Source organism: Chenopodium album, chromosome 27 (assembly GCF_948465745.1).
Source record: "Chenopodium album chromosome 27, dcCheAlbu1.1, whole genome shotgun sequence".
NCBI lineage: Eukaryota > Viridiplantae > Streptophyta > Magnoliopsida > Caryophyllales > Amaranthaceae > Chenopodium > Chenopodium album.
In genome coordinates, this window is record NC_137860.1 from 8677754 (window position 1) to 8785759 (window position 108006).

Sequence of the window (108006 nt, forward strand, 5' to 3'; positions counted from 1 at the left end):
CGGGATTTTAACCTACTAGTTTATTAAAAAGTAATGAATGTGATAGAAAAAAATAATTATAAAAGAAAATAAGATAAACAAAAAGGCTATATATATATATATATATATATATATATATACATATATATACATATATATATATATATATATATATATACATATATATACATATATATATATATATATATGAAAGGGCTACATATAACAAAAAGGCCACATTTGATAAGTGTTACATTTAACAAAAACGGAACAAGTAGTATTTATTAGGGGTGTTAAAAAGTATTCGATCAAAAAATTGGATGATTCGACCTGAAATTTCGGATATCTTATACGATTTTAAGGTTTTTAATATTTTGGATCGAATAACATAAAACTTCAAATTTTCCCGATCGAATACGAATCATATTTTTTTTGAAAATTTAAATTCGATGCAAAAATCTGGTGATCCGATCCGAAAATCTGATTGTTCGATGTGAAAATTCGGATATCTGAATTTCGAATCAAGTTCGGATCGCAATTTCTCCAATTTGATAATTCGAATATCCAGATCGTAAAAAACAGAACAGATCCGATGTCTGGAGTCGAACAAATCTGCGAATTTTTGGGTCGGGTGGATCAAAATCATCGAGTCGGGTCATTGTTGATCACCTCTAAACCCACGCATACTGAATTTTTTTAAATATCTTTTTTATAGACGGTCACGATTTAGTGTCAAAAAAGGAAACCAGCGATCCACATGATTTGATAGGCTTGGATCACGAAAATAGTGTTAAAAACTTAAAATAAAGGTAATTTAACCCAAAAACAAAGTTTTGTTGCAGGAATGTCAGACAGTAGAGTAGTGGGCACACAACCACCACAACAACTCCCTCTCCAAAATCCTTTCTTCCATTTTCCTTTCAATTATTTAACGACTAAATCTCCCAAATTTTTGTTGCCATTTTTTTCTACTTACTTCTCTGATTTTGTATTCTGAATTACAGTTAATACTTAGCCCAATTTAACAACCCCACCTTCCATGTGCTTATCTTATTGTCATCCTCTGCTAAATTTTGTCCTGCGACTTTGCTAACTTTTGCCATTTTTGCATCTATTTTTTCATCTGGGTATGATTAATTCTTGTTTATAATAAAGAATTTTCAGTGATTTGAAGTGGGTTTTTGATTTTTGTATCTGGGTAATGGATAGTTTTTGTGATCTTGAAGTTGATGTCAATGGTGAAGCTGTTTTCATGGTAGATAAGGTAAATCTTCTTTTGCTCATTGACTTGCTTTTTTCCTCACTTTTTGGGTTTAATTCATAATTTCTGTACTTTAATTATGGTTACACTTTATATTTGATTCATATGTTTTATAGTCCTGTTCATATGAGCCAATTTCTCATTTCTTTTATTTGCTCTTTTTAATTAAACAATCACTTCAAATTTGTGGAATGTTTGAGCTTGTCAGCTTAACTTACAACTCAATATATATGAATATGTTACATGGAATTGGTACGTGTCCAACTGTTTGACTCGGCTATTCTGCAAAAGATGTTCATGATTTTCATTTCAATATGTGATCTATACTTAGCAATTGATAAGATATTATAATTATTCTACAATTTATCAAAACTAAGCTTAAAAGTCTAGAAAGATTATACCCTATTGTGAGTAGTAGATTTCGATGCTGCTATACATATCCCTTTCAAAAATGGAGTATAGGCTGTCCATCATTTAATATGCAACCAAAATTGCAGTGTGGTGGGTCCAATTGTCATCAGTATTATTCCCTCTTCTGTACGGTAGTTTTCGCATATATCATGAGCAAAAGTAAAAGAGGTTATGATTTTGGACTTTGGGTTCTGCTTTGCTATAATATCCTCTTTCTGGTTGGAGCTGTTATAAGTGTTCATGCCTTTGTCTGTTTCTTTTACTGCTCTTGAAAGGGACTATTGGTTATGCTCAGAGCATTCATTTTGCCTCCCCCCTTATGGCCCTACGCCTCCTCGAATTATGTTACTCGGACATGGGTTTGTGTCCAAGTGCTAGACTCGGTTATTTTGTGAAAGGTTTCATTCTTTTAAAATTGAGTGTTGAGTTTCCATTATGTTGTGAGAGTGTTGAAGATCTAACACGAGTACTTGAGGAGTTGAGGTAAGATAAAGAATATGAATAGCTTAGGTATGTGCCTAAGTGCCTTTTATTAGTAATCACAAGGTTTATGGGGGTATAACGACCGTTGAGCAGTCTTATGCAGTATCCTTTAACACCTTAGTAGAGAAGTATGACTTTATTTCTTGAAATGCTTTTGAGTAGTTGTAAAATTAGTATCTCATCAAATCTTTTCTTGTTGTAAGTAGTTTCCATTTTTTAAAGCTTGTTAATCACATTTCATCAATACTTTGCCATTGCAGAAACGTATATCTTCCTTCTCAGGTAGATTAAGCCAGTTATTTGGTAAATCTGCAAGTACTGGGAGTAATTTCAAAGTAATATTTCATGACTTCCCTGGAGGAGCTGAGACATTCGAGCTGGTTGCAAGGTTTTGCTACAATAATGGCAGCATTGAAATAAGTCCGACTAATTTAAGCTTTCTTCATTCTGCGGCTTACTTCATGGAAATGAGCAGAGCTGTGTCCGGGACAGAGAATCTAATTGAGCTCACTGAAAAGTCAATTGAAGAGATAAGCTACTGGACTTGGCCTGATCTTTTGTTGGCTTTAAAGCAGAACCAAAATTTGCCTGAAGATGTCAAAACTGCCGGTGTAGTTCAGAAATGTTTGGATACTCTTGTAGGAAGGTTGGCAGTGGCTGCTGAAACAAGCCCATGTCCATCTACTTCTTCACCTGAGAGCTTTGGTTTTCGGATTTCATGTGATTCTCGGAGTACTGAGAGCTTGAAAACAAGCTGCTCTCGAGCAAATTGGTGGTTTGAGGATCTATCAGGACTAAATCAGAATCTGATAGAACTGGCAGTCAATTCTATGGTTTCTCGGAAGCTTGATCATGGGACAATAGGTAGGTTCCTCCTCCATTACCAGAAATTGAAATTCATTTCTGCCCAATCTGATGAGAAGTGTAGAATAATTGAGATGGTCGTCAACAATTTATGTTCCCTTGATCACTGGTCTGTTTCTTTCAAGAATTTGATGGGGCTTTTAAGAATTTTGCTAAACCTTAACGTAAGTAAATGCACCAGAAGTAGATTAGAAGGTATTATTGGCTTGAGAATGGATGAAGCAACATTGGATAACCTCCTGATTCCTTCTCCACAAGGAATGAACTATTTATATGACGTGAACCTTGTTTTGAGGTTACTGAAATCATTCCTTGGTGGCGGTCTACCTAAGGTTTCAAATGATAGAATCATCAGAGTAGCCCACTTGTTGGATTCATATTTGGCAGAAGTAGCCCCAGATCCATGTTTAAGACCTTCTAAATTCATTGCACTTGCAACTGCATTACCAGACTCGTCAAGAGACTCTTATGATGAAATGTACCATGCCATGGATATGTACTTGGAGGTATTTTGCATTTGATTCTTTATTATGTTATTATCAGGAATTTGTAGAGTACAGTTAGCTTGTTACGGCGGTTTCTTCTCATCTTGAAATAACTGGACAAGAAATTTGCTGTTGTGTAGGTACATACTGATTTAACCGAAGAAGAAACGTTCAACATTTGTTCTGCCTTGAACTATGAGAAGCTCTCAGCAGAAGCCTGTGTTCACCTCTCAAAAAATGCCAAATTCCCATCAAGTTCTACAGTGCAAGCTCTTCTTTCTCAGCAAACAAAACTTAAAAGCTTGCTCCATGTTGCAAACTACCCAAAATCATGCTCTTCTTCCCCTGTTACTGGAGGTGGAGCCAGAAGCCGAAAGGATGAATCAAGTCAACAGATTGTGTTGTATGCAGGAGAATTCGATGTCATGACAGAGAACGAAAACATCAGAGCACATTTACAAGGAATGCAATGCAGGGTGACAGAATTGGAGAAAGTGTGTCAGAAAATGCAAACTCAGGTGGCGAAGATGATGAGATCAAAATCATCCAATAATATGAATCCCAGATCATTGCCTAGATTCTGCTCATAATTTTACACAAGGCCTTATTATCTTGTACTTAAAATTTTCGCAGTTGCCAGCATTTTATGTACAGCATAGGTTCATCAGTCATCATCAGTATGTATTTAAATATTTTTTAAATTGGTCTTATATTTTTTAAATCAGTCATCATCAGCAGGAAAATGTCATTTATCTCTTAAATTGGTCTTATAATCTCCCTACATGATAAAGGAAAATTTTACAGGTTGTTCATCATGTTTATTCGTTACCGTTAGTAGTGATCTTGGGATTGTTTTCGAAAAATGTGTGTATTGGTTCAATATGTCTAATTAGGCAAGGGATACAAATGTAGCAGATAGTGTGTTACTATGAGGTTCATGTCAAGTTTGGAGGGCAGAATCAGCATTTAGTTTTATAGATAGAACTATAGAAGTTCAATGTATGACATAAATTCGTTGACATTTATACTCTTCTTTCATGAAATCTGGATAGTATGTTGAAATCTATAGAGTTGCATAATGTATCAAAAATCTTCTACATGACTTAAAACAAAGCATGCTGAAACTACTACCTGTGTTTTTTCAAATAATTTAGGAGGTGCAATGGTAACTTGCACTACCTTTTGCTACATCCAAGAATCATTAGTGGTTATATTCAAACTTGCAGGTTCTTTAGAAATAGTATTGTTGCTAAATTAATGTACAGAGTAAGGTTTTCCTCCTCAAAATACTTTTTAACTTTTTTTTTTTTTGTCTTAGAAACTTGGATTTTGCTTTAGCATGAGTATTGTTAATGATGTTTGGCTGAATAAAGTTACATTTCCTAATAACAAAGACGTTTTGAAAAAAGATTCAATAGTGCACATCAATGAATTATACTCCATGAACCTGTAGGTTGTAGATATTACTGTGTTGACTTGTCCTTGAATCAAGTTCTTAAGGTGATGTACTTGGCAGCCTATATCAAGAAGAAACTGGTCCTCTGCTGAAGATTCGTTGCCCTGGTGCGAGTATTGATAGAGGGTCGAAGGTGGATTTCCTCTGTGCAAAAACTTCCCATCTATCTCCAAAATGAACGCGCCATTCATCCTGAGTTTCATAGTACGGAAGATATTGCTTTACCCCAAGCTTGGCCGTCTCACAGAAATCTAGTATTCTTTTATTGATTGTTAAAATATTATCAAGTCCTTCTGGTCCCGAAGAAGATGAGGGTGCAGATGTTAGAAATGCTGCAAGGTAGATAATATCTTCGGCTGGTGTGACCATAGATGTGTTGTGCTTCCAACTGTTATGTATAACACATACACTTACTTTTATTAGTTCTTTTGTTTTAGATGGGATTTACTATTTTAGGGAAGAACAAATTAGATAAGTAAATACCTTGACTGGTTGAATGGATATATAAGGATTGGATTATAACTTGTGTTGGCGAGGATGTTTCCAAAAACTTCTTTTGCAAAGCTCTGTATGTTACTCTTGGGAACGAGAAGAGTGAACCAAGGTTGTGTTACATTCGCTAAATCTTTCTCTTTGAGTTTTAAATCTGATAGGTGGATTCGGTCGAGGAAATCCACATATGGTACATCTGTTAGAAAAATTGTGTGTGGGATGTAATTCAAGGATGACAATAGATTTTCTACAAACTGCATTCAAAACAAAACAGATTCAGTTTTAATGAATTATTTGCATATGTATCATCATATGAAATGAGTTGCTTTTGAAGAATCAAACCTGGTTTGTTGTGTTTGTATCCTCAGGATTGAAGTACTTTGCGACTTCTAGACAGTATAGAATTTTGCCTTCAGATCTTGAAGGAATCTGAGGACCAGCCTGCAGAGGTTTGTTAAGACTAGAGTTTGAACTCAAACCTGTCATGACGAATCCTTGAATATAATCAAATGTATTATTTAACGATATAAGTTGCTCTTGATCCTTGGTGAATAACTTGAAATTCGAGTAGAGCACTCTAATCCATTTTACCTGTCAGTGTAAGATTAGCCTTGAGACAATTCTTAATAAAATGATGAATCGGATAAGTTATAGGATGCTTACCAATTTGGGAGCCGGTTCAAGTGATATTCTAGCCTTAGTGATGATGCCAAGTTGTCCTAGTCCCCCAAGAACACCATAAAAGAGATCGGCGTTCTCTTTCTCAGAGCAATTCACTATATCTCCCTTTCCTACACCCATAAAAAAACACAATAATCTCCTAACATGCACATGATATTTTTATTCTCCATTAGATTGCATGATGTTAATGAATCTTATATTCTTATACTTCAATATCAGGATGTTTTAACTAAACTATTCGATATTCTAGTATTTAAGTCCTTGAATATGTTTGAAGAGTTTATAAGTCTAACCTGTGACAACTTCCAATTGGTACACATTATTTATTTGAGGTCCATATTTAAATGCTTGACCACTAATCCCAGCATTTGATAGGGTTCCTCCGACAGATAAATAAAGGTAGTCGGTCCATGACTTAGGCGTTAATCCTTGTTTAACCGTCTCATGTAGAATATTTATCCATAATTCACCACCCGAAACATCAACATAGGGTAAATCCCCTGTTTGAATATATATCTTTTGTTCTTCTAGTGCTTCCATGCTTATGACTATGCCACCATTATTTTGTGATTGACCTTGAAGTGAATGACCGTGACCTCTTGCAGTAACGGTGAGCTCTGATTTATTGGCTAAGTCGAAAACATATTTGATTGTCGTGGATATATCAGAGACGGTTTTTGGTAATAGAACTGCCAAGGGTAGGAAATTGTTGGAGTAATTGCGATTCTAGTAATGCAAATCGGAGATTTACCAAGTGAGTGTACGAGGAGTTAACGAGGGAGTGATATGTGCAAGCTAAAGATCTAGCGAAGGAGCTATAGCTCTAGCAAGGATAGATAGCTTTGGCAAGGCCGAGCTATAGCTCGGGTAATAGAGAGCTATAGCTCGCTGCTGCTCGTGGTCGCTGCAAGGCCGAGCTATAGCTCGGATACGAGAGAGCTATAGCTCGCTGGCCATGTGCTTGCGACAGGGGCGAGCGAGAGCTCGAGCGATAGCTCGCACACTAGCTCGCTGCCGTAGTTGCTCTCTGTTAGGCCGAGCGATAGCTCACTCGACTGCGAGCGAGAGCTCGGTCGATCAGTTTGCTTTTGGGCGGTGGGCTTGCGTGGGCTAAAAGACCTAATTTCTTGGCTTGTTCTTTACTCCATTATATTCATATAAATACCCTCATACCCCAAAATCAATATACGTTAATTTCATTATTGAAAATACCCTAAACACAAAAACACAAACCTACCCTTTGAGATCTGAACAGTTCTTGAGCAATTCCAACCTTTGGTTCGGGTACACGAATTGCAAAGGTCGTTGTGTAAAACTTGGGGGGCGTGCGTCATCGGAAAACCTGTACCGGTGGTGGCGTATTTCGCTTCTAAGTCAGTGGGTTCCAAACCACAGCACAACAGAAGGAGGACAGGTCTATGTTTCGAGTATGGCGATCGAATTTGCTCCAAGGGAAGTTCTTGATTTGTCTATTATTATTCATGGAATCAACAGGTATTTTTCCAACAATTTAGAAGCGAAATAGTATTTAATTATACTGTTGATTTCTTGAATTTGAAGATTGTCTATATTTGACGATATTCAAGAACCCTAATTCATGAAGACTATAAAATTTGGTCAACGGAATATTATTTGTGTAGCTCCGGTATCGTGATGGAATTTATAATGGAAGTCCGATTCTATTTGTATAAAATTAGTTTTAATTAGAGACTCTTGCGATTAAGATCAAGACGGGTCATGCGTTCCTCAAAGATTTGATCTTGTGTTTGTTCGACGTAAATTTAAGGAAGTTTAATTCTTTATCATCTGAGACTACCAATCTAGTGGACTTTATGTCAGCATGAATTAAAAGGGAAAAAACCGGAAATTTCCATTGAAGGGTCGGTGGAAGCGGTGCAATTCAAGGAGCTTATTATTTATTTGGTATTACCTAAAGTACGGTTGGAGTATCAAATCAAATGGCATTACATATGGTAGAAATTAGTAAATTAATTACAAGTATGAGTTTTGGGCTATGATAAGATTTCCTTGCGGAATTGAACTAATTTGGGTTCGTCGGTCGAAATTTCCAATACATAGGCTTCGCTATTTAATTATAGCAAGGAATAAAATGGACTAGTGTCAGACATGTTATGATTGAAGAAATTTGTGAGTTCATGTGCTAATCAACAGATGCAATGGGTAATCTTGAGGAAGTCTGCGGGTAGCTCGTGCCAAGTTTGGTAGAGTGTGTAACAAGAAGTTTGAGATGTGTGGCCATGCGAGTAGCGGACACCAGTCAAGAGTGATCAATGTCACATAGATGTCGTAGGCCGTAAGGGTTGAACAAGCTAAGTTCCTTCTCAACTTATTTGATTACCTCATGTCTAGAAGTGGCCGGGTTTTCTCCATGCTTGATAGCAGAAGTGAAAGGTATGATTTGACAAGGACTAGTAAAGTTATGCTAGTCTAAATGTTATGAACTCCACATAAGGTAAGAATAGAAAGTAAGTTTCTTTGTCTTAATTATAGCTTATATATTCTGTGATTTTGCTATGTGGGGTTAGCCTTATAGTTGTGTTGTTCACCCAAGTTGTAGTTGTCTTCCCTGAAACGTTGACAGGGTCAAGTTTTATTTTCACAAGGTGTATGATGTGAGGGTTTTCTAGCTATGAAGTTTATTCAGTAAAGTACATTTCATATGGCATGTGTGACCAGTATGTATATGTGTGGGTGACGTATAAGTTGAACTATGAGCTATGTATGTAAGTCTCTATGACTTTAATTTAACGGTTGATGTATGTGAAGTTTCTCAAGTACAATGTATATCATGTATTAACTTATTAACCTTGGTTGATCATGTCGATGCTTTTGTCTCTAAGCTTTAGTCTGGCCAAGTAGTTGAAGTGTGGATCAACTCAGGTTAGCATAATGGTTAAGACTTGAACTAGTTGAGTTCCGTCTTATGTTTACTTTCTTCTTGAAAGGTTTAGATGGATTGAATTCTTGGTATTCTAGTAATGGTGGATAGGAATCCGGAACCATGTAAATAGACCATGTTAAATGCTACCTGAACTAGTTTTGAAGAGAAGAAGCATGTTATTTTGAAAGTAAGCTCTTGTTGAGTTTTATGTGCTTGAGGTTTATGTCTTGCCTTGCCATGATATGTCTTTCAGTAGTAAGTTTCTTTCAAAGAAATTGAAGGGTGTTTGTTTACATTGAAAGGAGGTTGAAGGTAAGATATTGTATTTTAACAATATACATGTAAGTTTGGTATTGACCCAATTTTGTTACTCACCTGTGTTATGAGTTTGTCTGTTTTGCAGTAAGGTTGTGTAAGCTTCCTAGCATGATTGACTAATGATCATAGGGTTTGTTGTTGATACAATCATATGAGACAACTCAAGGTATGAGGAATAACCTTCATATATTAAATTAACTTTTGTGGTTAATGTGGTGAGTGGACTAGACAAGTCATGTGGGGGTCAAGTGTCTTAATTTAATCTATGCCAAGATGAAAGTACGAAATGATGAGATGAGTGGTGAGATTCTGGATGGTAAGATCATTGAATCGACCAAGGTATGTATCGAACTCATTCTCACTATGTAGAGAATTTAATATGATGAATATGTTGATCATGTTAAAAACCAGATTTATTGGGTGTGAATTAGCTTTGATGTTTGATTCAATATGCTAATGATTTGCAAATATTTTGGTTTAAGATTTTATTCTTGACATGATGTAGCTTTGCAGAAAGGAATTTGTTCGTTCACTTAATTTGTCTAGATAGCATTGTCCAATCGTTGTTGGAGTTGGAGTGATGCAGTGGACAAAGGTTAAGTAAATAACAAAGCTTATGATTACCCTGCCAGTGTATGTTTTACAGGTTGATGGGTTGTACTTTGTTGGAGTTAATTGCAAAGCAAGTGTGACGCACTATCCGGTAGGAAGCAAAGATCATTGCTATTTAGGGATGATAAGTGTCAAGAATATAAGTTATTGCAAAGTGAACTATGGAAGTTTGTCCGTTGTGGGGGCAAGTTGATCCTCAAGTTCTCTACATTATTTTCTCAAGTGTCTTTGTGTGTGTTGATAGGAACTACGAAGGTAGTTACCTAGTAAGACAGAACTTGTGGAAATGGTATTCTGGTGAGAGTATGTAAAAGCAGGAAGAGTCAAGCAGTTCCTTAAAAAAAAAAAGGATGGAGCACAAGTAAGTGCTTGGTCGTCTAAGGAAATGGTGTTTTAAAACTCCCATGTGGGTTTTCATTCCAGTGACGAAGTGTCAGATAATGAGTCTACGCAATTGAGTGTCCATGACCCAGGTTGGGTGGTCAGATAAGACAGTTTACATGGATGCACCGATGTGCTTTTAACTTGAACTTTTGTTCTAATTGAGTCTGGAGCCTAGTTTGGTTGACTCATTGTTGTTTTACACTGTTGGTGTATGTTGAATCTAACTCTTTTGAGTGGTTTTTTGACCAGGTGATTCAGAGACAGGCTGAGTGTGGCTCTTAATGTCATTTGTCCAGATATTCTTTGAATAGGACTGATAATGACGCCGACGTAGAGGTTGAGCATACTCTTAATACCTTTATCCCGGTAATCAAGAGTGAGGAGTGATGGTGGTCTTAAGTGACCTGGACTGTCAGCTCTAAAACTGCTTGAGTAGGGAATGTGCAATGAAAGGTACCGAAGAGATAGGTTGAGCGTAGCTCTTAATGGCTCTAGCCCAGTCGCTCAAGAGTAGGGAGTTATAGTGATCTTAAGTGATCAGGAACTATTAGCCCAGATACTACTTGAGCAGGGATCGATAGAGACACCGAAATGTTGAGTGCATCTTGCCCGAAAGCTCGTTGAGCTGCGGCTAGATGGTGCACTGTTGAGTGCATCTTGCCTGAAAGCTCGTTGAGCTGCGGCTAGATGGTGCACTGTTGACTGATGGAGGTTGAACTTAAATGTTCTTAATGTTTAGTTCCATTGCATAAATAGTCCTTGGATTTGCAAGGTGCATGTGAAGGTTCACATGTCTGCATGAATAGTCCTTGGATTTGCTGGGAATGCTGAGAACACCTACGTGGGTACGAAGAGTGGCGCTCTTCAAGGGAGGATTGGGCGTGATCCTTCTGAAGTACTCATGAGATCCCAAGTGTAGCCAAGATTTGCGGAATTGCTTAAGCTCTAAAGTCAAGGTATGTGTTTACAAGGTCCCTTCTTCGCTCCTAGGAATTCAAATCTTAGGATATTCACTACGGAAGTGTTGAAAACCTTGTGCACTAATGTGTTAGTTCAAATCTTCGGATACTAGCATTTAAGTACTAAGACTTTCATTTACTGTTCAGATTTCATGATCTCATGTCCGTTTTGCATTAGTGGGGGATTGTTGGAGTAATTGCGATTCTAGTAATGCAAATCGGAGATTTACCAAGTGAGTGTACGAGGAGTTAACGAGGGAGTGATATGTGCAAGCTAAAGATCTAGCGAAGGAGCTATAGCTCTAGCAAGGATAGATAGCTTTGGCAAGGCCGAGCTATAGCTCGGGTAATAGAGAGCTATAGCTCGCTGCTGCTCGTGGTCGCTGCAAGGCCGAGCTATAGCTCGGATACGAGAGAGCTATAGCTCGCTGGCCATGTGCTTGCGACAGGGGCGAGCGAGAGCTCGAGCGATAGCTCGCACACTAGCTCGCTGCCGTAGTTGCTCTCTGTTAGGCCGAGCGATAGCTCACTCGACTGCGAGCGAGAGCTCGGTCGATCAGTTTGCTTTTGGGCGGTGGGCTTGCGTGGGCTAAAAGACCTAATTTCTTGGCTTGTTCTTTACTCCATTATATTCATATAAATACCCTCATACCCCAAAATCAATATACGTTAATTTCATTATTGAAAATACCCTAAACACAAAAACACAAACCTACCCTTTGAGATCTGAACAGTTCTTGAGCAATTCCAACCTTTGGTTCGGGTACACGAATTGCAAAGGTCGTTGTGTAAAACTTGGGGGGCGTGCGTCATCGGAAAACCTGTACCGGTGGTGGCGTATTTCGCTTCTAAGTCAGTGGGTTCCAAACCACGGCACAACAGAAGGAGGACAGGTCTATGTTTCGAGTATGGCGATCGAATTTGCTCCAAGGGAAGTTCTTGATTTGTCTATTATTATTCATGGAATCAACAGGTATTTTTCCAACAGAAATGAAATCTATTGCCAAAGTCATATGCTACGACACTAGTGTTAATGAAATCGAACGAACCATTTAGTTTGAGTCCCTTCAGCGGTGATGCTAGATCAGGTGAGCTTGAATTTACGGAATTTGGACTTGCATGAGAAAAATACGTACAAAGGTTGATGTTTAATAAAAGAACTACGAAAATGTTTAGCAACGGCTTAAAATTATGTGCCACCATTTTTGCAATGTGCTTTTATGAGTGTTTTTCTGTTGTTTAAGCTATAAAATTAATAGAAGAAAAAGTTGAGGAAGTGTAATTTGTGGGAATGTTGGGTTTATATTTGTGAAACAATGTAAAAGAAGATGTTTAGAAGAAAAGAGTGATGGTGGGAATTTATAGGGAAGGTATTGAGCTAGAAGGAAAGAGTAATATGTAACATAATTTAGTTGACTAAGTTAAAGTTCAATAACATAATTTACATTTCCAAATTATAGGTCAAGTTGAATTAATATTGTAACCTACGTCATTAGTACTTCGTAATTGTTACATAAAGTAAACAAAAATTGATTTTAAGAAAAAGTTATACTTTAGTACAATGACGTTACCGCGTTAATGCAAACAATAGACAGCAATTTGTTAATTGTAAGTTGTAACCTCTTTATTATAGACTTGAAGTGGATTTTATTAACTTGTTTTTGTAAAAAAAAAAATTCGGCATTAAAATTTTTCTGCAAGTGAACACTTTCGAACCCATAAGAAATCAACAAAGCAGAAACAAACATCATAAAAATAAAAACTGCAGAAAATAAACCTGTATAAATATAACAACCGCATGCATAAACCATAAACGGATAAATGTGAAGAAATAGCATACCAGCATTATTAGATTCAAATTGAAAAGGCAAAAAAAAAAAAAAAAAAAAAAAAAAAACCGAAAACACAGCAAATTGAAAACTCAAACAAAATCAGAGATTAGATTAAAATGAAAAAAATCGAAACCATTCATGAAATCTATCTTTATTGTTCTAAATATTCACCATCTTAGCTTGTTTATAATCAATAAAATCAAGGCTTCTTAACATAATTCAATTGCATGATGTTGAAGTGATTGAAATTGATGAATACAATACCTACTACCTAGTGAGTCAACTGATCAGGAAGATTAACAAGCTTGGATTCATTGCGAATCAACAATTTTGAGAATTTAAAAAAATAGAAAAACAAGGGAGATGAGAGAGGAGAGAGCGAGGAACTGAGGAGAGAGGGCTAAACTCTAAATACTCCGTATGTGAATTAGATTAGATCTAAACTAATTGGGTTATACGGGTTGGGTTTGGGTTGACCAAACCTGAAACCAACCCAATTAGTTAAACGGGTTAAGGCAGGTTGTTTTCGGGTTGGGATTTCCAACCTGAACCTAACCCGTTTATTTTCAGGTCGGGTTCGGGTTGACCCAATTACATAAACGGGTTGAAAACCTCTTTCAAAACCCGTTTATTTCAGGTTGGGTTCGGATCGGGTCAGCTTTTACCAGCCCTAGGTTCAAATATGGAATACTATTCCCAAAACTCGATTAAGGCAATTTGAACCACAAATTAAATCTCACCCAACAACTATGGTAGAAATATTTACCATTGAGTGATTCCATAAGATTTAGTAGTCAAAGTAGTTAGTTGTTGGTCCAAGGGACACCCCACATCATTATAAGGAATAGGAAAATTTGTTAATTACTACTTCAAAAAAGGGGTCTTTGTGAATTACTACTCGCAAAAAAAAAAAGTTGTTAATTACTACCCTAAAACTGATGAATTGTATAGATTGCTACCCTTTTCCCTAATCAGCCCCTAATTAGGTGATTTAATCTACTAATGATATCATTATCCGGCTAATTTATAATTAGTTACTTTTAAGGCATGATTAATTGAATAAACCCTAACACCGCCTCTAAACCACCACTAAACCACCTCCGGCAACCCCCTTATTCTATCCCCACCATCTCCGACAGCCTACCCTCGCCCCGGCATCCACCCCACCTCTAAACCACCCATTGCACCACCTCTAAACCCCCCAACAATCCCTCCAACCCTCGAAAAAATCCCTCCTCCCCACCCACTAGCCACCCTAGCCCCCTCCCCCTTGCTAGAGAACTCTATTAAGCCCTCCCTAAGCCTCCTCCACCCCTTTCCCCCCTTTAATCACCACCCTAATGTTTCAAAATTAAAACCCTAAAGCCCTAAAATTGAAACCCTAGGGTGGTGATTAGGGGGGAAGGGGATATAGGAAGATTAGGGATGGTTGAGCAAGGATTTTCGGCGAGGGGTAGGGTGTCAGGGCTGCCGCGGGTAGGGGATGGGGGTATCGTAAAAGGGGGTGGGATTTGTGTGTTGGGGAAGCAGAATCGAGGTGGTAATCGTGGTGGGGGGAACAAGAATAGGGTGGATCTTGTGGTGGGGGAAAGGGAGGGTGGGTTTCGTGGTGGGGGATTGAGTGCGGGGAGTGGGTTTCATGGTGGAGGAGCTATTGGATGTGTTAAAGGGCCAAAGGGGGGCCGCCGGAGGTGGTGCAATGGTGGTGGGAAGGTGGTGCTAGGGTTTACCTAATTAATTAAGGTTTAAGAGCTACTAATTAGTAATTAGATGAATAATAATATCATTAAGAGCTTAAGTATGCTGATTAGTAAAAAAGGTAGTAGTTGCTAAAATTAATCAGTTTTAGGGTAGTCATTAACAACTTTTTTTTTTGCGGGTAGTAATTCACAAAAACCCCTTTTTTGAGGTAGTAATTAACAAATTTTCCTCATTATAAATTTAAAGTTTAAACATGCTTGTAATTTCTTTAAATGGAGGTATGAGTTAGAGAAACAAATGAGTAAGATTAATAATTGGCAAATTTTATTCATTTTATGCTACAAAATCAAATAATTAATGATGTACTATATTTCTTGATGCTTATAAAATCTAGCTTAGAATATTAATATCCAAGAAATTACCATTGGTGTGCTTAATTTCTTGCTAATTAGATTGTACTAAGTATTTTATTGTGCAATAACTAAGAGTTAAGAACAAAAAAGTTAAATAGGGAGGTTATAAAAATATGAAGAATTTTTCCATTATCAAATTATAGAGAGGTTACTCATATAAAGAAGTTTTTCAATTCAGAAGGTTAACCGATATTATTATAGAGAGGTTATACATATAAAAAAAGTTTTTTCAAAAAAGTAATAATTTCAAGGAAATTTTTCCACCTTTTAAATCTTGATTTTACAAATAACTACTTTTTTAGAAAAATGTAGCAAAAGGCCACCAATTTTAGAAATTTTGTTGCAACTTATCACTTTTTTAGTCAAACTTACCACTGGTTCTCCATTGAACAGGTGGTAAGTTGCAACAATATTTTTAAAATTGATGGTCTTTTGCAACATTTTAAAAAGGTGGTTATATGCAAAAAAAACAAGAATTGAAATGTGGTGATATACCAAATTTCCTAATTTCAATTTGTCATTTTATGTTGTGTCTAAATCATAATGTATTATTTAATGTTGTCTGTATACATATATTGGGTCATTATATTTGTTTCACTTGATTGATTTATTACATTTTTTTTACAACATCAGAAACAAAGGAAAAACTAAAACAACGAAAAAACTAAAACAACGAAAAAAACTAAAACACATCAAAAACAGCAGAAATATAGAAACTATTCAAAGTAACCCGACACGGTTAGCTATTTGGTGGGAGAGATTGACTTCTGCTCTTTCAACCTTAAGGATGATGCAATGTTGAAAAGTGCTTCCGATCTTAATAAACTCCTTCATATTCAGTAAAAGGTGAATGTCCGAGGGACCCTTGTTTCTAATAGTCGTGACAAGTAATACAGTGTCAATCAAAACCTTGAGCGACTTATAACCATTTTCACTGGACCACCTTAAAGAGTAAAGACAAGCACAAAACTTTGTTCGCAAAGCTGAGGCCACAATTCCAGAGAAGCCTCCAGCCTCTATTTCACCATGGTTTTGCAGCTCTATCATCATGTAACACCCTAGAAAATCCTTTCTTTTAAAATACCTGTTTTACTCCTTTAAAAACTCAAAATAGGAAAATCTAAGACATTACCACCACCATGAAAACGGCTAAGGCAATTATCAAAGACACACATCAGAACACTAATTTATGAGTAACCAAAACAAGCTGAAAATTAATTTAAAACCCCTTACTTTAACCCAAATTAATTTGTAACCAAAAATCCCTTCAAGAAACTCAATTATGGCTTACTAAACTCCAACTTTATTAAATCATTAAAACTTGTTGTAATTTTATTTTAAAACACCTAAAATAAAGATTTACAACATCGATAATCATATTCCATCATAAAACATTAATTTAGAAACCAAGGGTTTTCAATTTGGGGCTTTTTAATTAAAATCATAATCTGAAAATTAATTTGAATCATACTTGTCATCAAACATCATAAAATCAATCACAAACCCATAATTAACAATAAGTTTTAGGATTAAAACAAAGAATTAAATGAAAGAACAAAAATATTTTTAATACTCGATAGCCCCAAGCAGCAGCACCACGGCACGGCTAGGCTGCTGCCGCGCCCTGCCGATGTCGCCGCGACTGCTGGTGGTGTGTGGTGGTGGTCGGCCGTGCAAAAGGGGAAGGGGAAAAGAAAGAAAAAGAAAAAGGAATAAAGGAGATGGGAGAGAAAGTTTACCTTGGGTATTCTCCACCATGGACAAAGTTTAATTTGCCCATGTGTTGAATATTTATACTATTTATACCCCTTTCTCTAGAAACCCTTCTTACCTTGAATTTCCCTTTCTATCTTTACTAATCCCTTTCCTAATAAAACTTAACTAAAATAAAACTATCCTAAAATAAATCCCAACTTAATAAAATAATTAAATTAAACTTTCCTTTTATAAAATTACATGCCCCAAAATATATTTTTTTAAAATATAAAATAAAGTAAAATAATTCGTTTCGAATTATTTAAATACTTTACAAAATAATTATTTAAATTAAATTATGTATAAAATACGGAGTATTACACGTCAATACTAAAATGCGAGCATTATTCTATAAAAGAATTTTTGGTGACGATGGTGGTATGACCAGGCCACCAAAAATGGTGGTTGCTTCCATTAAACATCTGTCTTGATTTGGTACGAACACCAAATTTTACTCACCCCTACACACCTTGTGTTATACTTGTAATAAATTAACCACTAAAATTAGGCAACTACAGTAAAATTTGAAAGACATAAAGATTATCTTAAATGTTATTAGTAGCAATAATGGAAATATAAATTAAAGTAATAACCAAATCAATCAAATAATTTTAAATAAAAATTCAACTTTAAGTAAAATTAATTTGGGTAGAAAGTAGATTTCTTTATGTTGGGATATTAGTTAAAGGAGGAAGGAAAAAAATTGAAGTTTACTTTTTTAAATTTAATGATGTACATAAAGGTTTTAAAAGGGGAGGGGGGGTAGGCCCTATTACTTCACCTTATTTTTGCTAAACTGAAGTTATTTTACCGAGCAAAAATTATTTTTTTTTGCTGAACTTCAATAATTTTTATTGAATTAAAATTATATTTACTGATTTTCTATTATATTTCTTCTTTAAAGTGTTTGATTTTTACAAGTTTTTAATTTTATTGACTGAAATTATTTTTACCAATTTGTCTATTTTATATTTTTTGAATTTTTTTTATTTTTACTAAACTGAAAATATTCTTACTAAACAAAAATATTTTTACCGAACGAAACTTTTTTTACTGAACTAAAATTATTTCTGCTGAAGTGAAATTATTTTTACTAAATACAATATTTTTAGGTGAATGGACAGGGTTTGAATTTATAATTTGAAGTGAAATTATTTTTACTAAATACTTTATTTTTAGGAAGAATCGGCATCTTGTAAAGGAGAAGACTTAGAAAAGAAATCCCTTCCCAAAGAAAACAAATAATACAGTTCTTGCATGAATTAGGTTCAATGTTCAATCATACAATTTGTTGATTTCTAATCACGTAATTATAGGGCTGGCAAAAACTGACCCGACCCGAAAACCCGACCCGAACCCGACCTGAAAAAAGCGGGTTAGGGTTGAGTTTTTCGACCCGAAAACTTAAATGGGTCAACACGAACCCGAACCCGAAATTAAATGGGTTAGGTTAAGGTTGAAAATCTCAACCCGAAAACGACCCACTTAACCTGAAATAAATTTCAGGTCAAAATCAGGTCGGGTCAACCCAAACCCGACCTGATAACCCGAGCATTATAAGGTAAAAAAATATAATAATAACGAAAAAATACAACAAAACTGATAAAAATTAAGCCCAAGCCCAATATATGTGACTAATATCTAAAACCCTAAAATCCAAAATGCCTCCTCCTCACAAATCAGCCGTTTAGGCTATCTCTCTCTCTCTCTCTCTCTCTCTCTCTTCAACTCTCAACTCTTCAAACCTCTGATCCAAATCAACCATTTTCAGTTTTTCCATCCTTAAATCTTCCTCTCCTTCATAATTTAAGTGTTTAAAGATTCACCACTTCAACCTTCAAGGTAATTACTATTTTGGATTTTGCTTTTATACGATTTTTTTTTTTTTTTGGTTGTTGTTTGAATACGAATCTTGCATGTTTATTGTTGTTGTTTTTCTTTGCTATTCAAAGCCTAATTTTGATGTTGTTTGTTGTTTTAATTGTTATTCAAACCATAATTTATATGATATTGTAATTTTGTTTTAATTGTTGTTTGTGTTTGTTATATTATTGTATTGTAGGGATTGAGTCCTTTATTATTGATGTTTGCTTTTATTGTTTTTAGCAGATTTGGATCCTCACACGCAACAAACATAGCCCCTGCTTCAGCTTGCTTCAAGTCTCCATCATTGTACAATATTTGAGAACTATGTTGTATAAAGTCTTATATAAAATTAAAAACATTGATTGCTTTTAAATTCTGGTTTGTAATTTATATAGTATACTATATTTTTGTATCTAATCTTTAATTAGACGTGCTAAATAACTTAATTTAAATATCAGGTTGAATTCGGGTTGACCCGAACGCGGCTACTATCAGGTCATTTTCATGATTTAAACCCAAATAAAAAAATCAGGTCAATTCAGGTTACTTTCGGGTTGACCCGAACCCGAAAATATCAGGTTCAGGTTGGGATTCTCAAACCGAAAACTTAAATGGATCAGGTTCGGGTTGAGGGGTAGCTGACCCGAAATCAGCTGACCCGAACACGAACCCGACCCGACCTGATCCATTTGCCAGCCCTACGTAATTATATGCTCACAAGCAATCCATTCACAAGCAATCCATTCAGATTTCTATGGATTGCGACCTTTGTGGGTCGCAGGAGGAAGATTTACAACATCTGTTCAGGTTTTACATAGCTGCTCGGGATGTTTGGAGTGGTGGAATCTTGCAGATCCACTCAGAAGCTAACGCAGACCAATTTTTTCAGGATTAGGTTCTGTATTATATCCACCTATTTCTAGGTCAGGATGGTCACAATGGTCATAGAACTACTTTTTTTATTGCCACTCTTTGGGGCTTGTGTTTAGCACAGAATAACAGGGTTTTTAGATCCTCATTGCCGGTAAACCCATAATATCCGAGGGATTGCGACAACATGGTTTGTTCTCCAACAAACTAGAGGATAGTCTGAGATCTTTGCACCCGCCAGAGATGGCTGAAAATTACCCACCTGGATTTATGCGTGTTGTACTTAATAATAGTGGGATGAATGTGATCCCAATGGTTATTCTGGTTGATGGTTCTTGGCATAAGCACACTCATAGATCAGGGATTGGTTGGTGCCTAAAGAATGGTGATCCGGGGGATCAAGGGTAACAATAGGGGGAGCTAGCAACAGTTTGGCCCAATCTGCTCTACACGCGAAGATGAACGGCTGCCTACAAGGTCTACACTAGGCGGCAACAAAGTCATTGCCAGCGGTAACTATATACACAGACTCAGCGTCTATGATTCTACTACTGAGAAATACATAGGTAAGTGATATTGGTCTTTGTTGGACAGCATATCTGTTTTGATTGGTGCTGCATCCATAAGTTTCCACGGGACTTGGTCCAAAAAGCTCATGACTTAACTGCTATAGCCTGCAATAGTCTTTCGTCCTTTAGTAATTAAATGTAATTTGCTTAAGCTTATGTCAAAAAAAAATGAAACAAAAAAAAAAAATAACTCACTTAAAAACTGCTTAAATAAATAAGCACTTGGCCAAGTTTTAAAACAAAACACTTTAAAATACGTTTTTGGCTTTAGTGGTAATAAAAATCTCAACCAAAGCTCCAAGATACCACTTTGTAACACCCTAGAAATTCTTTTTCTTTGAAATACATGTTTTGCTCTCTTTAAAGCTCAAAATAGGAAAATCTAATACATTATTGCCACCGTGAAAACGGCTAAGACAATTATCAAAGACACACAGCAGAAGTTAACTTCAAAAGTCAGCCAAACGAAAGTAAAGTCAAACCAAAGTCAAACAAAGTCAACCTACAACTTGGAACCATTGTAGGCCCTTATTAAAACCAAAAAACTTAAGAACCTTTGCGTTAGTCTCACAAACATAATAAAAAAATAATTAAAGCAATAAACCACATCATTAACTTATGGAAACTAAGCATAAATCGCTCTTCACTCATGTCCATCATGAATATGTTTCATCACCTGAAAAGCTTCTCTCTACTTGTCTCCACTACTCTCCAATAAAAATGGGTCATCATAGGGCTAAAGTAAAGACAAGGCCAAACAAACATACAAAAACACAATCAGCAAAACTAAGTACATAAGCGTAATTAAAACACATACACTAACATGCTTTCACCCTATCATCACACAACTTACCTTATTACACCTGTTTACAAGCATACAACATGTAACATGACCCTCAAATAAATAACTAATTAATTTATTCACTTGATTACGAACGGGTTTCCCCCTAACCTGCCCCAATAAAGGGGTCGGGTACTAACACGGGAGCCAACCATGCCAGTATAAAAGAACCGCTCGTAAGTGGCGGAATTCCTGCGCATAATAAAAAAGAATATACATCGTCCTGTACTCCCAGTAGAAGTTATGGTCAAATATAAAGTCGCATAACTCCCCCCATATGTTCATACTCAAGGTAAATACGTTCCAAGAGTTTTGGTGCGAAATCAATTTCACTTTACGTTGTTTTACATATTTTAGACTTGATGATGACTCTCAAATCATAATACAAAATCAATCATTATAACTATCAAACAATCAAACATACTAATTTAATTCTTGAATAATTAGTGACCACATAATATTTAATGTTGAACCCTTTTAAAATCTACCTTGGTGCCAAGGACACCTTAAACGCATAATGCGCCACAATTCCTATCCCTCGGTGTTAGAATCACCTTAAGTGCACTAAGGAATGATAAAACGTTTATGTACTCATTTTCATATATTATATTCATGTGTTTTTATCGTATTTTCTATATATATATAATCTTTAGAGCTATTATCCTTTATATTCCATTGTTTCTCTTCTCGGGTGTGTTTTACTTTGTTTTTGTAGGATTTAGTGAACGATTCTAGGGTTATTGAATATTCAATTAGAGTTGATTGGATGTTGATCAAGTTTGGGTAATCTATGAGTGTCTACATTGGCAAAAAGCTTCACTAAACATGGATTATGAAGACCTATGCAACCTGGTAGTGGAGATCACTAGATATACCACAACTAGGTTGTGGCCACTTGATTGCAAGCAATTTAATGGTATATGGTAGCCTAGTCCACAAACAAGGTGTGGCATATTATCGCATGACGCAGCGTGGTTGTGGCCCGATCTTTGGTGTAGCGAATTTGTACATTTACTAGTGATTTAGGAGTCTAAATCCTAGTCAAACTCTTATAATATTCCTAGCATATAAATACTTTGAGATAGACTTTAATAAGGGGGTTGGAAAAAAGATTATTTTTCATTCACTTTGGCTGCTCCTGAACGTGGGTTTTGGAGTTCCATTGTTCTCAACATTCATTCTTGCAATTTCATCAATTTAATTCAAGTATTAATTTATCTTCCTTATTCTCTTTAATTTTTATTGTTATTATGTTTTCTTTAATTATTTGTCTTGTTATTTCTATTATTATGAGTGACTAGTTTCATAATCTAGGGTTAGGTTGAACCCTAATATGGATTAATGTGTTATTTAATTTTCAATTCCAAATTTAATTAATTTAGATTTCCTCTTTGTTAGAGTTGGTTTTATTATCAATTATTAATTAGAAATGAGTGACGCAAATGAATGTTTTTGTACTAGTGGTTTTATTATCAATGATTAATTAGAAACTAGTGAGTAGCCCAGACGTTGCTCCAGGATACTACTTTTATAGTTGTGCAGCTTCAATACTTTTATAGTATTATATTATTTAGTGTGCAATATTAAAACATAATTATCTATTAGCCTAGATGGTTACACAATAATCTCTCTTCCAAGTGGTCTAGTGTTCGAACCTTGTCATCCATATTTTAATTTTCAATATAGTTGAAACAACATGGAGTATTTTTGGTAGTGCGATGATGTAGCATATTGAGGAATGGGGTAGCTGACGTGGCATAATAAGGAGTTGAGTTAGTGACGTGGCATAGTGAGGGGTTCTACGTGGCGTAGAGACATTTTTAGAAACACCTTTTAATATATTAGTATAGATAGCATTATTGAATGTGATTAGGTTTAAAACGAAAGTTGATTCTTAACTGATTTTAGGGTCCTAATTAAAAGTAAGAGCTTTTATGCATGAAAATAGCTAATTGTTCTTGCTAGGACTTATAGAATGTCGTTCTTAATGTCTTTAATATGTATGATTCCATGAAAATAGGTATGATTGCATGTTAGGGAAGCTATTAGTTGATCGAAAGAAACTCGTAGTATTGTTTCAGGGAGCATCTGTCATGTGGAATATTATTGATTTAATCGATGGAAAGGGATTTTTCTATTGCATTGATTCATATTAGTGCGGATACTTAATCTTAGATGTCTTTAATTCTTGATTATTTCATTATTATAATTTTCGTTGCTTGATAGTTCGTAATTTTTCTAGTATAGTTTTCTCAATATTGATTGGTTACTTGCTTAGTATTAATTTGAGTCAATTTAGTTAGTCCTTAGTCTCTTGGGATTCGACCCCTACTTGCTCAACTACATAGTAGCATTAGTTCAGTTATTTTGTTAGGTACGCGACACGCCTATTAAGGCACCAAAGTATAATTTATTCCTCGTGCACAAAGACACTTAAATAGCTCTTTCCTCATGCTTATAGCATTAGTAAAAATTATATGAAACATAATAAAATTCCTTTTCAATATTCCAAACCAAATTAAACATTTATTTTAATTAAACATGTTCTCTATCATGCTAATAATAAAAGTGTGGTTCATATCCAACATGCCAAAATAATTAGTTCCAATCACCAATCAATCGCAAATAATTCATGCTTCATGATTCAATCACTTACATCAACCAAATCACAAATTCCAATCATATTCTTACATGATACTACTTGAAATTAATTATTCAAAGCTTAGCATGTTCCTACATCATTAAATAAAAACCAAGTACGCGAACGTACCTTGAATACGATCTTAAAATCGCCACGACTATACGAATTCACTCACTTAGAAATCTCTTACAATCCAAAATCATATAGAGGTATCAAGATCTTACTACTCCATACAAATTTCCAGCAAATATATACACTCCTTAAATCACTCATAAATTATTTAAAATAGGTTGAAAATTAATTAAAAACCCTTTACTTTAATCCCAACTAATGGGTAATAAAAAAATCCCTTCAAGAAACTCAATTATGAATTACTAACCAAATTTCCAACTTTATTAAATCATTAAAACTTGCTGTAAATATGCTTTAAAACACCAAAATCAAAGATTTAAACTATCCATAACCAAATTCTATCATCATACAATAATATAGAAACCTAAGGTTTTTCAATTTGGGGCATTTTAATTCAAAATCAAATCTGAAAATAAATTTGCATAAAACTTAAGATCAAACATCATGAAAACTCATCACAAAACCCATTATTAATATTTAGATTAAGTAATAAAGCAAAAAAAGAGGTTTTTTTTTATCGGAAACCGTAAGCAGTGGCAGCAGCCACCACGACACGCGGCTAGGCCATTGCTGCGCCTGCCGGTGTCGCCGCGACTAATGGTGCGTGTGCTGGTGGCTGCGATGATCGACCGGTGGTGTGTGGTGGTGGTGCCAGCAGTGTGGTACAAAAAGGGGGAAGGGGAAATTAAAAAGAAAAGGAAAATAAGAGAGGATAGAGAGAGTTTACCTTTGAGTATTCTCCACCTTGGGCAAAGTTTGATTTTCTCATAAGATGGGTATTTATACTCTCTTTCAAAACCCTTCTTCTTAAAATCCCTTTCCTACCCTTAATGATCCATTCTCTATTCCAATTATAACTTGACTTTCCTTTAAATGCCAATGTTTTTAGAAACTTCCTTAGCTTTTATAAAATCACAATGCCCCCCCAAAATATATTTTTAAATTATAAAATAAAGTATTTCCAAAATTATTAAATAAGTAAAATATCATAAATAATTCATTTCGAATAATTTATATACTTTACAAATTACTTATTTAAATTAAGATACGTATAAAGATATGGGGTATTACATTATGATAAGGGGGAAATATTTGGTTTATATACCACTAAGTTGATAAATTTGTGTGTCAATTTGTGTTGTGTATGACACTGTTCACTTTATCTTATTTTGCTGAACTTAAAATTAACTTAGCTGAAATTGGTTTTTCTGAACTAAAATTCTTTTTAACGATTTTCTATGCCCCTGCAATTATGTGCAACAAAAAAAATACTTTGTATCTCACAAATAATACCCCTTTGTTGCACATAATTATGGGTGGAGGGAGTATTTCCTCTTTGAAGTTACTAATTTTTACTGAACTGAACTTATTTTTACTAAAGTGAAATTTATTTTACTGAATCGAACATATTATTACTTTAATGAAATTATTTCTACTGTACTTAAATTATTTAAACTGAATTTTGATTTTGTAAGGTGAAGTGAATAGGGCCTATATCAATTGCAATATCATTATTATGTATTATTATATTACTATTGTATATATCTATAATGAGTTATTATATATTTGTTTCACTTTTTTTTTTGACACAATATATTTATTTCACTTGATTGATTTATTGCATTCTAATTTAATACTAAAATACGGGTATTCATTGGCGGAGCCAGGATAATTATCGCGGAGGGACTGATTAACAAAGTCGTTCTATAATTTGACAAAAACCCTTACACAATTTAAGTTATATTGAGCTATGTTACTAAGATCAAATACCTTTGCTCAAAATCCCTATTAACCAATTATTCGGGTTGCAATTTGAGCAATTATTTGAAAATTTATGTAAATTACATAGTTAGCGAAGGAAAAAAATGCTAAAGGGATTGAGCCCATGACCTCAAAAAACAATTCTTATCTCTTTAAAAACTAGACCACCTCTTTTCAATATTGATTTGTTGCACACAAATGGTTTATAAGTATTTTTTTTTCTTTGAAGTGCAGGGACAATTATCCTCCCTTGTCCCCCACCTAGCTCCGGTAGAACGAGTATTGTTCTTTGAAAGAACTTTTGGTGACGATGGTGGTATGACCACCAACAATGGTGGTACGACCACCAACAATGGTGGTACGACCACCAACAATGGTGGTTGCTTCCATGAAACATGAATCTTGCTATCTTGATTTGGTACCCCACATTTCACTCACCCCTACACTCCTTGAGCTCTAAATCTTAATTTCTCTGTTTTATATTAGTTAACACATTTCATTTAAGCATGTTTATCAATGACTAATTTTTTTTCCTAACGAGAATGACAATTTAAAATATTATGCAATAATATCATTTTGAAACGAAGAGAGTACAAAAAAATATATTATGTGAGTACGTGACGACTTTTATAAGTGGATAACTACAAAATGCTAATTTAGGATCATTATGCTTCCTTTTTTTTTATTTTATTTTTTTTGCACCACTTTCATTTTTAGGGAAGTTGTATATTAATTGCACAATTTTGTAACGAGTATACTTTCATACACCAAATACATTTTTTTTACCCTTACCCACATCTGATAATTACCCATGTTTCTCACTTTTACTCTTTCATTTGTTTGTATTCACATGGACATTTTTGTTAATTTATTTCTTTCATAAACTTTGTGCTCAATTCAAATGGTGCTATAAAAAAGTTAATGCTATACATAGGGCTATGTATATTCCTTCAAAAAAATAAAATAAAAAAATGACTATGTATATCATTTTCCTAAAAAAAAAATAAAGGAAACAAATTTCATTACAATTAATTTGTAAGCTATATTTTTATTAAGTTACGTTGTTTTAGTTTTAATAGAGTTTTGGAGGATTATATATATACTACCTCCGGTCCAAGTTAGTTGCAACTTTGGAATATTTTATATCTCACAAATAATACCCCAAAGTTGCAACTAACTTGGACCGGAGGTAGTATATATATTTTAACTAGTCTTGAAGAGTGTGTAAAACAATCGAACACAATAATGAGAAGTATAAATTAGGCTATAATTTCGAGACAAGACTTGCATACCAAGTTGTTATCTATTTCAAAAAAGATAAAAAAAAACACATTATTACTCAATTTATTATTTATTAAATTTATGTAACACATAATAATTGATACTCAATTATCCACTCAAATTATCTACCAAGACCATTCCAAAAAGTTACTATTCCCCTTACAAGTATTTGAATGCCATCTCTTAAAAGACACACCTTTAATTTCCTACTGTCATTGCCAACTGTACACCTATATCACCCAGCTGGAAACCACCAAGTGTCACTCGTCCATTGGTTCTGACCCCACTTAATTATCCTTACCTAAAGCGACCTCACCTTTCTTACAGTGTACCTCCATTTTTACAGTCCAGCTCTTTGACAGCTTCATTTTATTTTCTTAACGGCTATATTTTTTGATATTTAGGGTTCACTTCTCGATAAAATCCTACGTGGACTCTGACGTGGATAGTGACGTGGCCTTTGCTATTTTGCATTGATTTCAAGAGCTTCTTACTCACGCCATCCTTACTTTCTCTCTATAAAAACAGACTCAAATTATTTTTTTTTGAATCCACTTACTCACTCTCACTCTCACTCATTTACTAAATTTACTCTTTGATAAAAAAATGGGTTCTTTTATTGGAAGTAAGAAATTAGCAATTTTTTACCTAAGTTTTGTGGTTTTAATGATGGTTGAAGTTGTTAATTCATCTAAATTTGATGAATTGTTTCAACCTACTTGGGCTTTTGACCATTTCATCCATGAAGGAGAGCAACTCAAGCTCAAACTTGATAACTTTTCTGGTAATTCTTTTCTTTGTTTCTTCTCGGCCTTTTGTTCGGGTTTAATTGTCACGTACGTAATTTAAACTAGTAACGTAACATTTAAACTTGAACGGACTTAATTTTTAAGTAATTTAGACTATTTTAATTGTTAGTTAATATTTATGTTTAATATTTATGTTACACGACTATATCCGGGTTATTACTAGTCGTGTTAATAATGTAATTTAAACCAGTAGTCTAACGACTATTCCGGAGATTAATTGTTGGTCAATTTTGGTTAAACAGGAGCTGGGTTTCAATCAAAGAGCAAATACATGTATGGGAAGGTAACTGTTCAAATCAAGCTAGTGGAGGGTGATTCTGCTGGAACGGTTACTGCTTTCTATGTAAGTAATTATCATTATTACTGTTTAGTTTTAACCCCGGTTAATTTTGTACTGTAACAACAAAAATTGAAGTGAGGAAATTAATATTTTTTCAGTAAAACAGTTGAGATGAATTTAATTTTGTATTTATAAAATGATGGGTTCAATATTTAATTGTGTTATCTTTGCTAAAGATAAGAAGTAGTACTCCTTTAGTCATAGCTTGTCAGACCATTTAAAACATGTGAATTTTATTTGTTTATTTTGTAGTACCATTTTACTGTATTGGTTATTTCAATTTCATAATAGTATAATACTAGATGATTATTAGAATTTGATGATGTGATGTTGCTGTTAAGTGTTTCATAATTGTGATAGAATTCTGAGTTTAAGATAAATATGAAAGAATTATGAGTCATTTTAACTAATTGGCTTAGAATTCAAAAATTTAAAATAGTGTAACATTACTTACATTAGTTGTTACCTGTTCTAGTTATGGAACATGAAATTTAATAAGACTACGTGAAAAGTATGAAGCATGTAAAATAATTCGTGAAAAGTATGAAGTACTCGTATTATTGAAACATTGTTGAAGTCACCTAATTATATCAAGGCAATTTTATGTATGTTATGTAACAATTTTGTTGTGTTTATTTATCCTAAAGGAAAAAACTGGTAATAATGAGTTTTGATATGAGTTGTACAAAATCATTATTCGGGTTTTGGATGGTCCTCATAAAATTCTCAAAAGAGAACTGGTCCCCGATTTATAAAATAATTTTCTGAATCCGCTACTGATTGCAGATGTCATCGGAAGGTCCAACTCATAACGAGTTTGATTTTGAGTTCCTAGGCAACACGACCGGAGAACCATACATAGTTCAAACCAATATTTACGTCAATGGTGAGGGTAATCGAGAACAAAGACTTAACCTTTGGTTTGATCCTACTAAAGACTTCCACAAGTACTCTTTACACTGGACTCCCCGCCATGTTGTGTAAGCTTTTTTTTTTCTCCTCCACTCATCGTTGTTTATTACTCTAATCCCGTGATTTTGTTGATGATGGATGCGACTTAGACCCGTATTTAACAACGTTGCTATATTCAATACGTATTAAACATTACCGCATGCGCATGCTATGTAGGTGTGATGGGTTTCAATTATTGGTCTGCAGATTTAACTCTCGCTTGTCTTTTTCTATTCAATTATTATTAGTATCTAATAGTATTAGAATGTGAAGTTTGAAATTATCAGAAGAAAACAAATTATCAATCTCACGTGATATTTTTGTCAACATTAACTATTGTACATCATTAATTGTCAACATCAGGTTAATTACTTGTGTCTCTAACAAGTAAACAATTGCCCTTGTGAAGACGAAATATTATGAATTACTACTACATTCTTATGTAGTACAATTCGTTGTAATTTAAACTAGTCATATAACAACTAAATCCTAATTGAGGTTGCATTAAGCAATTGTTTTATATTAGTATGCACAATCAAGAGGCGATTATGAGCATCAATTCGTTACTATAATCCATAAAAAATGAATCATTGTTATGTTAATAACGAATAATTGGCTATTTGCTATTTCGATTATAATTACGAATAGCTGAATTGGTTGTTGTGACATACATAGCAGTTCCTTCTTAAAGGGATTATCCATAACATGAATTTTGAACTATATATAGAATATTTAGGTTGTTAGAGTTCATAAATGTAGTTTTTTTAGAACAAGACTTGATATAATAGTAAGTTTAGAGGTTACTTTCATGTGAAGCTGTAAGTCATTTTCATTTGAGTATTATTAATCACAAATTTCATGATAAAGTTAAGCTCAATTATCGAGTTGATGGAGTACATAGATTCTATCCATGTGGTAATTAATTAAGCAAAACTTTAGTAATTATATCAGCTTTTAATTAAAGTTGTGTAATTTAATTATACATCTTATTGGACAACTTTATTTAAGCATCTATTCTGACTTTATGTCATGCACTAATGTCGAAGACATCATTCTATCCCAACCTACTACTTGGCTATGATAAGGTTTACCCTACCATGTACACAAATGCAATGAATTGTTTTACCTCTATGGTCCCCTCAAATGATTGTTGTGTAACAATTTCTCATTTTACTCATTTTCAAATTGTTTTAATTTAATACCCGTGACTCGGGAATACCAAACGTCTTTATTTTTTTCTGTGACGGATTAGACTGTTACTTGAGTTAACGGTTTTACTTGAAGTGTGGAATGAAAAATTTATGTACGTTTGGGATGTTTCAGATTCATGGTAGACGAGACGCCCATACGACGACACACGAATTTAGAGCATAGAGGGATTCCCTTTCCCAAGGACCAATCAATGGGAGTATACAGCTCAATATGGAATGCAGATGATTGGGCTACACAAGGTGGAAGAGTGAAGACAGATTGGTCTCATGCCCCTTTTATAGCTTCTTACCAAGGCTTTGAGATTGATGCTTGTGAGTGCCCGGAGGCGACCGCCACAGCCGCCGATAATATGAAGAGGTGTAGCAGTGGTACGGAGAGAAAATACTGGTGGAATGAGCCTACTATGTCTGAACTTAGCATCCACCAGAGCCACCAGCTGAAGTGGGTTAAGGCTAATCACTTGATTTATGACTATTGTACCGACACCGCCCGGTTTCCGACTATTCCGGCTGAATGTGTGCACCACCGCCACTAGTTACACCACCAGTATTGGTTGTGGAAAGTGGTGGGTTGTTTATGTCCTGCTAGATCATAAGGACTTGATCAATCACGTTGTGTAAAAATGAAGGCAAAAAAAAAAAAACAAAGAAAACAGAAGAAAAAAGGCCTTCTTCAATGTTTCATATGTTAGATAATGTATAAAAATGGGTTTCTATTTGTTTCGATTTGACTTGCACTTACATTGTTTTTGATCAAATGCAATTAAACAAGACATAAAATTTGAAATATTCAAAGAACAGGGTAAAATATTTTGACACGAGAAACATATGAAGTCACTAAACTTTATGGCTCAAGAAGTAAACCAGTGTTCATGATTCATATGTGGCACAACTCTTATACTATAGCATATTTTAGGCATGTACACTAACTAGTTCAAGATCGGTTTTATTGAATTGGACTAGAACGAAGATCGGAAAAATTAAAATTTAAGAACTGTAGATTGAACTAGTTTTACTTGGACCAAACCTACACCAGACTGTAAAACCCGATAAAAAAAAAAATTTGAACCGAACTTGTTCGCATATTTTTAGGTGCACACTCATGCACCTTAGAAATAGGTGTAACAACAGCACAATATGAACATTAGCTTTTCAGAAAGTGAACATAGGTATAAAAAATATGAACATTAGCTTTTCAGAAAGTGAACATAGGCATAAAAATGTGTGATTTTCGATTTCTTATGTGGTGACTTTGTGATCAACTTCGATTGATTAGGTTATACTACCTCCGTCAACATTTAGTTGCAACTTTGGGGTATTATTTGAAAGACATAAAATATTCCAAAGTTGCAACTAAATGTTAACGGAGGTTGTATATGATTTTCTTAATTCGAATGAATTGAATTTTATCTGATTTTCTGCATTTTTTTTATATCAGTGAACATAATCATGCAAATATGAACATATGCATAGGTTCCCTTAAATGTGAATATTAACTTTTCAGAAAGTGAACATAGGCATAAAAAAATATGAACTTATGCGTTTCAGAAAGTGAACATAACATTTCAAAATATGAACGTAAGCATTGGTTTTCTTAAAGTGATTATAAGCATTTAAAAGGTGAACATATACGTAAAAAAATATGAACATAAATATTTAAGAAAGACAACATATGCATAAACAAATTTAATTAATTTTTCATGAACAACACTACATATTTACATTATGAATATTTGAAATTATATATGAACATATAAAATATTATTATGAATACAATGCATTTAATTATAAACATAAAAATTTGAAGTAATAAAAAATAATATGATTATATTATAAGAATTAAATGTTCATTTTTTTTACTTGTTCATTTTTTATTATTAAATGTTCATTTTTTTTTTCATGTTCATATTTTTTTTACTAAATGTTCATATTTTTTTTAATGAATGTTCATTTTGTAGAGCATAGTGTTGATTTTTTTACCTACTAGTTGCACCTATCCAAGGTGCACAAGGGTGTACCTTAGACTAATTGGAACTTGTTTGGAGTTTGGACTGATTTTAGCCATGATTTTTTTTTTTTTTTTTTTTTTTTTTTTTTATAAAAAAATTTTTTTGAATGATTTTTTATATTATATATATTATATAAAAGAATAAAAAATAAATATAAGAAGTTAAGAATAATGAGTGTTTAATTTCTATTTTAAACATTAAATGTAGTGGGTAGCTCGGGCGTTGCCCCGAATACTACTTTTATAGTTGAGCGGCTTCAATACTTTTATTGTACTCCCTCCGTCCCCGAAAGAACGACCCATTTAGCCTAATTTTAGTCCCAAAAATAATAACCCATTTGCATAAAAACACCCACCAATTTGCAACAATATTTGTGCAAAATTAGCTTTCCCATATAAAAATTTGATTTTCCGGGTAATTTTATTACTTTCTCCCTCTATTTTTTTTTTTACAAACCCCATGTAAATTTATCTTTTCAATATACTTTAAAATTTTTAATTCTTTTCATTTAACTTTCTTAATACCCGCGTAATCAACCCAAATGGGTCGTTCTTTCGGGGACGGAGGGAGTATAATAATATTTAGTGTGCAATATTAAACCATAATTAGCTATTAGTCTAGATGGTTAGACAATAATGTCTCTTCCAAAAGGTCAAGTGTTTGAACGTTCTCATCCATATATTTTTTTTTCAATATAGTTAAGACAACATAGAGTATCGTTGATAGCTAGTGCGGGTGACGTGACATAATGAGTTGAGTTAGTGACGTGGCGTAGTGAAAGGGTTTACGCGGCGTAGAAACTTTTTTAGAATCGCCTTTTAATATATTACTCCCTCCGTCCCAGAAAGAACGACCCATTTGGGTTGATTACGCGGGTATTAAGAAAGTTAAATAAAAAGAAGTAAAAATATATTGAAAATATAAATTTACATGGGGTTTGTAAAAAATTGATAAAGTAATTAAAATTACATGGAAAATCAAATTTTAGTATGGGGAAACGGAAGCTAATTTTGCACAAATATTGTTGTAAATTGGTGGGTGTTTTAATGCAAATGAGTCATTCTTTTTGGGACTAAAATTAACCCAAATGGATCGTTCTTTTGGAGACAGAGGGAGTAGACGAGTAGTATATATATAGATTATAGAGATTTTAATTTGTACTCTTTAGTCCAGTCCAGTTGGACGATTTTCAGTTTGAATCGGTTTTTGAACACCGGTAAAGACATTAATGAAGATGTGATACAACAAAAGATTGGTGGCTTAAAGGATACTTTAATTCTTGTCCCTAATTATTTGTTCCATCTCTGTTTTGGAGTTAAAGTTCATTTCATTTTAAACTCTTACTTATTTTTAAAGGTGTCAATTCGGGTGTCTGGTTCGGGTTCAGTGAAGTTGGGTTGGGTCAGGTCTATTTTTAAAGTTGAGGTATGTTAATTTATTGTCTTCAAACAAGTCGATATTTGAATTTAATTTCTTTCGGGTCGGTTTCAGGGCAGGTCAGTTGGATAGGTTTTTGACACCTCTACTTATTTTTAAGAAAAAAAACGCTCATATAAGATGTTGATAGATTATTAGAACATGTGTTGTAAAAAAAACTAACCACCAAGAACTGATCCCCAAATCCAAAATAACCCAAAGGGTGAACCGGATTGAACACCAAAAAAAAATAAAAAAATAAAACATGTGTTGTCATACAAATACATATTTGAGGTGTTTTCAGAGACCAATGTCATAATGAACACCCCTAGTCTTATACGTAGTAAAATAAAGCAAAAGGATCGGAATGTTATTACGTGAACGAGCATTTAAAAGTTTTCAAAGTAACCCAATTCACTTAGTTTGGACTATGTTGAATTCATTCCTAATTAAGCCCAAACATATAAAGCCTAATCCTGTAGGATTAGGGAATGGCCATCGTGCCCATCAAATTCATTAGATCACACCTAATAAAATCCACAAGCTCGATCTCTTTCTCCTCATGTCATTTTTTTTATTAAAAAAACTAGATTAAGTCCAGTGCCACGCACGGTTTTTACAAAATTTTATAACCAATTATAAACTCACGGTTTTTATTAAATTTTATAACAAATTATAATGTTAATTCAAAATCTACCATATTCAAAATCTACCAAAAAAATAATCCTCATATTTTTAAATGAAATTATAAAAGTTTGAATATTAATTTATACTCAGAATTGAGTCTCGAATTCTAACTAGCCTAATGGGTGAACCAGGTGGAACATAAAAAATTATAGAATAATATATTATACTTCCTCCGTTTCACTTTGTTCGTCTCATATTGAATCACAAAAAATAAGAGAATGAATAATATTTGGAATCTAACATTTTAGTACAAAAACTAGGTTAGGTCCCGTGCCATACATGCACGGTAATAATATTCAATAACTACTACCTCCGTTTCGCATTATCTGCAACAAAGGGGTATTATTTGTGAGATATAAAATATTCCTTTGTTGCAGATAATGCGAAACGGAGGTAGTATATTAAATTATTTCTTTTTAAAGTAAATTTATTATGGAAGAGTCTATTATTAGCCGAATAAATATTTTAAAACACGCATATATTTATATTTATATACTGTATATTTCACCAATACATTTTTATCATTTTCTTCTTGTTAACCAAATGAATATGTTAACAATATGTATTCAACCCATACATAGATCTCCTTTTTACCCACTATTATTCATTCTTTCATACAGTATATTTTGTCAATAATCAGCTGGTAAAAATATTTTTTCATATCTTTCCTAGCAAGCTTTTCACACATAGTTGTAAAAATAGTAGATTTGTACATAATAATATGTATGTAACAATTTATGTTTAAAATTTGATTTGATTTGATTTTTTTTTTTTTACTTAAGTTTATGGTATATATTTAAAAAAAAAAAAAAAAAAAAAAAAAGCCTAAAGGACACACCAGAAAATGACACGTGTTATTTTTGGTGTGTCTTTTAGTATATAGTTATTGATTGCTTAATTAGTTCTACCTTATTAATTCTGATTTTTTTTCTTTGGAAATCATCAATTACAATGCTTGTTTAATGTGAGGAATATCAATTAAATGCCATGTCATCTATCCACTAATGGGATTGATGACCAATCAAAATATTTAATTACTGTCATATCATCAATCTACTAATTGGATTACAAATTATAAGACCGAATTAGAAAATTAAAATAAAATAAAAAAGAAATAGATTCAATATGGGTAGATCATTTTGAAACGCCCAAAATAGTATATAACATTATGAAACGGAGGGAGTGCAATAAAAGATGTGGAAATTATGTGAATATTTTTTTTAAGGAAGTGAATCACAATTATATACACAAATGAATATTTTTTTAGGAAGTGAATAAAGATTAAAAAAAAATTTGTAGCGAAAAAAACAGTACCAGAAAGTGACACGTGTCATTCCCGGTGTCTGTTTTAGTATTATGTTATTGATTGATTCCCTCCAAATGATTATGACATCATTTTTTTCAATTATTTTATCTTTCCAACAAATAAATTCAAGTATCAATTACTAAAAGCGCATTAATGACCTTTTTCTCCTTAAAAGTACTTTTCATATGATTTGTTGCAAATCAATTAATTAATTAATAATATAATATTAATAAAAATATTTTAAATATTAAATCGTGCATTGCACGAGTACTAATGTAGTTACATACTTGAATATAAGACTTGAAAATAATAAAAGTCAAATAAAATGAAATTAGTTTAAATGAAGTGACTTATATAACATTTTTCTTAAAATTTGAATTCATTTACTATCTACTCTTTGAACTAGTTCTTTGCCCGAGCGATATTCACTGAATAAATATTTTTCAATGTAACTCTAAGTTTCTATTTATATATAGGTTCTGTATATATAAGACATATTAATATATATAAGACACATTATGTAATTATTATATATAAGACACATAAATAAATTTTCTTATTATTTTTCAAAGAAAAAATTAAAGAAAAAAGGTTTTTGGCAGGAAAATTTTTCATCTGAGCCCGACACGTGTACTTTGGGATAATTTTGGTGATTGCTTTTTTTTGGAGGGAATTTTGGTGATTACTTTAATATACAATATTGATAAATTCCCTCCTTCCTCCATTAGCCTTCTTAATTTCCACCTTCACACATCTCCTTCCCCCTCACCCCCTTCATTTATCCACCCGTTTCACCTACAGATGACAGATGCATGGATGTAGGCTATGTGTTAAGCGGGTGATGAACAAATGGAATGGTGGATAAATAGATAGAGGTGAAAGCTCTACCCGATCCTAATCTGGTCCATTGTGCAATTAGACCACACCCTATAAAATCAACATTTAATACCTATAAAATCAACATTTAATAAATACAAAAATATGAACACGCCAAAAAAATAAAAAATTGAACATTTAATTAGTTTTAATAAATGAACATGAACTATGAACATTTAATTAGTGTAATTATAATAAAAAGTGAATACGTAAAATTAAATGAACTTACTAATATTAAAAATGAACATAATTATCATATATTCATAATAAAATAGCTGGACCATGCCATATAAAATGAACATTTAGCTAAAAAAAATAAAAAAATAAAAAAATTCAACACATAAAAAAATGAACATTTAGCTATTAAAAGTGAACACATAAATAAAATGAACATTTTGTAATAAAAATTGAATACGTGAAAAAATAATAAACATTTACTATATTTAAAATGAACATAATTATCATATACTTCGTATTAAATAAGGTACAAATTTACTTTACATAATTATTTACGAAATAAATTGTTTAAAATGTGTGTATTGTATATAGTGGTATGTTCATTTTTTTTTATGTATGTTTATTTTTTATGTACTATATTCTAACTTTCTCTTATAGGAGTTATACAAAAATTCGATTGTAACTATTCCAACTCTAAAAATTTGCATATCCACCTTAAATCTAATTTTGGTTCATCATAGCAAAATTAATTAACGATCTATAACATGATTGAATAATTAAATTGATGAAAAGCAAAAGACTACAAACAAAACAAAAAGAAAGAAAGAGAAGGGAAAGAAAATGACTATATATAATCAATTGATATTCATTATCACAAATTCAACAATTCAATAAAAATGATATTTATCACAGTACATATTCACAAAAATATTTAAATAATCAAACAATACATTCATCATGATAAATGATAATAATAAACATATTACAATAACGAATTATACCTTCAACTTTCCTAACATTATTAATCAAAGGTAATACTATATGTAGTTCTTAGGGCTACAAATAATCATTTAATATCTTTCCTTTTTTTGGTATAAGTTTAGAAATACATGACAAAATCACGCAAAAATCAATGTAATTAATGAATATATTTTATTGATACTTTTCTCTTTTAGCTTCTTATACATAGACCATAGGGCTACATATAACATTTCTCCCTAATCAAAACGGATTTAAGCGGTTTAATATAAAATTAGTTTTGCTTCTCCTCTAGTTTTGCTTCTTGAGGAGAGAGAGTTGTAAATGGAGAAAGAGAGGAGAAAAAAAAAATAAAGAACAAAATTCATAAAGGAAAGAAAAGAAAATATATTGAGAGAATAAGAAATAAAGAAAGTAAAAAAAAAAATAACCAAAAAAAAAAGTATGTTCATTTTAAAAATACTACATGCTCATATATATTAATGTCAATGTTTAATTAGTAGATGATTCAGCTGCCTTAGCTACACAGGGGAGCATCTAAGAATTTGCGGCAATATTACATAGTACTCTGTATTGTTCTTGGATCAGTAGCATTAATAGTTGGGGTTATCTTTAATGGGGGTTCGTTCTTTAATCTCTTTGCAGGTTTATATATTTATATAATCACATGCAAAATGCGGCAAAAGTAGTACTCCCTCCATTCCAAAAAGAACGACTCATTTGGGTTGATTACGCAGGTATTAAGGAAGTTAAGTAAAAAGAAGTAAAAGTATATTGGAAAGATAAATTTACATGGGGTTTATAAAAAAATAGAGAGAGAAAGTAATAAAATAACATGGAAAATCAAATTTTTATATCGGGATCTAATTTTGCACAAATATTGTAGCAAATTGGTGGGTGTTTTAATGCAAATGGGTCATTCTTTTTGGGACAAAGTTTTGGCCAAATGGATCGTTCTTTTTGGGACGGTGGGAGTACTAGTTTATGTCATTTTATGCTTAGTCAGCATAAATAACTCTTATTTACAAAAATTGTGTCTTATTTAATTTCATAAATACTTATTGCAATAGTCCAAACTGAAACTCGCATTTCTTACTTAAGAGTTAGTTCTTAAATTTTCTCTCTCTTGAAGAACTACCTAAGAAACCCCCATTGTTAATGTTTTTACTTGACAAAGTATTGCAATGGGCCCTAGGTCACAAGTTCAATACACAACATCTAAATTTAGGCTTCCACTTTTCTTTTCTTTCTTTCTTTTTTTTTTTTTTTTTTTTTTTTTTTTGAATGGGAAGCAATAATATCATTAAATAATATCCATACGACATCTACAATTATGAAGATATGTAAACTACATATTTAGATAAAATTTCATAACTTTTACAAACAAAATCATAAGTAATTTGCATATTTGGCATAACTCATAGGCCACCGCTTCAAGCTTGACGCAAGAAATGATTTTCGATGTGTTTGCATCTTTTCCAGTAGAGACTGATAGGTCGTCGTCGAGCCTACCAAAGATAAAGTCCTATCTTGGTCTCACTAGCTAATAGCAAGAGTAAGAAAGGGTCGAACCCAAGAGAGGCGTTGAATCAACCACTGAGATACTACCGTTTAAATAAGCTAAATGAAGTCGAAATTGGTTTGGTTTTATGTAACATGTACTAGTTCAAGTCAACTAAGGCTAAGGTGAGATTAACGATATAGAGGATTCTAGGGCTCGGGTTACACCACTCAACTTCATCACAAATAACAATTAACATGCACAATTAAGGTGAAATAAGGGGATAAGATAGGGGAAGTCATCTAAAGCACCCAACTACTCTCTCAAGCTAGAGGGATTACTTGAATCATGAATACAACCTACTCTCGTGGTTACAAACCATAAATCAAGTGTTAAAGCATAATAACGATGACATAAACATTCCCTTGACCGAAAATTCCTATTCTCATGGCATTACAAGTCAATTAAGCATAAGGGAGCTAACTCAAGTTCATCTCTCGATCCTTCGTTGAGAAAGATTGGATAATAGTTCTAGCAATGGCTATATACAAGAACTAAGCAATTAAACCATTTACGCTCAACTAATTAACACCCAACAATTACCAAATTAGCACATGCATCAAGTAATTAGTGACTACATTGAGGGTTTTACCCAAACCCTAGAAAATTAGACTACTCACAATCCATGGAAATTAAAGCAATTAAGAATTTCAAGTAACTCATGAACAAGATTTAACTAAAGATTAAGCTAAATAACAATACAAGCATACAAGAATTAAACAAGATAATTAACAATCAAAGCAATTAAAATGGAAGAGAAGAGTGAGAAAAAGTTACTAGAAGCTAAATTCGTGTAAAAGTTGGTAATTCTACTTTCTAATAGAGTCGTTAGTTCCGCAGCTCTGGAAGAAATTTTCAGTGGTGGAACTTGTCTTCTACAATGATTGAGATTGAAATTTCCAAGCTATTAATTAAAATCTAACAAATGATTTTTGAGAATATTTGTGTTCTACAATTACAAACTAAGAGAAGGCCCTAAAAACTTGGATGCCGTACAAATGAGCTCAAGGGGTTGTTTATAAAAACCCCCAAATAAAAAGGACGGAGAAAACAAGAGTCAGGCACGCCTGCAGGTCTGCACAGACGTGTAACCTGTGTAGAGCCAGAGGGGTGAATTAGTTTTGCTACTAATTTGGCCAGGGAATCCTGCACGGGCGTGCCATATTTTGCACGGACGTGCAGGCCTTGAACTGCAGAATCAATTTTAAAACTGATTCGGGCTAAGTAAGCTGCACGGACGTGCATGCTTCTGCACGGATGTGCTGGGTGACTTGCATGGACGTGCTGAAGTCTTGCACGGCCGTGCAAGCTCTGACAGAAGCATAAGCTTGCCGGAACACTCCTGCACGGCCGTGCAGGACATGGCACGGCCTTGCAGGGTCTTCTAGGCCCTTTTCTTCACTTTTTTGGTTTTGCTCCTTTGTTAGGGCTTCTAACCTTGGTTTATCATCCATATGCTTCAAATGGTATTCTTTTGGACCTAAAAACTCAACAAAAACACTAACAACCCGTGAAGCAAGGGATACACAAAAATTGAACGAAAATAGAGTAGAAGTGAACCAAAATGCCAATATATCAAGTAAACAAGGTTCAAAATCACCCTAAAATCATATTGAATAACAAGTTATCAGAGACCTTCGCAATATGCGCTGATATTTTGATCGAAAAGTTGTTGAAAAACCCTGGACCCATAGGAATTCAAGTTACCTTCCCAATTATTATAAGAACCCTAAAAATAAAATTCTCATCCATGGATAAGAATCAAAATTCCAGAGAATTAGGAAAAACCCAGAACATTGGGACTGATGTACTCTCACATATGGAGATAATAAAACAAATAATAAAAAAGTAAACCAAAGCAATAAAAAACTTAAATTAGTTATAGAAAAAGGGTCTGAAATAATCTAATTTCCGAAGAGATTTGACTATTTCTGGCCAACGGCAAAGAAAACTAAAATCCTAAAAGTGAGAGGAGAAAGAAGAGAGAAAAATAAAAGAACTCATTTTATAAAATTAAATTTGGAGTACATGCTTACATGACATATAATTTACGTTGTTATTTACTTCTTCTATTCCATTTTAGTTGACACATTTTGACTTTTATCACTATTCACATAAGCAATTTAACTTTGAATAACTTTGGTGAATTATCCTTAAGAAAAAAAAATGTTAATTGGGTCTTGTTTGATTCCTTTCAATTCCAATTTTCTATATATCAATTTCTTTTAAAATAAATGTATATTTATTGTACATAATTGAATATATAATTTAAATTTATGCATTGGCAAACATGCCTTAATAAATAAAAATGTATCATCTATAAAGTGAAGAAAATATGCCTTTTAAGATATATAATGTAATACTTCCTCCGTTTCTTTTTAGTTGACACGTTTCTTTAGTCTCGTTTGTCAATGCATTTATTAAATCATTAATATCTTTAATTATCGATAAGCAGAAACTATTAAAAGTTGATATTTTGAAAGTATATAACATGACGAATCTAACAAGATCCCACATGACTATATTTTTCATTACGTATAAAACACAAAACATGGTCAAAGGGAGGTGTGTGAATAGTGCTAAATTCAAAACGTGTCAACTAAATAAAAACGGAGGTAGTATATAATTTATTTTACAACTTCTCACCACAACACTCTAATTCTTCAATGTAGCAATTCTGATCTATGCATTCTAATTTTTTTTTTTTTTTTTTTTTTTTTTTTTTGTGTGTGTTTTTGGATAACTTCCTCTCCAACTCCCACTACTTTAACCATATCACTAATCACTTCCACTTCTCTTATTATACTTTTTTTTAAAAAAAAAAAACCTATAATATTATAATTTCCACACAATTCCTTTTCTTTTACATATACATACAACATACGTATATTCCGTGCGTTAGCACGAGTATACAGTTCCTTTATCAACAATTCACTATAGCAATCAAAATCCCCAACATTTAACTTTTTTTTTTATTTTAAAAAAACACTATGTACTAACATTTCTAAAGGTGGGCACGGGCCGTGCCGGGCCCGCGGGTGGGCCGTGGACAAATTTGTGGGAAATGGCACGGGCACGGCACGTGGCACGGCTGGCGGCACGGTGGCTGGCACGTGGGCCGGAACGCCGGCACAGCACGAAGCCCGCCAGGCACGGCACGGCACGGCCCGTGCCATATTACCGTTGGAAACTAGCCGTTTTTCAACAACTATAAACGGCTAGTTTCCAACAGCCATTTCCTACCCATTTTCCCACCCAAACTCCCTATATATACCCAAATCCTTCTTCCAAAATTTTCGCAATTCATCAACTCATCTCTTCTCTCTTATTCTCTAATTTTCTTACTCTCTAATTCCTACAATCTTGCTCTCTTTTGTGAAAGAAAAAAAAATTCCTACTCTCTTATAAATTTTACATTTTTACCATTATTACTTTTATTAGTCTACTACAAAAAAAAAATTGTTATATCTACATTCGGGAAATTATAAATTCGGGGAATTATAAGTTCGGGAAATTATAATTTGGGAAAGCATTGAAGCGTCATTGTAAGATCTAACTCAACTTCATTTTAATTTGTTATTGTTATTGTTATTGTTGTTACTATTATTATTATTATTATTATTATTATTATTATTATTATTATTATTATTATTATTATTATTATTATTATTATTATTATTATTATTATTGTATAATTGTATTCTTGGAAGTTGGAACTACTTAATTATATAAAAACTACTTTCAATTTTAATTGTGGGTTATTTGGATTGTTGAAATCTGTCTAAGGCGGGATCTGGGCTTTGGACAACGTCGCTCCTAACCTCTCCTACATGGGATCTCATTTACCCAAATAATCTACTATTATTATAATTATTTTTAATAACTTAATTTATATAAAAACTACTTACTAATTGTTATTATTATTGTTATTGTTACTTTGTTTTTGTTATTTGTATTATTATTGTTTTTGTTACTTTTATTGTTATTGACTTATTGTTATTATTATTAATATTAATCATGGCAGCAAACTCGAACCCTTCCTCCTCCTCTAGAAAAGCCAAGTCAAAACGTAGGGAATCAGTAAACCCAAACACTTCAATGCCTTTGCCCCCCCTAACATGTCCTTTCCCTCCCCTAACATGCCCTTTCCAAACACTTCCGGATCACAACATGAATTTCCTTGGACCCAATTTCAAGATTTTCAACAAACCCAATTCTCACCTCATTTATACGGATCACAACAAGAATTTCCTTTTCCTCCTCCTTCCCAAGGTAGTCAAACACAAGCCTCCGGGTCGAGTGAACCATCCACCCAAATGCCTTACACCCAAATGCCTAACAACCAATTAGAGTGGTGTACTGAAGAAGAATTTGCACAAACCAACCGAAAGAGTGAAGTTTGGGCACATTTTCAATTGACTAAAAATGGACCAAAAGCCTTAGCCAAGTGTCGGACTTGTAGTAAAATTTTCTCGGCCGAAACCAAAGGGGGGACGGGACACCTTAGTAGACATGCCAAAAAATGTGGTGGACCATCTAGTGATCCAACCCAACCCAAAATTTCTCAATTCCATCCACAAGGCTTCATTTACAATTATGAGAGAGATAGAGATGAACTTGGGAGAATGATAGTACATGCCAAACAACCTTTTCTTTTTGCCGAAAATGATGCCTTCAACAATTAAATAAATCGAGAACTACAACCCAAACACAAAAAAATCTCCCGAAAAACAGTTCGATCTGCTGCCATGAAGAATTATCAAGAGTATAAATTGAAATTAGAAAATGAATTGAGTAATCTTCCTAGTAAAGTTTCTTTAACCGCCGATGCATGGGATAGTGGATACGGACTTCACTATTTATGTGTTACTTGTCATTGGTTGGATAATGATTGGTTGTTACAAAAACGCATCATTCATTTTAAAATGCTTGAATACCCTCATACCGATCTTAACATTTCTCATCATTTGATGGAAGCCATTGATGCATATGGTCTTAGGGATAAAATCATGTCTATGACTTTCGATAATGCAAATTCTATGACATATAGTGAAAATTTGGTTAAACCCCAATTGACCGATGTAATATAAGATGGAGATGCACTTCATGTTAGATGCATTTGTCATGTTCTTAACTTGTGTGTGAAAGATGGAACACAAGCAATTGGTCCATTTTATCACAAAATAAGGAATGCTATTATGTCTATTAATAGCTCTAAATTGAGATATCAAGAATGGAAAGGTTTTTGTAGGCAACAAAGGATAAAGACTATAAAAATAGCACCGGATTGTGCAACTAGGTGGAACTCCACCTATGAAATGTTGAGTCGGGCAATCGAGTACAAGGTTCATTTAACACTATTTTATAATATGAAATTTCCGCAATGTGCTTTACTAGAAGATGATTGGGTTAATTGTGAAAAATATATGAAGTTTTTACGATTACTATATAGTATGACACATTGTTTTTCTTCTGTATATGATCCTTGTTCCCATTCTTTTCTTAGCAATGCATGTTTACTTGCACAACTTTTTGCCGAACACCGATCACAATATGATTATCATAGATATCTTCCATCTATGGAGGAAAAACGGCGTAAATATTACACTAATATTCCTATGATTTATATTTTTGTTTCTATCTTAGATCCAAGGCAAAAGTATGATGGCACTTTTCTATTAATTGATATTTATTATAGTAACATGGAGTTTGAAGATGATGTTGAAACTTTTAAAACTAAGGTCACTAAAGATTTTTTCTCTTTATATAGTGTTTATGAATCCAAATATGGAACCGTGTCTCGATTTGCCCCTTCTTAAACATCCAAAAGCGTAAGTAAAAGGGCCAAAGGTTTATTTGCACAAGCTGCTAACATGATGTCTGAGTATTCAGGTACAGAATCATCATCATCTAGGAGAACACAAAGCGATGTTTCGGAGTTGCAAATTTACTTAAGTTACAACTTCTTGAAAGGCATGGACGATGAAGAGAAGTTCGGCCTCGACATCCTCGAGTGGTGGAAATCACAATCCACAAAACATCCAATTTTGGCGGCAATGACTCGTGATATTTTTGCTATCCAAGTCTCCTCCGTTGCCTCCGAAAGAGCTTTTAGTGCTTCGGGACGAGTTTTAGACGATAGAAGAACAAGACTAAAACCCGAAACACTTGAAATGTGTGTTTGCTTCAAGGATTGGTTGGATGCCGAAACTCGTTCCCAAGATCGTACTTATGCAGAAAACGATGACGATGAAGGAACATCGGGTTCTATTAGTTCTCAATCAACTCAATTGGCCGATGAACTTGAACCAAGAGAAGACGAAGACGAAGACGAAGAATAATAATTCCATATTTACATTAGATACTATTGTACAATTTTTGTATTATCAAATCTCGTATTCCGTATAATAAAAGGAAAAATACACTTTAATAATCCCAACTATGGGTGATTTACCTACAATAATCCCAACTAATGTTTATTCTACAATAATCCCAACTATTGAGTCAGTTTTCCTCCAGCAATCCCAAAAACCGGTTACCTACTGAAATGGTAAACTTTTTTTTTTTTGGTTTTTAAATGCCACATGTCAGCACATGATTGGCTTAATTTAAAAAAATAAAAAATAAAAAATAGCAAAAATAATCCCAGCCACCCCTCCTCCCTTCAACCACCTTACACCCACCACGAAACATGGCAGCTCCACCCCAATTCTTCTCCCAACACCGCAGCTCCGCCGCCGCCCACCATAGCCTGCCCCTTCCGACCAATCGCAGCCTCGCACTGCCGCTCCATGCCTCTACCGCTCCCCTTCCTTCTTCCTCCTCCAACCTCAAAAACCAATCACCGAAAATCGCGGATTCAAGGCTGAGAAATTCGCCTGAAAAACGTACCCAATTCGCCTGAAAAACCACCAGGCGTCGCAGATTCAAGCTCCATTAGTTCACGGGTTAGGGTTTCGAGGCGATTTGGTGCGATTTGGGGGCCTTGGGACTGCTGGTGGTTTCACGGGCAAGGGCGGCTGCTGGTGCGATTTAGGTGGTGTTTCGGGGGTGCGGCTGGTCGTGGTGTTTCGGGGGAGCGGCTGGTCGTGGTGTTCCGGGGGTGCGGTTGGTCGTGGTTAGGGCTGGTGGTGGTGGTTGGGCGGCAGGAGGTGGAGGTGGTGGTTAGGATTGGCTGCTAGATTTTTTTTTTGTTTTCTTTTTTTTTTTTTGTATTTTTTTGGAAACCACTCAGACGCTGACAAGTGTCAAACAACCTACAATAATAGGTTATTGACTTTTGTTGACCGGTTTGGGACTGCTGGAGGAAAACTGACCCAATAGTTGGGATTATTGTAGAATAAACGTTAGTTGGGATTATTGTAGGAAAATCGTCCATAGTTGGGATTATTAAAGTGTATTTTTCCATAATAAAAGGAAGTTATTCATCAATTATTGTACGATTTTTAATTATAATTAATTTTTTGTATTATCGATTTATCGTACCGACTATCGGCATATAATAAAATAAGTTATTCATCAATTTTCTGTGTTTTCGGGTTATCGCACTTGCAATTTTTTTATTATTATATGCATTGTTGTTTTTCGCTAAATTAATAATTTTTTTTTATGTAAACTTAAACATAAATTATTTACATAAACATAAATTAATAACATTAAATATATAAACTTAAGTTGTACAAAAAAAATATATACCGATTTTTTTTTAATATACATTTAATAAAAAAAAATGCAAGGCACGTGTTGGCCCGCGGCCCGGCACGGCACGGCACGCCAGGCACGTGGGCCGTGCCGTGCCGTGGGCTGGGGTGTGCCAAAAGTGGGCACAGCACGGCACGGCACGAGCCCACCGCCGGCACGGCCAGGCACGGCCCGCGATGGCACGACACGGCACGATGCCCACCTTTAAACATTTCACTTAGTTTTACGCGTATTATTTTTTGGTACGTAGTATAATATATGTCATGCATTAGCACGAGTATACAGTTCCTTTATTAACAATTCACTTCAGTACTCTAAATCCCCAAGCCTTCAACTATATGCAATTTTCTCTAATCATCAAAAAAAAAAAAAAATGTACAACACGTTTTTGCGCAACTGGCCTCACCGAATAACTACTTGCATCAGAGTATGTAACTCCTACAGAAAGACACTAACCCATATGACACTAACCGAGTAACCCCTATAACACTGAACGAGTAGCCTCTATAACTTTGACAAAGTAAACCCCATAATAGCTGGCTACATTGTGTAGCCACTGACATAAAAGAGTAAGACCCTATTTTTTTTAGCTTCTAAGCAAAGCAGAGAATATCATCTTTCAGCAGAGCAATGTTAGCATTGCAGAATAATGTCACAGTGCAGAACAAGTGTCAATAGATTATTAATACTCTATAGAGTAGAGCTAAGCATGGTTCAATAGAGCCGACTAGTCCAAAACCGACCATTGCAGCTCAAGTCTAAGTTACAACATCAAAATCAACTTTTCATACTTTAAAAATATTTATTCTTATATATCCCGTGCATTTTACACGGGTACACTCTAGTATATACCAATGCCCAAGACCTCATTCAAATTTTGATTTGCTAAAACTATGTTGTAAGTTAAGTGGCTAATGGTATATATTCCTTCTGTCTAGGATAATTGATAAGATTGGTACAAATAAATGACCTATAGCGATAATTTGGTAAAATAATAACTCCGTCGACAATTTGGTAAAATAAGAGTTAACCTCAAGCGAAAATTTGGTTAAAAAAAAATATCTGGCAACAATTGACCCAAAAAATAAAAAGAAATTCCAAAAACAACTCGTGAATGCGTAATTTAATTTGCTTTGCGAGTTTTTTAAAATTTATTTCTTCCTGCAACCCTTTATTTTTACACTAGGTAAAACATTACATTAATCATAAACTAGATTACACATTGGAACATTAGGGATTTAGGGGTAAGACCATACCACTTCTTTCTATAGGGAAACCAAATTAAATGTTTTCGGGGAAGTAGGGTGCTCTTCTTTTAGACCCACTCATCATGCAAAATAAAGAGGGAGTTTTACTTCTTTGAAAATTAGCTTTTCTTGCTTCTAGCTTAAGAACGACAAGAGGAGGCAAATATCATCAAAGTCTGAGTCTCTGAGAGGAGCAGATGTTGGGGTTCGTAGTAGACTTCAACGAAGGAAGGACCAATTTAGTTTGATACGGCATCGATGTACTAGCACATGATGACGCTTGAGTGACTATTTCTATGGTCGGATCTTCTTGCAGCAAAATTAGAGTTGTTTCACACCAATCATACCCTTCAATAGGAGGGCGACTAATCTCCGTTGGTGCGTAAAATTCTTGAGTTTCAACACAATCCATTTTATTTGGAGGATCAAGCACTTGGATGCTAATAAAATTCTTCCCAAAATAACAACAATAGCTTATTAATGAATTGTTCATCTCTTGGAAACCTCTCCATACCATGTCTAGGTGAGATGCAATTAAAAAGTAATTTGTTTTCAGTTCAAATAGTCGATAACTTGATAATGTTGAATTTATAATAGAATTGCTATCAATAACGTTAGACCTTTCATCTTGATTAATATGGTCAACCTTACCCTCAGCTCCAAATCCAAAGATTTGCCAACAACATTAATTTCCATACTTTGGTGTCATACATCTTTTACACCAATACATCTATGAACACAACCTTCTCCTTTCTTTCTTTTCCCTTTCTTCCCTAACTTTTTTTTTTCTTCCTCCTTCTCCCAAATTTAACATAATCTTTAAACATCTCATCCTCTATTGTTATCTCATGTGCCTGATCATCAACAAAATTCTAAGACCAACCCAATATAGAGGTCAACTCCTTGAGTTTTTGTTGTTGTTTTTTTTTTTTGGTTTTTTTTTGACATCGGAAAAAGCATTATATTAATCATAAAACGAATTACACACTAAAACATTAGGGGTAGGACCAGACAATCTTTTACTATTGGGGAACCAGATACTTTCGAAAGAACATGATGCTATTCTCTTAGAGCCACTAATCCTGCAAAATAAGGGGTTAGTAATAATGGAGGGGGCTTTTCTACTTTGACGAACAATTTTCCTCCTAACTGTGGAGCGGTGGGAAGAGGCAAATATCTTCAACGTCTGAGAGGAGCACAGATTGGGGATTGTAGTAGACTTCAACTGGGACAGGCCTGGTGCATCTGGAAGGAGCTTCAACATACTTTCACATGATGATGCATGAGTGACTATACCTATAGTCGGATCTTCTTGCATCAACATTGGAGTTTTTTCACACCTATCATGCCCTTCTAAAGAGGGGGTGACTAATCTCCATTGGCGTAGAAACTTCTTGAGTTTCAACACTATCCTTCTCCTTTGGAGAATCGAGTACTCGAATGCTGATAAAATTCTTCCGGGAAGAACAATAGTAGAGTAGTGTTCGTCCCTTAGAAGCCGCCCCATACGTTATCGGGATGAGATGCAGATAGGAATCAGTTCGTTTACGGTTTGAAAACCGATAACTTGACCCTGTAAGATTTGGTTTTTTTTTCTTCTGAAGTTGACTTCAGAACAGATATGTTATCAATAACGTTGGGCTTTTCATCTTGATCGGAGGGGTTTACCTTACCTTCCAAATCCAAAGATTTGCCAACAACATTCTTTTTCAATTTGGTGTCATCATTTACACCAATACATCTACGAACACACCCATTTTCATGACCATCCCCTTCTTTCCTTTTCCCCTTCTTTCCCAACTTTCTTTTTTCTTCTTCCTTCCCTAACTGAACAAAGTCTCTAAACTTCTCATCCTCTGTTGTAACCACAAGTGCATCATCAACAAAATCTTGAGTCCAACCCAATCTACAGGTCACCTCCTTGAGTTTTTGTTGAAACTCTATGTTGTTGGGAGCGATCCTAATTGCTTGCGAAAGATCCATGAAAGCTAAGTCGAGTTTGTTTAGCTCTAAAGCTGCTACCGCTCTTCTAAAGTAAGCTTTCACATTTGATTTATCATAACACAAAACACCGCCGAACACAATTGACCGACCTTGTCAAAGTTCCTCTCTTTGACATAACATGCCCCCAAGTTCAGATTAAGAGACACAGCAAGGCTCGAAAAAACTGATTTATCATCATCATTACAAACCAGAACAAAGGACAAGATTTTGAGTGCAAAAGAGTATTTTGCAATGGCTAAAACCATATTACTCTACTTGTACAACTGGTTACCCTCATTCTTTCAAATTCCTAACAAATTTCAGAATACCAAAAGGATTCTCCAATTCCCCAACTATATTATTTAACTTATGAGAAGAGAAATCCTCCTCTTCAAACTGAGCATAACACAAATCCCCCCTAAGTTCCTCAAACACATCGATAGTGCTTGATTCTTGAAATACGAATAGAAAAACAAGGACCAACACTGACAGCTAGACAATTAATACCATAAAGAGCAAATAATGTTTTCCATAAATTGAACAAAAAAATGGAAAACAAGCCCACAAAGGCACAAACCTTGAACTGAAGGAATTAGCAACACCAAACACTTCCCACGGGGTTAACAAGCTAAAGCACCTTCTATAATTGACCAAAAGAAGATACTTGCCGGCGAAATGAAGTTGAAGCTTAATGGAGGTGGAGTTCGTTGGTGTCAGGTCGACTTGGCTCCACTTCCTCTTCACCGCCGGTGGAATCGCAAGAGACTTAAAGAAGTGGGAAGCTCTACCACGACCAGGGACGGGAACCTGAATCAGAGAAGATTTGCCCGCAAAATAAAGGAAAATTAAAGAGAAATTACTGGGGTTCTCGCCGGAGAATCGGTCGCGGCGCCGAAACTCCGACGAGACCCTAGTTTTTGTTGAAATTATTTGTTATTGATTAGAACCGTTTGTAATTGCTTGTGCTATCCATGAAAGCTAAGTCAGTTTTGTTTAGCTCAAAGTTGCCACCGCTCTTCTAAAGTAAGCAAGCTTTCACATTTGAAGTATCATAACACAACACCGATGAATACGATTAGTGCACTTGTCAAAGTTTTTCTCTTTTACATAACAAGCACCCAAGTTCAGATTAAGAGACACAACAAGCTAAGGCTCGAAAAAACTTATTCATCCTCGTCATTTCAATCCTTTTTTAGGAATTTAAAATTTGAAGAAAAAAAGTTTAACGTAATTATTTTTATTGAACTGAAATTGTTTTTGCTGAACTGAACTTCTTTTTATTGAACCGAATTTATTTTTAGTAAATATTACTTCATATTTTTAAGGTGATGTGAACATGGCCTAACAAAAAAGGGTTGTAAACAAAAATTTTGTTATTCAAGATCTAACAATATAAAAGGGGGATGAATTATTGATGGGAAAATTTAATAGAAAAAATAAATCTGAAAAATCAAATTAACTTAGGCTTTTGAAGAGTTTGTCCAAAAAATAATTTTTTTTGGTATAAATGTCATATGAGTTTGTTTTATTACCAAATTATTACACGGGGTAAATTTTAATCTTTTACCACATTTTCAATGGAATAATAATTATTATTTTTTATCAAATTTTCACCTGCGCTTGAGGTGTTTATTTACTTATTTTAGTTTTTTTTAAAACCAATTAATTTGATAAAAAAATTGACATGTTTGACTTTTTTCCACAATTCATTTACTTACTTTAACCATCATTTTTTGGCAACGTATCAATAAGGTTTTTGTCATGGTAGATATATATTGTTAATTAGGCATTAATATAAAGTTTCATAACACAAATTTCTTTATAATTTGTTGATAATATATAATCATATAAATCTAATATCAAAATAGTGCATTGCCATGTGTGTCAAGTTTGACCGTGTCAGTTATTCAGAAATAAAGGGAGTATATATATTATCAAAGGTACTTTTTAATGAAATTAGTTTTTTTTTGAAGGAAATGAGGTACTTTTTTTTGTTTTTGAAGGAGTATATAATTTATCTATCCATCTATCTATCTATATATCATACTAAAATAGGGTACACTAGCTCCATAGATGACACGTGTCCATGTCTTAGTTTTTTATTTTTTAGTTTTAAAATTAAAATTTTTAGCAAATGATTTATATTAGTAAAGTATATATATATATGGGATCATATCATATACATGATTTTAATGTGCATATTCCATATGAAACTTCCATAGATATAAAGAGTATAATAAAATATTAGAAAATTTGTAAGGAAGGTCCTTTTAAATAGACATTTTTGTGACAAAGGCCCTTTAATAAAAAAAAGGTGGCACAAATGGTCCTTATATTATGTTTGGGCTGTAAGGAGGGTCCTTTGACCATTTTTCGAAGTTGACTTTTTTATTTTCCGGCCAAAAAAATGTCAGGAATAACCCTAATAGCAACAAGTCAACCATCAAATGGACTTAAAATTTATTTTAAACTATCTGTGCTTGATATGATTTCAATTCGCATTGAAAATTTGAAATAAAACCAATTAGAATTCTTAAAATTAGGTGTCCAAAATATAAATTGATTTTCACAATATATTGTTAAACTTATCTATCCACTATCGTTATTACCAAAAGAAAATTCAAAGTAGATGTCTTATTTTACTTACTACAATTATTATGACTCCCTAGATAGAAACTTCATTCTACGTACAATGGATGACGCATAACACAATTGAAATTGGAAACAAAATAACAAATAATTTCCAATCTTTAAAACGTGAAAAATTTCCTTACAAATTAGGATAAAAACACACGTGCAAATTAAAGTGAGCATCATAAAATCCTCATTGGATAATGGCATCAAAATCTGAAGAAAAAGAGTAGAGAAAGTCCATATTTTCCCAGTAAAACGTAACAGGAGATAACAACATTCCTTCATCTAATACACTCAAATCAAGATTGCAATAATTCTGGTCCGAAGTCTCCAAGGCGAATGGCTCGGTCCAGAATGATTCGTCGAGTAACACCGATCCCATCGAGTCCAAAGAGCTTAGGCATAGTGTGTTATCCGCGGTACTAGCAATGTCGTTACGATCATGGTCAGTAGTGTTACAAGACGTATCATTAGTTTCCGAGTTAGAACTCGAGTTTTGTGAATTATTTCCAGAGAGTTGAGGTGATAAAGGACAACTTTCTAAGATTTGTAGATTAGTTTGGGTAAAATCAAGGTCTAAATTAGTGTCATAATTATTATTGTTGTGAATTATTTGATGTTTCTCTGTTAATGATTTTCTGGTCAAGTTTCGCTTTCGTTTCTTATCAATATGTTGGTCACAAACACGTTTTTTGAGTTGGGTGTGCCAATAATTCTTGATCTCGTTGTCTGTTCTACCTGCTAAACTGGCTGCTATCTTGGACCACCTGCAAAATACATGTATAATCAAGATGTTACTATCGTTTCAAAGTATACACCGTCCATTAATTTCTACATCTGTAATAAGAGGTACGATGTACAATTATTAAATAGGTTGGGTTATGCTAAATAGTTATTTTATATAGCGTAAAATGTAATATTATTATAAAAATGATAATTAAATAGGTCAAATTGGGCTGAGTTTGAGTCGTTTAGGTTCGATGTAGGTCATGTTTGGGTTTTATCAAAAGCTTTGGGCTAGGTTCAAACTCAATATTGGGTCAAGTCATGGATTAACATCTCTAGACGTATTAGGCTATGAGCTCGGTAACTGTTACAAAATGATTCCTCCTTTTTCTTAAAACTGCTACAATTTATTCATCAAAATACACGTACAACTACATAAGACCGATCTTAAAATATGTATAAATAATATGACAAATTGACAATAAACTATTTCCTTTGTTACTTTTTTATTAGACATGTTTTTCTAGTCATATATGTCAATGCAACTATTAATAACAAAATGAACATAATAAACCCACACATGATTATATTTTTCCGTTACTAATAAATCACAAAATATTCTAAAGCTAAGTCTATGAATAATACAAAAGTCAAAAAATGTAAACAAAAAAGAAAATTAAGAATAATAAAGAAATAAAAAATTTAATTCTATAAAAGGATATTAAATAAGATGAATTTAACATTTTTCATTAAAAGATTTGTTGTTTATGGATTTACTAAAAAATTCCTTTTACACAGTATGTAGTACAATATCACACTATCAAGTAACAACAAGGATATTTAAATTTTTTTATGTTCTTTAATTTGTTTTTATTTTTATTATTTTGTATAATAGAGAAAATATTTGACTTCATAATGTGATAAGTAATTGTTTGATGTTTGAGGTAAGACAATGTCTATACTACTTAATTGTTATTGCCATAAAAATGTTGGAGATAAAAACTATAGTACTTGTCTAACTCTTTTATAGAAATACCTTTAATTTGTACTATGTAACACTGTATACATTATCTTTTATTTAAAAGCATAAACGTTGATGTCGTGTTGAAATGTTGATTAAGTTCTCAATCACTTTTCATTTGATCGGTTACGTGGATCAATTCCTCTTTTCAATATATTATATAGATGATCAGCAGCTTACGATAGACGTACTAATATGGAGTGGCAAGTTGGCAACTAACAATCTCTTTGACTATAAATTAAAAAACATATGTGTAATGAGTTAAATGCAATATATAACAAATTTCACGTAAATATAAAAAACCACATTCAATAAATGACAAATTAGAGCATATGTGTGCTTAATATATATATACAACGTGGATTAATGATATACTTTCTCCGTTCTTTTTTTACTTGATCTATTTCTTTTATCACGCTTGCTAATGTATAACTTTAACGATCAATAACTTTAATTCTTCATAAGTAAAAATTATAAAAGTTATATATGATGATAGTATTTATCGAGACGAATTCAAAAAGGTAACACATGAGTATGTTTTTTCTTACATACAATTCACAAAAGACGGTCAAAAAAAGGGTGATAAAATAAAAGTCAAAGCGAGTCAAGTAAAAAAGAATGGATGAAGTATAAGTATTACGTTATTTGAATTGAAAGTAAAACTAAAATGGGAAGTATGTTATCATTTGTTTGATAGAATGGAAAATTGGATTATCGACGACTACTTTATGAAAATTCTACAATAGTTATTGAAAACTGACTACTACTCCGTGCAATATTTATAATTGGACGACTGCGATGTAATGATTTTTGAATTGTTTTTAAATGCTAAAATTAATACAATTCATTTTCTTGTTTTAGTTGTTTATTTTAAATTATTGAAAATTAACTATACTAATTTTCAATTGTAAAAAATAATTTATGAAATATAGTTTTAAATATTATTGATTAAATCAAACAAATAAATAAATTTATTTTTCAAGAAATAATTAAATTATTTTATAGTATTTTTACTCCCTCCGTCCCTAAATTACATTCCTCTTTCTAGCATTTATTCCTCACATAATAGAGAGAAAGAGGAATGTACTTTAGGGACGGAGGGAGTACTATTTAAAAATAATTTAAAAATCATAAGATCTGAACCGTTTAGTTTTCAAAATTATGGTTGTCAATCCATCAAATCATACGATTTGATATATGATTACTTTCTACATTTGAATTTGACTTATATTATTATAAGGATAGCTAGGCCCCGTTCTCTTTACCTTATTTTTGTTGAATTGAAATTATTTCACCCGAAACAAAATTATATTTGGTGAACTTAAATTATTTTTACCGAACTTAATTAATTTTACTGAACTAAAATTATTTTTGCTGAACTGAAATTGTTTATACTGATTTTCTATTATAATTCTTCTTTAAGAAAACTAAATTTTACTAAACTGAACTTATTATTACTGAACTGAAATTAATTTTACTAAACTGAACTTAATTTTACTGAACAAAACTAAACCTATTTTTACTGAACTGAATTGAACTTATTTTTACTGAACTGAAATTATTTTTCCTTAATATTTTTTTTTTAAGGTGAAGAGAACAGGGCCCTATACTTAATCAAAAAAAGAAATAGGTATAGAGTAACTTATATTTGTATTATACTTCGTAGTAACTTTTTATCATTCTAAAATAAATTTATAAACTATTAGTATATTTTTAAATTTGCATGTTTCATTGTACAAAACGTACAATTCAAACAATAAACTAATTAGGGTTTAATAAGTTATTATTATGACACGCAATTACATAATAATAATCCTTTTGGCAATCATTGTTTATAACGAAAATGGTTATGAATATTCCAAGGAAAAAATCGAAAGGGTAATGTAAGAAAACTTAATAGTTAATACAATTTTACTTTCCATAGTTAAAGTAACTTTTTAGTATATATTAATAAATATTACATCTAGCATGTACATGTACCTGTTACCTAGTTGCTTGTGGAGTTTGATGATAAGGTCTTCCTCGTCTTTACTAAAATCACCATGCTTTACATTAGGCCTAAGATAGTTTATCCACCTCAATCTGCAGCTCTTTCCACATCTTGCTAGACCTATTATGCACAACACAAAATAAGGTGTCTACCATATACGTGCTCGCACTCGTTCAAATGTTACAGTAATGGTATACAGTGATTAACTTTCTCTTATAGCCAACGTTAATCATCCCAGTATATTAGCTAGGCCTGTTTGCTTTTAGTATTTTGCTATTTTAGATTTAATTTTACAAATAATTAGATCTTTGTAGTTTTCAATTTAAATTTTTAGTAAGAAAATCTTAGAAGTTATTTAGATTGTTGACATATTTAAGTCTAAGAGTAGTGACATATTGGCATATTATACAAAGTATGTACTAAATATATATTCTTCCGTCCAAAACATCGATGTCATATGGCATACCAAATGAATTGAGGTGTTAAGATGGCATTCCAGGATGTGAAATAACGTTAAAGTAAGGATAAAAGCTCACTGTCAACCATTTAATACGGAGTACTCGATAAATTAATTATACCAAAGTTATAATTTCCTTTCAAAAGGTTATGAATATCCAAATCGTATTTTTTATTATTTCACTAACACCTAAAAAAATATTATCCCTTCAATCAGAGTAATTTAAGTAATTGCTTCAAAAAAAAAAAAAAAAAAGAGTAATTTAAGTAATAGCAATCAAATATATATAGGGTCAAATGAGAAGTTTCTTAAAATGAGAAGGATTTAATGTGCATAATTTTACCACTAAACGTGCATATTTTCTGAGTAAAATGTGCAAAAAAATTTTGAACGAAAATATGCATATTTTTTATGCATAATGTGCATAAATTTTAGTTTTCCCAGAAACTTGAAAAAAATTAGTAGGTCAAAAACAAATTATGCACCTTTAGTTCAAAATATATGCACATTTAACCCTTCTCATTCTTCTCATTTTAAGAAACTTCTCATTGGATCCTAGCCCTATATATATATATTATATTGACGAATGATATTTTAAGTTTAAATTAATGAAATACAAAATATTTTCTTTTGAGATTTGAAATTTTATCTAATATTTTAACTACGAGTAATGTAATAACAATTTTAATCACATGAATATAAAAAAATAAAAAAAATAAAAAAAAAAAAAAAAAAAAAAAAACAAGATCAACGTAACCCACGTACGAATGTCACTTAGACACTTAGTACTCTATTAAACAACAGTAAAACTATATACCTTATCTATAATACTTGTGAATTTTAGTTGCTTTTCAAATGTATGGACCAAATTTCCACTTTTATCTTTCCCATTTGGGTACTTTCTTAATTTGGTAGGTTGGTCTTGAATTCTAACATCATCCTCATGACATCTTTGAATAAGAAACTGAACGAATTGGAATGCATTTCAAGCTTTGTACAATTTATTAGTTTACTAAAGCTATATGGTTCCTAGCTATTTTTGTCAACTTTTTGTATCATTTGTACGGATGCATGCCAATTGATTAGCTAATTGTTAAATCGTTGAGTAATGCCTAAAATATGAGATCAGACATTGTCTACATCAGTGCCCTTGCAGGCGGTTTCAGCTCTCTCTTCACCGAAAGAAAATATTGTTAATTCTTTTAACGATGGAGTTTTCAATTTAACCAAAATTTTGTGAGTAAGTATCATTTTTGTCATTTAATAAACCCTAGGTTAAATGAATTAAAAAAATTAGTTTAAGAAAAAAGATATGTATTATATATATAGTTATTTACCTGCAAATTTGGGAATTTCTCTCCAGTTCCAATGGCCATATCTTTGAATATAAGACCTTAATTTATTATCTTCTTCAGGACTCCATGCACCTTTCTTCAAACCATTTTCATCAATCACTGGTTTTTTAACCATTTTTCTTTGCTACCTTAAGTTACTCTAAATTCTATGTTTTATGATAGTGAGTTTGCCGAACTTCCTTCTTGGTGGTACTCATATATATAATGTAGGAAATATTTGAATTGTATTTGGTCAATGATTTCAATTTTTAAGGAAAATTCAAAAATGTAATTATTCATGTTAATTATGTTTTCATGACCCCTATTCAACTGCAAGGAAAGCACTATTGAAAGAAGTTTCTTCGTACGTGTGGTCCTCTAATTGTCCTTGTCATTTGTATTACTTTTTTTTTATCCAAGAATAATTGAGATAACCAAACTTAACGAACACACATGTCAATACAACAGTTAATTTGACCTTTAATGAAAATGTAGTAGAAGAAATTAATAAGGAGTTAAAACAAATCGATTGTTTGGTGGATTAAATAGGTGATCAAGGGTGGTGATGGAGGGGGTGATCCCTTTGGGCCGTGGTCCAGCCAGAGGTGGTGGAGGGTAAGGTGGTCGATAGTGGTTAAAGAGGAGTTAGAGTACTTTTTAGATATAGTTTATTCTGAACCAATTAGACATTGACACTTTACAATAGGGAAATCAGATGTAGTCTGTTGATTCCCGGCTTGTTGGATGTCAAAAAAAAAAGTTCTCAGAATATTCAAATGAATGAAACAATAACTTATACAGTTTTTGGGATTAGCACAAAAAGCGAACCACATACTTTAGAATCATCAAAATAAATGATAGGGAAAGAGCCCTTTGTTTTTTCTTTTTGCTTTTGGAGCTTATTGGGCTGCCTTTATATGATTCAAGGTTAACATCTAGTGAGTTAAGGGCAAATTTATCAGAGTAACTTTGATGAGAATAGAAATAACGAACTTCTATAAGAACAATAAGAGTAACTCTTTATAGCCACACCACACAACACTATAACCCCGAATTAATTTTGGAACTAAGACTTTGTTATTGTTATTGTACTGCGCCGTGATATCATTGGTAAACCCGATGCATACCTTAAAACTCCTTTTAATGACATTTTCGAGGAAAAGAATAAGATTTACTCTAATGACATTAAGTTGTAAGATGTATGTTGGTTATCCTCCCTTTCATCGTTTACTTGTATATGGAATATTCTACCACAAAACGCTATCTTAAAAAATCTTTAGAAGAGCATATCAATTATCAAAGCACTCTTATTTGACTGGATGAAATGGATTTCTCCGTCCTCGTCAATGTTCAATACTAATCGAGGACATTCAATTTAATTGATCGACAATGTCCTTTCTGTCTAGTATGAGAATACCCCACACCTAGAAAAATGGGTTGTGTTTCTATTTGAAGAATTCAGTGATTATATTAAGTAAATACAAAATCAATGTCACTCATTTGCTGCCAGGAAAATCATTGTACTGCGTTCACTCTTGGCTGACGTAGACACGTACAAGTCATATAGTGACATGCACACTCATATTGAAACAATTCTGTGGAAAGGCTCCCTTGGACGGAAATTTGGCAAACCATCCTTTGGAAAGTAAAGGATGGTAAAACCAAACCGACTAAAATCAAAGGCAAACATGTGGTTAAAAATATACTCCTTTCGTGTTTTATTTATTTATTTATTTATTTATTTATTTTAATGAAATACTTCTTCCGTGTTTTAATAAGCTATAAACACGCCGCATTTACTATGTTAAAACTCTTTCCGTGTTTTAATAAGTGAATGCTGCGTGTTTAAATACATGGTACTCCGCATAATATATTTTTTTGGCAAAAAACTACATTTAAATATAATATTTATCTCATTTCATGGTGAGAAAATACAAGTTTCTCAACATGAGAACCATATTATGTTTCTCAAAAGGGCATTTTTGTATTTTTATTCAAATTAGCAAGGTTAGTTGTGTCATTTCAGCAAATTGATAACCCACAAACACACGCTATCTCTCCTCAACAATGGAAGTTGAGAATTTTTTAACAATAGATGACTGATAAGTCGAGGAATTCTTCAACAAAGGAGGGAAAACTCACAAAATCGACTAACACCTACCATTTGGGGTTAATTATGCCCTAACTTTATACATATTTCTTAGGGGTTTTTGTTATATTCGGCGGCGAAGCCGCCGGAGATGGTGGTGTTGGGGTGGGGATGGGGTTTGTAATGGTGTTAGTGGTGTTTGTTATGGTTTTGGATTTTGTCAACCATTGATGATGAAAAGGTTGAAGAAGATGAGAAAGGTTGAAGAAGGAGAAAGAAGATGGCGAGTCAGCCACAAAAAAACAATAAAATATTGGTAACTTTGCAAATATTTACCAATTTTGCCATCTTGAGAAACATCAATGTTTCTCAATTGAGAAACTGGGTCAAGCCCTTCCATGGTCCCCAACTCCCCATACAAACTCACTACTACTTTTTTATCATAGTATTTATTTCCTCTCACTTTTATTAATACTATGTTTGCTAAATTAGGCTAGGTGATTGTAGAGAATATTTCAAGCATTATAACCCAAGCTTGAACCCCACTGTGATCATACACTAAAGTATGGTGGCGTCCAAAGGCAAAGAAAAGAGAGCAAAAGAGTCACCAACAAGCTAGTTTTAGGCCGGAACTTGTAAACCGTTCACGAGGTGAAGGTTACACCCCTTAACGATCCGTGAGATCATCAACTCCATAAGGTCTTGAACCAAATAGGGTTTGGGGATGAGGGTACGAATCCAATCTACAAAAGAGGGGACCCGTCCTATAAAATAGGCCTTTACTTTATTCTACTCGTATGCATGTGCGCTTTTTTACTAACATGCCAACATTAGGTTAACCCTAAACCTATTTAATCTATGTTGGTTGAATATTAATGCACAAATAATAAACCTATTATTGGCGATCACTTGAATTAAAATCACATTAGCCTAAACCAAATTATAAATTATCTTATTAAGCGTGATTTCAAGTACAAATTCCCTTTAAACAAGCATAAAAGGCGTGATCAAGCAATAAAAATAATATATATCATTATATCAAGCAACATATTATTAATGATAACAATAATAATCAAAATCATGTTAATCATCATATTAAAATTAAAGCCTAATAATAATAGCAAGATCCTAGGCATGATACTAACAAGATTTATAACAAATCCTAGCATGTCACTAAACATTAAAGATCAAACCTTTTAACCTAACATGGTACTAACATGATATTAGAAAGAACAAGAGACACCCTAAACATGATACTAGAAAGGAATAATAACATCCTAACATGATACTAGGAATTAATAAATAATAAACATGTTTTCTACAAGAATAGAGCAATAAGACTACATATTTCGATGTCTCGTACCTCTTTCTAATAACAAAATACACGCGTTAGTAAACTTCAATGAAATAATAAATCAAAGAATTAAATTAAATAATTGAAAAGAAAGAGTTAAAAAGTTTAGACTGGATTTGGGAACAAACCCTTAGAAATTATCAACCTTTCACGTCTAGGGCGAAGGCAACTTTGAACTTGGCTAGGTGTGTCTAGATCTTGTGTATGCGGTATTTTATTTGCAAAGGGGTTGGTTTAGAAAGAGAGAGAGAATATCAAGTAAGCCTTGATGAGAGTTGATGATTGAAAAACGGAGGTCGAGGACCCTATTTACAAGAAAAATAGTCCGGAAAATCATAGAATTTGATAAGGAATAAAACTACACGCTGTCGCCAGAAATTCACTCTGTTGCGTGGCGATAGAGTCTGTCGTGAGGCGACAGACTTGTCGTTTGGCGACTGCCTGGCTTTCACGCGCTTTCCACGCGGAATCCAATCTTTAACCAAATTTGATCTACGGAATCCGTACAGAAGCTAAAATCGTATAATTAAAATAATAATATTTTAATAGGATAATAATATTTTATTCCAAATAAAAATCCATCAGAATATAATTATTAATCCTAACTCTATTAGAATTTAAAAGAACCTTCTAGATTATTATAATTAATCCTAATAATTTTAGGAATAATAATTAACATTGGGCCCTCCTCTATATCATTGGACCGTATGTAAAGAATAAACCGGGCCAGTTTAGTATTTTGGCAATAACTTCCTCAATATTCATTGGAATTGGGCTTATAATATATCGTTGCAAAGGTCTTTGCGAGCCCTATCCAACTACACTATTATCGGACCCTTATTATGGACCAAACTAAACTGGATTGGCTATTTTTAATATAATAAGCTTGTTTTCAAAAACAGAGAGAAGAGAATTTAATAAAAAACTAAACCGCAACACTTGACTTTTCACAATTTCACCTCATTCGATTATGGTTCGACAAGAAAGGTAATCATCACTAGGTTTGGTTTTGGGAAGACACAAATGGGTGTCTATAGTGATCACCGCCTATCGTTCCCAATGCAGCATATATATAATACACGTTGTCCGATCGCCATCACCTATCAACTCATCAAAATGATAATTAGGGCCAAGCCAAAACAAAACAAATACATAATAGCCAAAATGCTAAGTACATACAAATGCTAGACGTGTAAAATCAATTTAATTAATTAAACATTCTTTCGAAGTGATTTAACTTTAATAAATCATAATTTATCCAAACCATTCCTGAATAGAACATCATGCATAAAAACTTGTCAAAAGAACCAATTTCCGAAATAACCAACTTTCCAAAGATAATTCCGAATAGGATGGATCAATCCATATTTTCATAAATCATTTTCCCATCTAAGTTTGCACACCCCCAAGCTAGTAACTCCTTACATAATGCTATCAAGGGGGAAAGACTAGGTCATACAAAGTCCATAGTCTTCAGCTTACTCCGCATGGTGGGAGTTAAAAATCCAAAGATCCCAGGAATAAACCCTGATAAATAAACTTTCCCATATCCCATACTCGGGATAATTCAAACAATAAAACTTCTTTTTTAAACATCTTGAATATCAGTACAAGTTTATAATCAACCATATGAAATATTTAAACACTTAAGATTAAACGATTAAAACATGTTTCACCGAAATATATTTCACAATTATTTAAACATGGTTCAAAGTCACCCAACATGTAAATCACATTGAATATAAAAGTCACTTTATAAAAGATCTAGCCACGTGTACGTATCTTGATCTTTTGCACACAATTACGGAGCTCCTAATTTCGAACCCAAAATTCCTCCTATAACAAACCAATAATTCTAATCAAATATTTTCCAACCCATAGAGTAGCAGTAGCAGTAGCAGTGGCAGCAGCAGCAGTAGTAGGAGTAGGAGTAAGAGTAGGAGTAGGAGTAGGAGTAGTAGGAGTAGGAGTAGCAGTAGCAGTAGTAGCAGCAGTAGCAGTAGCAGTAGCAGCAGCAGTAGCAGTAGCAGTAGCAGTAGTAGTAGTAGCAGCAGTAGTAGCAACAGTAGTAGTAGGAGTAGTAGCAGCAGCATTAGCAGTAGCAGCAGTAGCAGAAGCAGTATAGTAGTAGTAGGAGTAGTAGTAGGAGTAGTAGTAGCAGCAGGAGTAGCACTAGCAGTAGTAGCAGTAGTAGTAGAAGGAAAGTTAGACGACGAAGTAGGAGATGGTGAAGTCACTTATGTTCCATGGCTATTTATAGGAAATATGGTGTTCCTTGTTCAACCTTCATCAATGAAGGAGGCAAGTTGGTGGGATTTTCCCCCTCTTGCCGACATCCAAATTTATTTTTTATTTTTTATTTTTAATTTTAATTTTATTTTTAATTTTTTTTATTTTATTGTTATATATATTGAAGTAGAATGCTAGGTAAATTGACGTACTATTTTTGTGTAGTACTAGTGTACTACACGTATGAATTGAACTCGTGTATAAATAGCAAATTTTGTACTTTGTCGTCTGAACCGAGTACAAATTATTAACGGTTCAAAATTTGATTTGGATACAACAAGTTTAACTTGACTCGTATAATTAAAACCTTTATAAATCATAAAAGAAATATCATCTTTGTAATATCATATAAATATTTTTGTATGATAAAATATTTCTTAAAATCCATATTTAATAATTATTAAAGACTTAAAAATACGGGGTATTACAACATCCTTCACTCGTCCCTCGATTCCATCGATCTTTTTCGTGACACGTCACCGTCTATCATCCAATAAAAATATAACTTATGTAATTTATATTTTCTTTATTTATTTTTTATTAGAATTTAGGTTTTTGTAAATACTCCAATGGATTTTATTTTTCCCTGATGCCTTTTATGCCTTTGAGGCTGTTTTTACATTCGTTTTCTTAGCCCTAGTTTTCTCATGGGCAACTCCATGGATTCTCCATGGTCTTGAATTTACTAATTTTATTCAAAAAGGTATTTACTTCTCTCTTTTAATTATGCTTTCTTCCTTAGATCTAGTTTTTATTATTTATTTCGTGCTTGAGTAGTTTTATTTCTAGGGTTTGGGAATCCATGTTTATATAATGAATCTTGATTGATTTTTGTTATTTTGATTATTCATATATCTAATTTATAGTGTTTTATTGTTAATCTTGCAACCTGATATATTGTTTGATTAATTATTGTTAATAAAAGTTTGAATCGAAAGATCTTACTTTTAGCAATTACTCTAGTTAATTGATTGATTGAATTATTATTGATATTTGATAGATTTAGAACTATAAGCATGTTGAACCATAACCCTAGATTTTTTTTATTAGGTTTTTTTTTTACCCCTACTTTGTTTTAGACTACTTCCCTATCCCAATTTCATGACATAGCTTAGTTTCTCCCATTTCTTAGAGGTTAGATTGAATATATAGCATCTCCTTGTGTATTAAACCCTACTTACCCTACTACATTGTTAGTTTATTTTGTTAGGAATTTATTTTTGACAGGTGTACGACAACAGTTTCACGGTCTTTTGTAGTGGCAAAATACTACTTTAAGACCATTGTTACATATGAATTAAAATGGTTGAAGGGTTTGTTACTCAGTCTTGGCATTCAACATCTCAAGGATATTCCTTTATTTTGTGATAGTCAATCGATGCTTCTCATTACCAATTCAAAAATCTGGTGTAGTGGTGTTTCATGAATGAACCAAACATATTGAGGTAGATTGCCACTTTGTGCGGGATGCTATTTCGAAAGGAATAATTGAGCCTACGTACTCATGTTTCTATAGATTTTCAATTGGCGGATATTTTTACCACAGTGCTTAGTAAACGACAATTTGATAACCTCTTGTCCAAATTGAGCATTTTCAATCCACACCATGCTCCAACTTGCATTGAAGGAGGGTGTATTGAAGGAGGGTGTTAAGATAGAAATATATGATTTGAATCTTATATTTTGTATGGTTGACATAGGATAGGTATATGGCAATATTTGATCTAACCTAGATAGTGTTCTAAGGCCATCATATATTTTTTTTTTTTTTTGGTGCAAAAGAGAGGAAAGCCTCGAGTACAAAAATAAAAACAAAATAAGGCGGAATAAAATGTGGCAACGCCACCCCTAAAATATCATCATGTAAAATACGCCCTAAAGCTATTGGGGGGAATTGAATCAACTCGATCGGGTTGTTCGGAGAAGCTCCATGATTAGCTAACCAATCTACAGCTTTATTCGCCTCTCTATAAATGTGATGAACCTCTACTTGCCATTTTGAGTCTTCTAGCATCTGTTTGCATCTGGAAATAGTATGAACACATTCACCCATGTAAGCCTCAGTGTTGTTCAACACTTGGACTAAAGACTGACTGTCCAATTGAACTTGAACCTTGGTGGCTTGCATCCTGCCAGCAAGTTGTAGTCCATACTCAAGTGCTTTTGCCTCTGCCATAAAAGCATTACACGCTCCAAGTTTTAAAGAAAAACCATAGGCTAGCTTACTAGTGTTGTCTCTTATTAGCCCTCGGCCTCCTGCAAGACCTAGGGCACCTTTAGCCGCTCCATCTGTATTTAGAGCAATCCACTCATAAGGAGGAGCAATCCACTTGATAAGTGCTTCGTGTCTCAAGCCCCTGCTAGTGCTTGCATCAGAGTTGTCATCACCTAAAATTCGCCAAGTCTCCTCGAATTTGCCAAGAAGAAATTGAGCAACATCTATTGGCATTTCACTAGTATTATCAAATGCTACATTGTTTCTCCATCTCCAAAGCCACCAAATTACAATTGCAAAATAGGTAGGCCAAATTCTGGTGAAAGGTCATTTCTAACTTGAATCTTTATGTTTCTAATGATCCATTGCTGTAGGTTGCCCTGCCTGAAACTAGGAAACTTAGCTGGTCCACCTACTGCTCTCTACACTTCCCTTGCAGCCTTGCAATCTCTCAACATGTGAAGGGTCGTTTCTTCCAGGTTGCCACACAATTTGCACCAAGGGTCTTGTGCAATACTACGCTTAAACCTGTTAGCATTAGATAACACTCTGTCATGCATTACTAACCAGAGGAAGACTTTGACTTTTTGTTGCACTTTAAGTCTCCAAATGAGCTCCCAACTGCCATCAATTTTTCCTTTGTAAGGTCACCACGAATAATGCTTAGAGCATATTTGATAGTGAATTTGCCTGAAGAAGAACCCCCCCCAGTAGAGAAGATCACCTACAGACGAGTCTTCCTTAAAAGAGTGAGCAGCTATTTCTTGCAATGTATGTGAAGGCAGAATGTCTGCAAATAAATACCACTTCCAACCCGAGTGAGAATCCCAAATATCAGCTACTGTTGCTTTATTAATTTCCTGAGGAATTTCAGCTGTAACCAATGATCTAAGAGTGCTTCCAGAGACCCATTTTTTATCCCAAAAACTAGTAGTATCACCCCTGCTCACAGCAACTCTAGCCCCTTCACCTAAGACCTTCGCGTTATCAATGATACCACGCCATACATTAGACATATTAGACTTTGCTTCAAACATGTCTAAGTCACATCTACCCCTGCAATATTTAGCACGCAGAACTCTTGCCAACAAAGCATTTGGATTAGTGAGAATACGCCAACCAAGTTTAGTCAAAAATGCTGAATTGGTCTCCCTGGCATTTCTGATTGCTAAACCACCCCCACTTTTAGGGAATTGAAGAGTTTCCCATGAGATTAGATGCACCTTCTTCGTGTCTTCATTCCCCCCCAGATAAATCTTCTTGTGCGTTTGTCTATGTCATCACAAATTGAACGCGGAATCTTAGCAGTCTGCATTGCATAAGAACTCATTGTTGAGATCGTTGATTTAGCTAGAGTTATACGTCCAGCCATAGAGAGATATTTGGTTTGCCACCCTTATAATCTCTTGTCGATTTTCTCGCACAAATAGGCAAAAGTATCCCTTGTGACTCTACTAGTAAGTGTAGGCATACCCAAATATGTCCCAAGATCATCAGTTGCATCAATGTTTAAAGCAGCACTGATACTAGCAATGTCACTAGTTTTAACATTCTGAAAAAAAAAGAGCACGACTTGGCAAAGATGATCTTCTGACCCGATGCTCCACAAAAGCGATTTAAGCAATTCCTTATAATACTAGCTTGCTCAACTGTGGCTTCGGCAAATAATATGATATCATCCGCAGAACACAAATTCGATAACTTCGGCCCATTTCTACTAGCATAAATAGGCTGCCATTGTTTAGCAATAATAGATTCTTCAATTATCTGGTTGAGCCTCTCCATACATAACACAAAGATGTACGGTGACAAAGGATCACCCTGTCGAATGCCTCGACCCGGCTTAAAAGTTTGGGTAGGTTCCCCATTCCAAAGGACTTGCATCGAAGAAGTAGTAATGCATTCCATAATAACATCAGTTAAAAGACAAGGGAATCTAATTTCAAGTAGAGTATCTCTGATGAAATCCCATCTTAAGCGGTCATAAGCCTTCTCGAAATCAATTTTAATAGCCATCAAGCCCTTTTTACCCTGTTTATTCCTCATGGTATGTATCACCGATCTTGAACGATAACTATATTATCAGTGATTTGTCTTCCGAGGATGAAACTAGTTTGGGTGCAAGAGGTTAAGTGAGGCATCATCGGTTTAATACAATTAACAATAGCTTTAGTGATCAATTTGTAGACAACATTAAATAACCCAATAGGCCTAAATTGAGTAGCTAGTTCAGGAGAGTCGACTTTAGGTATAAGAACTATAAAAGTATCATTAAGATTTTCAGGAATACCTTTGCCAACCAACACATGTAGAGCAACTCTGTAAACATTAGGAGCCACTAAGTCCCAATGTTTTTGGTAAAAAAGAACTTGGAAACCGTCAGGACTCGGAGCTTTCAAGGCACCCATTTCATTGAGAGCTTTATCAATCTCACTCTTGACAAAGGGTCGAGACAAATTATCCCAATCCCTTTGTGTGAATTCTGGAAAAATGTCTGACGGAAGATTCCCCTGCTCATCACCTCCTTCATCAGTAAAGAGTGTTGTAAAATAATTAACAATGTTGTCTTGAACCTCCTTAGTGTCATAAATCCATTCACCATTCGCATGAGACTTAATAGCTGAAATTTTATTTTTCCATCTTCTTGTGATTGTACTAAGATGGAAAAAATTTGTATTTTTATCCCCTTCACGAATCCAATTTACTCGAGATTTCTGGTACCAAAGAATTTCTTCTTGTTCAAGCACTTCGTCTAATTCTTTGCGTAATTTTGACTCCAATTTAATCAAATCCCTTGACCTTTGAGAGGCTAGATTGCGTTGAACACCAGCAATCCTAGCTAATAGGATGCGTTTTTTTTTAAAGATATTATGGAACACGTTTTGGTTCCAATCTTGAAGGTCAGAAGAGATTTTTTTGAGGTGAGGGATTAAAGGAGCGTCCTTATCCTACTTTTCTTCAATGTAACCACGAAAATCTTCATGAGTTAACCACGCCGCTTGAAATTTTAAAGGTTTGTTGATAGAAGCAATAGGAGCAAAACCATTAGGGGATATAAGAACAGGGCAATGAACAGATTGGATGGCAGGGAGGTTCTTAGCTGCTGCGTTTGCAAATCGATGGGACCATTCTGCATTACAAAGGGCTCTATCAAGCCTAGCACTTCTCCTTGTTTCGACAGAGTTTCCACGTGACCATGGATGACTTGGACCACTAAACTCCACCTCGATGAGATTCATGTCCTCCACCCATTCATTGAATTTGGCAGACCTTCTATTAGTTTCAGAACAACTCGTATTACGTTCATGAGAAAATCGAGTATCGTTAAAGTCCCCTGCCAACATCCAAGGCTTATTGTGGGATTTCGCAAAATCATGCAGTTCTTTCCATAATTCTGTTCGTTTGGTTGGATCCGGGCTAGCATAAACAGCCGTAAAATACCACGGAATTCCCCCAACCGTCTTAATGTCCATGGTGATAAACTGATTGTGTTTCATGATTGGTTCGACAGAAACCAATTCGGGTATCCAGTAAATCCAAATCCCCCCGCTAAACCCTTGAGCATCTACTCTAGTATGTCCCGGGTAGCCAATAATATTGGCAATCCTCTCTGCTTGCTGACCGCCCATATTTGTTTCCACCAAAGCTAGAACATTCGAACGATTACTACGTACTACATCCTTCAGTGCTGCCACAAAAGCTCTACTTCCTGCACCTCGAACGTTCCACACCATACAAGAAATTGGTGAACTATCCGGAGCTAAATTAGGGATTGTGTCTTCCATTAAAACGGGAATTGAAGGCAAGGCATAACATATGCTTGAGAAATAAATCGCATAAGACGATTAACATCATTGGGAATCCGTAGAGTCATGACCAACTCCATCGGCTCCGGGAATGGTTCCACGGGTTTGCTGTTACCATGTAAGGCACAGCCATCGGCTGCCCTACAAATAGGGTCTTCTCTGTAGGGATTGTCAGTTGAATGACATTGGAAGGTGGAGGGAATACTTGATGGTTCATTTGTAACTTCACTACTCAAATCAACAATGTTGGCTTTGTTAATTACTTCTTGGGTCTTTTGTGAGCTTATTGAAAAAGTCCTTGATTTTCCTTTCCTTGGTAAGTACTAGCCTTCAGAGTTTGAGGAACAATTTTTATGGCTTCTTGATTGGTGATCGGGGCTAAAGGGGAATTAGTATTTTGAGAGGCTTTAGGATTCTTTAGAGTATCTTTTTTCTTATTTTTAAATTGACTTCCAATACTCTTTTCAAGAGTATATTTGCCAAAATTTAAAATGGTTTCTTTTTGTAAGGGAAATATGGGACGTTGGGATTGATCATCAAGGTTAATTGTTCCTATACTGGAAGATGGAATATTTCCTTGAGATTTTGCCAAATCTTTTATTGCCTTATCAACCACTTGAGAGTCAACAACTTTATTGTTATCTTTTGGGATAGTATCATTTAAAATATCCTCCTGCAATTGCTCCCCTAAGATAGCAAATCTGGAATTATTTCCATTTTTGTTCCTAGAATTATGGTTCGGATCTTTAGGCAAAGATTGACCAGAATTTTTGGAAATATTCAAACCTTCCTTCCCAGCCACCACAACTGGTTTTTCCGGCCTTGGAGGTTTTTTCCGGCCAGGTTTCTTGACTAGCATCCACGAGCCAAAATTATCCACCAGTTCAGGTCTTATCACAGGAGCAGCTTCCTTGTGTTGAGCAGCTTCAAGAGACGAGTTAATTTGATCCACAATCATATCATCATTAAGAATATTAGAAGCACAATGATCATCAGTATGACCCAATTTACCACACTTGTAACAGATCATTTTAATGCCCTCATATTGTATTCTCCATATTTTGCCTTTGAGCCAAAACTTTGATAACAAAGGCTTTGACAAATCAATCTCAACATTTAGCCTAGTGAATTGACCTCTTTCCGCATAAGCAGTAGATTTGTCCACTCAATCACCTTGCCTATTTTTTCTCCAATTTTCTTCAAAAAATCCTTATCAAAATATTCAACAGAGAGATTCGGGATACGAACCCACGCTGTGAGAACATTAATGAATGCTTCCTCAGGGATGAAATTGGGAGTCCATTTCCTTATTGTGAGATACTTATCATCAATTAGCCATGGACCTTGAGTAAGGACGTAATTATAATCATCAACATTATTAAACCGAGCAATGAAGTATTTGTGTCCTATATCAGTCAGAATAAGCTCTCCTTTCAATTGCCACTTTCGCTTTAATCTTTTCATAAGACCCATGTATCCAAGACTTCCATCGAACATTCGGATGATAAGGGTATGCTTCCATGGCTTACGCATATTGCGTTTTTCCTCCTTCGTTAGCAAAATAACAGGGCACCTTTCAGAGTCCACTACTCCTTCCGGCGCTTCACCATCATCAAAAACATCATTATCATCTTCCAGGTCGATAGGCACCTCATATGCTCCATTAGCAGCCAATTGAGTATCCCTTAGAAGATCTCTAAAGGACTTAGTTTGGCCCTGACCAGAACCAAAAGGAGGTCGATTGACCACCTGCGGAGGGGGAAAAGCACCAGGGCTTATTCCTCCATTTTCAATCTTCATGGATGAATCCGGGACAGTTTTATCTTTATTAAAGATTATATGATTAATTTTTCTCTTAGGTTTTTTATTCGATCTTTGGAATTGATCTAGTTTTTCTTGAGGAATCGGGGGTTCAGAGTTTTCGCTCATATTTTTCTACTAAATTAAGATATGTAGTATACACATTTAAGGAATAATTTAATAGCATACACATTTAAGGAATAATTTAATAGTGAACAATTATTAATTGAGATCAGGTTCTAATTAAGGAACTAGTGAATAGCCCAAGCGTTGCTCTAGGTTGCTACTTTTGTAGTTGTGCAACTATTAATTTTTTAAAAGGCATATGCGTTTTTAATACTTTTGTAGTATAGTATTAATTAATCTGCAAGATTATTAGAGCATAAGTGATAGTTAGCCAAGATGGTTAAACAATGATCTATCTTCTAAGAGGTTGAGTGTTCGACCTTTCTCGTTCATATTTTTACGTGATGGTATATTGAGGCCAAGGGTTTACGTGGCACATAGATCAATATTGTTAGGAACTCTTTTTAATATATTAGTATATAAACTTGATGCATTATTTTTCAAAGAAAATGTATTTATTTTGGTAAAATATAATTGGTGTATTATGAGTACCTAAATAATTGAATTGTAGTATATATTTATTAATTATTAATATTTTTAAGGCAAAATTAAATACTTCCTCCGTTATTTTAGATGCATTATGCATTTGCAAGAATATGGACTGCTAAACTAGTTTTGGAGATGAGAGAGATAGAGAAAATCTATTTGCTAAAATAGGAAGTGATGCATTTAATTTTTAACTTTCTAAAGTAGAAAGTGATGCATCTAAAAAGAAACGGAGGAAGTATAACTAATTAACTTTGTGATAGTTCAATCATAATAATTCAAGCTAAGGGGTTAACATAGACCAATCCGTAATTTACGTCAATCACCTTTCAATCAATACACTAAAAATAGCTAACAGTTCTCAATTGTTTAAATTTACTCCCTCCGTACCCTTTTGATAGTCCCTTATGGGCAAATTTTAGTCCCAAAATATTCACCCTATTTGCTTTTTTCAACAAGCATTAATATTAATTTTTACCAAAATTCCCTCCAATTTACAACAATATTTGTGCAAATTTTAATTTTCCATGTAAATTTTGTTTTCCCATGTACTTTTATTACTTTCTCTCTCTACTTTTTTGCATACCCAATGTGAATTTACTTTTTCAATGTACTTTTAGTCTTTTACTATTCTTATTTGTGTTTTTATTAATTCCTGTGAAAAATGCCTCTAAGGGACTATCAAAAGGAGACGGAGAGGGTAAATTTTTACCTTTTGATCAAACATAATCACTCAAAATATAATTTCACATATTCTTTTATCCTTTTCTTATGTATGACCATGTATTACATGTATTTATTAACAAATTGAACATTATTGTGGGTTTTTTGAATTGAATAGCTACTAACTATACATATATACTCCATTTCTTACACACACACACAAAAAGTAAAAATACTCCGTGATAATTGAATCTTACTCTATTTTTATAAAATTTCAAACAATTGGTTAGTTCACTTTTATGTATTATTGTTTTAGTTTAAAATTTTCAACGTATTGGTTCATATTTGTCCTTAACTTATTAGATTTTGATATTTATATTAATTTCAAAACAAATGACATTAATTATCTTAATTACTAGGTTAAGTCCTGTGCCACTCACGATATATTTTAATATTTATTATTAATTTAGCATTATATTTGATTAAGAAAAAAAAAATTATCTAAAACTATTGTGAACAAATTTTGACTAAATTTACTTTTGTTGTAATTGTAGAATAACTAATATCTATCTAAATTTTTTTAATTTGATTATTACATTAATTTAATATTTAAAAGGAAAAATCGCATGATAACTTTGGCATATTGTTGTTTACACAAAGTATTTAAAAGCATATTGATCATGTGCATCCTAAAAGTTACAGAACACATGTTTTCATATATATACATCTTTTACTACTTAGATACAGATGGAGTTATTTCACCAAAGTCGTTATTTTGTTGATATAATGTTAGTCACTAACATTTATCTCATGTGTTTTTCAATCCTTTGTTTTTATGGGAATAATAATCCTTTTATTGTATAGTAAATACATAGTAGAAGATGTTTCATAAAAAGCATAGTATTAGTAGAAGAAGATGATACAAATAAGATTTCTTTTTTGTTCCTAATTCAGTAATTCTTGTCAAGTATATGAATAATATATTCTGCTAAAAAAAACATTAAAAATTAAAAAATAAAAAAAAATTAAGTATATGTTGCCAAAATACATATTGTAGATTGTTGCATATCCATGTATAGAATGTAAAAGATTATTACTTATTTTATATGGTTAACTATGACAACTATTATTATGTAATAATAAAATAAATGATTTATAAAATGAAAAAGGATTTTTTTAAAAAAAAAAAAATAGAAAATTTAGGACACATTAGACATTGACACGGGTCATTGCAGGTGTCTCTTTTAGTAAGATTAGTTTTCGTGCGACGCACAGTTTATCAAAAATATATAATGAATTAATGATGAATTTATTTCCTCCGTTCTATTAATATTGCAACAAGGATGAAATTACGTATTCCAAAACACATTTTATATGCTAAATATTTTTAATTGTGTAAGAGTAAAAATTATAAAACATTAATATTGTTAAATTATTTTATGAGATGAATCCAACAAGATCCCACATGACTATATTTTGCTTAACGTATAAACCATATTATATGGTCAAACAAGAGTGGTGAATATTGCAAAAAATTCATTGTTGCAATATTAATAGAACGGAGGAAGTATCACCAACATATATATACTGTTTTTACTATATGAAGGACCAATAACAACTACTCATTAAAAAAAAAAAAAAAAAAAAAAAAAAAAAAAAAAAAAAAAAAAACTCACACACATAAAAATTTCGTCTAAAACCATTGCTAATGTTGAGCACCACGTTGATGACCTTGTGTATTTAATTAACTTGAGTCATTTCCACTATCATAATGAAAAGAGGAGAAGGATAGAAAAATATCAACATTAATGGTGTGTTTGGATAAAGAAATGGGAAGAGAAAGGAAGGGGAGGGAGGGAAGAAAGATGAGTTTTCCTTCCAAATCTTTTCATTGTTAGAGATTAATTTCTTACAATTTCTTCCCTCCGTTTCTCTCCCCTCTAATTTCATTCCTTTCTCATTTGTTATCCAAATGAAGGAGAATTCATCCCTTCATTTCGCTTCACTTCCTTTCCCTCTATTTCCTTCAATCCAAACATAGTGTAAGCACATAATAAATACAAGTATTAACTATTACTCCATAATATGTACCTGAAACAGAGTTGAAATACAGAATAATCTGTAGAATGGAAAGAGATGAGAAAGGAAAATGCTTTTTGCGCAACATAAAAATGAAATGAGGAACTTATTAATTAATAAGATAGCCAATTAAATTTTGTTCAGTTTCCTATGATTAGCAAATTTGTACAATTGTTCGACAGTCTATAAAAAGCATCTTCTCCGTAATTGTATTTAATTTATTATTTATTTTATTTTATTTTTTAAACAGTTGAAGTCATTATTTTCAAGTTTCAAAGTAATTTAAATGAAGTAGTTTAGGGCTTGTTTGACATATTTTGGTTTTCAATTTTCTGTTTTTTTTTTGTTTTTTTATTTAACTAAAAACCAAAAACATGAAACAAGAAAAAGGTGTTTTCACTTTTCGGTTATCAGTTTTCAAAATTATCATGATTTTAATAATTCTAAATAATTTTTGGTTTATCATGTGACATATATAATATATTTTTTAAAAACAAAAACCAAAAACAGAAAACTACAGTGATGCCAAACGAACCCTTAGCTTTAAAATTTTAAAAAAAAATTATAAGATGCTATCATCAATGCATTTAAGAGGGGAAAAATATCATAAAATAGCGACACATGTACAAATTTGAAAACTGATTATGTCAACGGTTTTTATTTAGTTATAGTTATAGATATATAGCTTAAAGTTATTGATTGTGTAATGCTACGTGCATAAAACTAGGAGCTGACCTTAGTTAGGGCTCAATGTGGCTTGGCCCCTAAAAGATTTGGAGAAAAAAATTGTACAGTAGTAGCCTAATAAAATGATTTTTATTTTTATTTTTTAATTTCCTTAGGAAGGGGAAATAACGTAGTAGTAATAAAAGTACTAATCTGCTAATCTACTACTATATCTATCCAATTCCCAAGCCATTAAAGCACTAACAACCCTTAAAAGTCTTTGTGTCCTTCACTACACTTATTCTTTCCTTTCAAACCATTAATTAATAAAGTATTTGCACCTTGAACAACATCAGGTTTCGTTACATAAATTAATTATTATTATTATTATTCTAATATTATTATTATTATTATTATTATTATTATTATTATTATTATTATTATTATTATGCCTATACTTCGTATTGATTAAAAAAACGATTTTCAATTTTTATTTTTTTCAATTAAATTTATTTTTTATTTTGATTAGTTTGAGCACTCAAACGTCAAAACCAATTTACTACGTATTTTTTTAGGAGACAAGACGTTATGAGGTTGATAAATTGTTCACTTGAAAGTTAGAGTACGTTTTTACGATTAGTATCTTGTTCTTTTTTTTTTTTTTTTTTTTTTTTTTTTAATTTTACTAATAATATCCATTAATTGACAACTTGGCCCCGAAAGAAAATATTTCAAGATCCACACCACTACATAGAACAATTAGTAAAGTTCAATATAATCATGTGAGTATTTGTTAAAATCATCTCAATATTTTCGAAAATCAACTTCTTATAATTTATAATTTTTAATAATTAAACTTATTATGGATCAAAAGTTCGCAATAAATTTATTTTGAAATTTGGAAAAATTATTGTTCCAACATTGGCAACAAACTGAGGATCAGCTCGAACGTCGCCGTTGTCACGTTGAAATGGGGCCAATGGGGTGATGTGAAATTGGACATGAAGTTGGGCAGTTGAGTATCATCAGATAAATTACGAAGTACGGATGTTCGTGGTTGGAATGTTGTAAGTCCCTACATTTACAAAGTTAAGGGATAGAAATAGCATCAGCCAAATTTGGTCCAATAAAAGAAATCTGTAATTTAATTTAGGCCACATTCAAATTATACCAAGTATGAACTAGCCGTAAAGCCGTAATAATAACAACAGTATGAACTTCTTGTCAAATCAAAAAAAAAAAAAAAAAAAAAAAAAAAAAAAGCAATAGTATGAACTACATAGATTAACAATAATTAGGAAGGCAGTTGCCCATTGGCCTAATGAGTAGTGAGAGTAAATCCTAATTTTTTGAGGCTACATGCACATATATTTTTAGGTTAAGGTGGTGCATTAGTGATATCGACCATATCACTCTCACCTTGTAATCCTGAGATTTAAGAATCAAACTTGAGAAATTCAAGATGTAGACAAGACAACTTGATTTAAAAGTATTCTAATTAATAGGACTCATTTGTGAGATTTTCCTATCTCAACTCTCAAGTGAGTCTCATTTTTTAAGAAAACGATAAATATCAATTGCACATGTATATTAATATAAGTATATAAACACAATAGAATAGCATTCTTCCATTTGTTTTGGTGATTAAAGAAGGTAAATAAACGAAATTTGTAAAAATAATTAAAACACGAGAATAGAAAAGGGGTATATGTATTGATATCTTGATTACCTTGTTCTTTTACATTATTAATCTCTCATTCAAACTTAAAAGTGCATGTCATAAAATTGTATTACAAGTTAAAACAATAAAATAAAAAAATGGTGAGTGTATGTTGTACATAGTATAATAATGCTAATAACTAGTGTTGTTTAGTTTGAAAACCGTGCATTCATATCTTGTTTGACCATTTCTTCTTAGGAAAAATTACTCCATCAATCTCAACTTTGCCTCGTCCGCCAATGATAATCCTTACTTTCGATTATTTGCCATCACTCCCAACCTTAGGGGGGGATTAATTTCTATTGCACCCAATCGGTAATCTAACCTGATATTGCAAGTTACCACACACATGTCAACACGTGATAGGTCCAAACAAAATTAAAAGAAAAATTTAAAAAAAAAATAAAACTACCAAACCCAACCCCCACCCCTATCCCGTAAAACACCCCACCCCCACCCCCACCCCACTGGAAATTGCCCCTACCCTTGAAAACCCCTCCCCTGCTATCGAAAAATGGCGCTCAGCCCTCCCCCGCCCTCAAAACCCACCCCTTCCCTTCCCCCACCCCCTAAAACCCCTCCTTCGCTGTCGAAAAACGGTGCCCAACCCTCCCCCGCCCTCGAAACCCACCCCTTTTCCTTCCCCCGCCCTCGAAAACCCTCCCCCGCTGTTGGAAAACAGCGCCCACCCCTCCCCCGCCCTCGAAACCCACCTCTTTCCTTTCCGCCACCCTCAATTTCACCCCTTCCTCGACAATTAGCCACGAAAACCAGCTATGCTGGATGGTTTCTAGGGTTGGGGAGGGGTGGTGGAGGACGGTCGGTGGTTTTGGTGGAAGTCGGAGGTTGGCCGACCGTTTGCCGTTGAAATTGAGGGTTGGGGTTATGGTTCCGGCGAGATTGAGGGTGGTGGTGGAAGTGGCTGTGGTTTATAATTTTTTTTTTAAAATTTATTTTATTTTTTTTAATTTTAACCATGATGCGACACGTGTACAACTAATTACAAGTCAGCAAAATTTACCTCTTCAATCGGTTCCAAGTTATTTGGGTGTACTCCCTCCGTGTTTTTTTAAGTGATACATTTTCCATTTCCGGCCGTGTTTTTTTAAGTGATACATTTCCTTTTTTGGCAAAACAATACATTAAAATATTATATCTCTCTCCTCTCATGGTCCCCACCCAAACCCACTACTATTTTTTTATTATATATTTCCTCTCACATTCATTACTTTTCAATAAACTATTAACCCCACTATCTTTCTTTAACAATTTTTTAATATTCCACTACCCCACTTACCTCTTATTTTATTTAAGTCAATTAAATTGCCTAAAACTATGTGCCGGTCAATATGTATCACTTAAAAAAAGACGGATGGAGTAATAAAAATTAATCCCCCCTAAAGTTGGGAGTGATGGTACTAAGGCATAATTATTATGAATTATTGCTATTATAATATATAATTTCAAATTGTGCTTAAACAATTTTATGCATTGTGATATTAAAATATTTATTACACCAATTATCGATTGCAGCAACATAAGATAAAATTTCAAATTTTGTAGCAAAAATGTTAATTATATGTGAAAACACTAAAAAATTAACTGATAGAGGATCAATTAGGTCGTTGGACGAATACCATAAAGTCAAACTATATTTCTACCTAAATAAATCTAAGACAAGTCTAGAGTAAGTAAAGGATCGTATCCACAGGGAATGAATAAGAGTACACCAAGAATATGAAATAATTGTAAGCTAGTTTGGTCACAAGATTGAGATTTTGATTAAGTAACTACTATGGAGACAAACCCTATGGGGAAATGGGAATCGAACCAAAGCAAAAGATCAGATCAAGACAATAGGCAAACATGAACAGAAATAGGGTGATAGAAAGGGAACTCAACATTGTCTTATTTAAAGTCCCAACACTAAGCATCCCTAATTCAAACTCAAGTAACAAGATAGGCTAATCAAGTCTCAACAAAGGAAAGTGGAATACTAACTCGAGTTTGTCTTTTGATCGATTAGAGGAAGCAATAAGGCACAAGTAATTGAGATTTCTCACCTAATTATTGCAACTAAGAATACAACATCATCTAAACAAGGTACCATAATCAAGATAGAAATTCGATCGGTCTAATCATACAAGAAAAGGCTCACAACTAAACCTCATCTTTCAATGCAAGCATAGAAGTGAATACATGAGCAATAAATGACCATCTAATTACACATGCAAGTAACCAACCTTTAACAATCAATTACATTATTATTAACCCAAAGTGGACATGCAAACTCAAATATTAATCAACCCATGGCTTATATGGTTGGGTCTTCACCCAACCCCTAACTAAGAAACTATCACTCGCATTAATCATGGTGTTCAACATTCTAACAACAATATCTAAGTTCAACATTAATCTAACAAGTTGAGGGAAATGATAAGAACAAGGTAGATTGAACATGCAACAATAAATAAACAAGATTAAGAGAAAAATCTATACTTTATAATTATTTCTATCTATCTATACTATATATTAAAAGGCGTTCCTAAAAACGTCAATGTGTCACGTATTCCCTATTTTGTTGCGCCACATCATCTTTTCAATATATTGTGATGCCACATCATCACTCAAACAACAACACATCACCCAAGCAACCAACATTATTGAATTTAAAAATATAAGGATAAGGAGGATCAAACCTTCAACCTCGTGTAACTACAATAGCCATTTCACCATCTTAGCCAATTATCAAGTATGTAATTAATATGTAAAAAAAATTATATAAGTGCAAACAACAAGGTTCAATTAAGAAAAAATATACTAAAAAAATACTCCGTACTTAATTTTAGTGTGACCATGAACTACAATTTTAAAAAGATTTAAAAAAATTATCGATTGCACGTCTACAACAGTAGCAACCCGGGGCAACGCCCGGGCTACTCACTAGTTTTTATATATTAAAAAGCATTCCTAAAACATAATATGTTCCACGTGTCACCTTTTATAAGTTCGACATGTCAGCAATATGTGCCACATGTCACTGCATGTATTAGGTTTGCATCTAAAAAAAGCTTATAATAAGACTTGAACTCAAGACCAACAAGTCTTAACACTACAAGAAAATAATCTTTTCGTAGCGATTATTTTAACCTTTAGTATCGATTGTAATTGCAACAAAAAAATTTTCCAACGAATGGTCATTCGATACAACATCCCCCGTTGCCTTAGCCTTTAGTAGTGGTTTTCAATATCGCTGGGGTTGGCCTCAATAATCGATACCAAAAACTACATCCAATCGTGGTGATTATTGTAGCGATTATAATCGCTATAAATGTTGAACTCATTTTCTTCAACAAAAAAACAAACAAAAAAAAAACAGCATGCCTATGATCTTTATAAGATTCGAACATGCACCCTCAAACTCTTATAGTAAATGTTTCACCAATAAGGCTTGGCATATTTTATGTATTCTTTTTCAAACAATATTTAAATATCTAGTGTTGAAAAGGCTTTCTGTATCGATTTTTGGGATTTAGTGGCGATTGTAAATGATACGATTTCTCAAAATTATATAAATGTGTAATAATATGTCATTTGTTAAATATTAATATTTTTATATTCAAAAGATTACATTAAAAATTACATAGCTTAGTGGTAAGACAGTTGTAGAATTTGAGGTTGCGTGTTCAAATATTGGTGGGGAACTTTTTTTTTTTTTGGTTTAATTAATATGATGAGTGCATGACATGGACCTTTTTGGAAACGCCTTTTGATAGATTAACTAGTTTTTGGGCCCGGGTGATGCCCCAGATTATTACATGGAATTAAACATTAATTCACATTGTAATGTATGATTTAATTATCTTGTAACTAAATTTGTTGTTCATATTGTCATTTGCTACCTATTAATATTTTGTATTCGAAATAGTGCATAAAAATTACATAGCTTGGTGGTAAGTGGAGCTGTCAAAAGTTGACCCGACTCGAAATACCGACCCTAACCCGACCCTAACCCTAACCCGTCTGAACCCGAAAAAAATGGTGACCCGAACCCGACCTAACCCGACCTGAAACCAATCCTAGACCCGAGTTGACCCGAGTATTTGAGACCCGAACCCGACCATGAACCGACCTAGTAAGGACCCAACCCGAATGTGACCCGTAAATTATTGACCTGAACCGAACCCGACTCGAATCTGAGAATGACCCAAACCCGATTTAACCCGTCAAAACCCGAATTCAACCCGACCTGTTACTAACCCGACCCGAGTTCAACCCGACCCGTTTCTAACCCGACTCGAATTTAAACCCGACCCGAAATCAACCCGACTTGTTATTGACCCGACCCAAATTCAACCCGACTTGTTATTGACCCGACCCAAATTTAAACTCGACCTATTACTAACCCGAATTTTAGGATTTAGGAATTTTTAAGATAAAAAGAGTACTCCGTATTGACTATTGAGTTTCATGCTTTTTTTTCAATTTATTAACATGGATTCCAATTATAAAACAAAAGTGGCCTTTCTCATCTTACTTGACTAATATCTCTTACGTAATCCTCGTCAAAGAAAAACTGAACTGGACAGCAGCCAAAAAAAAAATTTAAACAAAAAAATAAAAAATTCACGAGACCCTGACAATAGCAAGTCTTTCTCATCTTACTTGACTTATCTTTTTTTTTTTTAATTATAATTATTTTTTAAGGGAATTCAAATTTTATTATTCACTTGTCTGTTTAATATTTTTTTTAGAAAATGTTTGAAATTACGTAATTTAATTTGGAGTTTTAAATAAATTAAAAAAAATGTAAGTGGACCCAATATGACCCGACCTGATATCAAACTTAAACCTTATTAATCCAATATTTGATACCCGAATTCGAACATGACCCGACTTGATTATTATAACCAGCAAATTATTGACTTGAATAGAACCCGACTCAAACCCGATAATGACCCGACTTGGAAATGACCCGACTTGATTATGTCCCGTAAATTATTGACTTGAACCGAACCCGACTCAAACCCGATAATGACCGGACCTGATTATAACCCGAAAATAATTGACTTGAACCGAACCCGACTCGAACTCGAACACGACCCTAACTCATTTAAACCCGTAAAAACCCGAATTTAACCTGATTTGTTTTTCATCCGACCCGAATGTAACCCGACCTTTTATTGACCCGACCTAAACCCGACCCGAACCCGAAAAGATGTATGACCCGACGTGACCCGACTCAAGCATGACCCAACCCGAACCCGACCAACATAGGTCCTGACATTAATCCGTATTGACCCGACCCACACAAATTCGACTCAAACCCGACCCATTTACCTGAATTGACAGCTCTAGTGGTAAGATACTTGGTTCTAGAATTAGAGGTTGTGGGTTCAATTCTTGTGGAGAACTTTTTTTTTTTTTTTTTTTTTTATTTTTTTATGATGAGTCCATGACATGAAATGAAAAACAAATGGAAGGAGAGCCACGTGGCGTAATGAATAGTTGAGTAGGTGACGTGGCATAGTGAGGATGGCTTACGTGACACGTGGGCGTTATTGGGAACGACTTTAGATATATTAGTTTAGACTAGTGAGTAGTCCGGGCGTTGCCCCGGGTTGCTACTGTTATAAACGGTTTATTGATTAATTTTTTTTTAAAGGCTTTTCAAAATGAAATTGTGAACGTCAAATTAAAATTAAGCTATTTTTAGAGTACTTTTTTTTAAAAAAAAAAAAAAAAATTATACTTTGTAGTTTGCACTTATATATATATATATATATATATATATATATATATATATATATATATATATATATGATTTTCTTTTTTTGTTTAACATATTATTAACATGGTTGATAATTGACTTAGATGGTTAATCTTTGTTATAAGAGTCGTGGGTTATGAACTTATCAATTATGATTAATCCGTGCAGTGTAGGAGTAAGAAGGCTAGTTACAATTTACAAATATACACTTGTGTGTGTTTCCCATAGCTATCTTCCAAGAATAGAAGTCTCTAGACTCAAAATTTCAACATTATCCATATACGCAATATTCCCATTCAATTTTCTTTTCCTTTCTCATTTTATAATTCCACATAAAGTCAAATACAACACCAAAAAAACACATCACCTTCTTCCCCTGTCTCTGTTAACACCTCTCCCCCACTCTCTCTCTCCAACTCTTTCTTTCTCCCGGCAAAAAAAACAAAAAACAAAAAATAAAAACAATCCAATTCAACACATTCGTGAATCATCATCACCTCCAGCTAAAATGAGTTCACCATCAAAATCAAATATCGACCGTCCGATCGCAATCGAAATCCAACCATCATCACCTCGCTACCCACTTCCACCGTCTTCCTCCACCACCACTTCCGCCGCCGGCGCCGGCGACGAACCTCACCGGAAAATCGCAATTCCCGTCGATCTCAGCGACGAGAGCGCCTTCGCCGTTCAATGGGCCGTCCAAAACTACCTCCGTCCCTCCGACTCCGTCACTCTCCTCCACGTCCAACCCACTTCCATCCTCTACGGCGCTGACTGGGGCTCAACCCACTTCTCCGCTGCTGCCGCTGACACCGTTGACGACGATGAGGCCAAGAAGAAGAAAATCGAGGATGATTTTGACAGTTTTACGGCGGGGAAGATTGCTGAGTTAGCGAGACCGCTTGTTGATGCTAAGATTCCGTTTAGGGTTCATGTTGTGAAGGATCATGATATGAAGGAGAGGTTGTGTTTGGAGATTGAGAGGTTAGGGTTGAGTGTTGTGATTATGGGGAGTAGAGGGTTTGGGGCTTCTAGGAGGACTGTTAAAGGGAGGCTTGGGAGTGTTAGTGATTATTGTGTTCATCATTGTGTTTGTCCGGTTGTCGTTGTTCGGTATCCTGAGGATAAAGAGACTGCCGGTTCCGGTGCCGAAGCCCAAGTTGGATCGTTGCATCCTGTGCCGGAAGAGGATGGGTTGCACGAGGATGTTGCTGAGTTGCACTTGCACAAAGGTCATTTCTTCCTCTAAATCTTATTATTATTATTATTATTATTATTATTATTATAATTATTATTAATACTACCTCCGTTTCATTTTAATTGCAACGATTAGACATTTATGAAACGAATATAGTATTGTTATTATTTCTCGTTGAATTTAGTTTTGGAATTGGATGATTATCAATTAGCTTGACTTTTAGAAATGATCATTTGGATTTTGGTAAATGAAATGTTGATCTTAGTTGCGAGATTAAAAACAATTACAGCGTGTTAATTGTTAGATTGCTTTAAAGAAATCAATTAATTATCAATATAGCTCGAAAGAATGAAGGAAAAAAAAAATTGAGCAGTTGACAAGATTACCAGTAGGTGGAACCGGTGACCGATAAATGATGTTGGTTTTAGTCAAATGAAGGTACTAATTGAGGAAATTGAAGTAGTTCATATTTAATTTTTTGGACAGGAAACCAATGAGAAGTTGTAATAGTATAATGTATTGTTGAATGGCTTGATTTTTGAGTACTTATTAAATCTTCTATGGATAGCAAGTGGGTCATTAGTTGTTTGTTAATTGCTTTGAATTTCAGTTTTGTGTATGTATCTTGTATTGGAAAACTTAATTTAATTGAGTTCTGTTTAAAAATGTTAGTATTGGAATCATCATCTTGTAAAGCACGTAATGTAAACCAAGTCAATGGCCTTTTGGTGGGAAAGGATTTGATTCATCTAGTGTCTTCTTCAAGGACTGCACTGATATTACGCCTTCTTTGGAAGAAAATTAAATTAATTAATATTGAGGATTTGAGGGGAGGTGTTAGAATTTCATTGTGCCACAAATTTACTGCCAAAGTTTGGTTAATTTTTCTATGTTTATTTGTCAGTTGCACATATTCATTTTATATTTGCCTCGGTATGTTATAATCTCGCTGTTGAGGATGGAACAAAGTAACATGAATTTCTTCACCTAACAAAGATATTAGATAAATTAACAGATGGCGGTCATACAAGTTTCACATGTATGGCAGTGCTTTGGTATCTTTAAAGTTCTGTCAGCTTTGCTGCACTTGCTTGAATGATGTTGCCCATGGCATCTTTATTTGATGCTAATACTTTAATTTAATAGTTAGGATGTATTGTGAAGATAGCTTCAAAGAAAATTTATCTAGCTTAACATGTTGATTTGGTTGAGTCGAACGTAAACCGATTAGCACAAACTTTTCATTTTAATTCTACCGCTATGCTTAGTAATACCATAGATTGATTATTATATAGTGATGCAGGACATTTAGACATTAGCTTGCAATTTGTACCCTTAAAGAGTATCTATATTATAACCCCTTCGTCCCATTTTGTTAGTCCCGATTTTCCTTTTTGGTTTGTTCCTTTGAGTTTGTCCTATACTAAAAAAGACTATGAGGCACCACCACTTTGCTCTTGCATCCCCTTCATTTGGTCCCACCAATTTTTTCTCTCAACTCCACCCAACCAAAATTTAAAATAGTAACAAGACTTCTATCGGCCAAACAAAAGCGGATGTAGGGATTATTGGATATTGAATGCCTATAAGCATTGTATGACTAAAATTTAACTAGATAAAGATATCTTTTGTCATAAACTCATAAGCTGCCGATGTATGTAAGTCATTTCATTGATAAGAAATTCCCAGCAGTTTTTTACTTGTGATTATAAAAGGTTGCAAGGACATGCATTCTGTATGCTTGTTGTGTTCTAGAGAAGTGTGCAGGATTTTAAAGTAGCATCCTCTTGATGATATGGTGTGATTTTGTGTTAACCTAATTGAGTGAAAAATTTCTAGTCATATCTTATATAGCAACTACAATGTACAAGCTAACAGTAATAGTTCAAAGATATGATAGTGCAGAAGGATGGATGCCTTGGATTTCTGAATATGTGGCACTAAATGATACAGGAATCATGAAGCACCTCTTGATTTACCGACTTCAGACATTTGCTTCCCGTTTTCCTACCTCTTTCCCTACGATCCACCTTCAGTGGTTCCCTCTACCTCCCTCTACCTGACAAGGTAAGAGCTGCTTCCACCAAGTAAAACTGTTAGATGAGGAAGGGGAACCAATTTGCTGCTAGAACACGGTGGCTAGAGTAAGGAAGCTGTTGCCATAGTTTCATGGTGTTAGTATCTTTTCCCAATTCTCTACCTCTTTCCTTACAGTCCACTGTCCACCTCCCTTGGCTCCCTACCCAACAAGTTGAGAGCTGATTTAAGGGCCAGAAATTATTTTAAAACTTGATATGAGCATTCTAGTATGGAGTTTTCATGGCAATCAACTCCCCACCAGGTAAATTGTGAGGCGAAGGAGGGGAACTGATCTTAAAGAACATTGTGTGACTAGAGTTAGGAAGCCGTTACCAAGTTTTCACTGTGTTGGTAATTATTTATAATGAATGGCCTGATGCCTATGTGTAAAAGACATGCTAACATCTTGTTAGAAGATTTGTATGCTCTGTTTTTCCCTATGCCTTACCAAGCAGTCCACCTTTTGGTCAAGGCTTCATAATTGTTTTTCTATAATTATTCAAGAAATGACCGAATAACGATTTTGTCAGATATCAGTAAGGTTGATTACATGAATATTGAAAAACTAGATGTTTTTATGCTGCATTGCCTGCATAAGTAGTTATCCCATTTTACAATCATTCAATATTTTTTTTTTTTTTAATTTATTTTTTTTCTTGTAGATTTCTGACTATCAAAAACACGTGAAACCTCAAGATTTCTTTTTGATTAAAAGTTACTGTCATGTGCAAAGAGGATGGCATTGTATGGATAAATCAATGTGACCCTCCCCCCCCCCCCCCCCCCCCCCCCCCCCCCCCCCAAAAAAAAAAAAAAAAAAAAAAACCCTTCTGTTGTATTTTCCCAAGTTTTATTCACCTTTTTATTTGACCCAATATGTAAGGACATCTCATGTTTCTAATGACCCAAGGGTTTACTATGTTCAAATTTGTTTATCAGGTACATGTTAAGATAATACGTACTTCTGATTTATTACACTTAACACACCTTCTTGGCATGCTATTTGATGAATTGATTAGAAAAGTTAAATACATGAATTAAGCTATATAGTTTAAATCGTAACAACTTAATATTTCTTGTTAGAGGTGGTAAAATTATTTCAATTAATTTCTGTATAACTAGTCTAATAAAAGTGCTGTGTTGCGAGCAAATTAAAACTAAGTATATAGTATATTGTGACCCTACTTTACTAGGGTACCTCTAAGCCGGTCTCAGCTCTGGATCACTAGCAGGGTAAAATGCAAGATAAATGGGTGCAATCTACTTCTTTAAAGAATCATTTGGCAAATACGTAGTACTAGACTAATCATAAGAACATATATAGAGTGAACCCTTGCATTCTTTATTCTCTGTTGTAGCATTTGTTTCACATGCAAGTAGATCGCACAAGACTAGTCTATAATTTTTTAACCGAAGTTCAAGTTGCTATGAAACCTAGGATAAATGTGTTATCGCTGGGCCTATATAATTTTTATGTGGCCACTTTCTTGCCTTCTGATTGACATTGTCTGCATGAGAAAGTGTTATGACTTGCAAGTCTACACCAATATACCTGTTTACATTTCCAATCACTGATGCTGTTCTTAATTCTAGTAATCTTTTTTCTGATATTGTATACTTGTTGTAATTCAAGGCTCTATTTTGTGTCAACCTTTTAGTGTCAATCTTTTCACTCTTTTTTTTATTGTAGCCTTAGCCATACTACAATTTATAGTCAACCATAATTTTGTGGTTCTCCATTGCATGCATGGTTACTTTTGATTAACATGTAATTTTAAAAAAATTTTGACCAACAAGTATTCAATGCAGTACATATTTTGACTGTTACTTTTACTTTCTTGCAGACTAAGAGTTTTGTGCAGTTGTCAAAGGCAAGTTAAACAAGGTAAGCTAAACCACCTTCATTTTTGAGAAATTAAGATAAAATGGAGGGATAACATCAGACATAACTAAAGAACTCCATTTGTGTCACATAGTGGAAGCTACTAATCTCTTCACCTGAAGAAATGTTCTACTGTTATCATATACTGCTTTTCCAGTACTTAATGTAGTGTCTCCGCTAACTTTTTTCACAAACGCGTCCCCACTTTCTTTCACTTAATTGCACCCAACCTAATCTTAATTGCATGATTAATGCATAGACTCTCTCTTCTTATCTGGTCTACGCTTTGCTTTGCAGTCGAAGGACCTGGATTCAGTGAAAGCTGCAAGATTCGGATGTATTATGAGATGGTGTCGCTCAATAGTTTTCATGAGTTAATGCATCAATCTTGATTTGTAATTTATGGCTCTTTTGTTCCATTACATTACAGTTGTGAGGTTATGTTGGTGTGCATTGTAGCTACATTGTTAATGCTCAAAATTTCTTCAGATGTTTCTGAGTTGGTCATATTGGTGTTACTTTATGGGACATGTATGATTTCAATGTATCCTGTTTAGTTCAGGTGCATAAACTGGCATTTTTTTTATGGAGGCCTTACATTTGGTGGTGGATACAGGAAAATAAATTTACCAATGGAAATAAGTAGCCCATCTGTCCTAGTACAATAATGGTTGTCAAAAATCGAAAATAATAATTTTGTCCTATGATTGTTGCAAATTTTAGCTAGTTTTAGGATTAAATTTGTTCTTGAGCTTAATGCTTTGTGTAAAGATGGACTATTGTCATAGATCATCTCCCACACCAAGGATTGGCGTCATTTGGGTCACTAGGTAACAAGGCATAATTGTGGTTGGGGCTTGCCCTTGGTGCCTTATAAAGCTTTGTTTAGTTTCTGCCTTATATTTCTAATGAACACTTAATTGACAGTAACACACTAACATGTCATTTGGGGGCCCAAAGGAAGCCCAAATGGGCTCTAGTTTGAAAGGTCCATCGTATTTTGGGCCAAGGAAGACCATAATGATATTGGTTTTTCGAGATGAGGTCCTGAAGTATGACTATGGCAACAAGTAATTCGAAAAAAAAAGCGGGAAGTTCCAGAAGGTTTTAAGCAATTTTAAGATGTTCTTTTGATGGAGTATTCTAGAGAGGATTGACTCTAAAATATTCAAAGAGAGTTTCGTACATAGTAGAAGTCTTCTAGGTTCTTCTATGTATGTACATAAGTGAGTGATGTTTTAGAATGTTCTGGGGTACTCTATAGAAGAATTCTAGGTAGGTAGGATGTAGAAACCTCTTAGTATGTATGTCCTTTTGAAGGTGAGAACTCTATAGATAGTAGTCTAAAACCCTCCATTTGAAAAGGTTAGAGAAGTTCTCAGAGTAGCTTGTAAGTAGGATGGAGCACTATATATAACCTTCAAGACACATTTGTACATTCCAATTAAGTTGAGAGTAATACAACAAGCATTCCAAAGCACTTTAGTTTTTTTGCAATTCAATATTATCCTTCAAACACTAATACTAATGTACATACTAACAAGAGTGATAGCTTGTGTGCTTAATTGCCTACGACACTAAGTCGTAAATCCAGACTAAGGCACTAAGGGAGAGTGCTTAGTTCAACCAAGGATTATTGCTTAGCACTGAGGGGACGTGCTGTAATACCCCAAATTTTGAGAAATAATAATTTAAGTATTCCTTTGATTATTTGAGTTTGGAGTCAAAATAAATTTAAAGTTTTGGCCCAAAATTAAAGTATTTATTTTTCAAACAATTAACTATTTTCATAATTCTAACTTAATTAATAACCTTGATCTGTCCATATTTTATTAATTTCAAAATATTATTGTACGTTGTTTTGAACTTCACTATATTATTTTCTGGATTTTATCTTAATTAATAATACTTAACAACCTTAATTATTATCTTATGACTCAGAACTAATCTTGGTTTCATATTATCTAAAATATTTTATATATTTGCATTTTTTTTAAAGATAAAATTGATTTAATCCATTATTCTCTTGATTTAATAATGGTTTTTGTATTAAAATTTTTTTTAAAAAAACCTTGATATGATATGATGGGAAGGAGAACGGTAGGTCGTTGGGCTACCACCCCACCCAATCAAACAAAATTTGTAACTCAACTAACCCCTATAAAGTGTAGTGGTAAGTCAAGGTCGAACCCAAAGGAATGGAGGTCGAATGCACGATGCCTAAGTTAAGCTATTCCGAAATCTAGTAGGGGTTTATGGTAGAAACTAGAGCTAAGCTAGGCAATGCAAAAGGCTAGTACTAATTGAATGCTAAGGCACTAGGGGAATGGATCCACATGCATCAACAATGAAGTTCAATCAACTTGGGGAATTAACCAATCAAGTCAAGCAATGTGAGGGAAAACCGAAATTGCAACCAAGAGAGTACATCAAGCTATTCTCCTAGAGGTCTAATTAGCGTCAACTACACCAAACACTAGCTAGGAAACATCACAAGATATCTCAATCGAGTAAATGTAAGCCACAAATCAATGGTCCGTATCAATGTGAACTCACAATGCAATCTAGTGTGAATAACAAGGGTGATCAAGCCTAATCAAGCACACACATGCACAAAATCAATCAACCAATTTAATCATATTATCAACTCAATCAATTTCCCCCAAATTAATCTCAATTCATGATTAATACATGCTTCACCACTACCCTAGCAAATAAACTACTCACAATCCATGAAGAACATCAAAATCAAAGCTAAACTAATCATCATTCCCAAATTCATCAATTGAAATCAAATTGAAACCAACAACTTCAATCAAAATCAATCAAACCATCAATTAACCAAATCAAACAACAATACTAATGAAATCAAACATTAAATTGCATTAAAGAGTAAAGAATCCTTACAAACTTGATAGAAATCAAATCAAATGTAGCAATCTTCAATCATCAATCATCAAACCCACATTTTCTCTCTCTAAAAATGCTAAGAACTAGTGTTTTTCTCTCTCTAAAATCTAATCTAATCTAATTCTAACTAATGAAGATCTAATCTCCCCTCTAAAAATGGAAGGAAATAACTATATATACAAAGGGGAAGTTAGGATTGACGTCCAAAAATAGACCCACGCCGGTGCGGGCGCTCGGAGGAGAGAGAGAAGTGCGCACGGGACACACCCAGAAAGGTGCGCCCGCACACACCTCATGTGCGGCCGCACACGACAAATGTGCGGCCGCACACTCCCCATGTGCGCCCGCACATAACTGGCAGCCCCCCTTTCTTCTCTTCGTCCTAGCTCATGTGGTGCACACATCCTAAATGATGGTGATGGAGGACAAGGTAGGCAGAAACTTTCTTGAATTTCTTGAAGGATATAAGCCATGAGAAAGGCATATACAAGGCCTTGAAGCATGCTCCTTGGATCCCCCTTTGACTTGAAACTTCTTGCACAAGCTTTAGGCATGAAAATCAATGAAAGACCATGGAGAAGAAGCTCGGGATTTCTTGGACAATCAATCACAACCTACAAACAAAGGAGAAAAATCAAATAAAAGGGAAAAATAACAAGTAAACTAGAAAATGCACAAAATAGAGAAACTAACCATGAAAAGCATAAAATGAAGAAATTGAGAATAAAACTAAGGAAAACTAAAGAAAAGAGTAATAAAATGAAATGAAATTCATCCAAAAAGAGATCACATGAGTGCCATAAATGTCACTCATCATGATAACATTGTTTTACGTAACTATCTTGATCTCAATCCTTACTCCTCCAACCAAATCATCATTAATCTGATTTTCTCCCTTATCTTTTTCATTTGTTTTCCCACATAAATTAACCACAAAGTTTTATATGCGGCTGGCCGCACCGTACGGCCAGCCACAATTATTTATTTATTTTTATTCTTTTTCTCTCTCTTCTCTCTCTCCTCTCTTCTCTCTTCTCCTCTCCTCCCCTCCATTTTCTTATCCATTGAAGCACCGACATCATGCTCCAACCCAGATTTTCGTCGACTTTCTTCTCGAATCCGACGAAGAGCTTCACTCAGATCGTCGTTGCCTTCGGATCTATCATTTGGTGGTGGTTTCGTGGGTGGGTGGTGGTAAATTCGTGGGTGGGTAGTGGTAAATTCGTGGTTCGGTGAGGGTTCGGATGGGTATTGGGTGTGGGTTGTTCGTGGGTGGGTTTGGTGGTGGTTCGTTTCTGGTAAAAGTGGTTTGGTGGTGGTTTCATGGGTGGGTGTGGTAAATTCGTGGGTGGGTAGTGGTGGTTTGGTGGTGGTTCATTTTTGGGTAGAAATGGTTTGGTGGTGGTTTTGTGGGTGGTTAGTGGTGGTTTCGTGGTTCTGAGTTCTAGATCTGTTTTGTTGGTGGTTTAGGTTTGTAGTTTTTCGTTGGTGGTGGTTCTCGGTGGGTGGTTGTTTTTCGTTGGTGGTGGTTGTTGGCGGCGTGGGGCAGTGGGTACGGGAGGTGGTGTAGGTTAATCGGGGGTTACTTGGTCGGTTAGGGGTTACTAGGGGGGGTTACTAGGTCCGGTCAGGGGTTACTTAAGGGGTTACTTGGTCCGGTTAGGGGTTACTTGGTCCAGTAAGGGGTAACTTAAGGGGTTACTTGGTCCGGTCAGGGGTTAATTTGGGGGTTACTTGGGGGGTTACTTAAGTGGGGTTACTTTGGGGGTTACTTGAGGGATTACTTTAGGGGTTACTAATAGGGCACCCTGCCGCACCGTGTGGCCAGCCGCACCAGAAACGCACTGTAAATTAACCTAGGCCAAATGACATTCAAATTCATTTAACTAAGCTAAACTAATCTTGTTTTCATAGTAATCCCACACTCTCTTGAACTCTATCTTTCTACCGTTAATCACATATAAATAGACTCTTAGCTCCTCCCATTTACTCACACCAAAAGCAAGAATATTTTCCTCTACACTCTTAAGAACTCATGACCTCTTCTTTCTCTATTTCTTTCTTGTGTTCTTGCTTAAATAAACACTGCAAATGCACCACTTATCTGGTGCCCCAACCTCATTGATGTATTACTACTACTCCGTCCTATCACTTGATGGTGTTGTAGCTGGCTGCCAGCTAGGTGCATAACACCTTCCTCCTTTCCTCCCTCCTTTACTACTGCAAGAACAAAATAAATATAATTTCCTTTTTCTATTAGTCGTCATGATTATAATTACTACTACATACACTAATGTTATTATTTGATACTAATGTTACAATTTTAATACTAAAATTACTACTTTAATACTAACATAAACTAGCAAAGTTTTGATAGTTTTGATAGTTCATGCACAAGTATCTTAGACTAGTGTTTATAGTTTTGGGATTATTTGTTAACCTTGTATTAATTAAGGATATTTTAAATTGTAGGAGGATTCTCTTTGGTCGTGACCAAGTGTAGCCGTACCTTTATTTCTCGTGATCAAGGTACGTATATGTGGCTAGGTCCTTGATACGATTTTGAATGCGAGTTTAGGTAAATGTTTGTTTTAATGATTGTTTGAATAAATGTTACGTACGAATATTTAAGTTAATAATTTACATGACGAGTTAAAATATAAAATTTTTTATTTTAATGTTTGATCTTTAAAAGTGTTGATTGATTTGATAAAAGTTGTTTAATTCATAAATCACTTGATTTAACTAATTTGCAGCTCATTAAGAGCCAGAGTATTTAATATTTTAATTGTCCCTCTACCCGGGACTGATTTAGTAAGACCATGAGCTTTGTGTGATATGGTCTTTCCTCGAGTATGGTATAACTTGCTTGGGGGGGGGGGGGGTGTGCACACTTAGGTGAGGAAAATTGGTTTGTAATTATATCTTAAAAATTGAAAAGGTTATAAATTGAAAAACTATTGGTTTGCAAAGCTTGAACATTACTACCCTTGGAAGGTTTAATTTTGGAAAGTCTAATTTTGAAAGTGACTTGTGGCAAGTTAAATTTAACTGGTTATTTCGAAAGCATGTTTGCTTAATAAAAGTATTTACATGTCTTGCACTTATACGTACTTAGCACTTTTTGCTAATCTGTTTTCCTTTTTGTTTTGGTTCGCCCTGTTTACCATTACTGGTAAGCAGTCTTGATTACAGGTGTGGAGTTGTTTAAGCGCATGGTAGAGTCGGGATGGGATCACATAATTAGGAATTAAATTTTATTTTATGACTGAACAAGCTTTTATTGAAATAATTTGAAACAGTTATTATGGTTATTTATATTATTAATAAAAGTTAGTTATTTTCCGCTACAACTTGAGTAATTAATTAAGCCTTACGTTTTCACGTGGCGGTAATACGCCAAAATCTATCTCTACAGTATTTGTATAAATATAGTATTTATGTAGAGGGAGATTTGGGGGATTTACAAAGTGGTATCAGATTTCCGAGTCTAAAAAAGATTAAAATTGAAAAATTAAATCTGTGGGTAGACTTAGGATGGGCATATACGAAGATAGAGTTTCGCATTCTTTGAAAGTAAAACTATTTTCTATAAAAAAATAATTTTCTTATTTGGAAAGAAGATTGAAAAAAGGATTCTCGAGCTCTCTTCGGAGGCCTATAATGGGTACGTCTCTCTGTCTAGGAAAAGCTCTCTTTGACGATGCTGTAGTTTACTTTCCTGGGAGACGCGAGCTCAACCGTCTAATATCATGAATCGAGTACATTATTATTTTCGAAAACAAAATGAATTGAAATTGTTTGATTTTAAAATAATCTATGTGCATTAATACTTTAAAAGTGATAATTAATTGTATTTATTTATTTTAGTTTTTGTTTCTGAATAATTATTCTCTGTAATAGTGGTATAATGTTTATTTTATGTCTTTTGGCAAGATAGTTATTAGTTTATTAATAAAAGTTTATAAGTTTCCTTACCGATTGAATGTATATTTGTTGCTTTATTTTAAGAAACTCATGATGTCTTTAAGAGTGAGTCACCAACGCACAACTGGTTCCAAGGCTAAGATGAGTGCTACCCTTAGGAAGTTGACAACCATTGCTGAAAACATGAGCCAATTGGTGAGCCAAGGAAGTTGTAATAGAGACTTAGACCAATTTGGAGAAGTTTTCAAGAGGGTGACAGCTGCAAAACAACCCACTTATCTAGGGAGGGAAGATCCCGCAAGTTCAGAAAACTAGATCAGGGAATTTGATAAGTTGTTTGATGCCATTAGCTTTCCCGAGGAATCGAAAGTTAATAATGTTGTATATATTTGAGGGAAGAAGCTGACTTATGGTGGAGCCAAAACAGATTGTGATTCTTAACAACCTCTAACTTTGGATGGAATGAACTGATAAAAAGGCTTTAAGAGATAAGTTTTACCCTACCTACCTCAAGAAGAAAAAGTGCATGGAGTTCACTAATCTTAAGATGGGAAGCATGTCTATTACTGAATATTACAACAAGTTTATTGAATTAATGAGGTTTGCACCAGAAGTGGTACCTATTGAGGAATTGAAGGCTCAAAGGTTTGAGCAGGGGTTAACCTTGAACCTTCAAGGGAAGTTGGGAGGGGTTACTTTTAAAACCTTAGATGAAGTTTATGGAAGAGTTGCTCACCTTTATGGAATTCGGGGAAGGGAAGTAGAGATTTCAACTACTGGAGATAAAATAAGGAATAATGAAAATTTCCAAGGGAGAGATAAAAAAGCCTAAGGCTAATGGGAACTTTGGTAGAGATGGGAGTTTCAACGGGAGAAGAAATACTACTGAAAACTTTGGGAATGGAAATAATAGTCAAGAAACTGATGTTCGAGGAAATAGGGATCAAGGGGATGGTAAAAAACCCAAGAGAACCTACTTTTGTAAAAGATGCGAGAAAAATAACCTAAGAAAGATTGTGAAGGTAATTCGGTGACTTGTCATTACTGTCAAAAGACGGGGTACCGTGAATATGAATGCTTTAAGAAGGAATCAAATATTAGGTCAAGGAAAATTCAAGAGAGTAAGAATCCACCAAAGCCACCTCATCCAAATGGAACTCAAGCCGGAACCCGTAACAATGGAGGGAATGTTTCTAAGAGTCGTGTGTTCGTAATAAATAATAGCGAAGCCGAAAGCACTTGATGAACGATGTGTTTAGCATTTTCTTAATTATATGTTCACTATTTGTTATCGTTTTGTTCAAGTTTAATGCACTCTTTAGTTGAATAATAAAATTATTTGAATAATAATTGTAGCTTTGTGTGGATGTTAAATTTTTACGGAATATTAATTAATTCCAAGGAGAAAGTTACATATTGATAATTTCAATAGATAATTAAAAATTGTATGGAATTATATGCATGCGCTATTGGTGGGAATCATAAGAATTATTTGATAGGCAATTCCAATGTTGGATTTGGTTGGAAAATTGATGAATAAATTACTTAAGTAGCAGTATATGAATTTTGTTTAAAATTGGAGTTTATTTAGCAGTTTGTGAAGGATTTCATGAAGTTAGTTTGTGATTGATTGCTTTGGAGATTAAAGATTATACTCTTAGGGTTTGACACTAAGTTATTCGGAGACATTATTTAAAAATATGAAAGACTGAGGTTTGTTTGATTGAAACAATGGTGTATTGTAAAATTATTGACTTTCCGGCTTACTTAGTTTAGTTCGAGTTATTAAAAATTTCTAAGTTTCGGGACGAAACTTCTTTTATGGGGGTGGACTATAATACCCCGAATTTTGAGAAATACTTTCTTAAGTATTCCTTTGATTACTTGAGTTTGGAGCCAAAATAAATTTTAAATTTTGGCCCCAAAATAAAAGTATTTAATTTTTCAAACAATTAACTATTTTCATAATTCTAAATTAATTAATAATCTTGATCTGTCCATAATTTATTAATTTCAAAATTTTATTGTACGTTGTTTTGAACTTAACTATATTATTTTCTGGATTTTATCTTAATTAATAATACTTAACAACCTTAATTATTATCTTATGACTCACAACTAATCTTGGTTTGATATTATCTAAAATATTTTATATATTTGCATTTTAAAGATGAAAATGATTTATCTATTGTTCTCTTCATTAAAATAATGGATTTCGTATTAAAAAAAAAATTGGTGGCCGAATGTAAATGTATGATAACATTGTTTTACTTAACTATCTTGATCACAATATGTACTCCTCCAACGTAACCAATCATCATTAATCTGATTTTCTCTCTCATCTCTTTCATTTGTTTTCCCATATAAATCAACCTAAGCCAAATGACATTCAAATTCATTTAACTAAGTTAAATTAATCTTGTTTTCATAGTAATCCCACACCCTCTTGAACTATATCTTTCTACCCTTAATCAACTATAAATAAACTCTTTTCTCCTCCCATTTACTCACACCAAAAGCAAGAATATTTCTCTCTACACTCTTAAGAACGCACGGTCTCTTCTTTATCTATTTATTTCTTGTGTCATTGCTTAAACAAACACCGCAAACGCACCACTCAACTGGTGCCCCAATCTCATTGATGTATTGCTACTACTCCGTACTGTCACTTGACGGTGTTGTAGCTTGCTGCCAGCTAGGTAAATAACACCTTCCTCCTTTCCTCCCTCCTTTACTACCGCAAGAACAAAATAAATATAACTTCCTTTCCTCTTAGTCATCATAATTATTATTACTACTACGTACACTGATGTTATCATTTGATACTAATGTTACAATTTTGATACTAAAATTACTACTTTAATACTAACATAAACTAGCAAAGTTTTGATAGTTTTGGTAGTTCATGCCCAAGTATCTTAGAGTAGTGTTTATAGTTTTGGGATTATTTGTTAAACTTGTATTAATTAAGGTTATTTTAAATTGTAGGAGGATCCTCTGCGATTGTGACCAAGTGTAATCGTACCTTTATTTCTTGTGATCAAGGTACGTATAGGTGGCTAGGTCCTTGATACGATTTTGAATACAAGTTTTGGTAAATGTTTGTTTTAATGATTGTTTGAATAAATGTGACGTATGAATATTTATGTTAATAATTTACATGACGAGTTAAAATATACTTCCTCCGTTCTTTTTTACTTGACCCGCTTTGACTTTTACATTATTCATCACCCCTCCTTTGACCGTCTTTTGTGAATGATATGTAAGGAAAAATATATTCATGGGAGATCTTTTTGAATTCGTCTCAATAAGTACTATCATAATATACAACTTTTATAATTTTTGCTTATGGAGATATAAAGTTATTGATCGTTAAAGACTTGCATTGGCAAGTGTGATAAAAGAAACATGTCAAGTAAAAAAAACAAAGGAAGTATAATTTTATGATTTTAAGGTTTGATCCTTAATAGTGTTGATTGATTTGATAAAAGTTGTTTAATTTATAAATCACTTGATTTACTTAATTTGCAACTCATTAAGAGTCAGAGTATTTAATATTTTAATTGTCCCTCTACCCGGGACTGGTTAAGTAAGACCATGAGCTTTGTATGATCTGGTCTTTCCTCGAGTATAGTATAACTTGCTTGGGGAGTGTGCACACTTAGGTGAGGAAAATTGATTTGTAATTATATCTTAAAAAGTGAAAAGGTTATATAATGGAAATTTATTAGTTTGGAAAGCTTTTATTGATGAACATTACTACTCTTGGAAGGTTTTTAGAAAGTTTAATTTTGAAAGTGACTTGTGGCAAGTTAAATTTAACTGGTTATTTCGAAAGCATGTTTGCTAATAAAAGTATTTACATGTCTTGCACTTATACGTACTTAGCGTTTACGCTAATCTGTTTTCCTTTTTGTTTTGGTTCTCCCTGTTTACCATTACTGGTAAGCAGTCTTGATTTCAGGTTTGGAGTTGTTCGTGCGCATGGTAGAGTCGGGATGGGATCACATAATTAGGAGTTAAATTTTAATTTATGACTGAACAAGTTTTTATTTAAGTAATTTGGAACAGTTATTATGGTATTCATACTATTAAAAAAAATTAGTTAGTTTCCAATGCAACTTGAGTAATTAATTAAGGCTTACATTTCGCGTGGCAGTAATACGTCCAAATCTACCTCTACGATATTTGTATAAATATAGTAATTATGTAGAGGGAGATTTGGGGGTGTTACACGTGCTAGCAAGTTCATTCGTCTAGCACAAAAGAGTTGTGCTACGTTAGGCACAAGGAGTTGTGCCAAGGAAAAAGCCCAGTTCGTGTTACGACAAATTGTAAGAGGGTAGCATACGATACATGACTAAGGCAAAGTAGTCACTATGTGACACTATGCTAGTTTTAGGGTTGGGTAGGCACAACCAAAGCCTAGCTTCCGCCATTGAGTTGTATGTCCAAATAAAAAAATAAAAAAAATTGGCATGTCTTGGTAGTAAAGAAGGTGTACACGTGTAGTAATTGGGTCATGTATACATAAGACTTTTTAAACAATTATAATTAGATTAGTATCAAGCTATCCCTACCCTATAAAAGTCGGGGAGCACAAATTGGAATTGCTCAAAGGTTGGAATGCTTATGAACAGTGCTTAGACGAAATCATCCCTGTATTTTAGCCTAGAAAATCCTTATCTACAGTGTTTTCCTTATATTGCCCTTCGATATATTTGCATGTGCATTGCCACGTGGTGGAGTAGTACTTTCCTTTTGCATGGTGTCGTAAATTCCAAGGTCCACTTGGTTAGTTATATTAGCATCTGCGAAAATTAAATAACTGTTAATGCTTTGCAAATTATTGTTGGGTGGCAATGATTTCAGCAATTAGAGTAATAATAAATAGGGTGATTAAGTAGCACTTTGTATTATTAATTGCAATTGGTGCTTGCTAAGCTATTTTTTTGTTATGATGTACATTTGTTCAGATTGGTGTTGCGTCATTGTATTTGTTGTTAATTGCCGATTAATTTGTGCAATTCTGTATGATGGTAATTTGTGCAGTTAATCAATTGTGTCTGATTATGTATGGTGGTATTAATTGTGTAAATTTTTGGACTTTGTTGGATTTAGAATTTATTATTGTTAGTTATTAGTTTCTTGTGATATGAATTGCTATTTTTTAATCGTGTCATGGGTTTGAAATTGAGTTGGATGGAATTAGGTATGTGTTCATGGAATTATGAGGGGTAGGTGTTAAATCAGGGAGTTAATTTGTTCATGATGCAGTTATTAGCTTATTATATATTGTTGTTTATATGGTTTAGATTAATGACCTTCTTTGTTGGTGTCTTAATAGCTCATTGTTTAATGTAATGCCTTTGGGAGAAGCAAAATGCTTGCTTTTGCTGATGAGGAACCTTATTACCCATTGGTTTGCCACATTATACAACATGTAAGAATAATCTCTTTTTAAAAAACTGATATGGAGTGTTGGGCAGTGGGATTGCCGGCGCATGCTTTGTAAAGTGGAAAATGTAACTAGCCTTTTCGATTTCCCACATTTTATTGGCTGGGTATGTTTAACCTTTTGCCTTTATAATAGATAGCATAAATATATGGGGGTTATATGTTTTTACTCATAATGCAATATACAAAGCTAAGTTTCATGGAGGTTACATTAGAGGTAATGTCTAATTTAGATCTAACTATGGCTGGTGTTAGTTCACATCCTTATAGTTTTGGATCACAATCCTTTCATATTACTGACTTTGGAATTGGAACATTTATGATCTTACTTGACAAACATGTTCACAGATTATAGACACAGCAATACCCTTTCACTCCACTTGTCATGTTGATGAACTTAAACTTGAAGGAATTGTTCACACCTAATGGATGTAGCAAAACATTTTTTTTACTCCACTTGGCATGGTTAGCTTGATTTATGTTATCGTGAGTATGTACAAACATTCTGTTATTAGACTTGAATTTACTGAGATACACTTGTTATTTTTAATTACTATTTTATATACATTGGTTGGATATTTTTCTCCACAAGATGCTTCCTTATCATATGTTTTATTTTAATAATACTTATGATGATTTATTGAAATTTCTGGATTTGCATTCATGTTTTGATAATTTTACATTTACAATTTAGTTTCTAGTGAAATGAAAGTATTGCAATACTTTTGGGTTTTGTTGCAGAGTTATGACCTTGCAGTGGGTGGAGGTGCTGTTAAAGATTTTCTTTTTCGTTCTGTGCCATCATTTTAGTCTGCTTGTTATTCTTAGCATCTGTTATAATTAGTTATTAGTATTACTGGAAGCCATAGTTATCTTTGTTGTGAGTGATTATCTTGTTTGTTTTGTACTCTATAAACTGATCATTTTGCTTTGTATGAGGTGCTGTTGTGTGTTTTTGATTAGCAGCAATTCATTATATGTTTAGTATATACTTTATAGAGGGTGCTTACTTTGTTTGTTTGAATGAAGTGTCTTATATTAAGTGAGTGCAGTATATCGAAAATTATTTACATGTGTTGGGATGATATTGTAGCTTATTTTTGATTTATGTACATTGCTTATAGACCTGTAGTATGTTATGCTGTGTGAACTCTAATTAAAAATTATTTAGAGATTTATTATAAGCGTTCAGTGAGTTGTTAGATGGACTTGAACTAGGATTGTTTGCTTAGATTTCTTTCTTATCTCATGAGTATGCACACAGGTGGCTAGGCCTCAGACTCGGAAAATATCTATATCTTTTTGTTCCCTTCTACAGCAAGTTGTTGAGTACCCAAAACTTTCGCCGCCAGCATATTATTTAGTAGATGTGCACAAGAACTCTGTAAAGGTTGTTTTGGAGACTATACTAGGCGTGGAATTTGTGTATGAAGGTGGTCCAGCTAAAACATTTGGAGAATCATTTGAAAGGGCTGCAGATGATGTTGTTCGTTCCCTGCGACTAGTATACAGTGTTCAGGTTGAAGACTTGACCTTTAAGAAAATCTGCAAACTTGAGCGTTGTGAATTCTTGTATCAGAAGAAACGCATTGAACTTGAATCTATGGAAATAGAATCAAGTGAAGTGCTAGTGAAGTGGCCATCTGTGCCTAATCACAAGAAGTGCAAGAAATACATCTGCATTGATTACACAGATGTATTGCACGTTTTGGCTGTGGAGACTAAAGCACGTGTTTCAGAAGTTGACACCTTAGACCAGGAAAGTTTCTGTCATGGGTTACAATTTATGCCCCTTCAATTGCTACTGGAATGGAGTGCATTTTCAACATTGTCCGTGCCTGTTCTAGGGCTACCAAGCAAGACGTAGCTAAGAGGGCTGTTGAGTTCCTGCACAGTGCTTATAATCTTGATATCATTGATTTGAACTATGGAAATGGAGTATATGCTGGAATTAAGTGTTCTTTAGCTCGGGAAAGCTACCTAGCAGCTAAAGAGCGTGTGCTTGGGATTCATGGTGCTCTGCATTAAGCTCCCTTTTTAGGTGAGGACGGATGTGTCACACCTAAGTCAGCTGTGCATAAGATTCCAACTCCTACTCTTCCTCCACCACCGCCTCACAAGCCAAGAGCCAGGTCATCTTTTGGTGCTCGCTATGGTTTGCAGCCATCACCAGCTCCAGCTGAACTAGACACCTTCTTTAAACGTAGAAAGCTAGATTGATTCGCCATGGCACTTCAAATGGGGGGTTTGCTTTGCTGTTTTGCAGTGCCATATTCCTTTTGTTTAACTTAGGCCTTTAAGTATGGTAGAGAACTTGCTGGGTTTGCAATGCCAATTAGCATTGGGGGGGGGGGGGTGCTTTGTTTTGTTATCTTAAGTGCTATGTTCCCTTTGCTTTGCTTAGGTCTATAGTAGTGGCATAGAAACATCTTTTACTACTTATATTTCATACACTTTGAATTAGTTTATTAGTTAGTTTGATAAGAAAAGCCTGGAGTGGCTTTCTAGCATCTGATGTATTTTGCCTGTTTCACCTGATCAATGAAATATAATTCCTTGTCATGTTTTTCCATTGCGGTTATGTGTTTTCCTATTATGCTGCAGAAAACATGTTGCATGTGACACTAAGCATGCATCCTTTAATACACACTAAACTAATCGCCGATTGCTGCTGCATTGTCTTAATTAAATACTGGTTTAAGGCAAAACCCTCTACTTTAACCACATGTTTCCATTTTGCAGGTGTCATAAGCTTCGGTTGGATAGTGGTTCTTTTAGCTTGCTCATGTGAATTGCTACTTGTGGATTGTATTTGCAGGTTTACGCACTGAATTAAAATTATTGTATCACTGCACACACTGTAAACCTTATTTGCAGGTTTAAGTCTCAAGCCTATATTGCTATGATTAGTAAATACAGAACCCCTTATAAATAATATTAAATATAGCTTGCATCACTATTATTTTTTCACAAACCTTGTGTGTATACTTCCCAAATCATTGCCTCCTCTCTAAAAAACCTCCTCCAAAAACTAGGGTCAGCAAGCGTTTACAGGAAATTCAGGCTATGTCTGAAACACCAGCTTCCATCAAGTGCTTGTTTATTGTTGTTAAAGGTGAATGATGGTTGTTTTACTGGTATTGCTTTGTTGATGTTTTACCTTTGCTCATTCCTTGTATCGTATAGACAAATAAGTGAGCCAAACACAACCAGATTTTAACAGCAGGATTGTTTACATAGTAACTCTGGAAATGCAAACAAATAAAGGAAAGTTTAACAGTGAAAGGACAGAAAACTCTATCAGATACTACATTGAATGGTAAGCATGACTATCTAAATGTTCAATGCTTAGTGTCAGGTTAAAAAGAATGAAATTGCCTAAAGTTAGCTATTGTTGTAATTTACGTTGACAAACTTTGCTAATACAATGAAAACTGGGCCTGTGTTTCAAACTCTTTCAAGTCCTAGCAAGTTATACATGCTTCTAATGGTACCTTTCGTTGTTTTAATATTTGCACTACAGTTTTAGGTGAGGGCATGGTGCATCAAAAAACTTGCGACAGGCAGCGGGTTAGCAAGCGTCAGCGAACAATTGCAGCTATGTCTCAGTCACTTGTTCCAATAAGGTTTTCCCATCTTCTTTCCAGCTGCTAGAACATTTAAGTATCTGTGTTTATATGGCCTTGTTTATGTTGTTGGTTTGCAATTTGTTTGCAAGATTCAGAGAAATTGGTGAGATAAGCGCACAAGGTAAAGCCAGAAACCAAAAGACAAAGAAACCCCGCGTTAAAAAAAAAAGTAAGTGCATTTTACCAAGACTCTGATAGCTATTTATACATTCATAGGCATCACTACTTTAGAATAATATGCAAATTAATACTAGAATACATTTGCATTGTATACATTTTTAAGGTTATATTTTACAACAAAAAGTGTATTTCATTTACTAATGGCAAGCCAAATGAACATTTTTAATAGCTAACAGACTTATCACACTTAATTCTATTATTGTTAGTTTCATTACTACCTGAAAGAGTGGCTGTCATTATATAATCACCATTACTATTATATAAATATATACCAATGGTTGTTAAATATGGCCTAACTAAGAAAAATGTTGGTTTCAGATCAGCAGCCATCTTCACCTGTAGTACCTGGACCTACCTGTGATACATCTGTAACAATACAACCTGGGAAGAAAAGGAAAGCTCAAAATAAAAGTAAACATCTCTGTTTAATTACATTCTAAGCAATTTTGCTATTCACTTATACTTAATTACATAATATCTTGACGTGTACTATGCATATTGCAGAGGCCGCTGTTGTGGTTGCGGAAAAACAGATAGTGAAATTACCTATAGCTAGAAAACCCAGTAAGTTCCACTATATTTCCGTCTTTATGACTTAGTTATATCATTAGCATCCATTAGTTAATTAGACTAACATTCAATGGTTGGAATACAGAACCCCCACCTGCTGCGATTGGGCTTAAATTACCAAAAGCACCTATGAAACTGAAATCACCTCGCTTCTGTGCACATTGCAATGCAAAAAAATTCCAGCATGAAACACTTCACTTCTGGTGTGGAAATGGAGCTATTCAACTAGCCACTAATGAATACCCTCCTACACTATATAGACTTTTAACGTCTAATGAAGAAGATGCACTACACTTTAGAAGATATATTCAATTGTATAATAAATTATTTGCATTTTTCTCATTTGGTGGTGACTACAAAGAAAAAATACATAAAGGAATTTATTTATTTAAATTACATGGCCAGATTTACCCTCATAATAATCAACCTTTCACGTCGAGGTCGAAGGCAACTTCGAGAAGGGTTTGGAGTTTTCGAGTCTCGTATGATACGTGTTTAGGCTAAGGCTAAGAAAATCAAGAGAGAGATAGAGAGAGAGAGAGAGAGAGAGAGAGAGAGAGAGAAAGAAAGAATAAGCTTTAGCTTAGAGAGGAAGAAGAGATGATGATTGTTGGTGAATGAAAACGGAAAAAAAATGACATTTATTTATAGGGAAAACGGGGAAAATATTAGAAAAAGAGTGTGAATTCGAATCAGAATAAGAATGCTTACATCACAGCGCGATAGGGTCCATCGCAATGCAATAGGACTATCGCTGCAAGATGGGCTCTAGCGCGACGCGATGGGACTATTGCTACGCGACGAGCTCCATAGCTACGCGACGAGCTCCATAGCTACGCGACGAGCTCCATAGCAACGCGATGGGATTGTCGCGGCGCGACAGGTTCCATCGCGATGCAATATTTGCATCGTGTCACGATATTTCTTTTGCGAAGTGATATATTTCATAAGATAGAATTCATACGAAATTCGACTCCCAATCAAATTGGATAAACCGTGTTTCCTTCCGGGCAGCCGCCGCCTTGCCGGACGCGAGCAGTGAAGGAATTTTGCGAAGTTGCTGCCCGGTTTCCGGGTTTCATCGCCCTATAGAGCGCGAGAAAGCTTTGAGGAATTCGTGGCTTCACCGCCCGACAGGGCCATCATCGCCTGGTCGGGCGCGAGAGACTTCGATTTTTGGAATTCCGACGTGCCCGATTGGGCGGTGGCCAGCCCGGTTGGGCGCGTGGTGGTTCAATTTGAGAATGATGGTTATCGTCAGTTTTCTTGCATTGATTGGCCTATATTATTGCTTCTATATATATGTTTTCACACATATGATGAAACTGACTAGAAGAAAATATATCAGATTATTTTCTTTGAATCCTTTTTGCAACTTTTATTTATCATCATCATAATTTACCAAGTTTTGTTTTACATTTGACCACAAATATACTACGTACACACTGTTGTGGTTGTCTTTTTTGTATCTCCTAGTAATTTCGTGATACCTGATGTGTTTAATCAGGGTCAAAATATTACTGTGGGAAACTGATCTAGTTCAGGCTTCGAAGTGAAAATTTGTTCAAATTAATATTCTTTGAACCTCATGAAACTGTTCCATATTTGGCCTACTATCAAGAAACTTATAATTGTTAAATTTACTAACAAGAAATTTCTTGCTAGAAGCATCTTCAGCTAGGGGTGTACATAAACAGGACCGGACCTGAAAACCGACCTGATCCGTACCTGTTGGGACCGGACCTGTAGATTCAGGTCCGGTCCCGGTCCTTGGAATTCAAGGTTTCCAGTTTCGGCCCGGATTAGGTCCAAAACTGGGGTTTTCAGGTCTGGACCTGAAACCTGGTAAAATTGAGTCTTTTTTATAAAAAAAAAAGTTTTTTTTTTTCAAAAATCAGATTTATTTCTTACCCTAATTTAACTCCCTCACTCTTTAACTCTCTCAACCGACACTCTCAAGCCTCAATCCCTCACGCAGTCACGTTGCCCTGCCTCGGCTGCACGTAGGGATGGCAAAAATCGACCCGACCCGAACCCGACCTGAAAATAGCGGGTTTGGGTTGAGATTCTTGACCCGAAAACTTAAATGGGTCGACACGAACCCGACCTGATAATTAAATGGGTCAGGTTAAGGTTGGAATTTTCAACCCGAAATAAGTTAATAGCAAAAAAATAAAATAAAATAAAAAAAAAAAAATAAATAAAACCACAATACTGAAGGAAACAGCCCAAGCCCATATTTAAGTCCTAATAAAAACTAAAACCCTAAAATCCTCTCACACTTTCACTCCTCTCAATATTCTCAACCTCACGAATCAGTTCTCATAGCCGCAAGAGGCTCTTCTCTCTCAATCTCTCATATTTCCATTTTCCTCTCTGTTTTTCTCTCTCTTCAATAGTGGAGAATGGAGATCCATATTGCAGTTCAAGAATAAGGAAGGACAAACAATTCCCACGCATATAAATTATAAAAATATGAGAGGCGGCGGCGACATTATTGATGATATCTAGTAGCAAAGGCTAATTTATAATTAGTGAAAGGACGTAAGGGTGTGATGAAGCTGATGATGTTTACTATTCTCATATTTTTCTTATATACATCCTATAATGTATGATTTGTAAAATTGATTTTTAATAAAAATATTTTTGGTTTGTAATTTCTAATTAAGGAATTTAGGATATTTTTTACTTTGTTGTTTATCTTGTTTTGAAATGAAGACTTGTGAATTTTCTGAAATTTGATTTAGCCCAAAAAAAAAAACAAAAAAATAAAAATAAAAAAAAAATAAAAATCAGGTCATCAGGTCAAATTCGGGTTGACCCGAACCAGAAATTATCAGGTTCGGGTTAGGAATTCCAACCCGAAAAAGTTAAATGGATCAGGTCGGGTTGGGGGTTTGCTGACCCGAAACTAGGTGACCCGAACACGAACCCCGACCCGACCTGATCCGTTTGCCAGCCCTA

The 108006-nt window shown here is 34.0% G+C and overlaps 7 protein-coding genes across 7 annotated transcripts; 3 read left to right on the forward strand and 4 right to left on the reverse strand.

Moving 5' to 3' along the window:
* Nucleotides 1–985: 985 nt before the first annotated feature.
* LOC145620497 (BTB/POZ domain-containing protein At3g22104-like) lies at nucleotides 986–4225 on the forward strand. The gene is made up of 3 exons (XM_081675184.1): nucleotides 986–1243; nucleotides 2395–3504; nucleotides 3624–4225. Exons 1-3 carry the CDS (start codon nucleotides 1181–1183, stop codon nucleotides 4071–4073), a joined length of 1623 nt encoding a protein of 540 aa, XP_081531310.1. The 5' UTR covers nucleotides 986–1180; the 3' UTR covers nucleotides 4074–4225.
* A 596-nt stretch (nucleotides 4226–4821) lies between these two features.
* LOC145620935 (cytokinin dehydrogenase 1-like) lies at nucleotides 4822–12514 on the reverse strand. The gene is made up of 6 exons (XM_081675675.1): nucleotides 12280–12514; nucleotides 6406–6819; nucleotides 6095–6222; nucleotides 5774–6022; nucleotides 5423–5685; nucleotides 4822–5327 (listed from the first exon to the last, which is right to left on the reverse strand). The coding sequence occupies exons 1-6, from the start codon at nucleotides 12488–12490 to the stop codon at nucleotides 5006–5008; spliced, it is 1587 nt and encodes a 528-aa protein (XP_081531801.1). The 5' UTR covers nucleotides 12491–12514; the 3' UTR covers nucleotides 4822–5005.
* Nucleotides 12515–27513: 14999 nt separating this feature from the next.
* Nucleotides 27514–30986, forward strand: LOC145619474 (xyloglucan endotransglucosylase protein 6-like). The gene is made up of 4 exons (XM_081674172.1): nucleotides 27514–27733; nucleotides 28001–28101; nucleotides 28885–29078; nucleotides 30373–30986. The coding sequence occupies exons 1-4, from the start codon at nucleotides 27556–27558 to the stop codon at nucleotides 30794–30796; spliced, it is 897 nt and encodes a 298-aa protein (XP_081530298.1). The 5' UTR covers nucleotides 27514–27555; the 3' UTR covers nucleotides 30797–30986.
* Nucleotides 30987–52788: 21802 nt separating this feature from the next.
* LOC145621424 (transcription factor MYB15-like) lies at nucleotides 52789–58316 on the reverse strand. Its single transcript, XM_081676155.1, has 3 exons — nucleotides 58148–58316; nucleotides 56344–56473; nucleotides 52789–53383 (listed from the first exon to the last, which is right to left on the reverse strand). Exons 1-3 carry the CDS (start codon nucleotides 58278–58280, stop codon nucleotides 52807–52809), a joined length of 840 nt encoding a protein of 279 aa, XP_081532281.1. The 5' UTR covers nucleotides 58281–58316; the 3' UTR covers nucleotides 52789–52806.
* An 8197-nt stretch (nucleotides 58317–66513) lies between these two features.
* Nucleotides 66514–68137, reverse strand: LOC145619636 (uncharacterized). Its single transcript, XM_081674344.1, has 4 exons — nucleotides 67742–68137; nucleotides 67516–67643; nucleotides 66782–67363; nucleotides 66514–66619 (listed from the first exon to the last, which is right to left on the reverse strand). Exons 1-4 carry the CDS (start codon nucleotides 68135–68137, stop codon nucleotides 66514–66516), a joined length of 1212 nt encoding a protein of 403 aa, XP_081530470.1.
* Nucleotides 68138–68145: 8 nt separating this feature from the next.
* Nucleotides 68146–69876, reverse strand: LOC145619637 (uncharacterized). The gene is made up of 2 exons (XM_081674345.1): nucleotides 69044–69876; nucleotides 68146–68926 (listed from the first exon to the last, which is right to left on the reverse strand). Exons 1-2 carry the CDS (start codon nucleotides 69874–69876, stop codon nucleotides 68146–68148), a joined length of 1614 nt encoding a protein of 537 aa, XP_081530471.1.
* A 13679-nt stretch (nucleotides 69877–83555) lies between these two features.
* Nucleotides 83556–89011, forward strand: LOC145620270 (universal stress protein PHOS34-like). The gene is made up of 3 exons (XM_081674915.1): nucleotides 83556–84442; nucleotides 88332–88372; nucleotides 88667–89011. The coding sequence occupies exons 1-2, from the start codon at nucleotides 83716–83718 to the stop codon at nucleotides 88334–88336; spliced, it is 732 nt and encodes a 243-aa protein (XP_081531041.1). The 5' UTR covers nucleotides 83556–83715; the 3' UTR covers nucleotides 88337–88372; nucleotides 88667–89011.
* The last annotated feature ends 18995 nt before the right edge of the window (nucleotides 89012–108006 follow it).

Bases quoted from the DNA above. Each gene is read 5' to 3' on its own strand.
- LOC145620935 (XM_081675675.1), bottom strand. From the start codon at position 12,490: ATGGTGGCACATAATTTTAAGCCGTTGCTAAACATTTTCGTAGTTCTT. The intron at 6,223-6,405 runs GTTAGACTTATA...TTATGGGTGTAG, and splicing joins CCAATTGGAAGTTGTCACAG to GAAAGGGAGATATAGTGAAT. The intron at 5,686-5,773 runs GTTTGATTCTTC...TTTTGAATGCAG, and splicing joins ATACAAACACAACAAACCAG to TTTGTAGAAAATCTATTGTC.
- LOC145619636 (XM_081674344.1), bottom strand. From the start codon at position 68,137: ATGAGGAATAAACAGGGTAAAAAGGGCTTGATGGCTATTAAAATTGAT. The intron at 67,364-67,515 runs GTGCGAGAAAAT...GTGATGACATAG, and splicing joins AGGGATACTTTTGCCTATTT to ACAAACGCACAAGAAGATTT. The intron at 66,620-66,781 runs GCAAATTCACTA...TAATGCTAACAG, and splicing joins TGGGGGGGGTTCTTCTTCAG to GTTTAAGCGTAGTATTGCAC.
- LOC145620270 (XM_081674915.1), top strand. From the start codon at position 83,716: ATGAGTTCACCATCAAAATCAAATATCGACCGTCCGATCGCAATCGAA.
- LOC145619637 (XM_081674345.1), bottom strand. From the start codon at position 69,876: ATGGAAGACACAATCCCTAATTTAGCTCCGGATAGTTCACCAATTTCT. The intron at 68,927-69,043 runs GTAGGATAAGGA...CCTATTAGCTAG, and splicing joins CGTGGTTACATTGAAGAAAA to GATTGCTGGTGTTCAACGCA.
- LOC145620497 (XM_081675184.1), top strand. From the start codon at position 1,181: ATGGATAGTTTTTGTGATCTTGAAGTTGATGTCAATGGTGAAGCTGTT. The intron at 1,244-2,394 runs GTAAATCTTCTT...TTGCCATTGCAG, and splicing joins CTGTTTTCATGGTAGATAAG to AAACGTATATCTTCCTTCTC. The intron at 3,505-3,623 runs GTATTTTGCATT...GCTGTTGTGTAG, and splicing joins CCATGGATATGTACTTGGAG to GTACATACTGATTTAACCGA.
- LOC145619474 (XM_081674172.1), top strand. From the start codon at position 27,556: ATGGGTTCTTTTATTGGAAGTAAGAAATTAGCAATTTTTTACCTAAGT. The intron at 27,734-28,000 runs GTAATTCTTTTC...TTGGTTAAACAG, and splicing joins CAAACTTGATAACTTTTCTG to GAGCTGGGTTTCAATCAAAG. The intron at 28,102-28,884 runs GTAAGTAATTAT...TACTGATTGCAG, and splicing joins GAACGGTTACTGCTTTCTAT to ATGTCATCGGAAGGTCCAAC.
- LOC145621424 (XM_081676155.1), bottom strand. From the start codon at position 58,280: ATGGTTAAAAAACCAGTGATTGATGAAAATGGTTTGAAGAAAGGTGCA. The intron at 56,474-58,147 runs GTAAATAACTAT...TGTGCATAATAG, and splicing joins AGAAATTCCCAAATTTGCAG to GTCTAGCAAGATGTGGAAAG. The intron at 53,384-56,343 runs GTACATGTACAT...TGTATTTTGCAG, and splicing joins CACAAGCAACTAGGTAACAG to GTGGTCCAAGATAGCAGCCA.